This window comes from Hoplias malabaricus, chromosome 2 (genome assembly GCF_029633855.1).
Source record: "Hoplias malabaricus isolate fHopMal1 chromosome 2, fHopMal1.hap1, whole genome shotgun sequence".
Taxonomy (NCBI): Eukaryota; Metazoa; Chordata; class Actinopteri; order Characiformes; family Erythrinidae; genus Hoplias; species Hoplias malabaricus.
Genome location: NC_089801.1, coordinates 53315593 through 53422604, shown reverse-complemented (window position 1 = coordinate 53422604; position 107012 = coordinate 53315593). Strand labels below are relative to the sequence as shown.

The window sequence follows — 107012 nt, the reverse complement described above, 5'->3', positions numbered from 1 at the left end:
GCTCTGGACCCAAAGCGACCCTGAACCGGATAAGCGGTTACAGATAATGAATGAATGAATAAATATTGAAATACTAAGTATTGAATACAAAACTGCAACTTCTTATTGAACAAAACAAAATAAAGTCACAAATCACCTTTACAGTGGAATCATTACAAATGGCATGCATTATGCATCTCATTCAGAGTCCTATATTCCAAGTCAAACTACTCATATTAAAAGTCACTTTCACAAAAGGCTCAAATAATGGGTACATGTTTACTGGCAAACTTTTGCTAACACCTAAAATACTGTGCAAAGGTTTTAGGCACCCTATTTCTTTGAGTACAAATTCTGTTATAGATATTTATTTTATGAATTCTGCATTATTGAGTCAGTAGAAAAACATTTTAGATTCACTTTAGCAATAATAATAAGGTTAGAAAAACATAATTTTATGTCTGTAAAGAAAGCATCTTATTAAAAAAGAGGTTATGTTCAATAATAATAATAATAAAAAAAAACATAATTAAGGCTCCTGAGTTTTTGCATGAAAAAAGAAGTGTGACAATCCAAACTCATAAAAGAACTGTGGCTGATTCAGTAAAATTAGCATCTAACTTATTTATTAAACTATCTATATAAAATGTATATACTGACTTTCTTTCATTTATTAATGTTTACTGCACATTGTTTTGTTAATTCCATTATTTTTTTTAAAGTCATCTTTACTTTCCAACATTTTTTACATGTGCCTAAAACTTTTGCACAGTAGATTTCTTTGCTACATGAACAGCTTCTACTGTGGAAGGATATATATATATACTATATATATATATATATAGTAGATGTTAAGAACATTAGCTGAGTAGTTACAGAAATTTGGCGTTTGTTTATGAATTGCACACCCCACTCCAACTCATCCTCAGAGTCATTAAATGGAGCTACATCACCACATCCACTGCTACACAGCCCAGTGTTTGGGGGCTTTACACCCTTCTCTCTGACTCTTGACATTGAATATAGGGCCCCTAAACTTAGCTGCCCCAATGTGTCCCATTTTGTATAATGCTTTTAAGGAAGTGGTACATGCTTTGTATTTAAAGAATACAGTTTATTATCAAAGTATTTCTGCTGTAAATGTTCAGCATTTGTTTTTAATCCTCTAAGCATTAAGTTAAATTATTGGATTTTGGTTTTGCACAGACTTTTAGCCCCTGCTGACTGCACAGAGTGTCCAGACTTTGAACCCTTCAGCTGCAAGGACCAGAGAGATCAGGACGTCTGCCATTATCCGACATGAAACTATTCCATCTGCTTTCCCTGATACTGAGCTTTTGCTACTGCCACACAGCTTCAGGTAATACACATGTATCTATGTATGAGTATAAACTTGTCAGAAAATTAGAGAAGTTGGGAGTTTATGTTTTTATATTTAAGTGATTCCTTCAAAAATAACTGTGTGTGTCAGTGTACTTCTGGTCATTCACATGTGTATACAGAGTCTGGCATTACACAACTGTGCGCAAAATCTGGGCATCCTTGGTCAAAATATGTCAAATATTTGTTCATTTTTCAGAGAAAAAAAAAACACATATCCTCTACACCAAACATAGCCTGCAACTTTTAATACATACAGTTTCTGTGCTGAATTTAAGATATGGGGAAAAAGCATAAATTGTGGCATTTGTAAAAGTTCCACATTCATTTAAAGTATTTTAAAGCAGAGACCTGAACCTGAGTTTTCTGCTTAGAAAGTAATGATTTTATCATAGGTGTAACTTGAAGGGTGCTGGGGACAAGAATGCAGACTGCATGATATATGCAATTCTGCTGCTGGTCAAATCCACCATTCGATCTCTGAAAACAAAAGACACTAGGACAGAATGGAAGAGGTGTGTGAACATTTTTAAGGCTGCTTGAGGGAAGTTTATCAGTGTTAAATACAAGAAAAATAAGCAGTATTCATTCACTATGCAGTAGTGCTTATCCAGTTCAAGGTGGGTCCCGGAGCTTACCCGGAATCACTGGGTGCAGGACAGGAACACACCCTGGGGTGGGGGTGGGGGCGCGCCAGTCCTCTGCAGGGCAACACACTCAAACATTTACAGCTACGGACACTTTTGAGTGGCCAGTCCACTTACCGGCCTGTGTTTTCGGACCGTGAGAGGAAACCGGAGCACCCGGAGGAAACCCACATTGAGAACACACCTCACAGACAGCCACCCAGAGTGGGGCACGAACCCACAACCCCAGATCCCTGGAGCTGTGTGACAGCGAAACTACCTGTTGCGCCACAGTGCCGCCCTTGAATAAGCAGTATCCTTTTAAATATATTTGTAGTACAACTGTTTTCTATTTATTCAAATCTAATTTGTTTAATTCCAAGAAACGTTAGTTGTGCCTTGCTTATTATATCAGCATCATGACAATAAGTATAAACAGTATAAAACACTGCCAGCAGCTGCACTTTCCAAACAGTGCATAATGTCTAACAAAAAATTAGCCATTTGGAATCATAAATGCCTATAAACCTTTATACCTCGTAGTGCATTATTGTGCTTGAGTCAGATAATATCATCCCACTGTTATATAAAATACTTTCATAGTACTATCAAAATTTGTTGGGACATAGACAGTTCAGGAATTGGTGGAGACGTGTCAATGGTTATTACTGCAAAGTATTTATGTAAAAGAAAATGAATGTGTGTGGAAAAAATTATATAAGGATCCTATAGAGGATGTATCAACTTATTTTAACTTAGACAATCAGGGCGTTCAAACTTAAAGAAAAAAAAAAAGAACTAACTTTACATGCTACTTGTAGTGTTTGTAAAGAGGGAGGAAGCCCATGGGATCCTCAGCCGAATCAAGCGAGCGAATTCCGGCTGGTTTGAGGAGCTGAAGATTGGTGACCTGGAGAGAGAATGCTTAGAGGAGAAATGCTCTTATGAGGAGGCCAGAGAAGTGTTTGAACACACTGAAGTCACGGTCAGTATTATGAATAAGAGACACTACTCCAAGAAAATATGTCATTGGGATATTACTGGTTAAATGACATAATGTACTGACATTTTTTAATGTCTTAATGATATTTAAATGAATATATTTTAATTATATCACTGTAAATAAACAGTGACTGCACATGTCATATAACCAGGGGTGCATCTATCTTTTGCATATGACTATAGTCAGAGCTCTTCAAATGAAGCAAATATGGCCCATTTGCCCAATATCAGGAAATCCGAGAAGGAGCCTGTATATATGCATTATGAAAAACTGCTATTAGAATCTGAAGTTATATTTTTTCCAATCATTTTTTTCCCACAACAGAATGAATTTTGGAAAGGCTACAGTGGTAAGATTTAGTCCCTGACACTTCACTGCATTATTTACTATATGTCCTTATTCAATTTTGAGATTTTGCTTGTTAATTTGTTTTTGTATTTGCACAGCTACAAAACCCTGTCAATCACACCCATGCCAAAATAACGGTAAATGTACAGAGTGGAAGGAGTCCTATGCATGTCTGTGTCTACCTGGATTCAGTGGACGTAACTGTGAGCGCGGTAAGATCATGAATTAGAATACATTCTGCAAGTCTATTAGCACAGGATATCACAACCTTCTCTATGTGGCCAGAGGTTTGTGGACACCTGTACATCCATCATTTCTTCTGAACCCAAGAATATTTAGGGGGAATCTGTTCCTCCTGACCATTCTCTTGACAAACCTTGAAACATTAGATGGTGGGAAATATTCTGAGAGGATCTAACAGCATTCAGCAACAAGAACATTAGTAAGGTTCAGATGTTTTAGTTATACTTTTTACAAAGGTAGTGGATGGTGATCCAACACTGTAGACAACACAATGCTGCAGGACTTATACCCCTCTAGCTAATGTTTTGCTTTGTAATCTTGATTTGAGCAGGGATGCCAACTGAATTCAGGGATTGCATACTTCGAATGACACATTTATAGGTTGATTATGTGATAGGAGTGCGATTATGTTGTCACATTTCCAAGACTCCATTGTATGTGGCCGACGAATGCATCCAGAATAGATTAAATTTAAGCAGAATAGCTCAACCTTAAGATTAGGAATATTTCTTTAAAATGTTTGTGTTGACCAGTGTCAATACTACACTATGTTCACTGAGGAGAGCTTAGACACAAATGCAAGACCAGGATGCAAAGTGTTACACATGAGTATGTATTTATTAACAGAATTACATGACCCTCCACCGTTGTTTGTAATTCTGTGTCTAGCTGAGAACATTGTCAGGAAAAAATCTATAGAGGGTGTAAATGTGTTTGTGAGTGTGATAGCAAATGAAAAATCAACTGGTGTAACTCAGTACATAATCTATTCAGACAAGGCAAATAGTGTATATGTGATTAGATATCACAACAAACAAGAAAAACAATATGCATAAACAACTACAACTGAAACCTTTCCCATTTTCTTTTACTCTGGCCATGTTTTTCCATTTAAATTGTCTTTCTCGTGTACGTGTATCAGAGAGTTTGTTCAAATCTTCACTACACACAGCTCACTGGGAATTGTAATTCTCGGCTCGTCCCGTCCCGGGAGAACGTTAACTTTCTGTAAAAAACCCCAATGCAGGATGCAGCACTTTGCTTAGTAATGATGTACTTCAAGCATATTAATCTCGAAATAAATAATGATATAAATACAAAACAGTATTTAAACCTTAAATTTGTATATTAGCGCTCTTAGACACAATGCTAATCCGGATGAAGACACTTATAGGCCAGCTAGCAACAAGCTAACAACTGAACTGAATAATTCTTCAATATATATACTGCACATATCTCTTATTATATGGGCTTTTTTCTCTTTCACTTGCTTGTAAGCATTTTAAATGTCTTTCAACATGAACATTTCCAGATAAACCTTTCTTTAGCTGTTTATAGCTAAACTATCACAACTCACCAGTTTTCCTTCACAAAATAACCGATTCTCAAAAACACTCAAAAGAATAGGGCAACATCTTATTAGACCGTCTGGACAGTTTCACCGCTTTCTAAACAGAAAGGATCCTAATAAAAGCAGACTCAACACAAGCTACTGAGACATCACAGTGAGAGAGAGAGAGAGATCAACTTTAATATTACATGTGCTTTAGAGAATGGCTCAGAAATAGGGTGCTGAGTTGAACAGGGGTTACATGTGATACGTTTTCTTATCGTTACAAGTTTTATTAAATGTAAAAAGTATATGCATAATGTAAAAAATGAGGGAAAAAAATAATTACAGTGAATATAACACAGTAACTGCCACTAGAAGCCAAAATAATATTAAATGAAATATCCAGCAAAAATGTCACCAAAAATTAAGCCAACTCTACCATGCGGATTTGAGCTTGGTGGTCGATTAATCACAACCTCTCCTGTTCACAGTGGCAGTAATTGTCTGCTCTGCTGAACTGCCAGTGACAGTCTGTCGATTTTATGCCTCAAACAGCCAATCAGAATTAAGCAAAGGGGAAAAAAACGTTTTTGGTTGGTGCAACTGTCTTTGTGTTTGGGTGGGCAGAGAGGACATTTGGGTGGGCAGGGGTCTTCAAACTACAGACCGGGGGCCACACACAACCCGCTGCTTTCATTTGACCAGCCCTTTTAACTACAGCAGCAAAGCATGTTGCCTGACCAAGGACACAGATTTGGGTAGAGACTAAACCAAACCAGCCCTTTTGAAGATTCAATATCTGTGCTTGTCAGAGAGAAGTTTTCCCGGTGCGTTTACAAGCGCGTACCGTAAAATGCACTGTAGATGCGCAAGCGAAACGAACTGCCATCCCGTACTCCAAAGTGAATTTACATTTTTGAAATATTACTTTAGTCTCGAAATATAAACAACTTTATCTTCAAAATATTTATGACATGGTGTATATATAGTTTATCTCTGGATGTTTCCTTCTTTGGCTGCAGTCCGGCCCCCTGTGAGTTGGCCCTTGGATTAAGAAGTTTGAGGACCCCTGTCACTGGGCATGATGACTTTAGACTCATATGCAGCTGCTACAGAATGCCTCATTTGATGTTGAATTAACTAACTATAAAATGTGTCTACAAATGTGTTAACACCTAGTATGATGTGGTAAATTATATATCTCCTAGTCTCTTGATGTCTTTTATTCCAGTAATTAAAGATATTCCAGACTCCTGTGTCCACAACAATGGGAGATGTGAGCACTTTTGTACGGACGATAAGGAGCAACGCAACTGTTCATGTGTAGAGGGCTATTTTCTTGGGAAAGATGAACAAAGCTGCCTTACCCATGGTGAGAGAGATTTACAATTAACAAGCCTTTTATATCAAGCTTTCAATTTCTAGGCCCAGTCTCTATTTCCATGGCTAAGTTAAGAATATTGAAAAAACAGGTAAAATATAAAATGCAGCTTTGACTATATTAGGATTTCAATTTATTTATTTACATTTTTTGTTTGTTTGTTTTTCTGCACAAATGATTGCTTTGCAAAAAATTATTATAATCTGATTAATTTATTAGTGGGCGGCACGGTGGTGCAGCAGGTAGTGTCGCAGTCACACAGCTCCAGGGACCTGGAGGTTGTGGGTTCGATTCCCGCTCCGGGTGACTGTCTGTGAGGAGTTGGTGTGTTCTCCCCGTGTCCGCGTGGGTTTCCTCCGGGTGCTCCGGTTTCCTCCCACAGTCCAAAAACACACATTGGTAAGTGGATTGGCGACTCAAAACTGTCCGTAGGTGTGAGTGTGTGTGTGAGTGAATGTGTGTGTGTCTGTGTTGCCCTGTGAAGGACTGGCACCCCCTCCAGGGTGTATTCCTGCCTCGCGCCCAATGATTCCAGGTAGGCTCTGGACCCACCGTGACCCTGAATTGGATAAGCGGTTACAGATAATGAATGAATGAATAATTTATTAGTTTTTCTTCGTATTAAGTGATCGACAGGAATATATTTAGGGGTCAGTGTATTCCTGGCCTGATTTTGTCATTTTTTCATGGTGCACATAGAGTCCAGTGGGAGGGGGTGCCTATAAATAACACTATACATGTTAAGAAAGGTTACATTTTTAAAAATGAAATGTAACTGTTTCTAAGCAGAAATCTTATTTATTTATATTTGTTACACTTATATAGCACATTTATATATACCCAAGGATGCTTTACAATCAACACTGCTCAGAACGCCATTCCATTCAACATTTAACACTCGGCAGCCAAATGCGCACAGCGTTCTCTCAACCAGGAACGACCGTCCACATGGACGACTGCATCGGGCACTAGGGTTTCACCCAGGAAACCAATCCATGTCTGGGCTCACACACATTCACTCACACATACAGACATTCATTCACATACATATTCATTCACTCACACCAGGACAGTTATTACAGAAGCCAATTAACCTAACCTCTAAATTTTTGGACTGTGGGAGGAAACCAAAGACCCCGGAGGAAACCCACGCAGACACAGGGAAAAATAGGGAAACTCCACCCAGATAGGACTTGAACCTATCTGGGAGGCAAACATGCTAACCACCAAGCCACCATGCCGCCTTTTGTATCTGTAGGATCTGTTGTTTAGAATTTTTTCGAGTTAGAGTTAATTTTAATATATCAGCTGCCATATTCATTACATCAACATTTAACAGACCAACAAAAATCATCCAAAAATACTTGGAAAAAATATCTTTACATTAACTTACATTCAAAATAAAGAATATATTTCTGTATAGTTATTATTTTGGACAAGGTTGTGAGCCTTAAGTTGAAATGAGCACTTCTTATAGAGTGGGTGTCATGTAGGTGACTTACCATGTTGACCTTACTTAACCTCTCTTCTTTAGAGACATTTCCCTGTGGTAAAGTGCCACTTCTTTGGAATAACACCACTCCAAAGAAGGATGTGGAAGATGACCCAAGGGCACGAATCGTTGGAGGGGCTGAATGTCCTAGAGGTCACTGTCCCTGGCAGGTAGAATTTAAGTGCAATAATAATAATACATAAATATCATTACGGTCAAATTAAACATTACTGATCAATGCAAGTAACTTGATAATGAAACGTGTTTGCTTCTCAGGTTTTGCTGAAATATGGAGAGAAAGGGTTCTGCGGGGGTGCGATTATTAAAACAAAATGGATAATCACAGCATCTCACTGTTTGGAAAAGCTCAATGTGAAGTTTTTGAAGATTGTTGCAGGTATGTAATACTGAATTTATTTGGATATGTTTTCTAAAATAATTGCACAATAACTAATTTCTACACATATTACACAAATTTTTTAAGACCATATATACAAACCACATTTCCAGAAAAAAAAAATGGGACATTCTGTAAAATGCAATCAATGATTTTTCAATTCTCTTGAACTATCATTTAATAGAGGAATTTACAAAGAAAAGATTTTCAGTGTTTTCACTTGTTCAAAGTCAAATTTGATGCCTGGAATGCACTCCAAAATAAGAAGCTGTTATGCTACATAGATATATGATACGATATTATGAAAACCATAACAAAATATAATGTCAATATATATATATATCTTTATATAACTGTAATCATCAAACTGTATGTCTAAGAAATAGCCATGTCCCAGTCCCGATCCTGACTTGAGTCTTGATATATTGAGTATCAACCGATACCAAGTCCCAATCTGATACTTAGATTTTCCTAGATAGTATGGTTACATAGTGCACACTTCAAGTAAACTCAGCCCAGTGTATGTGCTAGACCCTGAATATCTCGCATTAAGAAACAAACTGCCTGCATCCAAAATGCTGCTTTTTTTTATAACAATGTAAACAAATGTTGTCTCCACAAAAAGTTTATATAAATTATTTAATATTATATAAAATTATCTAATGTGATTTTTATGTATAAAAATTTACTTTGATTCTAAAAAGTCAGTTTTATTGTCATCATAGATGCGTTGAGGGAAAAATTAAATGTAATTTTGGTGCAAAAATATGATTTTTAGTCCAGTTTCTCTCAGCACCGCCACAAAACAAGCAAAACCCCTGTAGGCGGGACTGTGATACCATTGGCTGCAGTACTAAATGATGGACAGCTAAGTCTGGCTGCTGATTGGTTAAATAAAAATGACGACCAATGAAAAGCGCGGTCTATGTTTAGAGCCGTGGAGTATCTGCCCCTCCTTCTGGCTGAGGGAGAGCAGCGTGTCTTAAGCAAGTCATGGTCTAAAACAGCGCTCTTTTTTGGAATTAACGCTTCGCCACTGGTTTCACTTTTGCCCACTGTTGACTTGCTTACAGTTATAAGAGAGGTAGAACTGAGTGCGCGTGATAAATGTGCCGAGAACTGCTCCTGCGGCATACACGAACAACAACGGGACTGCGTAGTGTGTATGCGAGAAAAACTGAGCTGAACGGGTCATTTGTGCACGTCACAATATCGCGATATGGGAAAAGTCCAAAAAAAAAAAAAAAACATCCTGGTATTTTCAAGAACGATTTTATATCAACGACAGATTTTAGGGCCACTGCATTGCATCCAATAATTCTGAGAATATGGTCAGAATAATTTGTTGCACATATAATGGGGAAGACACAGCTACAGTGTAATTGAGGAATGCAGTGTATTGCTGAAGTCATAATATGGAACAGGAATAAATACTCAGCCCTGTGCCACATAAGGATCAGATTATGATTAGTATTTAAACCCTGAATCGGTTGTGTAAGAACCCGTATATTTAGAAGAGAGCATGTTGTGTCACAGGATGCAATTAACAATCACGAAAATTACTGAACTATAGTGGGTGGAACTCCTGCGTGCCCACAAGGCTCTCTCATGTTACAGCTCATGGACTCTGCACTGATGGGGTTAGTCGTCATGTCGTGTGGATGCGTTTAATAAATATTCTGTTCACTTCACTGACTGCTTCTTTCACAACTCACTCTAAGGGGCACAGACTGAGAGTCTGTCTGTCTATATATTAAAAGGATGAAGCCATACAATTCTATGCGGAACCACTAACATATTTTCTCAGCTGAAGCTCATTTCAGATGGTCCAAAAGACATGAGGATTGTGTGGCCAAAGGTTTCCATGTTTCAAATGATTCTCATGAAAGATGAAGGTTGTGCTTTCTGTGCTAATGACAAATGTTATCAGCAATAGGTCAAAAAGCCAACATCTCTCGTGGTATGTCAGAAGTCTTCATTGACGTGGAGGCAAACACTGGGTTTTTAGAGAGATAGAGGCTGCCACAAAAACAATGTCTTTTCTGGGAAGTCCATGGTTATATTTTAGCAAGACAATGCCAGGCTTCATTTTATACATGATACGACAACATGGCTTTGTAGACACACTGTGTGTATAGCTGGCCTGCTGCTGTCCAGAACTATCTTCTAAGGCACATCATGAAGAGGAGTATTAAGCAACAGGCTGTTGAATAGCTGATATCCTATATGAGAATTGGCAGAAATTCCACATACAAAACTTTTACAGTTAGTATCCTCAGTTCCCAAAAGATACAAAGGTGTAACTAAAAGGAAAAGTGATGTAACACAGTGGTAAACCTGACCCCAATTTTTTTGGCATATGTTGCAGGCATCAAATTCTAAATGTATATATATTTACAAGCTAAAAGATGTTCAGTGAAAACATTGGAAATCTTTTCATTGTGCTCTTGTCAGATAAATAAAGCTACAGAGTAATGAACAAATCAGTTTCAGATTCAGCTTATTTGGAAATAGGATTTTTTTTAATGTGATTAGGTTGTCTGCAGATTTGTATAAGATGACGTCAATGTCTCTCTGTAACTGGAGTATTCATAATAGTTTACTCTGTCTGACTCAGGTGAGCACGACATAGATGTGAATGAGGGTTCAGAACAGACCATAGACGTGCAGGAGATAATCATGCACCCCAAGTATGTCTCAGCTACCTCAGACAACGACATCGCCCTTCTGCGCCTGCGCAAGCCCATCATCTACAGCACATATGCAGTTCCTGTGTGCCTTCCTCTCAGGGATCTGGCAGAGCGAGAGCTCTGGGCTGTCAATCTGCACACTGTCAGTGGCTGGGGGCGGCGCAGTGAGGGCGGGCCAACTTCACGTATACTCAGAAAACTTGATGTACCACGCATCCGCACACAGGACTGTGTTCATCAGAGTAACGTCTCGCTAACAGCCAACATGTTCTGCGCTGGCTACTTTGAGGGTAAACAGGACTCCTGCAAAGGGGACAGTGGTGGACCCTTAGTAACACATTACAGGAACACTACATTCCTCCTGGGAATTGTAAGCTGGGGAAAAGGATGCGCCCGCCCTGGACACTACGGCATTTATACACGTGTGTCTAATTACCTGGAGTGGATCCACAAGTACATCTCACCACCCAGTGTCAATTAAACAATGGCAGTATAGACGAAATCTGTGAAACACAGGGAAGTCAAGTTAGTTATCACACTAATAAAGATATAATAGATATAATAAAGATATAAATATTTAATACAATGCTTGGCCAAAACAGAAACCTAGCCACTCAGCTCTGTAATACCTTCACTCTGAAATTAAAGTCAATCCTAAAGTGCATCTGTTTGGATTTGTTCATCTATTTGGGACCTATATTCATGTATAAGATACACTATTTCAACCATTATTTAATATTTTCACTTTGTCTAAACATAAACATACAGCATTTCAAACAATTAGGGCAAATGCAGACAGCCAGGGTTTCTTACATCATAAACCTAAGAAATCTATCCCAGCACCATGTTTTGTGGAGTACAGTTGCATTAAGAGATTAAGTTTTCTTCTTGAAAACAACGTCTACTGATTTAATATTGAAGAGGGATGAGTTTTTAGAAGTGTAATGAATTAAATTATTCCAAAATATTTATGTTTATGTCATGTTTAGTTCATAAGATGGGGAAATGCTACAACATTGTATTTCAAATTAAGGTTGAAATTCCATAGTTACAAATGATATATGTTATTTATCTTTTTTCATATTGTAATGTACATGGATGAGGAAAAATGCAGCCAGTTACTCAAATAATTGAAAGTAAAAAAAAAATCTTTAAAATCTGGGTAAATCACCAGAATAATGTTCTAATGCTGTTAGCATTGTTAGCTAGCTCACAACATTTTTAAAATATTGCCCTGAAAATCTAACCTTGCCCTTCGGTGCTATCAGCAAATAAATGTGTAAACAACCCTAGAATGTTCCTACCAGCAAAACTCAGTTGTATTTACAGAAGAACTGAACTGAACAATTTATTTTCAACATCATACCACATACCTAGTCACTGTTTTACCGCCTTTAAACGTCTTTATCAACACAGGCTTAGTTTGGGAGATACGGTGTTTCAGAGCCCCCTCAGTGCTGTTTGCTCTGAGGGTCGAAGTGTGAGAAAGTGAACCACCACACGGTAACATTTATCAGTGTGAGACTCGCAGCTCCAGCATGAGGAAACCCGCTCTCCTCGCGTTACTGGTGTGTTTTTGTCACCAAGCCTCCGGGGAAGGTAAAATACGTTTCCTTTGTGCATTTTTTTCGGTTTCTTTGCTGTTGCCTGTACGTTTCCCGCCTTATTTCTCTGTGGTCCAGTGTTCGTGCCGAGGGCGGATGCCAGCGAGGTGCTGCACCGTGGGAGGCGCGCGAACGCCGGCTTCATGGAGGAGCTGAAGGCGGGGAATCTGGAGCGGGAGTGTGTAGAGGAGATCTGTAATTATGAGGAGGCCAGAGAAGTGTTCGAGGACGAATCAAAAACGGTCAGTTAACTGACATAGCATAGAATCTGTTCAGCTCCCCACCTAGGAAACCATACCATGCCACACCAAGAAAACCCTGTCAGCAGTCTGTCTCAAACTCTTTGGTGACATCAACATACAGGTCTGTAGGGCAAATCAAGAATGTTTGGTATAAGCGTCAGAGCAGACTTGTGCAATCAGCAGCTTCTAGGTGCTTGGTTGTACTTGAGTTAATTCGATAATCTTCAGCTGCTCAATTCAGATTACAGATACAATGCTTCTCAGTGAAAAGTTCAGTTTATAAACACACACTTCCATATTCACAGATTAAAGCACCTGATTCTCAAAGTGTCTGCATCGTTGTCAGCCTTTCCAAAGGCCCCAGTAAGGTCAATTGAATGAGAGTGAGAAAACATTTGAAGGAGAAAATGAGAAATGAGCTCGACTATGAATGCATGACTCAGGACAAGGCTAAAATCCTTACGCTGTATTAGCTTACCGCTGTAATATTTCATATTGGCTAGGGATATGAGTGTGTGCCAAATGCTGTAAATGCAGTAAGTGTTGAAAATATGTGGATAATACTATTTTTCTTCTTTTAAAACACTTAAAACCCCAGAACATTTCTCCACACACAATTTAAGTAAGTGACAGAACTTTTAATTAAATACATAAACAATGGCACTAAGTGTCACTGATGAAAAGCACAGCAGCACGACCATGTGGAGGAGTCGCTAAATATGGGTGAAAAATAGGGCCAAAAAGCCATTTCCTATATACAGTGTATACATGAAATTGACTTGTTGGTCTGAAACATGGAAGTTTTTGCTGTTTTTATCAATTTATTGGCAGAATGAAATAATGAAATACACTTAGATGCTAACATCTTTGAATGGTGTGGTAACTCATTTGTTTGTTTCTCACAGAAACAGTTCTGGATGACCTACCATGGTAAGTTGTTATTTATCGTTTTAATAATTTAATTAATTGTAATATTTTAAGGGCTGTTTTACTTTGTTATAGATGTGTTGTGTCAGAATATTAGGTATTAAGTTCAGAGGCGCTACTACGATGCCATCGTTGGGTGAGCATATGGGTTATTTTAGTGACGTAAGTAGTTCAATTTGTCCACTCGGGCGTCAGAGCACAGCTGGGCGGACAATGACCACAACATTTTTTTGTTTCAGTTCATTTGTTTTGTTTCGCCTACACGTCTAAACCTGTTTTACTTTGGGCATGATTGTATTTTTGCACCAGCTCGGGAGCCCTGCTTGACCAACCCATGCAAGAACAATGGGACTTGCATATATTTGGCAGATTCATATATCTGCCAATGCTTGGAAGGCTTTGAGGGCAAATACTGTCAAGAAGGTATCTGTTACTTTTCTTATTTTTACATCCATGTTTGTCTCTGTTTTTTTAAATGAGCAGTATAATATTTTTTATATTGTAGATGTTATGCCACAAAAACACCATTCTGTCTTTTAGCATATGAGGATACTCTGAAGTGCCTGTATCTGAATGGTGGCTGTGAGCATTTCTGTGATGGTTCAGGACCCAGACTGAAGTGTTCATGTGCCTTGGGATACTCTCTTGGAGGGGATGGAAAGTCCTGCATTGCTCAAGGTGCTGAAGCTCTTCTAGAAGTTTAGCGTCAGAATAAATTAAAGCTATGGAACACTAAATTAACTTTACTCCTCATGTAAAAACAATATTTTATATCTTGATGACATCTTGAGATTTATTGTATCTGTAAGGTTTGCTCTTAACTATTAGAGAGTTTTCTTTGTAGTTAAGTATCCATGTGGGAAGGCTCCTCTTCAAATTAATCAGACCATTTTGCCACGAGCTGTCAGTGGAAACCAATGCCCTAAAGGTCACTGCCCCTGGCAGGTAATGTCTACATGTTCAAAGACACATTCACTCTTTTATTTATTAAACTAAAATCAGAGGCAAAGTAGTACTGTTACTGCTAGACTGTACTTGGAATATTAATTTTTATATTCATGTAAAGCCTTTTTAGAGAAAAAGCACATTTCAAACAACTGTTCAAACTATGTTTTTGCAGGTCCTTTTGGATTACAAAGCAGAAAGTCTGTGTGGTGGGGTTTTAGTAGACCCCAGCTGGGTCATCACAGCTGCTCACTGTGTAAAAGAAAGAGATATAAAACACCTAAAAGTTATAACAGGTAGTTCACATATGTTGACATATTTTGACATATTCAGTTTTTTGTATTCAGTGGTAAATAATACTTCATCCTCTAGTGTTGGGAGCATGTCAGCAAGCAGATAATTTGAGCATATTTGTACATGATGTGGGTCCCTTCTTGTGAAGAATATGCTGAATAAATGTGATATTAGTAAAAATAGGAGCTAACCAATAAGGCGTAAGCCAAATTCGGACCGGATTAGTTTTACATGGGGAGCTGGGGTAACATCCTTTTACCAAAAACTTTTGTAATGTTTTTGACGAGTCGCACTAGATAAGAAATCTTGGTGAAAATAACAGTGACAGGAGTGACTTCTCAATTCACACACTGTCATCACACCATGGATCATACACATCAAAGCTACTGGTTTTTAGACTTTCACTACTGTTTTGAGAACAGCCCTCCCACCAAAAATATCCTTCAATGAACATTTAGAAGAGATATTGGGTGAGAAACTTGCAAAAAAAAAGTACTAACCTTTCACTTCACTGAGCTTACCCTCGTATGTGAATTACATCACTAAATGTCCACTCCAGCTTCTCCATTATTGTGAAATCCTATAGACACTCCTTTACCCCGGGGATATGACGGAATATTCCTCCACATGTCAAGTAGGTAAAAGGCTCAGAAATCATTTCTGAAACAGGGCCCACAATCTGGAAAAATTACTTAAATTGTCTGTTTGGACGAGATTGAAACTCCTGAGATACTTCAGTATAAATTACTTTACTCAATGTCCTCAGGTAAAAAAAATAATCACATCTGAATATGTACAATGTGAACGCCATCATAATATCTGTCCTCTGTACCTTTCTTTCACTAGGTGAACATAATCTTGACATAGAGGAAGGTTCAGAGCAAGCTTTTCCTGTAACTCACTTGATTGTCCATGAGAGCTACGACCCAGTGACACTGGACAGTGATCTGGCTCTGTTGCGGCTAAGTGAGCCAGCTGCGTTTACAGACTACACTATTCCCATCTGTCTGCCAACTCCCCAATTCTCTGAGATGGAGCTGGCTGCTATCCGCTTCCATACAGTCAGTGGATGGGGCAAGAACACTGAAGGGGGAAATTTCTGCAGGTCTCAGGGTGCTAAAGGGCCAATATCCCCCATCCTACGAAAGCTCGCTGTGCCTCTTCAGCCTAAGTCTATCTGCTCTCTTAAAAGTGGGGTTAATATTACTGACAACATGCTTTGTGCTGGTTATTTTGAGGGTAAGCAAGAGGCTTGTCGAGGTGATGATGGCAGCCCCCTTGTCACACAGTATGGAGACACCTCCTTCTTGACAGGCATAGTGTCCTGGGGTAAAGGCTGTGACCATCCAGGTTTCTATGGCATATACACCAAGGTTTCCAACTTTCTGGACTGGATTCAGAAGATCATGGCCACCCCAGTCGCTCAGCTGGACTCAATCAGTATTACAGCAAATGCTTCTGTCTCAGCAGTGCCTCCTCTTGAGCAGACCATTAAGAACTGACGGTAGATATAGGAAGAAGAACTAAGCAAAGTGAGACAACTGTTAGTAGCTGCATTAGTAGTTCAGATTATGACCAGGCTCTAAAACAACAATCCTGGCCTAATAAAAGTGTGTTAAATGCATGCAAATGCGTGGTCATTCTTCACGATGGCTATATTTAGAGTTAGGAAGTCAGTTATATTGTGGTACCAACCAAAGTACTGCAGTTGTATTGAATATCAAAAAACGCTGACATTCAGTACTGTTCGCTTATTAAATAAAAATATTAAATCAGCCACCACTGTTTCAAGAGCATTTTTTGAGTTACTTTAGCCTAGGGGTCTTTGGTTCCTGCCTTGGAAGGCCGGTTTCCAGCACAGTTTGTTGACTGACCCCCTCAACACCTAATTGATTTAATCATTTAAGTACTAGGTTCTACACTCTACTATACTAATCTACACTATAGCTGCGTTCCAAAGTCTAGGCTGAGGCTGAGCTTGGCTGCATTTCTCGACCACTAAGCCTTAGAAGGCTGTTCCAATGCAAAGGGCCCTTTGTGTACCACCTAGGAATGCAACCTACATTTGGAGCAATTTCAAGGACACAACTCGCATGTCCTTCATGCCGCTCAGTTACCCACTGTTCTCTGCACACGTACAGCATGAAGGAGAAAATAAACATGCCAATAAAAACAATTTCAGAGGTTTCAGGATCAAAGTTCATTTAACTTAAAGGTTAAATAACTGATTAATTAAAATATTTATCTCCATACCATTTTTAATCAAAAAGATTATTGGCATATTAGAGTACCATATTAACATAATTTATTTAGTAGTGTTTAATGTTGAAGTGTTTTAGTGTTTAAGTTTAAAGTATGAGTGTTTAAGCAGATACAAATTGACTGTAGGTCGCAAATGTGTCAGTTTTAATATTTTATTTTATTATCTTGCAGGATAATATTCATAAGCAAATACAATCTATTTTAGTTCTTTGAGGCAGATAACACATTTCCAATGATGTCATGACACAGCCTCCTTAGATGTTTTCATTTGTGTGACTAAGAAGGAGTCTTCAAAGGGAGGGTAAGTCCCCGCTGTGCCGCAGCCTAGGCTTTGGAATGCAGCTTATATGTCCAAACATTTCCCAGCACTTCCAATGAGTAAATACATCTATAAAACGCACTCATTTCTTACATGTGTTTTAATACACATGCTCAACTCAATCTCCCTAGAACATAACTGACAAAATGGGACACTCCTTAGCACACTATCTAAAATAATTGATTTGTGATTCTGATAGATAACTGATAATCTGACATAACACTCGTGGCAATCAGTGCCATCAAATCTTCACTGTAATTTTCCTATTTGCAGTAGAAAGCCCTCCTAGATATTTTACAGATATTTTTCAGGCATGTAGATTTGCATTTGAGCAGTCAGTCCTTTGACGGAAGAAGGAGAACAGTGGTTACACAGCGTAAATATTAGCTCACAGGCCCAAGAGCAGCTGAGTTCGCTCCTCTCCTTTAAAAAAAAAGTTTGTTTTGCCTGTACTGGTCTCAGGAAACCTGAGATTACTTCTAGATATTTTATAATACAGTTTCTGCAAATATATAGTAAAGATTTCTTAAGTTACATGAACACTTTAAGATGATTCAGTTCTTCTACTTTACTTACAGTATAAGATTATTGGTTGTGTGGTCATTCAGCATGGCATTCAGCTACCAGAACATTAGTGAGATTAAATGATAATGGACGCTGAGTTCTGAGACCCATTTCTTCACAAAGAAGCTGATGCTTCATCACACCAAATGACCTCATAATCGTAAACCCCCCAACCCCCCGGTTGAGGCTTGGCATGGAACCTGGTGAATTTAAGCTGATGTTCAGTTTTAATCAGCATGTATCTTACACATATTAAAGGCTTACGGTAATATTCATATCTATCTTTATTTGATATTCAAGCAAAATCATTTGTGAGCATTCTGTTACTTGGTATCTTTACTTGGTAGCTGTATTTGGCAGCATCTAAACTTGAGGTATCTTTCGGATCCTAGCCTATACAAACTAGGTAAGTATATTTTATGAGTAAAGAGTGAAGCACATTCACCGCTGATTTTATTTCATATTTTTCTAAGGGGAACAAAACTGGATGTCCACATTGGAAAAGCTGTTTCCACAATTGGTGAACTTTTAAATAGATTGTTATAAAGATGTAAGAAGAGATGTAAGATGTATTGTTATAAAACTGGAGGAAGTAAAGCTTTTGATAATGTGTCTTTTCAACTAGTAAAAATGTTCTGTCCTGATAACAATTTCATATGTGCTTACATTTAAAATGCTTTCAGTTTCAATTTTTTCCCCAGTCTGTTGCCTCTGACTGATTTAATATTATTCTCTCTCTCTCTCTCTCTCTCTCTCTCTCTCTCTCTCTCTCTCTCTCTCTCTCTATCTATCTCTCTCTCGCTCTCCCCCCTCCCATTTACCACACAGGTCATTGACTCCTGTGCTTCTTCTTCCAGAAATCCAGAACTCACTGCTCTGTTACAGAGACGTGCCTCACGATAAATAATTTTGCCATGTTTTGGCTCTTGGAGACATTTGTTTGTCTACTTCTTGTGCACAGTGCCACTTCTGAAGGTAAGTACCCTTGTAATCTGAAATCTTCTGGTTTGTCTTAGCGAAGTTGAGCTCTCAGTGTTGATTAAGCCGATGGTGCAGTTTGTGAAGACCGAAGTCTGGTTTGTGTTTAGTAATTGGAAACTAGAAAACTGGCATTATGCTGTTGTTGGTAACAGACATGACTTCCAGATAAGTAAAGATCTACATGTTTTGTTTATATATTTGAATTGATATAATGTCTATAATGGGAGATCCAGATACTGTTACTGATGATAAGCTGTGCTACTCCTGCCTTGCTCTAGTTTTCCTTCAGAACAAAGATGCCAGCCAGGTCTTCACACGGAACAGACGAGCAAATAGCTTTTTGGAGGAGCTGAAAAAGGGCGACATGGAGCGAGAGTGTGTAGAGGAGCGGTGCAGCTATGAGGAGGCCCGAGAGATCTTTGAAAATAAGGAAAAAACAGTATGTTCAGGTTCTTCTTGCCTCTTATGTTTCCATCACATTTTGGCATTTTAACACATTGAATTAACTTTAAAAACACATGAAGAAGCAGCTTCCAAGTGGCATGGCAGTCCATTTGTTGAGCATCTCATCGGGAGATCGCCATTTCCATCACCGATTATTTGAGCTCAGGAGTATAAGCTAGCACAATTGGGTTTGCTGTTTTTGGATGACTAGAATGGGTTTCTTCTCCCTCATTAATTAGCGTCATGTTATTTTTCATAACAGATCCAGGCAGTTGGTTCTCTCCTCCAAGTGCGTTAGACTGTCCAGTAACCTTGTGCTAGCAGCATCCAAAAAAGTGGCTAATGGTCTCTGCCCATTTTGTGTGTATTTGTGCACAAACGTATGGATACTGACAGAACCGAGCAGTACCACTGAAAACATGGAAGGAATGTAGCTGATTGTTCAAGTGAAACATGTCCACTGGTAAAATAAGTGAAACGTGTTCCCAGTCCTTGTTACCTAGTATTTAAGGGCTTCACAGACATTTATTTTGTAGTAACAGTACATTATCATTACCTCCTCAACCTTTGCGGTTTGTTGTCAACAGAAACATTTGACTCTACACTGTCCTCTATTGGATTTATTAACATTCATGTCAACATGAAGGAGGTATTGAAGTATGTCGCCCGTGACGGTCACAATGTTTAAAACTGACTTATTCATTTGAATGAGCCTTAAGAGAAAACGTGCTATTCTAACACTACAAACCAGTAGCATTGTGTGATTTGGAATATATTGGGTAAAAAAAGGTAATTTGGTATAAGTAATTTCAGTAATTTATATTCAAGATTAAAAAGTGACTTTAAGTGAATACCAAATTCACTTTCAAGGATGTGCAGATATCCTGGCAATTAAAAATGTCACATCTTGGGTGATTGCCCGCACTACAAGTTTTAAATGTTGACCCATTATCTTGTTCCTTGTTTATTTTACTTTAACTGTTACTGTCCTCTTCTATCCCTTAGGATGCATTCTGGAATGTGTACATTGGTAAGCAAAAGTTATCAATGGCAAAGATGTATTTAAAGTGGTATTTAATTTTGACTTCTGTTTGGGATTGAATCAGTGTAATCAGCCTTCATTTCAAGATTTCTCTGGACACAGGAGCCAGGAACAGCAATAAAATGTTTCTCTCCAATGTCATTTAAGATGGAGACGCATGCGTATCACACCCGTGTCTCAATAATGGTGTTTGCAAAGATGGAATTGGAAAATATATTTGCTACTGCCCTGAAATGTTTCAGGGCTACAACTGTGAGATTGGTAAGACTGGCCCTCACTCTCTACTTATACAGTATACACAGAGATGAGTTTTTTCATTTTGAATTGTTGGTTACAGCTATACCGCTGCTGTGCGAAGACAAGAATGGGGCATGTGAACACTACTGCACAGTGGAGCGCAATAGTGCAGTGTGTTCATGTGTCAAAGGCTATAAACTGGCTGGTGATGGCAAGTCCTGCAAATCAGATGGTAAGAGAATGACAGATTGGTCAAGAAACAAGGTCTCGGTATCTGGCTGGTTACTCATTTAGGGATTAAGCAGAGCAGCTATGTTTTTCTTTTAGTGTAGAGTCTACCTCCTGATATTTTAGTGAACATCAGCTCCTCAGAGTAACACTAGGTAGTATTTTTACAGCTTCAAAACACCTGGCTTACAATATCAAGGATATTTCAAGGAAATGCTTTTGTCTACATGAGGTCTGACAACAATTATTATGATTTTATGTATTGATCCATTTGGTGATTGCTCCCTTCATTCCATCAATACACATCTCCCACTTTTATTTTATTTTATTATATTTCATATTATGTCCATGTGTGTATTAACTTATCTTAATTTATAATATTTAATTATATATTCTTTTTGACTTGGCCCTTTTATTATTCCAACTGAGGAGGATGTGGTGTGTTGGTGGATGGGTGGGTACTTTAAGGGGTCTCAACATTCAGTTGTATTAATGTCATTCTTGTTTTTCTGATTTGTTTTGTTGCTACAAATAAAAGGAAAAAAAAGTTTCAGCACTGCAGAAACTGAACTATGTATCTTTTGAAGGAGAGTAGGAATATAACTTTCGGAAGAGGGTGTGTGATTCAATAGTTCGGACTCATTCGGACCATACAAAAGAACCTTTTCTGGTTTAATTAGAGGGAGCTTTATGTATTTAATCTCTTGTTTTCCCTCATAGATCTGTTCAGATGCGGACAGATACATCCCAAGAAGACCCGAAGTATTCTCATACATCCTATATTGGAGAACATCAATGAAACAGATGATAGCACTGGCCACACCAAAGGCATGAACACAACTACCAAAAATGCAGTAAATTCCACCACATTGAAGACAACTTCCACCACATTGAAGACAAATTCCACTCAGTCTGATCCAGACACTTTATTTGGATTTGATGATGAAGATGTAATCAATCCTGTACAAGAAGAACCAGTGATTCCAGAAGTTTCTGGAGACACAAGGATTGTAAATGGTGAAGACTGTTTTCCTGGAGACTGCCCATGGCAGGTACACACATAATCCTACTTTTTTTTTTTAATCGAAACAGAGGATGCAGCTCCCCTGCTCCACAGAGCAGTGCTGGGGCTTTATAGACCTCTTGCCATCACTTGTCATTGAGCATAGTGACCTTAAGCCCTCCTTTAGACCTTAAGTTTTTTTAATGGATATTATAAAAGTTGTGCATGTACAATTGAAAATTTGTGTCCTCGATAATTGTAGCTGAATTTACTGTATGGTTTGTCTGCAAATTGTACAGTGTATGTGAATTTTTTTTTCTTTTTAAGAATTTTAATCAATTTTAGTCTGTAGAATACAACTGCTACAGTATATGGACATGTATGTAATGTCTTCTAGGTATGTTTATAATAGGAATTGCTGTTAAAAATATTGCTCACAGACAATGTGTTACAAATATTTGACTGTCCTTAGGCACTGCTGGTGAATGAGGATAAAATTGGCTTTTGTGGAGGGACCATCCTAAATGAGTACTTCATTCTGTCTGCAGCACATTGCATGAACCAATCTCGCTCCATCACAGTTATACTTGGTATTTTCTGTGTTTGTGTGTGTGTGTGTGTGTCTGTCTGTGTCTGTGTGTATGGGGGGTTGTTATTTTGGGAGTAATGTCTAAATGAAATGATTGGCACTTGATTAAAAAATTACTTTTTGCAGTCACTTTTTATGGAATAGAAAACCATTTTGAGAGCCCTCAAATGATTCAACTCTCTAAGACTGACCCTATCATTGGGAGATTGCAAGCTTGATTCCTAAATGCCTCAACCATCCAAGGCTGGGAGCCCAAGGGAGTGTAATAGGCCTCATTATTTATGGTGACCCTCCTTCTCCCCATCAGATACTACTGTGCTAGACAAAGTGGGCATCTGTTAGCTAACAGAAACAACTAGACTTTTCCACTGCATGGAACCTATATTCGGCTTGGTTCTACTCTACTCGGCTCATTTTTTAATTATTTTTTTTTGTTTTGTTTTGCTTTCCGATTGTGCCAGTTCCTGAAAGCAGGTACTTTTTTTAGCATCTGCTTGCTTGTGGTTCCAATCAAACCAAGTAGGGACTAAATGTGAAGTGTAAACTTTGGAGATCGCTGACTGACCACTTGTCAATCATAAAACTTGTCAATTATGAAGAAATGCAGACCTCCAGCACAAACTAGCCATTGGTAAAACTACAAGGAACTTGTAGAGATCACAAGGACCAAGTACCAAGGACCAAAAATGGAGAAGGGTAGAGTACGTACCAGGCAGTGGAAAAGCACCATTAGGAGCTATCCAATGTCATTATGTAGCAACAGTTCACATTTGAAGTTTCTAAAGTCACAAGTCACAGGACACATTTGTACATGAATATCCTAGCAAGCATCTATCTTTTAGACTATGCCCAGAACCTTTCCAGAAAATCACCATATTAGATTAAGGGCAAGTTTTTCCAGTGGGGAGGTGGTCATGTAGCATATCAAAGGAATGAAAGTGTGTCCTGCAACTTTTAAAGTCAAAGCAGAGCATCATTTAGCAGTGTTTATTAGTTACAGTATAAGATCATATGAGTAAGTGATCTATTTTTTTCATATGTTTCCAAAAGGTGAATTTGACACTCTGACCAGAGAAGGCCGTGAGATGACGCATGCAGTCGATCAGGTTCTGGTCCACGTGAGCTACGTCCCTGAAACCTACCACAATGACATTGCTCTCATCAAGCTGGTGAAGCCCATCAAATTCACCGAGTACATCATCCCTGCTTGCCTGCCAGAACGTGACTTTGCAGAGCGTGTGCTAATGCAGCAGCCGGACGGCATGGTCAGTGGCTTTGGACGCATCTACGAGGGTGGCCCGCAGTCCACCATCTTGCAGAAGCTGACCGTGCCTTTTGTTGACCGTGCCACTTGTATGGAGTCTACAAAATTCAAGATCTCCAACCGCATGTTCTGCGCTGGTTACGACAGAGAGACAAAGGATGCCTGCCAGGGAGACAGTGGAGGGCCTCACGTCACCAAGTACAAGAACACCTGGTTTGTGACTGGTGTGGTCAGCTGGGGTGAAGGCTGTGCTCGCAGGGGAAAGTTCGGTGTCTACACGCAGGTGTCCAAATACATCAAGTGGATCGAATCAGTCATGGACAAGGTCATGCCTAAAAAGGGAGCTCTTAGCAAGGCTAGGGAAAAGAGGCAGGTCTTGGGGTACACACCTGTGATACGAATGTGAAGGAAGATTGACTCATAAACTGAGAAACATAGAAGATAAATGTAAACAACTTCATAACAAATGAATAAAAATTCTATACTGATTGACACAAATATAATTGGCTTTTGTCCTTGTGTCAAGCCAACTTATTGAAGCCCTAAGCCTATTATAGGCCTCTGTTATAAATGTTATTATGCATATGGTTTTGAATGCTACTATACGTGTACAGGGTGAGTCAAAATTCACAGGACATCCTTTTATCTGAATACTTCAGCAAATAATGGGTGAGGGGGCCTATGTTTTAGGCTATATCTTGAAAGCAGCCATATTGGATCAAGGGCAAGTTTTTCCAATGGGAAGGTGGTCATGTAGCATGTTCAAAGAAATAAAAGGGTGTCTTGCGACTTTTGACTCACCCTGTGTAACCATATATCTGCATGAATTAATGAATGTGGTTATGAAAGTGAGGAGCTGAAATATAGACCCATTTATGGGCATTTAGGGGTTATGGGACTTTGTAAGTATATTTTATTAATACATTTTTGTTGTCATCCAATGGTTCTTCTGAAGTGTATTATAGGTCATTTTCCCCCTTCACTGCAGTAACACCCTCTACTCTTATGGAAAGGCTGTAGACCAGGATTTGATTGCAATCTATTTTTGAAAAGAAATGAGTGTGGCTGGTTGATGTCTGATGAGTAGTTCTGTATCAAATACCATTTCAGCTCATTCCAAAGGTTTTAGATTCTCACTATGGAAAATGCAGGGCCAGCAAAGGGGAAGTACCATTCTGTTTGAATGCTTGGATTTGGTTATGGTTCAGCTCCTCTTGTGCAGCTCCTCCTGAGTGTTTCATTCTATCGCTATTACTTTCTATGGTTATTATACAAGCTGTTTGTGCACAATTGAACATCTATGTCCTCAGTGGTTACACCTAACCTCTAATTCATTAATTAGAAGGTTTACCTACAAACTTCAAAGCGTAGTGTGCCATATCTTGGCCTTCATCTATGCCTCCTAAAGTTTTTTTGATGCATGACTTGAAATATGTTGTGCGGTCAGATTCAGTCCCTTTTTTAACCCCTCACTGAATACAGATGAAGAAAAAAACAACAGGGTTTAAGGTCCAGCTTTACTGATCTGGTTACTTGTGTACATTCTGCCTGTTTGTTTACAGATTAGAGTCCAACTCATGGTTCCCCTCTGTTTACAAAGTATTTCTACAAGGCAAATTTTCAGCCCCAACGTTTACAGAAGGGAAAGATATTTCTCAGTATTTAAGAATGTCACACTTACATTTTATGAATTGTATTTAATCTTTTATGTAACTCGGCTTGAATAGGCACATTTTCATGGAAAGATTTAAAAGAACATTAGTAACATATAAATGTGTGGACATGTTTGTGTACACATGGGAGTAGTGGAGAGGCAGCTCCTGGGATAGACCATGGAGAACATATCTCTGGGGAGGAGGTACTGCCAGTAAAATTTGGAGGCGTAACCAAGAGAAAGGCACAAGAGTGGATCCGTCAGTGTTAACATTTTCAGACATTTATCTATTCACAATGGATTTTCGAACATGGAAACTTGTCTTGTTTGCACTGCACAGCAGCTACCTCCTGGCCAGCGCTGACCCAACAGGTAAAGACACCACAACATGAAGAGCTGGATATAAAACAAGTTTATTTAACTGGAGAATTATTTAACTCATTCCTCTGGATTTACAATCAGAACAGTTTCCAAAATGTGCAAGATATACTCTATATTGTTTCAGTATTTATTTAAAAAAAAGTGTGGTTTGAGTTTGAGAACAACACCATTGTTGTGGTTTATTAGCAGTGAAGAGAAATAGGAAAATTTTCATTTTGGTGTTCTGCCAAATCCTTTTCAATGTGTCAGTTGTGCTCCATTACAAACTTACACAAAGAACACAAAAGTTCAGAACTGACCTGAAGTCCTTGATTTATGTTAATCCTATCTGCCCTTTATCACTGTACTTGTAGTGTTCCAGAATCGTTTGCGGGCAAGCACAATCTTCCTGCGGCCTAAACGTGCCAATACATTCTTTTTGGAGGAGATTTTAAAAGGAAACTTGGAAAGAGAATGTTATGAAGAGAGATGCAATAAGGAGGAGGCCAGAGAGGTCTTTGAAGACAATAAGAAAACGGTAAACTTTGACATTGGAACATTTTCTGAGACTTTATTCTAAACTTATCACAAACAAGCAAGACCAGGTAGATTTAGAAGAGTGATTAATAATTTTTTTTTTAATTGTTAATCACCCAACACCACTGAAAGCAACAATGACAACCTCTGCATTAACTAAGACACATTCTGGCTCATTATGCTTCAAAGTTTTGTTCATGTAAAACCTTTTTATGTATGTTCTTAAAGGAAGAATTTTGGTCCACATACTATGGTGAGCAGTCTTCATTTATTCATTCATTCACTCTTATCTATTAATGGAATAAGGAGAGGTGTATTAAGATTATTTGTAGTAAATGGTGTAGTAACATCTTGTTTGACTGTAGATGGAGACCAGTGTAAATCAAATCCTTGTCAACATGGTGGTACCTGTAAAGACACAGCAGGAGGCTACAGCTGCAAGTGCACAGATATGTATTCCGGGTCCAGCTGTGAAAAAGGCAAGGTTTATCACTGTTGGAGTGTGCTGATGTATATTAGCACCTGCAGCCAAGTTACAGTGGTGTAAAAAGTGTTTGCCCCCTTCATGATTTTTTGTTTTTGTGTGTTTGTCACACTTAAGTGTTTCAGATCATCAAACAAATTTAAATATTAGTCAATGACAACACAAGTAAACACAAAATGCAGTTTTTAAATGAAGGTTTTTTATTAATAAGGGAGAAAAAAAATCCAAACCTACATGGCCCTGTGTGAAAAAGTGTATGAACCTAATCTAAACCTAATAACTGGTTGAGCACAGTCACAGCTCTGTAGAGGAATTTTGGCCCACTCATCTTTGAAGAATTGTTGTAATTCAGCCATATTGGAGTTTTTTCGAACATGAACCACCTTTTTAAAAGGTTATGCCAGAACATCTCAATTGGATTGATGACCGAACATTCTCCTTCAGGATTTTTTGGTATACAGCGGAATTCATGGTTCCATTGATCACAGCAAGTCTTCCAGGTCCTGAAGCAGCAAAACAGCCCCAGACCATCACACAACCACCACCATATTTTACTGTAGGTATGATGTTCTTTTTCTGAAATGTAGTGTTACTTTTATGCCAAATGTAATGGGACACACACCTTCCAAAAAATCTTGCCGATCATCAGGATGTTTTCTGGCAAAATTGAGACAAGCCTTAATGTTCCTTTTGCTCAGCAGTAGTTTTCATCTTGGCACTCTGCCATGCAGGCCATTTTTGCCCATTCTCTTTCTTATGGTGGTGTCATGAATGCTGACCTTAACTGAGGCAAGTGAGGTCTGCAGTTCTTTGGATGTTGCTGTGGGGTCTTTTCTGACCTCTTGGATGAGTTGTTGCTGCACTCTTGGGGTAATTTTGGTTGGCTGGCCACTCCTGGGGAGGATCAGCCCTGTTCCACATTTTCGCCATTTGTGGATAATGGCACTCACTGTGGTTCACTGGAGTCCCAACCCTTTAGAATTGGCTTTATAACCTTTTCCAGACTAATAGAAATGTTACTTTCTTTCTCATTTGTTCCTGAATTTCTTTGGATCTTGGATTGATGCCTAGGTTTTGAGGATTTTTTTTTTTTTTTTTGGTCTACTTTTCTTTGTCAGGCAGGTCTTATTAAGTGATTTCTTGATTGAGAACAGGTGTGACAGTAATCAGGCCTGGGTGTGGCTAGAGAAATTGAACTCAGATGTGATAAACCACAATTATGTTATGTTTAACTGGAGGTGCAAACACTTTTTCATACAGGGCCATGGCGTTTTTCTCTCCCTTATTAATAAAATCCTTCATTTAAAAACTGCATTTTGTGTTGTGTTTGACTAATATTTAAATTTGTTTGATGTTCTGAAACATTTAAGAGTGACAAACATGCAAAAAAAAAAAGAAAAAAACTTTTTCTCTCAATTTTGCCAGAAAACATCCTGATGATCGGCAAGACTTTTTGCACATCTGACTTTTTTTTTGTTAATTAAACATAAATGTAATCAGTGGTGCACTACAATTTGTAAACCAATAGAATTCTACAATGTGTGTAAGTTATTCAAATTAGATTATATTTTTAATTACATCCCTTCTTATGATTTGAGCAGATGTTTCTCAATGTCCTTCTGGAGGCCCCTTGGCTTGCGAACACTACTGCAAACCAATGCATGGATCCTTCCGGTGTTTTTGCGCTAGGGGCTACACACTTCACCATGATGGCAGGAGCTGTACACCTCAGGGTATTCTTCCACTTTTGTTTCACACAAAATGCTGTTGATTATGTGTTCTGGTAGGATCACAAAATTTACTTTTGTGATTTTGATCATTTAGGAGGCAAATTAGGAAACTACAGAATGAAGGAAAAATAATTCCTGGTACTCTGTCCCTCAAGGACTAGAATTGTTGCATCTCTTTCTTGGAGAAGTCCCATGTTCAGCTAATGCTAGAGAGTAGAGGCGAGACCCTGTTAACAGCCTTGTGTTAGAACTGTTTAAATAGCTCTGGCCATGTTTTTATTTCTGTTCTCTAATTTTAATTTACCCCTCACTTATCACAAACTTCCGGGATCCAGCCAGAACACATTATCAACAGCACTTGATTCATTAGCAACATGAATTAGTGAGTCTTATTAAAGGAACACTTTGTAGTACTTCTACCTTAAAATTACAGCTGCTAAATTATTGTGATGTTCCACTGAGCCATAATAGTGAGAATAGAGTGTTTGTTGCTATGCTGGGTCCTTTGCTAGCTTACTGGACTTAGCAACTTCTTAATCGTGAAGCGGAGGGCTCTCGCAAGAAATGAGTAACACTTAACGACACAAATCTTACAATTGATTACCTAACTACAAGAAGAATCTAGCTTGGTATCACTCTTAGGACATTATGAGACAGAGACAGAGAGAGAGAGAGAAAGAGAAAAAATGAATGAGCAGCCATACAAGAGTTAATACTGGTCTGAATTTACAAAAACAGCTGAAACAGACATGAGGACAAGTTAGAGCAGTAAATATGTGTTGTGGTGTTAGCTAGATTTATTTTGTTTATGAAAGTGATATATTAAAGTTTTTATGGTTCACTGAGCAATGAGCCCAGGTGTGCGACTGCAGACTTTGCCGGATTAGCTAATTTTTTTCACGTTAGACTTCGATTCTTGTATCAATGGAACCTAAGCTTTGTTGAGGATAGTGTTAAAATCAGGTTTTTGAGAGTTACTGATGAACGAGAGCGAGTGGTAGTGCCTGCTAGCTTTAGCCAGATTAGCTCAGTTTTTAGTGTTGGACATCGATTCTGGAAGTGCTTCTCTGTCGGTTGCTGTGGTCATAACAGCTACAGTACCACCAAAATTACACTTTAAGCTTGTAATAACAAGGTCCAGCGTTTATAATGAGTGATATATGACATTTATCATGCAGTCAGCATCATTTACTTCTATTATACACATTCCCCCGGCTCAACATCAGCTGAAGCCCAGAGAGCCGTTTGCAAACTCTGTAAACTATGAAATGTCGTTTATGACAGAATCTGTGCGAAGACTCAGTCTCGGAAGCACTTTCACTTGGTCTCATGCACAGTTTCGCTCTCTCGCTCAAACTTTGTTTTTGTTTTAATAGTTTTCAGCTTCACAAAGTCTAGATTGTAAGGGTTAATCTTTTTAATGAAGTAGTCTTACAACTGTCCCTGTTCATTCAAACACTGTATGGGATTGGGCTGAAGCTTCACCCTGATTGGCTGAAAAGCTGTGCCTTGGAGATGAACACATGCAAAATCTGTTAAATCTGAAGTAATCTTGTAGTATGCTGAGCTAATACATTACAATGGGCCTTAAAGCCACACTCCATTTGTTTTCATACTTATCTTCTTTATCTGTATGTTTTGTGATGAATGTGTTATGATGAATGTGTTCAAATGGTCTATTTTTCTTTTGAGGGATTTTTAAAAATGCCTCCACGGGTTTCTTCTCCTAGATTTATTGGCCTGGAATAAAATTGGTGGATGTGACAACAGATCTGCCACAGAACTAATAAGAATAAGCATTATATTTACATCACTCGCTTTGATAAAGCAAAGGCCTTCCATCGCATTTATTCATAGTCTGTAACTGCTTATCTGGTTTAGGGTCGCAGTGGGTCCAGAGCTTACACGGAATCACTGGGTGGAAGGTGGGATCACGCTCTGGAGGGGGCGCCAGTCCTTCACAGGGCGACACATTCACTCACACTTACAGACACTTTAGAGTAACGAATCCACCTACCAATGTGTATTTTTGGACCATGGAAGGAAACCCTCACGGAAATGAGGAGAACCCACCAAACTCCTCACAGAGGGTCACCTGGAGCAGGACTTGGACCCACAACCTCCAGGTCCCTGGAACTGTGTGACTGTGACACTACCTGCTGTGCCATCATCGCATTCATTTTCACATATTTCCTCAGTAATACCTCATGCATTCAGACTGCTTAACTATGAATGCATACCCTAATAAGTTTATTTCCCAAAACATGCTACAGCTGCCTGAGTTACACTGCATAGTCTGTCACGTTACATTGCCATGGAGGTGTTAGTCGGCCATTCTGCATTGTATCCTGCACTCACAGTTCTGAGCAGGCAGCTGAGAGGGATTTTTTGAGCTACTAAAAAATTGCACTATTTTATATAGCTATATTGTTATTACAAAGCAAATCCTTAACATAAACACCATCTACAATTTTCAGTCGTAAAGTGTAATTCACTAATTCAGAACACTCTCCTGAAATCAAGGGAGACATGGAGGGAGAGGCTGGTTGTTTCTTATCCTCCTCCAAAACTTACATAATGCTGTTTCTGCAGTCAGAAGCCTAGAATAATAACAGCAGAGGCTCTGTTCTCCCTATTACAGGTCAGTTAAGCATCAATGTCATTCTGATTCTGAAATGTAAGGTAAAAATACTACCTAGTGTTCTTTTAAATACAAACGTACAGTGGCTTTAACTCAGCAGTGTTTTGCTGGGATGCTTCAGGATTCCTATGATTGATATTCTCCATTCTCTTAGTTCAGAACCCTTGTGGGAACCTTCAGATTGCTTCTGAAAAATCTGCCACTCTGAACAAGGACATAAATAAACTTGGTGACAAGCTCTGCTCCCAAAGACAATGCCCGTGGCAGGTGAGCATGATAACAGATCCAGTTTTGGTCCTGGAGGTCTAGAGTCCCGCACAGTTTGATATTTTCTTGCTCAATTTACTTACATTTCATAGGCTCCTCCAAAACCTACATAGTGCCAGCATTTCTACAGTGCTAAGCATTGATTAGCAATAACAGACTCTCTATTCCTCCTATTTCGTGTCAGTGAAACATCACAATGATTTAGAAGCTGTCATTTTAAAGTAAAAATACTCCCCAACTTTGAAGAAGATTAAAGACTAATTTTTCTGATATATAATAGATCAACAAGGGCCCCATGGCCTGTGTATATAGACCAGTAAAGATAGCAATTCATTAGTCCAGTCTTGTGAAGACAAGAGAGAGCTTTCAGCATAAGAGTGGAAGGTGAAACCATGATTTGCCATCACAAAAAGACAGAGAATGTAAGGACCCGACCCAGGTTCATGCAGGATCACCGATTCTGAAGCTGGAGAAAGAGGACAGGAACATCTTGTTTGTGATCACGTCTCTTACCGCTAGTTTGAACCAGGTGTGGCTGAGCAGGGAAAAGACCAGGCTGTGCAGGATGAAGGACCTCTGGTAACCGACCATGACATGCTTGTCATAATGGGAATGTTATGGTAAATCTCAACACTTCAGTACAAACCTAACTCAGTTAAAAACGCTATGTAATGTGCAGGTAACCTTTGTGGATGATGGTGGTCATGAGGTTTGCCATGGTGTGATCTTAGGAAAGAGGTCTGTACTTACCACAGCTGCCTGCATGATAAACGACAAAAACCTTTACATGTTATTTGGTGAGTAATAACATTAAAAGTACATTAAAAATACAGCAAAATCATGAATACACTTTCAAGTCCTTTTTTCCAGGTTAATAATACATTTAAACTATTTAGACAGCAATAAGCCATAACATTATGACCACGTCCTTGATTCTACAAACTCTGTCCATTCTCTAAACCCCACTGACCATACAGGAGCACTCTATAATTCTACAGTTACAGACCGTAGCCCGTATCTCTCTGTGTCATACTTTGTGTGACTACTTTCAACCTGTCCTTTAGTAGTCAGGACTCCTACAGGACCACCACGGAGCAGGTATTATTTTATTATTATAATAATCCACCAACCAGATATATCCAGCCAAAAAGCGTCCTGTGTCCTCTGATGAAGGACTAGAGAACAAAAAACACACACTGTGCAACGACAACAGATGAGCTACAATCTGTCATTATGTCTTCAAGGTGGAACAACGAGGTAGACTCTTGGACAGTGTTTAAAAACTTGGGCACTGCTTGCTGCTGTCATACCAACACACACCACCGCAATATCAGTGTCACTGCAGCATTGCCCAAATCATACCTGCTCTGTGGTGGTCCTTACCATTTAAGAACAGGATGAAAGGGGTTAAGCAATGTATGCAGAGCAACAGAGGGACTTCAGTCTGTAATCACAGAACTACAAAGTGCTCCTGTGTGGTCAGTGGAGCTGAGAGTAAAGAGAGGAAGTCAGTGTTATGGCTGATTGGTCTACATATTCACACATGTCATTAATAAATCTTTAAATAACCATCTACTAAAAAGATCTGCTATAGAACATAGATTAAATACAGATCATGTACCTAATTTTCACAGCCGGCCATCGCAATGAAAAAAGGAATGCTTCCCATGCCACAAAATGTACTCTTCACAAGTATACGCAAGGTAAGCCTGACGATGACTTGGCTTTCTTGGAGTTAAATGAGCCAATCATCTTGGGCCTAGACACAATTGCCCTCTGCCTCCCAGAGAAAGACTACAGTGAGAATATCCTGATGAAGACTGGCAGAGAAGGTGTGTTGGTTGGTTCGACCAACCGTCCTTTATATCTCTCATTAGAGGACTGCCATGGCACACTCAACCTGACGTTCTCCTTGACCAATAAGATGTTTTGTATGGAGGACCAAGGACCCAGTACTGGCACGAGACAATGGTCACAACAGAGAAGGGTCCAGTGTGATCTGAAGTCTGGGACTCCTGTTGCAACAGTAGAAGGAAATACAGCTTTTCTGACTGGACTGTCCCTTTCTGAAAATGACTGTAATCAGGGACTTGTGTTCACCAAAGTTTCCAGATATCTACACTGGATCCGTCAACTCGTATTGAGGGCTGAGCCAGAGCTGAGATGACATCTGAAGACAGAAAGTCTCACTGGCTGATATTTCCCACTGCCATGACAAGATTAAACTAAATTAAAATAAATTTCAGAGTCATTTTTATTATCTGTTGAAATGTGCTTCTTAAAAACGTCCTGAGATTCCTCCTTTCTCAGCATACAAATCTAAACGAGAATGCATTGGCTTCAACTTGAACATTAACGGCCTAAAGATATCAACACATTTTGACAAATTATACAAAAGCACAAGAATTTATTTTACAGAACCAATAATAAAAAAAAACACAACTGAGTGAAATATAAAATCAGAAAAAGCATTTCTGTAGAACAAGATTGCAGAGTCTAACTGTGGCATTCAAGTACATCATTCCAAACCAGTTATTTTTTTATTTTTTTTTTTTAAACCATGAAAAGTCCATTTTGATAAATATTCATACTTTTAACATTTGTCAAGAAAGAAGAGGTCAGAAAGTTATTGTATCATTTAACATTAGCTATGTAGCTTTCATCAACTTGGCAAACCGGCAAGGAATGTAGTTTTCATTTGCATCCAAAATGGCAAATTGTTGATGTTCTCTTTCTTCAGTGTTTTCATAAATTAACCCTTTTTTGGGCCATTTTCTCTTACACTGTACAACTACTGTGCCATAAACCTTTTAGAAAGAACATGCAAGTAACATCAATTGCCCACTTTACTGGAAAATAATGACATATTTGATGTTTTAGTAGAGGATTGTTGTTCCAGGTTCAGTCCTTCCAGATCAGTTTTAAGACAAAGAGGACAGCGGAGGGAATGGGTTCTGCTTACTGACGACCAATTTCTGATGTTGGTGTGAGATGTAGCCCTTGATGTGACCCTGAGAGAGAGAAAAACAACAAACATGCAATAATACATAACGGCATGGTCAGTGTGTCTTTACAGTTGCATTTAAGAAGGGGTCATTGATTGTGCCAGATGTTAGCAGAAGCTAGCTGGATTTTTTTTTAATAACAGCCAAACCAATATAGCCTTCCCACTAAGACCCTGTCCACATGCACCAGGATACTTTTTGGCCTTATGTCCACACAAAAATGGCAGTTTAGCTCACTGAAAACTGAGATTTTCAGTGTGGTGATTTTTGAAATCTCTGATGTCAGTGTTTAACAATTACATGTTTACAGTAGCAGAGCTTGTCCAGAAACTCATGCTATTCTATCTCAGGACTATGAATATTTGTGTGAAAGTGTGTGTGTGTGTGTGTGTATGACTGTGTGTTTGACAGAAAGCAAGAGAGAGAGTAAAAACAATTTTTATCTATTTCATTATCAGTCATTGTGCTTTCTTGTGTGGACATGGATATATATTCTATATATATATATATATATATATATATATATATATATATATATATATATATATATTATATATATTCTATATATCTATATATATATATTTTCTATAACGGGGATGGTCTGGACAAAATATGTTGGGGAAAATGCTGACAAAAACATCTGTTTTTAAAAATATCTGGATACACGTGGATGGGTTTTAAAGCATTCCCTGCTAAATGTTTGTGAACAAGTGCACAGCCCAACCTAAATGGCCTGAATGCAGGTACAAATTTATTTGTCATCAATAATTACAAGTGACGAACTCTGACTATTCAAGTTGAAAAAAAAAAAAAAAGATCTTTGCAGTAATGCTTATTTTACGAGCACCCCTAAGGATTTCCTCAATTCTAGATTAAACACAGACATCAGAGGCTAACTTGCATGATTCACTTCATTTGTTGGGGTAGTCACAATATGAGGAGCATTTGGACAAATGATCCACAAAGAGTTCTGACCACTCGTTTTAATGTGATAAGCAAATTGCTGTTTATTCAATTCAAAGTTAGATAAGAACACTCAGTGCATGTGCGGACCTGGAACATTTCTAAAAAAATACTAGGGCTGTCCTGAATACCATTTTTAGGGCTTTGGGACTTTGGTCACATAATTCGGCAAATATTAAAATATTGAAAAGTCTGCTGCAGCTCACTCTAACTCGCACATACAGGGTGTGGCTAAGGGCACAGAGTACATGAGTTTACCGGAGCTTTGTGGAGGTGGTCTGATCTAATTCGAGGTATAAAGTTGACAACATTAACTGTAACTTCACCACGCTTTGTTGTAAGTAGATTGTTGTAGAGGTTTTAGGCTCTTTTAGGTTTCATTCTGGACTATTATGGTGTAGAGCCTGAATACAGGTGGAATGGAGCGTTGCCTTTATTGGTATTCATATTTTTATCCAAAAATACGAATACCCGAATCACAAAATTAACCAAATACCTACCCAATTAACAAATATATGAACAGCTGAATATTCGGGGCCAGCCCCAAAAAATATATCAGCACTCTCTGCTTTCTGACCTCTACATTCTGCTAACAAATCTGAAATGGCAAACTGTGTTTAAACTTAAAATACCTTGACGGAGCTAAATGACTAAGCTGGCCTGTGTGCTCTGTGAGGCCTGAGAAAGCTTATCAGTGACACTGAAGAAGCCCACTGTAGTTCAGCAGAATTCTGGTAAACATTACACACACACTTTTTATGCAAACAAATGCTCTTACAAAACCCTTATTATTAAAGGACCTGCCGGCTCCAAAGGCAGGGGTCTGAGACAGTCATAGTTTGCCTTGATAGCACACGGGGGCAACTGTGAGAAAGGACCAGCTCAAGGCCTGAGACCTGAAGCCTGAGAATGTTATTTTGTAAAACTTGGCTGGAAAATAATGAAAGCATTGTTAATAATATAGCAAATAATGACAACCTAAAAAAATGATAAATAATAATAATTAGGGGGTGTGGTGTATTTGGGAGGACAGGGAGAAGCCAGGTGTTAGTCAAGTTAGTCAAATGTTGTGAGGATGTGAAAAACAGAAACATAATTAATGGGAAGAAAAAGTAGTATGGGAAAGAATATAATGGCCTTGAGTATAGGTAAGAAACATTTCTAAAAAGCACACAAACTTCCTTTTGAACCTAATAGTGTTCAGTAAACAATATCTAAAGACCTAACCGAAAGCTGAAGCCCTTATTTGTACAAAAGGAATAAGCTACTTTCTAATGGGATCCAACTCCTATGGAGTGTGTGAAAAAGGTGGCGTGTTGTTTTCTATTCACCCCTGAATACTGAATAAAAATAAGAGCTTCATAAATGCTTTTTTCTCTCTTCTTAGATTTACGGGTTAATATGCCTATACCTGAAACCTATGTCTGTGATTTTTTTTAATGAGACATAGACAAAGCTAAGTCAGGCTTCAAAGGGAGAAAGTCTTTTTGACCTGACAATCTCAAAATCCATTTTGAGATATTTTGATTTCATGTAGGTATTTTCTGTAACACTGCTGGCCTTCAGGTGCATACTGTATGCATTCCAAATGTTAAAAAAAAGGTCTAAATAGAGCCAAACAAGTGCACAAGCAAATCACAAAGCAACAAAATGAAAGGAACAAGCTGTGATTTTGTGGGTGAGAATATTTGAAATGTATCTAGAATTTATATCTCACCATGTATATGAGATTGGCCAGGATGCACTGAACTTCATCAATGTCGACCTCCTCCACCTGCATCATCTTCATTGCCACCAAGAACGCATCTAGAGGGAGCTGGTGTGTTTTTAGCAGAAGATACCTAGAAAGAAACAAGATTAATTGGTAATTTATATGAAGATGTTTGTCATAGACAGTAAGTAATCAGACTTCACACATCAATTTTATAGCCTTCTTATAGTTTCTGACTCAAGATGTTTTTATGGAGCCATTTTCCAAAGACAGAAAAACAGAGTCCACCAACCTCACACAAACTAAATACATTTGTAAATAAAAACTATTTGCTCCATAAAAATCACACCTACAATTTACTATTACACATATTGACACTGTCGTCAATGTTTAAAGCGATCAGGTTACAATGATTAGGTTACAAGATATCAGATATACAATAAACCACGGTATTATTTGAGAAATTAAAGAAACGTCTAACAGAAGGGGGAAACACAACTAATCTGTTTCCCCACTTTGAGCAGAAGCACCCAGTTGAGGATGAAAAAAACCAAAAATGTCGTTAGAAGTGTTCAACTGCCAATGAGCTCTAACCCCAAACGATAAACTACACTGACTCAGCACAGCAACAATTCTGTATTTATTTTGTTATTTACTGTCAAGCTTTAACATTTGTAGTAAAATAAAACAAAATAAACATACATACATACATATATATATATATATATATATATATATATATATATATATATATATATATATATATATATATATATATATATATATATTTAATATACCATTCATTTTGTTGCAATAGTGTGTTCTTGAAATTAAAGTTTTTTTTTCAGTGTTTTGTCATATCGCCAAGTATATTGTTATCACCAGAATATCCTGAAATATCGAATATCATGCTATTGTTTTAAGATAATATGACCCACACCTACTGCTTCTGTGTGCTTTGTGCTTTGACTATAACTATTCTGTTCGTTAAAACATTTCTTCCTCTCTTATTCTAAAAAACGTAGCAGGATAAAAATTTTTTATATGTATACCTAATACAACAATGTTTTTACATATGGTAAGCCAGTCAACCCTACTCACACTTTTTTGAAAAGATTCCTGTAGGTGATAATCTTCAGCTTCTCTAGGATGAGGAAGATCCCACAGCGGATGAAGAACGTCTCGTGTTTGCCAAGAGCCTCGTTCAACAACAGCAGGTTGCCCTCACTACCAGAGGTTACAAAGTACAGAACAAATTATATCCTCCAATGATACAGTGATTTTTTTACTATTAGCTTATATATTAACTCCTAAGAAAAAGTTAGCAACAAAGAGAGAGAGAGAGAGAGAGAGAGAGAGAAAGAACAGACCTCACTGCTTTGGTAACATCTGCAAACTGCATTAGGTCGTACTTTCTGAGCAGCTGGTTTGTTGGCATGTGGCCCTGTGAAAATAGTCAGACCTACATCAGCCATCGTTACAGCAACATGACAGTGAAAACTAATAGGTAAATAATATTAACAATCACATTATGACCATCTCCTTGCTTCTACACTCACTGTCATTCTCTCAGCTCCACTGTGTACAGGAGCACTTTGTAGATATAAAGTTATAGACAGTAATCCATCTGTTGCTCTGCATACTTGTTTGGTCCCTTTCAATCTACTCTTCAGTGGTCAGGACCAGAAAACAGCAGGTATGATTTGGGTGGTGGATCTTTAACAGTGCTGGAGTGGGTTAGTTTACATATAGAATCCACATAAGTGACAATGACCAGGCCTGACAAAGCCTGACAATGACCAGGTTGCAATGACTGGTTGCACCTATCATAGTTATACCATACCAATTAAATACGTAAATATGCAAACTTTTAAAAACACTGCAATGTACTGGACTTTCTGTACTTGCTGTTCTTTCATAGTGCTGAATTTATAAGTGTTGCCTGTAGGGCTGGGCAATGATTCAATATCAATATATATATCACAATATCAAAGGTTTCAATAACTGATATGATTTTTAAAAACTTTTTTTTTTAATATTTCAATATATATTATTTACAGCATCTGTCACTGACTGACGGTCATTACAGGGCACTGCTGAGGTCACTGCCCCCAATTTAGTTAGATTAAAAAATATTACTATTGACAAAGCCCAGAGCTTTATGTGTGACGCTGATCTCATGTTTCTTATTTGTTCTGGGCAGTTTTTCTGTGGCATTTATGTTGTTTATATCAATATTGGAAATATGTCGACTGAAATTTTGAAAAATATCGCAATAAATATTTTGACCATATCTTCCAGCCCTAAGTGTATGCCTGGCTTACTAGCAGCATTTTGACAGGCAGTAGGTAGATGAGGATAAGTCGCTTGTTCCTCTGGCAGGAGCGATGGCTGTGCTGGAAGGAGAAGGACAGGTACTCCTCCGCTGAGAACATATTGAAACAATGCAGATATATATAATCACACAGGACAGAAATCATGATACAATATACAATATTGAAACCGTAATCTTCACAGAAAGAACTAAGATGTATAATTCTAACCTAGTTTGAAGTTGCTGTCGAACATGGCCTTGCGGCCTACATAGTATTTATAAGTGACTCTCTGAGCCATGCTGTAATCATCCTTCAGGTTGGAGCTGTCTATGGCCCGAATTAGAGGCTTACAGAGGTGTAGCTTATTGATCTGTAGGGTAGAGGGGAAACAAGCAAACAAACAAGCATACCAGAAATTTTCTGTTAGTGCACGATGACTCATCTCAACATGGCAGTAATAAGTAATAGAAATATGTGCTCATAAAAACACAAGTTTTCTTTTTAATATGCTGAATTCCACTTCTGTGTAATTTGTTACTGATATCACATTTGTGTTTCTGAAAATACATGTGTGAATTTTAGATATCATGTTCCGAATTATTTCCTAAATCATATCAAATCACTGTACATCACAGATTTTATCCCAATACCTTGTGTGACACTGTCGGCAAAATTGTTGCTCACACAGCATCATAGGAAAATGCTTATCGATAACAACTGCTCATTTTAATCTTACAGGGTGAGCTGTAATTTTCATAGCAGAACATGTGGGTGGGAAAGAACTCAATGTGATATTTCAAAACCAAATCAATGATGGTGCTCCAAGAATAAAGTGACTGTTTGTGACGAAAATAAGTTGCATGACTGAAAGGTACCGACAAAGCTCTCCAATCGACTTTCAAATCTAAGCCTGAAACTTGGAGACTGCGTGATTTGAAGGAAGCATACAAAGGCGTACAACCAGCCTTTAAGGCATATTTTTGCATTATTCACATTGGTGGCTATATTTCATGAGTTGTTAGCTAAATTAATACATTTTTTTCTCTGTTACAAAAACAACAAATGTTGAATCTTGGCTGAATGTTTTTGAACTACAGAAAAATTGTAGCGGGTTTTCCAGCCACAGAGTTTTCATGAATTATGAAAATGCGCTTAAAAAAACCTGAATGGAAAAGGCCCAAATCTGCAAAAACATCAAACATGGCAAAAAGATGAAGTGCAAAAGACAAACGCTAATGTGCCAATGCCATAAATTACCATAAAACATATTTTGATCAAAGTAAAAACCCAGATTTTTCAACCTCCCTCATTTCGATGCCACCCCTAATCATAGGAGACTACATCATCTGAAATCTTATTCATTTGCAAAAGTGTAGTTGGAAGCCTGACTCACTTTACATTTCTCTGCCGATACTAATGTATTGCGCATAATATTTGCAAAAGTTTTGGACGGAAACCCATAAAGAAATCTGTACATTGGCAGTTACCTTGAAATAGATCTTGAAAAGCTGGTTGATGAGGAACAACATTCCCCACTTCTTGGAATCATCAATACCAGCACGACTGTGAATGACAGAAATCATGTGATGTTATAATTGTACAATATTATCGGACATGGCTGATACAGAAGCAAAAAATATCCCACCATATACTATATGTTGACAAAAGAAATTGCGTGGCACAAGCTCATTGTAAACTCCATAGGGATACAGTCAAATCATGAACTCCAAGCCTGTTTAAAAACTGTGGTAGTTCTAGTATGGCTACTGTGCTGTAGTAAAGATATGTAGAGGAGACTCTTCTCTGATACAGTGGTAGTTGTAATGAACTGAACAGCTGTTTTTAATCAGTCATTGCTAGTTCCACCCTGATAACAAGTACTCCCTCAATCACACACTGCCACCAGACTAGGATGGTGAATGCAAGTGCATATTTCCTCTGAAACATGTAAAGCCTGTCACCTATTCTCTTCAGTTTGCTGCTAACACGACACCACTGCACAGCTCCAAACGATGGAGGAATGCTGAGTTCCCAGATTCTGCTTGTGTGGTGGGGAAGAGAAGGTGCCATCCTAGCCACCCAATAAGAGAGAACTCCCAGACCTCAGATGGCTGGGTGGATTTGTCATAGTAAATTCCTTTTAAGATATTATAGTGCGTAGAACACAGATGTATGTGCTACTGCATTTTAATTTTTAAGATTCCCTATTGAACGTATTGGAGTTGTTGTTTTTTTAAAGCAATATTTTGAGCTCATACAGGCCACATTCTGGATCAGTATGTGTTTACAGGAGGACTCTTAAGGTAATCACCTCTTCTACATTATTAATCAGGTGATTTATCAGCTTAGCGCTGCATTTATTTTGAAATGTAAATAACTTATAATACACAAATTGGCAATACTTAGATGTTTCTTCGGTTTCACAAGTGTGACAAACCCTCTCTTTGATCCAGGAAACACATGAACAAGTCTGTAAGTCACAAACCAGTCATGTTTCATCATTACTTTGTTAACAGTGTCTGTGTGTGTGTGTGTGTGTGAGTGAGTGTGTGTACTCACTTATCGCTGGCACACACTCGGAAGCAGCTCATCAGCTGCTCGGCAGCCTTCTCCAGCATGTCTCCCACCTTCCCTTTGCCCTTCTTCTGCAGCTGCTGCTCTGCCTGCCCACGTAAACAACAAGAACACCTAAGCCACAGCAACAAAACCACAGCAGGTGAACGCCCACGAGAAGCAGATCATAACAACAGAGACAACGTCTTATCACTGACAGCAGTGATGGTCTAAATAAACTGACCAGAGCCTCGACTTCAGGAAGCAGCTGATTTAACAAGATGGACAACTTTCATAAAGCTTTGAATGTGAAAGAGAAAGTTTTATCAATTTTCTCCATTGAAAATGAGCTAAAAATTGCTAAAGTGATATAACCTAAGATTTGTTGCACTATGGCTCAGGCTGGGAAATTTGGTGGTGCGATCCCACCAAATTCATGCCAAGTTAATCTACCCTTTTATACATGTTTCTATAGTGGAACTCAGGGCTGCCGCAATTCTTGATTAAATGACAACCATAAAGATCATGGTTTAAAATTGAGAACACCACTCTGACCATTTTTACATACAATTCTTCATGAAGAATGTTCATGTGAATGTTCATTTTTACATACCACTGCCGTGTGAAGACATTGGAGGTTGATGTTTATCCAGAGTGAGTCAAAAGGTGCAGGACACCCTTTTATTTCACAAACAAATGCAAAATTACATATCTGAATACCCCAGCAAGTAAGGGGTGAGGGGGCCCTATTGGATCAAGGGCACACGTAAGTTGGTCATGTAGCATATCTAAGGAGACCAGAATCTTCTGGGAAATGGACTGCAATCAGATTTGCAATATCTGAAGTCATCAACCCAGAAAGTTCAATATGTTTGTTGTTTGTTACAGGCTCATTACAGGCTTGTTACTGGCTCAACAATTCCCTAAATGCTCAGCGCTACTTGACAATGCTACAGGAAACAGTATTCCCATCCATTCTTAAGGTCTGGTTGAGCCTGTGTCAATCCTGTAAAGAGCCTGTAACAAACAACAAATGCTTTGAACTTTCCGGCTAGATAACGTTTGAACCACAAGAGATATTACAAATCTGATTATGTCAATCGATTTCTGGAAAATTCCACCTTCCCACTGGAAAAACTTGCCCTTGATCCAATATGGCGGCTTTATAGATGATGGCCATGTTCTGGAAGTAGCCTAAATGATAGGCCCTTCATCCATTTCTTGCTGGGGTGTTCAGACACGTTATTTTCCCTTTCCTTTCTGAAATAAAAGTGTCCTGCGTCTTTTGACTCATCTTGTACATATCACCTAGCTGTGCCCTCATTAGGAGGCCACAGTCTGCATGCTATTATCATGGGGATGAGGTGAATGTTTCAGTGCTACTGTGGTCTGCAAATTGAGCACTGTACTGATGTAACTTGATCAGAAATTGAACAGGTCCTGAAGCTAAACATAGCATTAGTCTCCACATAACTTACATTGTTGGCAAATATTCTCAGGTCAAGAGTTACCGCAAACATCACTGGCAAAGCCCTAAGCAACAGAATGAGAGGTAATAAATAAATGGAACTTAAAAACAGTTTCACGATGCTGAATATCGGAATACAGTTTTTCAACATTGCTGAGTATCTATGTATTTTTGGATCAAGAGTCAACAATGTAGAATCTTACCAGTTCTCTTCTTTGTGAGCTTGAAAAGCTTTCAAAAATGATGTAAAATGTTAAGTTTAAACATGTTATTTATCTTGTTTTTTGTATTAGATAAATGTTAGTCTGATTACAACAAAACTTTGAATGCTGACATACCACCAATTTCCAGTTTCAAATAAATAAATGTGCTTAATTTCATTAATATTCCCTATTATTAAGATATTTTTATAACATAATACTTTTATTATATCTGAACTATATGAATAAAATCTGAAACTGAAAGTTCAAATCTTGAAATTGAACTTTGAAAAATACAACATTGAACTCAAAGTGGGACGATTTTTTCCATTTAAATAGAATTTTGATTCAATTATTGAATTTTTTGATTAAATAATTTATTTTCATTTTTCATATTTTGATATTTGAAGTCCTATATATTTTTTCCAATATATGTTTTCATATTCATATATTATTTTTCATATCTTTTTTTCGGTCACAGATTTTGTTTTCACTTTCGGATCTTTGTTTTTCAGTTTCAGAGTTTTGGACCTGATCTAGCGTGGGAGGCGGGACATCAGCAGAGAGAGGCGTAGTCTAATGACTGACAGCATAGCAATGAATGCGGAGGACCATCCTCAGTGTTGACTATGAGAAATATCACTGAACACTCACGTTATACACAATATTCAGTGTAAAACATTGACTTTAGTGACAAAGTCTTTTATAGCGACCTCTTTTAGACAACATGCGACACCAATCGCAGTAAAAGAGCTATAAACTCTGTCAGAGTGCCTAGTTCCACAACGACACTTCAGTTTCCCAGCACTTAGACATCACTAATGGTGATTTTCCGCTCCACATTAAATTGTGCTTTAAATTAAACTCTTTCTGTTGTTCAATTTTAAGATTTGAACTTTCAGGTTCATGTTTTCTTTTTTCAAATGAACAAAACCTTTGACACTAACATAGCTCCATAGATCTAAAGCATCTTGAAACTACATCTCCTGGCTGGTATATTAAAAAATATATAAAGGATGTATTCTCAGTACCAGCTCTTGTTAATTCTTTCTGTACATGATAAAGCAAAATGATCTAAAAAGGATATTGGACCACCACTGTCTGATATTTGTATGCTTCCACAAAGTCATGATTGGACACAGCATATGTGCATCTGCAAAGAGAAATGAGCACAATATATAATGGAGATTGAAGCATGCACAGAAAATAAGTTACAAGCAAACAAGCTATTTTTTGGCAAAAAATATCATATGAACCAATTACCTCAGATGTGCAGCAACCATTTCATCATAAGGCGGTTCAAGCACCTGCTGACACTTGTCCTCTGGACTGGAAAGCTGCAGACATTAAAGTGTGGAATGTTTGTGTGTAGGGCAAATATCACATTTTTCATAAAATCCACTATTTGAAAAGGCTTCACACATTTAAAATCAAACAAGTCCTTTTTTTTTAATTCAGTGAAAAATTTATGTAAACAAAGTACTATAAAACAGTCAGTCGGGCACAGCACTTTTAGGGGCTGCACATTTGTTACTATAGTTTTGCACTGGAGCTACAGGGCTAACAAATAATACGAAATTTGTTCTAACTGCATTTAATTCTCAATTAACTGAGAAAGAAAATCTGACCTTATCACTGTGTTTTATCTGTTACACAATTTTCAGGAAACTCCAACAAATAATTCTGTATTTGACTTTATTTAACACTGCATAACAATGAATTAACAACTTATGCAGATTTTTGTGATTATTGATAGGCAGTGTGAATAATCCTCCTTTATGTAACAACATCATTCAGTGACCCATAATACAGCATACGTTCTATAGATTAGTCCTTTAGCCACAGTGACGTATGGTGGAAAGTGACTCAGACGGGAATTTGCTCCAAAAAAGGGGGAGAGAATTGTGGAGGTGGTTTGGTTATAAAATATCAGATGTGCAATAAACCACATTAATATGTTAAAAAAAAGAAGAATTTAATATTATTAATATATAATAAATTAATATAACTGTTCTTTTGTTGCAATAGTCTTCTTGACATTTATAAAAGTATTTTTCATTGTTTTGTTATATCACTAAGAATATCGTTATTGCCAAAATACCCTGAAATATCATGATATTATTTTAGGGCCATATAACCCACCCCTACTTCAGACACAAAAGATATCATCAATGACCAACAACTATAAAAAATAAAACTATTTTTTGGCCAAACTACTGCTTTAGGCCTTGACTAATTGTTTATGCAAAGATTTCAGTCGAGTGAAGCTACTGATTTTTTTTTAATCAAACTTTGAAATGTAAAAGGTAAACTAAGTTAAATGATATTGAACATTCTGAAAGTTTATTATAAACTATAACATACTCACTCCATGACCAGAAAAAAAAATTCCTAGTATCACCAAGCACTCAGATGTACAGAATTAGTGAGCAGTAAGAGATTAAGAGTAGGTAGTGAGTAGGCTTACAGATACCAAATAAACTGATAACAGCTCAAATCATTAGAAACAACCGTATTTCTGTCAAAATACATAGCGTGAACCACTTTTGCTTAGCAAATCTTTTCCCCAAATACACACATCACTTGAGACAACTGCAAACGACTTACTGTAGTGTTTTTAGCAAATGTTCACTTGGGATTTTCTGGTCAATCCATTAAAATAAATGTTTACTGCCTATCTTTTTCCATTGACTTCTACTCTATCTGGCTCTATTTGCACACATTGACAGATGTAGAAAAGTAAAATAAATTAGAGGACGTGTACACAGGCTTTAAAAACTCAATTACTGCATTAAAAACCATGTTTCCCGAAATTCACAAACAGCTTTGATCTTAACAAAGTAATGAGAGGATGTTGTATATATGACCACTTGTAAAAAACATAACATCGCCAATGAAATAATGGCCATATTTGGTGTGACTGTAAACATACTCAGTATGATTTCTGTATCAAGACAGAATAAAAGAGGGAAGAAAGCATTTTACCTGCAAACGAGGATTAGCTACATGTGGATGCTTGAACGAGAGCAGCTCTGCACAGAAAACACCATCTCTAGTGTCAATGGCCTCCAGCACCTATGGAAACAGAGCTGCTACTAAGCCCAAAATACAGCATCTATGGCACAGACATCTTTCAAATTAATTATTATACTATACACTACCAATTAAAAGCTACTGAGACACTTGAGTACACTTTAGTATATTTAACTTTACTGGAACTACATAAATGTGTGGCTTACTGTGATCAATATCTCAGAAAGCCAAGTTGGACATGTTGGAAAGTCAAGCCAGTATCAATAAATGGAACCACTGTCAACATATATTGTACTTATTGTGCAGGTCCACTGTGCATTAATATATACTGTATACCCAAAAATATACAGATACCTCCTCAAATTCATTAAATAAACATTTGGCAATAGCACTGCTTATTCAAAAGCTAGGGAGGGTTGCTTCAGGAAGGGCCTCCAGTGTAAAAACAGTGCCAGATTGATGGTGCGGATTGTGGGTGATCCACTGTTGTGACCCCTGGTGAAAGGGAGCAGCCGAAAGAAAAGAAGCAGCTTATTCCAAGGCTGTGCATAATTAAACCCTTCAGAGTGTTTTATGTAAAATGCTTCTTTGTAGAGGAGCTCTCTGAGTTAGAACCCTTCAGAGTGGTAATGATAGTAACCAAATGTCTAAAGTGTTGAACACCTTCACATTTTCTTATTAGATGAAAGACTAAAAACCCTGTTAGATAAAAGATTGTTTTGTGAACTACACTCACCATGCCCAATGCCAAGTGTGGTCTAGCACATTCAGACTACTATATATTCTGTGTTTATAGTGTATCCTCCTTATATTCAATTTCGTATTTAAACCTATTTTTCTATATCATACAACAGAAGAACCCAATCTTACCTTATATTCCTTTTGATTAATCCTCACAGACATATTGCAAAACGGAATATAAATGTTTCAAAAAAGTGTAGAAGCTGATACTGTAAGAATGCAAGATTTGTCAAACTCCTTATGAGTATAATTTTATACAAATCAGTTTAGAAGGAACGCTGGGCAAATATCTACAAAGCTTTGGACATCATTTGTGGTCTTCGTGAGATGATTGTGTGCACAGACGGATCCTACCTGCTGGAGATACTGATTAATAGTGATGTGAGCCATTTTGATCCTGAGAGCCGCCCTGCAACAAATTACAGTCAAATAAACACAAAATAGCTATATTTATCATGTGTCAGAAAGCTTTCCTATTATAGTATTTACTAATACACGGCGCTATTAACGGAACGCTTGGAAGTTGACCGCCAGTTTCTTATTCGAATTTTCCGTTCCACCTTAAATGTTGCAATAACTATGGCACTATTTAAGGTGGAACGGGAAGCGGACAACTCTGAAGACTTTATCTCAATGCGCCTTTCAATATTTGACTTGAGTCCCTGAATAATAGTGCCTGTAGGTCTGTAACTGAAGGATAAACTCAAAAGTTTAATATTTTAATGATCCGAATCACCTTTAAGAGAAGTTCACATCAATGTTTCAGCTCTGCCGACCATTTACTTACTCTTCAGGAGAGAGTTCACAAACGCAGATTCGCTACTTTTCAAAATAGTCCAAAATTACATTCAGAATAGAAACTTTTCACTTAAAAATAAATAAATAGATAGATAAATAAATAAAAATAGTGAAACTGAAATAATAAATAAAAGTATAACAACAATTTTAATATTAATAATATAACACTGAAATTACAGAACACTGTCATAATTTTTAAACGTCTAATAAATATTAAACCTGTAAAAAATAAACAAATATTAAACAGGTAAATAAAAGGTATGCTCCGTGGGCTCCTTATTTTGGGTGATAATGTGTGGTTATGATGAGCTCAGTCGAGGTCGAGAAATTTTTGTGCCTTTCTTTCTTCATTTCCAGATATCGAGTGTGTTTAATTATTTTCAATGTTAATTTTCCATGAATTAGAGTAATTTTGTGCATTCATTGGCCATCTCTTAGAGTGAAAAAGCTTTGGCTTTGATTAAAAATCCTGAATTTAAAGAAACTGTCAAAGCAAACATATAGGTACTTGTTTTATATGGTGTAGAGAGAAAATGTATCATTCTTTAAAATAATGCAATAATAATTCATATTAATACATAGCTTGAATTTCTATTAATATATGATTATCATAATAAAAAGCTACATATTTGGTCCAGAGAACAACAATATAAGAAATCATATATGTTATCATTTTATGTACAGTTGTATTATCTGGTAATTTACTAAACATTTTATTTGATCAGAGAATACAAAACCTTACCACTGACAATATGTCAATTTAATTAGAAAACATTTTCCATATCTATCATTGTCCATAGGTTAACATGCTGTACGGTGTTCTTTATATGCTAGAAAACTTATCATGGATGAAATAAGAAGTCAACACAATGATTGAGCATTTTGGCTTTGAAACTGCAGTGTTTCAAAAACAGCCCCAAAAATACAGATTTCTTAGATCACAAATTTAAGGATCCAATCCCGTCAACTTGTGGGTGGGGATTTCCAGGTAAGGTCAAGTGGCAGGCCAAGGGCAGAGTGATGAGGCAGAGTTTCTGATCTTTCTCAGTAAATTCTGTTAAAACCTGAATTGAAGTCTGTTTAAAATGCTTCTATGCAATCTGATGGAAATGCCTACTAATAAAATGTCTCTCTTTTGGCTACTCAATGTCCATTCCATTTTAAATGGTAGGTGGATTGGCTACTCAAAAAACTGTCCATATGTATGAGTGTCACTCGGCAAAGTACTGGCGTCCTCTCCAGGGTGTGTTCCTGCCTTGCGTCCAGTGATTCCGGGCTCTGGACCCACCGCGACCCTGAACTGGATGTGCGGTTACAGACAATGAATGAATGAATGAATGAATGAATGAATGGATGAATGAATAAATGTTATGTTTTTCTCTCTCCATGGTGCTGAAATATTTGTTCCTGTCAGATTTTGCTGTGAAAAATATTACTTTTAAATTTGAACGACTGCATTACAACAATATAGAAAAATAAAATATACATTTTAATTAGTAAGAATTTAAGTAATAAAAGTCGTCTCTTCGGTGAATAAAACTAACGGGACTTTTATCGTAGCAATTTTTTAATCATAGCGGGCCATTTTGTTTATGGTGTTTGGCCAAAATTAGCCGTTAACTATGAGCACTTTACTGTCATTATTACAGAGCGATTTCAGTGGAGCAAGAGCTTCAGAACGGGGCGCTACATGACGATTAAAGTCTTCGGGAACGAGGAGGAGGATGCGCGGAGGAATCCACGGTGTTAATAACGCCCCTGTGTGTTTTTTATGTAGGTTAACGCTGCGAGCTAACTGCTAGGTTTAGCAAAGATTCAGTTCAGCGGTAATTTCAGCTTTCAGGTATTTAATAAAGGGCTTTGGGTTAGTCAACGCGTTAGTCCCTAGACCTCAAACTGGGCGCTAAGATTATCTTCTCTTAACCGAAACGTCAAAAGGAGAGTTTCAATCCGTCCACCCCAAACTGCACTCGCAGTGTTCACCAGCGAAAAGAAACAGACTCCGACTCGGGAGACCATGGCAGACGACACACGACAGAACAAGAAATCCACCTTCTCCGCTTTGGCCGAACGCAGTAACGGAGTAACCAAGAGCCCCACGTCCGCCGCAATGGCCTCCAAGTCGGGAGCGTCCAAGAAATTGGTGATTAAAAACTTTAAAGGTGAGTTATACTGATGGGGCACAACGACACTTCTCAGGGAGTCGATTCTATTAACTCGGTTTACAAGAAAGTGTCGACTCATGCCCCAAACGACCCTTCTCTCGATGGTTTTCAGTCTTGTACTAACAACTTCTTTTAATCAACATTGGTGTTAAAGTGTCACGCACAAATCTCAATCATTTTCTAGAAACTAAAAAAATATAACTCTATCAGTAATCAGAGATAGTTTGCTTAAATCTGTTTATTATTTTGATAATGTCATTGATTATTCGAGAATATTCTACTGATATTACGTGTATGTTTATCAAAGGATCAGTTGTGACACCAAGGTTTTTTCAAAGATGTGCCTGATTAAATTAGACTCTTTAATTCAGACTATTATTCAGACAAGTCTATAATATCTTTATATCTTTAACATGGTCCTCCAACTGAGTAAACGGTCATTTCTCATATGGTTTAACCAGCTCACATATTCAGTTATGTATTTTCAGCAAATCAGTGAATGTTAATGCCATCTTTAGAGATAACATTGTCTAATGGCGACATATACAATGAACAGCAGGCTGATAATGATTGGTCAGGTAAATCAGGTAAGCCATATGACTAATACTTTAAATATATTACTTGTATTATGTTCCCATTTGTTATACATTTTTAAAATGGAATTGCTATCAAAAACATTTTTTCTGCACCTTTGCACATTTGGAGTGCTTACCAACCTAACAAATGTGACAAGACATCCCGGTCAGTTTGGTGTGAGCGTAAGTCAGAAAACACAGGGGGAAAAAATTGGTCTTTCTAATTTGCCTTATCTTCCTACATCAAGTGTTAAGAGTTTATAATTGTATCTACCTCCCCTATATCTGAGCCTCTGCAGTCACAGTGCTGGGACTGCATTTATGTCAGAGTGCAAATGGTTTAATGTTAAATGGGTTTAAATGGAGTTGTAGAAAGAAAAATGAGGGCTGATAAACAATTTTTGAGCGGAAAGGAGAAGAGAGAAGAACAACGTGCAAATGGCTAAAGAAGAGCGCTTCAGCTCACTCTCTTCTCACTTCTCACTGCTGTGTGCTTATGTTGAGGGTAAACAGTGGATCATTTTCCTTTTAAGGAGCAAATGCAGAAATAATTAGTTATTCCTGAAGATTCCCCATACCTTATTGCAAATCTCATTCCTAAGCCAAATAATGTCATTCTCACACATTGAATATCTTGTTCCCACACATTGTTTCCTTATTTTGAAGGAATGTCACCAGCAGGGTTCTGTAGATATGAGTGGATTTTGACCCAAACATGGCCTAGTAGATTTGATTCAAAACTCATCAAATGTTAATCGCCTTTTTGAACACCTTCTAATATAGCTACGATACTGAAATTCAGTGCATTGGCAAAAAGCTGTTAAATGAAAGTCATATTTCATATAAAAATGTATCAATATACTTTAATTTTTAAAATAATTATTTTTATAGTTGAAAACTGCAAAAAGTCTCGCAGAGGCAGTTCATCTAAAGATCCGATTCATGAGGCCGACTCGTTTGTGATGACTCTTTGGTTGTGAGTTAGCAGTGCGGCTAACGCTGGCTAAGTTAAGCTAAGTCAAGTCACTGTTAGTGCTGCTGTGAATTTTATAAGATCTGCCTACGAGCTTCTCCAGCTTCTGACAGATGGCTTATGTAACATCTGCTAATTGTCACAACCCGAGAAACATTAGCCCAATATTTTCCGGCTCCAATTGAATTTAACTAAATAAACTACTCGAGCTGAAAAGGCTGCTCCTCGCTAAAGGCTAAGCTGCCTGTTTGTTTTGAAGCCAAAGAGGGAGGTAACAAAAACAAGCTATGACTTGTATTAACCAAAGTAGTATATCTTAGGATATACAAATATCTCGAGGATTGACCAATAGGAATCTCCCTCAGCTTTGTATCTTTTGGACAGGCTTGAATTTGGACTTAGGTTTTCTGGCTAAACTGAGAAATCCAGCTTTTTGGAATACCCCCAATGAGTATTCCAGATAACCTATGCCAAAATATCAAGCTTAGCCAGTAGGAGAGGTCATTCCAATAGGACGGCACACATTTTGGGCTTTAGTTACCAGACTAACTGAAATCCTGCTTTGTGAAATACCCCCAGGTTAGGCTTCCTCAAAACAGGACACCGAGGAGGCTGATTGTCTGTTTACTGCTGTAATCAGTGCGATAACATACCAGATTATGCAATATTCAATGTGGCAAACACATCGCAATGCTTAAAGACATTTTCACAATACAAATGTTAATATTAAGACATATGTAGTACACACCATCTGCCACATTTAGAAACTGCAGTCAGAAATGTGCAACTATTCAGAAACTAAAATAATTATTAATACTAAACCAATTATACTCTCCATTAAATGAAACAAGCAGTGGGCGCATCTCTGGCTGAGACTAGTTGGTAGACAACATTCTCAGTTTTGAAAGTGCTTAACTTGTGTTTTACAGATAGACCGAAGCTGACAGAAACATACACAGAGGACACATGGCTGAAGTTGCGAGATGCCGTCGGTGCTATCCAGAACAGTACCTCCATCAAATACAACTTGGAGGAGCTCTATCAGGTAAGCTGGCCAACTGGCCATGGCCCCTAGGTCTTTGTGAAATAAAATGGTGCCCTTTGTTTTGTGATATGTATTTTTTTGGGAGGTGGGGTGGGGGGGGGTGAAAGAAGGTGAAAAGTCATGCTTACACAAGCTTTTGTACTTCCTCTAGTTCATGATCTGATTTTTTTTTTCTCTATAGAGTCTAAAAAATTCAATTCCTCCTACATACTTTATTGGATGAGATGTTTAAAATGTATAGAGTGTAATTATTTTTTATTTATTGTTTTTGAATATGAATTTATTGTTTTTATCTTTAAATAAATTAAACAAATGTCTGTCAATTGCCTTGTTTGTTTGTTTTATTTCTAAATACTCACATTAAAGCAAAAAAAAAATGTTATTAAAGTTTCATCAAAACAAAATATTTTCATTTTGCCTGTTTTGTTTTTTCATAACAATTTTAAGCCTTTACATTTAAATATTGGGTTTACAAATTGTTTATTTTTACCTTACGATTCTTTAAGTATTTAGTTAGCTGGGTATGTTACCTCTTTAGTTCTTCCACACTCCTTTTAAACAATAATTTTGTTATTAAATAAAGTTTAAAAAACTTTAAAAAAAATTGTTGTTAAATAAAATTGTGATTAAAAAGGTTAAAATGAATTTAGAATTATTTAAATAGAAAAAAATACACACTTTCAATTTTCACATGAAGTGTTAATCACAGCTTGCAGTAATAATGATAAAACTTGAACAAACCCACGGCTGGTATCAAATAGAAATAAAAAAAAAAATCATTGCGTCGGGGACATGTGGAAATTGTGAATCAGTATTCAATATATATTCTGTAGCTTTCATGTATAAAATAAAGATATTTCAGCACAGTAGCCCATAACTGTCTAGTTTGTCTGACTCCAGTATTAAAAGAAAAAAAAAGTTTAAATGAAATCTGATTCCCAAATTAAAAATTAATCTAAATCCTCAAGTCAAAACTGACACTAGCATCCCCCTGCCTTCTAACTCTAATTGAGCTGAAAAACAATGCTGTTGCATTTTTGTTTACTTGAATGTTCATAATCAGATAATCAGTAACTGTAACTCAGAATAATGAATAAAATGGTGACGTGGTCATAAAAACATTACACCCCTAGAGATTACCTTACTAAACCAAATAATGTTGGCCCAAAGTATTGCAGCAAACTTTAAACTGAATCTGTGATTCATTTGGGCCTGTCTGGGTTGTGATGAACAATAAGAAAAACCAAAAACTCCTTGTGTTTATATGTTGTTAACCTCATGTTTAAAGTGTGTAGAAGACATGATCATGCTGTTGTGTAAATACAGGATCACTGAAATACATGTGTGTGTGTGTGTGTGTGTGTGTATATAGTCATTTTAGTGAGTAATAATATTGTTAAAAAATTCCCTTTTGTAAAATATATTAATGTTTAGTATATTACAGTAAACACTGACCATGTCAATAAAGGTATTCATGTAGTGTAGTGAAAGTAGAGTTACAGAACCTATGCTGTCACATTTCACGGAAAACACTGATTATCTGTGTTTTTTTCTGTCCTTGTTCCTGTAGGCTGTGGAAAATCTTTGCTCATACAAGGTGTCCCCCATGTTGTACAAGCAGCTCCGTCAAGTGTGTGAAGATCATGTCCAGGCTCAAATCCACCAGTTTAGAGAATATCCTTCGTTATGTGTTCAGCTGTGTGTGTGTGTGATGTTGGCAGGTGGTCATAGTGGTTGTGTCTGTGTGTACTTCAACCCACTGTTTGTTACTGCGTTGCTGTGTAATCCATGTTTGCCACATGTCGGCTCTTCCACTAGGGGGTAGCATCATGCTACTTTCATCATATGAAATGGATGAAGAAAGGCCTTTTGGGAAAAGCTACATGAAAAAGTGTAAGACCTTAACCTACTCTCACAGATTCTCTGGACAGTCTGTCATTCCTGAAGAGGATGAACAGGTGCTGGCAGGATCACTGCAGACAAACAGTAAGAATATATATATATATATAGTTATTCTTTTTAATTTTGTAAAACTCATTGATAATTTGGGTTTCTTCAGTTTGTTTTATATCGGTCCAATGTGTTTATGAAGCCCCAGTATCTAGGAAAATATGTCCAGTATACTAGGTTTTTTTTCTGCTCATGGCAGAGGCATATGAAGTTTTTTAGACAACAGAGAGAAATCCAAACGTTGAAAAGCATGAACTAAGATGAGGGTATTACTCTATTCCTGCTTCATAGATGATTAATATTGACATACTTTTGATCACTTAAGATGAAGTTTTTGTGGTTATTCAAACAGTGAATAAAAACTTACAGATTAAACGTCAGCCATGTACAAACAACAGTCGTTTTCCCCCTCAAACGTACTGCTCCACCTACCCTCAGAAGATAAAAACACAGCCAGAGAACAGCGTTTCCCCACCATTGTAGACGCTAAGTTGTGCTATTCTCTAATATGAACTTTCTGTTTCACCAGATCATGATTCGTAGCATTTTTCTTTTTCTGGATCGTACATATGTCCTCCAGAACTCTCTGCTTCCGTCCATCTGGTGAGTTTGCCTAACAGAAAGCATGCTTTTAGCCGTTTCAGTTAGTTAGCTTTTTTGCAGTACTAACTTTTCATGTACTCACATAGGGACACAGGACTGGAGCTATTTCGGACACACATCGTGAGTGACAATGTTGTCCAGAGTCGCACAGTAGAAGGACTCTTGGAGCAAATTGAGCGAGAAAGGAATGGTGAGACTGTGGATCGGAGCCTTCTGCGCAGCTTACTGGGCATGCTCTCAGACCTGCAGGTGATGGAAGGAATCTTGCATTTATTTTAATGTCATCCAATGCACTGTAGCATAGATTTTGTATAAAATATAACAGTACTAGAAGACATCAGATTATAGAATTAATAGGTTGCATCTTAAAGAGAAGACTTGTATTGCCCTATCTGCCCAGTTGACTGAAATTTATAATGACAGTGTTTCACTCTTTCAAGGGATAGTCCAATCCTATTTCATCACATTTTTAGTTGGAGTTTATGTAAAATGCTCATGTTAGAAATATGAATTTGCCGTCCTCGGAATCATCTTAAAAAAACTAAGAAGTACCTCCCATTCATTTGGAAGTTCGTGCTTTTTTTTTCGCATTCGCTTTGCGTCTTAGAACTTAATGAATGCATGCAGTATGGTAAGTATATTACATCTTTGTTTAAAGAAGCCATATATGGCACAAACGTTTCTCTTTTTAGATATGTTTCTAATTTATCTGAATATAAATTGAATACAGAATAAAGCAATAATGTGTAAATAATTGAATGCAGTAAATTGATGGAAAAAATAGAATGAGGGGGAACAAGAAATCGATATGAGTGATTTATTGACTTTGAAAGGCATGACGTGTGTACTTTATGAAAGCTGATTTGCGACACAGCTCAACTTCCATAATTGTACAATGCTTATACCCTTTTCCCTCACTTTCCTTTTGTGACTATCCCCCTAAGGTGTATAAGGACTCATTTGAGCAGAGATTTCTAGTGGAGACAGATCGTTTATATGCCGCAGAAGGTCAAAGGCTGATGATGGAGAGAGATGTAAGCACATTTTTTAATATTCATTATGTTTTTCTGTATTGCCCATAAAACTTGTATTTAAACTTGTGCATTGGTTCTCACACACACACACTCAAAGTTTTCAGATTTGAATCAAAGCCTTTATATGTGTCTCTCGCTCAGGTGCCTGAATACCTGCACCATGTTGCACGACGGCTAGAGGAGGAGAATGATCGCATAATCAGTTACCTAGATCAGAGCACACAGTAAGTATGACCTTTGTGTCAGAAAGACAGTTGTGTAACTTGTTTAAGTGAAATGAGTTCAAAGCTTTCTATATCTTCTAGAAAACCGCTGATATCTACAGTAGAAAAGCAGCTTTTGGGTGAACACATGACAGCCATATTGCAAAAGGGTATGTATGAAGAATCCCTGTGTAAAGGCTTAGAAATTAAGGAGTGTGTATAGTCCTATTTGGAGGGTATTCATTTTGTCTGTTAAAATGTGGTAATGTCATTATTATTGGAGTGACTTTAGTCCCAGACCAATAGGCCAGTTCAGTCATTTTTCTAGGGTGTGTGCTGCTCTTTCAGGGAAGAGTCTGGAGCATTTTAGCTACTGTAAAACAAACAGTATGAATAAGTCCAGGTTATATTCATACTGTGCAAATGGAGGTGAATATTCCATCACTTCCTGTGGTAGGGCAGAATGGAGGTTCAGGAGGAGGCATTTAGTGACATAATGTACAGCACAAATCAGATGTTGAACTACTCACCAGACATAGAATATACATCCGTTAAAAAAATATATACATCCGTTATATATATATATATATATATATTGGGTGAAGGATTACGAGTGTGTAAAGTATTTTTCCCTTCGACTTGCTCATTATCTTATATAAAGGACTAGACGATAAGAAAAAAGTGCTGGATATTTGTGGTTGGAGGGCTGTTCTTAGAACAGTAGTGACACTCTTTATAAATTCCTGTAGCTCTGTAGCACACAAACATTCCACTATCCACTATGCATAAATCAAGTAGCTGCTCCCATCTCTAAAACTAATACATTCCAAATAGGGCTTATGCTTGTGGTTGGTAGAATATTAGTGTGTGTATAAAAGAGTGTGTGTGTGTGTGTGTGTGTGTGTGTGTGTGTGTGTGTGTGTGTGTGTGTGTGTGTGTGTGTGTGTGTGTGTGTGTGTGTGTGTGTGTGTGTGTGTGTGTGTGTGTGTGTGTGTGTGTGTGTGTGTGTGTGTGTGTGTGTGTGTGTGTGTGTGTGTGTGTGTGTGTGTGTGTGTGTGTGTGTGTGTGTGTGTGTGTGTGTGTGTGTGTTGGTCATACAAGACAAATTACTCTTCTCTGACCCTCAGGGCTGAGCACTCTGTTGGATGAGAATCGTGTGACTGAGTTGACTCTGTTGTACCAGCTGTTCAGTAAAGTGAAGGGAGGCCTGCCTGTTCTACTGCAATTCTGGAGAGATTACATCAAGGTACAGACACACGCATGCATGTTTAAGTTTGTATGCACTTTTAAATTTACACATTTGAGTATAACATCGAAAAAACAGATTTTAAACATTAAAAAGGGCAGGCAAAGCTGGCAACTTTGCACACTTGATTTGGCCCAAAAGTAACACTAACCCCACCTCTTCACCCAGTAATAGAAAAAATGTATATATTAATGGATATTAAGAATACAATTTTAAATATATTTCCATAACATTGGCTGTTTTATTATTTTAGCAACTAAATATACTGTGCTATTTAAAAAAAATATATATGTTTAAAAACTTTACATATTGATTACTTAATTTCCTTATATCTTAACAGTTTTGTCTTTTGTCCCTCGGCCCACCACAAACATCGCACTTTAACCACTTGTGCTTGAATTGTGCAAGAATGCTGCATTGAATTTATCATCTGCTGTTTGTATCTTCATGTCTTGAAGACATACCATGTCAGTAGTAAAAAATAATAACTAGTCAACCGTGGTCTTAAATTGGTCTCTACCATTGACCAACAGGGGTCAGAGGGTATTGGGATGCTGTAGGTGTCCTACAGTCAGATGCAGGTGTATTCAGAGCCTGTACATTTTAAGATGTACTCAATTAAGATTTAACTCAATGCATTAGGGTTAAAAAAAAAAAGTGCTAACGTCAGTTGTTCACTGTTGTTTAATTCTCACTTGTCAGAAGCTCATCTACTATTTACCAATTCCAGATGTTTGGAAATTCAGCTTCTGCTGGCCAGTTTGTCCAGTGTGTTTCATGTCCCGACGCTGTCATTCTCCTGCAGAATTTCGGGGGTGAGATTGTGAGTTCTCCAGAGAAAGATAAAGACATGGTGCAGGAGCTGCTGGACTTTAAGGATAAAATGGACAATGTCGCACACCGCTGCTTCCAGAGGAACGAAACCTTCATCAACGCTATGAAGGAGGCCTTTGAGAGCTTCATCAATAAAAGACCCAACAAACCAGCAGAGCTTATTGGTAAGAAGGGAGATTGGCTGGGGCGTGATTAGACATTGGAATTTTAACAATTTCTGTGAAATCACTAAAGGAAATCACATTGTTTTTGTGAAATGTTGTATATAACCACAGTTTAGCAGACTCTCCTCAAAATGTCAGATCAAATTCAGGTGGTACTGTACGTTTGGAACAGTACAGGACACTTAGTGTGTTTTTAGAGATTTTTCTCCAGCTACGTTATAAATTAGCTTAACCTTTGAGTACACAATGTATGTACGTTTACCTATACCACTGTCTGTCACTGATTAAGCAGAAAGCCATAGACAGGGCAGGGACTAGGTGGTATTTAGAGATATTAAATTTTGCCTTTTTTGTGTATTTGGGTTTAACTTGTGGTTGTATGCACTTATTTCTTTTTATTACATTTTGAGTTCCTGTAAGTTTATGTCACAGGAAAGTTTTTTTTTTTTTTAACTACTTTCACTCCAATATGATGTGTGTTTCCTGTAGCCAAATATGTGGACTCAAAACTGCGTGCTGGTAACAAAGAGGCCACAGAGGAAGAGCTGGAGAGGATCCTTGACAAAATTATGATCATCTTCCGCTTTATTCATGGTAGTGTTTTTTGAGTTTCTGAAGTCACATAAAATACAGTAAAAACACATATGACATTTTGAAAAAAGCTGGTCCTACAGTCCTCTAATGTAGTCTTTTCTAGACTGCATACATTATCTAGACAATAACTTGCCAATAATTTGATACTATTGTGCACATTGCAGTACATGTATAAAATAATTCTAGTATGTCACTGGCGTTGTGCAACTTAGATTTTAGAAAATAAAAGCTAAGCAGATGGCTTGAAAAATTTGCTATTAAAAGTAGCTGCTATATATTATTGATATGTTCCTTGAACAATATTTCAACTTTAACATTTAGGCACTTGTTACAAACATAAAAATCCATCTAAAAATCTTTTGGTGTGTAGCCTGAAGATAATATTGAAAAAATGTGACCAAATATTTTTTATATGGGAAGTTGAACTTGAAGTTTATATGTGCTAGTGCATGCTGATGAGAAGAGATTTACAAAGGTGGTTTATTTATTTATATTTTAATCTCTTATTTATATTTTAATCTCATGTTTTCTATACAGGAAAAGACGTGTTTGAAGCTTTCTATAAAAAAGACTTAGCAAAGCGCTTGCTGGTGGGCAAAAGTGCCTCAGTGGACGCAGAGAAGTCCATGCTGTCCAAGCTCAAGCATGGTAAGCCTAAACCTGTAGTATACTTTTTCCTCAGAAATATTTCAACACTTTTTCTTTGAGAGGAAAAGTATGGAGGAAATACCCTTGACCGAGCCTGCTGTGATGTGTAGCCGATGGCCGGTCTCTGTGGAAACCATGCAGGACAATTTCCCAATCTCAAGACATGAGGCCTCACATAGTCACATGAAAACATGAGCGGGAAGTGAACGAAGCAGCTGTGGTTTGACACAACCATAGACCCAGTTTGCAGTGTTGCATTTTTTTTTCTCCTGTGATCTGATAACCCAACGCTTTTTCACATGATCATTGAGCACAAATGTGTGAGTACATATGAGTATATATATTACAGGTCATCAGCCTGAGGAAGCTTTTCCTGTCATTTCAGAAAGTAAAGACAACCAGTATTTGTATAACATAAATGTATATGTATAAAATAATCTATATAAATATTTTTTTTTTTTTTTTTTATTTCAAAATGGTAATGAAAATATAACATTATCTAAAGGGGGCGTGTGTTTCCTATGCCAGAGGACTTCTCTATTTTGTTTTTTTACCATAATGAATATCATTTACGCAGCATATTTAAATTTAAAAAGCCCTTGCACACAATTGGGCTTCCGGTACATAACATGAAGTTAATTGGCTGATGATAATGACAACTAGGAATTAACATGAAGGGTTTGATAATGAGCTAAACATAGGAATCAGGTGTATTGGGGGAATAGTAGAATGTTTGAAACATTTTGGTCTGCCTCTTTAAATTTGGCTTGAATATCACAGGCAGAACTCCAGTAGTGTCTATGTTTTCTTGAGGAAAATAATAATAACCACACTGTTCACTCACATCTTCAAATGCTTAAGCACATAAGAATGACGTGAAATTATAGTCCAAGTCATTTCAAGAACAGCAAAAGCTCTAGCATAAGCCAGAATGATGGCACGTCATCTCTGACTCAGTTACTTATGTTCTCTTCAGTCTTCTTTGAAACACTAATATGATACATGACTGTGGTCTGTTGCAGAATGTGGTGCGGCCTTCACTAGCAAGCTCGAGGGCATGTTCAAAGATATGGAGCTGTCCAAAGACATCATGATCCAGTTCAAACAGGTATACGCGTGCACAAACATACACACCTTAATCCCCACCTTTAAAAATCGTCATATTACCAAAAGCATGAGACCTAAATTAGTCTCTCAGATTAAATCTACATAGATATATTCTTCTCAACACAAGTGTCCCTAACTTTGTAGTTGTAGGTCTCACAGACATAGGCAGGGTGTTGCCTCTGCAAGACATCAGCTTTTCGCATGTGGTTGAAACAGCTTTGGCCCTTGTTATTAGCCTAGATGAACACAGACCTAACATGTGGTTTGGAAGAGTGAAATCATTGTTTCTGTTGCTTTTTCTCTTTAGTACATGCAGAACCAGATTGAACCCAGCAACATAGAGCTGACTGTCAACATCCTCACTATGGGTTACTGGCCGACCTACACTCCTATGGAGGTCCATCTGCCCACTGAGGTTTGTGTGTTTGTATGATAGGAACCAAAGGGAATAGTGCACAAATCTTCATGTTTTGAGAGAGAGAGATCAAATGCATTACTGTCTAGAGAACGCGAAATGAGCAATCATGCATGTCAGCGATGGATTATTTATAATGGTCAAACACTGGGGAAGCACCTGGGCAGTGTATCTGTATATACACACACACACACACACACACACACACACAAATAACACACACATAACACTATGACCACCTCCTTGTTGCTAAACTCAATGTCTACTCCTACTTACAGACTGCTGTGACACTGCTGTGGTGGTTTTGTGTTAATGTGCTGTTCTGGTATGAGTGGATCAGACACAGCAGAAGATTTTAAATACTGTGTCCACTCACAGTCCACTTTGTTAGGCACACCTACCTCCACCTTGTAGATGTAAAATCAGAGACGGTAGCTCATCAGTTTGTGTTGGTCGACCTCTAGTCTTTTATCAGTGGACACAGACGCTTTTGGCTGGTTATTTTTGGTTGGTTGACTGTTCTCACTTCAACAGTGACACTGAGGTCACTGCTGTGTCTGATCCACTCATACTATCACAGCACACACTAAAACACCACCCCATCAGTGTTACTGCAGCACTGAGAATGATTCACCACCCGAATCATTCCGGCTCTGTTGTTGTCCTTTTGGGCTTCTGACCATTGAAGAACAGGTTGAAAAGGGAAAAACAATGTGTACAAAGCAACAAATGGACTGCACTCTGTGATTGTAGAGCTACAAAATACTCATGCAAACACACACACACACACACATACCGCTGCTGTGAGAAGTTCCACAATTATTGAAAACCTGAAAAGGACATGCAGCGAATTACAAGGATTAGCTTTTAAGTATCCAAAGTCTTGTTTAACAGGTATTGTCTGTTTTTCAGATGGTGAAGCTTCAGGAGATTTTCAAGACGTTCTATCTAGGGAAGCATAGTGGGAGAAAGCTTCAGTGGCAGCCCACATTGGGCCATGCAGTACTAAAGGCTGAGTTTAAGGAGGTCAGCTTTTGTTTTCTATTGCACATAACAGTTTGATGAACTATGTATGAGAATTGAGGCAGCCAGGACAGAGCTCGTTTACTACAAAAGGTCTTACACATTAAAAGGCATAGTAACAGAAACAGTCCGTAGGATATGGACCCTTTAATATTTTGACCGTTTGAGGTAAACATGTGTTGAATTAATGTTGCAGTTTATACACTGTTAATTGGTAGGGTATTATCTTCCATTACTTGTTAGCTGTGTTAGCATTGTACCTCAAAACTAGGGCAAATTTTTACATTTTTTTTTATTATTATTTTCTAATACAAAAATGTTTTACCTGATCAACTGTGTTTGAATGAATTTATCCTGTTACTTTGTGTGTGTGTGTGTGTGTGTGTGTGTGTGTGCGCGCACGTGAGTAGGGAAAAAAGGAGCTGCAGGTGTCTTTATTCCAGACACTTGTCTTACTCATGTTTAATGAAGAAGAGGAGTTCACACTGGAGGAGATCCAGACAGCTACTGGAATAGGTAAAATACCCGATTGCTGTTGTGTGGTTTTTTTTTTTTTTTTTTTTTGTATAACCAGTTTCGTTGTACATATTCAGTTCTTCAGTGATATGAGATTGGGAATTTCTAATTTCTTTTTTCTTCTTCTTACTGCCTTGGAAAGTTTTGCCTTACAGAATTTCTTTGTCTGGTTCTGCTTTTAAACCGCACACAAGGATTATGTAATCTACTATACAATCACACGTGATAATTTCTCATTTTTTATTTTGATATGTGCTTAGGTGGAAATACAAAGTAAAACATTCATTAAAACTGTCAGTCCAACGTCTTCAAGGATAGAGATGAAAAAAGTATTTGGTTCCTCCTGGTTTGAGTACAGTGCTTGGTTAATTTCATTTAGGGATCAAATCTATTAGACGTAATTTCATAAACTCAAAAAAGTATCTAGTTCTCACTTGATCACCTTTCATACATGCATGGTAAGGCAAATTTTTTTTCTGGACCTTACCCAGATGAGCTGTATGTGTGAATGGTAATGTTTGTAACAATTGTACCGGACATTACGAGGACTTTATCCACCCCAGCCCCCTAGTACAAAGTCCAGGTAAAGTCAGAGTGAGCACAGAGCATCTAAGAGCCTAGTCCCAAATAAGCAGAGTAGGGTCTAAACATGACGTGTAAATATAACAGAGCACTGATTGGTTTAGAAACTAAATGGCAAAATGCAGACTTCCTGCACAAATTACCCGCTTGTAAAATCTCCAAGCTACAAGCGTCAACATTGTTTTATCCAACTCACAACCGCAGTTCGTAAAAGTGCGCAGCTTTGTATTGAAGACATTCAAACACTTCTTGGATTGGTGGCTGAGGAAAGAATGTAGCCAAAGCTGGATGGAGCAACAAGCAATGTTAAAAACTGTACTGATCTGTCTGAACTTGGGCATGGAGCTGTGTTCAGTCCCAAAACACAGAAACGTGTGAAGCCTGCAGTTCCCGTTAGAGATGGTGTTTTGCGACATTATTGGCTACATTTCAGGGCAAGGGGGGCTTTATAGTGGAAAACAAACCAGGGACCATGCGAGTAGAGCAGGTACCAACATTGGTCTCATTGATTTCACAGTTAAATGCGGTTCACTTCTCACAGCAGTGTTCCAACAATTAGCATAAAGCCTTCCTAAAAGTTGAAGCTGTTGACATTTATACATTCACTTTTATCTAACTTTAAAATCTTGTCTACAGAAATATGTTGTAACAATATGTATTTCGCAATCATGTTTTTCAAAAATAAATATGAACTAATAAGTTGTTGCCGTGTTTTTTCAGAGGAAGGTGAGCTGAGGCGCACACTGCAATCTCTAGCCTGTGGAAAAGCACGAGTGCTTAATAAAAATCCCAGAGGGAAAGACGTAGAGGACGGAGATCGCTTCAACTTCAACAATGACTTCAAACATAAACTCTTCCGCATTAAAATCAACCAGATTCAGATGAAAGAGACGGTATGTCATTCACTGATTGTTCACTGATCACTGACCTGTTTCATTTCACTCTCCTTTAAGCCTCCTCAGGTCTCATAATTTCTTTTTTGTGTTTCATTGTCACACTTGCAGCCACATTCTCTTGCTCTTGTTTTTCTTGTGCCTGTGTTTGCTGTCAACAGCGCGTGCTTATGTCTGTCACCATCTCTCAAAGTTTTGTTTTTAGTAATGACAAATGAGATGGTTAAAGGAGAAAAAACATCCTGTGCAAGTTTTTGTTTTCCTGGTCAGAATGGTTAACAATTTCTAAGCTTTAAATGTGGTTTGCTGCACTGTTAAACATGAGTGGGTGCCAATATTTCATTGTGTGTGTGTCTATCAGTCACAGATGTTTAAAGTCTATGAAAAGTTTTCACAGTTAAAATTTATCTTAATGTTAAATACATATGCATGTTTTCTTCAAAAGCTGAAGGGGGATAACTGCTTGGGAATAATTCATAACATATCTGTTCTTGAAGTATTTTTTAGGCCAAGTAATCCAGTAACTGCAGGTATTTGTACTTGCACAATTAAAAAATAAACTTAACTTTTTTTCTTTTTTTTTATAAAACAGTATGTCCGCAAACTGTTGATGCAAATTTTCTATCATAAAACTAGGTCTCTCTCTATTTTCTGATAGACATTATTTATACCATTCTTTCTATCTTTTCGTCAGGTGGAGGAGCAGGTTAGCACCACAGAGCGAGTGTTCCAGGACAGGCAATATCAGATAGATGCAGCAGTGGTGAGAATCATGAAGATGAGGAAGACACTCAGCCACAACCTGCTGGTGTCAGAACTGTACAACCAACTGAAATTTCCTGTCAAGGTACAGCTAGTGCTTTGTGTTTCTGCCAGTCACCATGGTCAGGGGTGACTGGCCAAAGACTGGTTGGCATCTGTGGTGTATGTTGTTCTTTAGACTTTTTAGGACCCAAAGTTAAGGTGTGCACTCCCATAACTAGACACTTAAATATATTACATTATATTAACTTTCAATTAATTAAATTACAAGACACCATTATAATTAGTTGCTGTATAAACACCAATTAGAATAATGCCTGATTTAGACATGAAATGGTTACTGGGTTCACAGTGAACCAAAGTAAAATACCTGAGGGTTAGTAATACCATTTCAGTGTAAATTAGCATGGTTTGAAAAACTCATGCAAGTTACTTTGTCAAACAAAGTTAGGAATTGTCTCAGTGTGTCTCAACACATGGGTAACATTTTTATTGTGTCATGGGCGCTGTGACAGAGCCACAGTGTGGTGCCCAATTTCACCTCCCCATCCTAATTTCACCCCCAAGGACCCTCGAAACGAGGGGAGGTTAAATCAGCTCCTGAAGACTGAGGAGTAAGCTAATACGCTGTAACTGATTCTGATTCAGTTCTAAACACGTGTAGCTGTAGAAATGTGCAGGTTTTTGTTTCATTTTTAACATTCAGGAAGACGTCTCAGGCCAAAAATAAAACACATTCTAGCCAGAATTACGTTGTCCATTCCAGCTGAAATGCTGCTGTGCTCTATTCCACATTAAATATGTTATAATTATATTTGAGGGATTTTCCTCCACATTAAATTGTGAAGTAGTTCTTTCTACCTTAAACAGAGCTCTATAATATTCTGCCACCATCATTAAGGTCCACCACACATGGTTTAAAGTTAACATTCAAATGCATTCTCCTTTGTGCTCTATGAGCTGTTTGATATAAACATGCGTCTTAAAAATGGACCTCAGTTTTGATCACATCATGTAACTGATATGCCTAATTAATAACTCGTTACTAGCTAGGTTTTATGAATTTTATGAATCCCTGGAAGTTGTCATAGCAGCCAGGTGCTTTTAAATACAGAGCTCTAATACCAATAAAAATAGAGAAATCTGCAGATAGGTTCAGTGAAGTATGTTGAGATACACATAAGAAAGTATGGCAGATAGATAATGTTAATTGGTGCAGATCGAGTCGTAACACAAAGGCCAATAACTTGGCAAACACAGCTTACACTGCATTATAAACATGTCGTCTTTCTTGCACTGGAAGCCTTAGGAATTTGACGGGCGTTCACAGTCAGCTGGGTCTGCACTGGTAACAGACTTGTCCGTCTCCATATTTCTTGTGATTTTAATGGTAGATTGCTCTCCAGCCCATTATTCACTCCGGTAGTTTCCGGTGCACAATTTTATTTATTTTTCCTTGCATTTTCATTCACATTTTTACTCAGTAACCAATGTGATTTAAAATGTAGTGAAGTACAATAGTTCAAGCAAAATGTTCTTAAGCAAAATAAAGTTGCATATTTTAAAAACTACTTAAAGTGCAAGTACACAAAAAAAAACTACTCAATTACAGTAACATGAGTAAATGTAACTCTTTATTTTTGTTTAAAAATAATTTAAATGGGTACATAATACTGTTAATATTATTTGTTCAATATAAAACTTACTACAATTATTTTAGTTTGTGTATCAGTAATTTTTCACCTTTTTGAACACATTTTACAAACATCGCAATAATATCAATAAGCATGATAATTTTGGCCATTTTAATGGTGATATTACACTTTCTTACCATTTCATGTCTAGTCTGATTTGAAGGTAAAGCTAAGATATAAGTAACATGATGATTTGTTGTTGGGGCGGCACGGAGATGCAACAAGAAGTGTTACTTCCTATCACAGCTCCAGGGTCCTGGGGTTGTGGGTTCGAGCCACGCTCCGGGTGACTGTGAGGAGTTTGGTGAATGAATGAATGATTTGTTATTTAGTGGCTGTACAGATGTACGAAGTTTCTCAAAAAGTTTTACTTATTCTAAAATGACATTTTACAGGTTTAGACCTTTCTTAATCATCAGGTATTTTAGGATGCCAAATTTATTACTGTCAGCAGGTACAAATATGGTTTAAAATAACATTTTTAAAAGCTAGAGGATTCCTGCAGACACCTTTTATACAGTTTTGTTAAATTTTTGCATTTGTGACTGAACTGTTTTTAAGAATATTTGTCTACTTTTTAAGGTGTTATTTGACTTCTGTTTAATAGTGCACTTATTCTCTGAATTCACGGAAGCCTTCTACTGAGCTCAACACAAGTATTGCAACACTTATATTTCATGTGTCATCTTTCTCACCCACATGACCCTTTTGTCCCACTTCCTCCTACCAGCCCGGAGACCTGAAGAAGCGCATTGAATCCCTCATTGACCGAGACTATATGGAGCGGGACAAGGAAAGCCCCAATCAATATCACTATGTGGCTTGAGGTCCAGTCAGGAAACACTGGAGCGGCCCCTTTCGCTGGACAGCAGGCTCTTGCTTTCTCTCCCACTGCACGTGAACAGGGCTTTACCTGTCTGACTGACCCCAGGACAGCCGATAGCCCACCCTGCATTAATCCCCAAAACCCGGACCTGCCCGCTGATGGCAAATTGGGTTGCCAATGGGGGGTGTGACGTGTTTTGGAAAGGTGGTGTGAAAGGAGTGAACTGTTAGGAGGACGACGTGAATGATGCCCAGCTGATGATTTCCACAAACAAGCACTTTTTTCTTTATCACTTTTCTGTTGATTTTTTTTTTTTTTGGTTTTGCATTTTGTTGTGGTTATTTTGTTCTCTACCTATTCTATACTAGCAGTTTTATGTTGAGTTTAACTACTACTCTCTCTCTCGCTCTCTCATCTGTCTTGTATTTTATTCACGTTTTGTTTTTTTTTTTGTTTTTTTTTCTGACTGCTGATTTGTCCATAGAAAACAGCTACTAGTAAACAGGACTTTAAGTTGTGCAAACACAATAACAAATGGCAGCAAATCCTGTTAGCTTCAGGTTATCTGATTTTTCGTGCTCAGGCTCTGGAAATCTGGGATTTAAACAAGCATCTTACACACTAACACAGACACATTGAAGTACATAAAGAAAAGGTTGATGTGAAAGCGTATGATTCTTTGTTATATCTCAACGAAGCACCTTTCTGTGTGTGTTACGAGTGTGTGTGTGTGTATGTATACCTGTGTGTTAGCATTTTTTTTTCCCTCCCATTTCTGAATCACCACAAAACATCTGGAACATCAAATTTTTGTAGAACACAAGATTCTATTCTTTGTAAGAGCAGAAAGATATTAAAAATTAAATCATATTTAATTAGAACATCGGGACTCCAGGTGTTGCATCAACCCAAAACCTGTGTGTGGGTGGGTGTGAGTTTTATTTACTTTTATATTTACAATTATTTTAGTAATTTCAAAACTTCCTTTGAGATTTTTGACCATTTATCGAGATGAAAAAAAAAAATACCAGAACACATTTCTGAGCAATTTGGCACACACAGATAAAACTGATTTTCCATGATCAGTTTTTGGTAAAAGCTATATATTTTTTTATATATATTTCCAAATTAATCATCTGGAAACAGAAGCATGTGGCGATTCGAATTCTGTTTTGAATAAATGGGTATATGCTCAAGGGGGAAAAAAAAAACTTGATACATCAATTAAGAACAAAAGAGTTGTGCATTTGTGCATCAATTACGTTTTTATAGAAAAATATGGGAGCAGACCAGGTGGGTTTTTGTTTTTTTTCTTTTTTAGTCTTAGGCTTTTCAAATCTTTCTAATTAAATTTTATTTAGTGCAGAACAATTTTGAACAGTTTCACATTATTTACGATAGTATTTCAGTCTGGCACTACTGAAATAATGAGGCGGCATGGTGGTGCAAAGTGTAATTTCTCTGTCACACAGCTCCAGGGTCCTGGGGTTATGGGTTTGAGCCCTGCCTTGGGGTCACTCTCTGTGTGGAGTTTGGTATATTCTCCCTGTGTCTGCATGGGTTTCCTCCAGGAGCTCTGGCTTCCTCCCACAACACAAAAACACAAGTTGGTAGATGGACTGGTTGTTCAAGGGTGGTCATATCTGTGAACGTGGGATCATGTGTGGCACTGACGCTCCATCCAGGGTGTATCCCCACATTGTGCCCAGTGATTCCAGGTAGGCTCTGGACCCATTGCAACCCTGAACTAGAGAAAGCTGTTACAGAATATGAATGAATGAAATGCCTACTTTGTTTTGTGCAAATATCTTGGTTTTTACTCCAATTTGTTTTGTGGTACTTGTTAAATATTGCCCCCAGAGCACTACCATTCTGAACTACCAAACAATTCATCCGATCCATACCATCGATTTGTGGGCCCAGTTAATACTTTAATATTCAAAGCATGTTGTATTTCTTTCAGGCGTTCAGAATGTGACCAGTTGTGTCCTCTGGCACACTCAGCGGTATGCGAAACATACCACAACTGAGGCTCAAATCTAGGTCCAGGCCTTAGGACACAGTAAGCAACGCTTGCATTATCCAGACCATTGACGTGTAAAAGCATCAACACTTTTATGGTACTAGTACTTGTTCATCTACTACCTGCAGGAAATTCAAGGATAAAGCAAATCCAAATGTGTGAATAGTGGTAATCATTTTGTGTGTTGTTTTTTTTCTTTATTCTGCTATAATAATGTCCACAGCTCAGTTGTAGGCTTATAGTAGCCTAAATCTGTCTTTTCAGAGGAGAATTCAGCTCTGTCTAGTTCTGCTGTATCAGACCAGGCTCTTGTTGTGCCTAGACTAATTGAATTTCCTCCACTGAATTGAGAAGTAATTCCTTGACAAAACAGACCATTGCCTGCCACTGAGGGAGGGATTGAGCTGAGTAAACTAGAAAGGGCTGGTGGTCTCACAGAGCTGTGAAATGGTTGGCCACATCATTTCTGCTTTTTAACGCTTGCGCACCAATTGCACCACACACACACATCAGAACACGCGGTAGGCAGAGCTCTTTCCTGTGAAACCTAGAGCCAAGGCTAGAGTAAACATCATCTAACAGGTCAGAGCAGATATGGCTATGAGTCAAGCCGTCATTAAATTGTTTGTGCCAGGTTCACTCTGACCAGGAGAGACAGGAAAAAAGTGCCTTCACTGTTATCTAGAGCAGAAGCGAACATGTGAAGTTTGGGTTCAAGACCAAGCTTAGTTCGATTTTAGGTAGACACAGCCACAGGTGGTTCATCTATTTCCATATATTTAAAGAGGAATTCCATTTATCCAAATGACTGCATTTGTGAATGAGTGATTTAATGTGAAGTGAATTTCAGGCAAAACTTGGACTGACTCATTTCCTTTATAATGCTTCTGATGGGAACCAGGTGTCACAATGTCTGCAGGGCAAATACAGACTTATTTACAACCCCTGGCATAAATTATGGAATAATTACTTGTGGAGCTGGTTCACAAAACTTTTTTTTAAACAAATTTAGTTTTTAATTTCGTCAATCATATCTCCAGCAAATTCATATAATTTAATTTATTTAATGGCATATGTTTTTCTCAAGTAAACATTTACAGAATTGCTGTTTTGAGAAAACATCACAACTGCTTTGTTGCTTCTCATCTAGCTTTTATGACAGAGTGAATACCATGTGACATGGTTTTCATAGGAACTTTTAATTATGACCTTAATTGTCATAAATTGTCATCACCCCTGTTTTTTTACATGGCTTGCAACAAATGGTTTCAGTTCATACCAGTTTTGGGGCCACATTTACTATCAGTCAACCAAGACCAACAGTTCATTAAGGTCTGTACACACTTTCTACAGACTAATTTGCATTTCTAGACATGTAAACTGTGGTTTAGAAATGTTAAACACTTGGAAGACATCAGGAAAACAAGCCGTTATATCAGATAACACTTGAATCCCAAATATCAAATCTACCAAAATGTTTCTGGACTGTAGGAGGAAACTGGAACACCCAGGGGAAACCCATGCAGACATAGGGAGATCACACCAAACTCCTCAAAGACAGAGATTTTACACCAGAATCAACTCTAAAGCTCTGTTGATCGACTTTTCAATTGATCCTTGTTCTAAGTATTAAGATTAAATAACTAAAATCTAGTCTTGGTATGCTTGAGGGGATAAAAATTACTTTATGCTCTGTTACATTTGGATAGATACTAGGTGCTGATAAAAATATATGAACATCCAGAGTAGTTCTACTAATTATTTTCCTGTAGTAGTGAGTCTTCAGTCAGTTTGGATTCAAGTCAATCTGTACATATCTATGACACAGTCACACTTTATTAAAACACACAACATGCTCATTTACAATCTGGATGATTTCCAGTGAGTGCTCCAGACTGCTGTGATAGTATTTTTTTTAAAGACTGGTATGGAAAAATCAGCTGTCTTTCAGTAGTCTTTCTGCAGTTTGAGGCCAGGTGCCACTCAGCTGACTGTGGGGTGTTTTGGAGGAGTCCTGTGGGTCAGGCTTTATGTAGAAGTTGCAGAACCACAGGCCAAAATAAAAAAAATAAAATAAAAGCATATTATAAAAATGGCTACTCTCCTACAGACATGCCATACTGGTCTCAAGTGATTTTTCAGTTAAAATCCCTCCCCCCTCTTGTTTGTTTTTCTATGGCATTTATATTATTCACATCAATATTGGAATGATATTATGTTGACTGAAATTAAGAAATATATTGTGATATAAATTTTGGCCATACCATCCGGGCCTGGGTACACTTTTGAGTGCATTACTTGGCTAATATAGAAGGCTGCTAGATAGCTAACGTTATTGGTAAGAAAAACCAAATATCACATCAGTATTGGCTCCATATTAATAATGTAATACATTAATGTATTGTGTATGGCTGTACATCTCGCTTTTGGCTATGTGGAGCACCCTCTCTGTTAAACTCCGGTATAGTCAATACAAGCTCCTAATGAAATTCAAACTTGTTTTGCTAAGGTGTTTTATACAGACACACTGAGTACAGGGGGTGAGGAGGGCCTTGTGTCACGTGACTGTTCTGGGTGGTTCTCACATGACTGGAACATTCCTGCTGCTGAGAACTCAGTGAGGTATGAGAGAACTAAGCGGAGCACTGTCTCGTTGATCAACCAGGATTGAGAGGGCGGGAGTTACCCAGGTTTGAACCCGAGACAGAGACTTTGGAGAGGAACCTCGGTCCTGTTTGTTCTTCGTCGGCTCTGGAGACTTTTATTCACTCTGGAAACATGAGACAAAACCCGAGAGGACACGCTCTCTCCGCCGCTGCGGCGCTGCTGGGTGAGTGCAGGCGGTTCAAAAACGTTCATTTATATTTTAGTAGCCTAATTTATAACCCAAGCTTATTATATATGCAAATATTGATATTTCGTATTTCAAAAAACGTTCCCTCCACGGCCTCTTATCTGTCGTTCTTGTGCGGCACGGTTGCGTTTAACGTTAGTTTCCCCCGGTTCACTCCGCTGCTGATGTGTTTTCTAGTTGTGTTCGTTTCTCGCTGTTAGTGCAAATTGGTACGTGTTAATTCACACCCGGCGTAAACACGCCTTGATCGCTGCTCACTGCGGAGCTGTAGCGGTTAAAACAGGTGAGAGTTTCAGTGAAGCTGTCAACAAACAAACTACGCCATCAAGTGACTCATTCACCGAGTGGCTCGATTCAATTGAGCAAACCGACTCTTAACAGAATCTCTGATTCAAGCAGTCATTCATACACAAGTTTCTCAACTGATTACACTGAATCCCAATATAATTTTTTTTGTCTTTTGCTCATTAATCTGGTCAGACTCATGTAGAAACACTCTACAGTTCTTACTGCTGTTTCAGACAGCAGCATTTTAAAAGTTTGTGACGGAAACCACCACAAAGAATTTAGGAGAAGCTACACTTTTGGATTTATACAGTATGTGGGGATTTGTGAATATGCAATTAACCCCTCCCTTTATCTTTAACTTTCTCTTCTGCTATTAGCCTGCAGCTCAAAAGCCCCACCCTACAAGTTGCCCAGGATTGGTTCCTTAGGGTTGAGATGTAAGAAACCCTGTCAGTCCGAGTCCGCCTGTTTGAGACGCTCTTTGGAACACTGCAGTTTTGAAATGAAATATTCAGACTTTGTGTTACCACACACAGTATGTGAATGTAATTTTTTTGTGTGTGAATGATGATTGTTTAGACTGTTCATGACGAGACTCCAGGCTCTCGTGAATCGGTTTGTCCGAGTTTTTTTTTTTTAAGGAATTGAATCAATAGAACGATTCATTAAGTCACGGTTCGTTTATTCTGGCCTGTTGTTCTGTTTCTGTCAAATAAACCTTAATGTCTCATGTAAACTATAACTCTCTCACACACGCTGCATTGTGCTCATAGGCCGTTCGCGCGCGTCACGTGACTGCAGCGGCGCTTTGTGTGTATTAACAGACGACTCTCTGTGTGAGACACTCACTACTCTGTACAGAGCTCGCTCTCTTTGTGAATTAAAGTCTGCATTTTCTCTTCAGACTGCATGAACAGTGTTTTATACGTCCAACGGGTGCTATAAAGGGCATTGTTAAGCTCTGGACTGGATTTAAACGTATTTAAAATTGTAACTTTTTCATTTGACAGGAAATAATAAACCTTTTTTCTTCATTAAGTATAGATTGTGTTTAAAAGCCTATAGGCCAGTAGCTAGACTAGCAATCAGGTCTGTTTGGCAACATAGGTTTACACGATATGCACCAAAACAGTAATTTTCCTCCTTGTTTTTACATTCACTGTCCATTCTCTCAGCTCCACTGAGCATACAGGAACATATTGTTGTTTTAAAATTACAGGCTGTGGTTCCCCTTTTGCTCTGATTACCTTTCATCTGGTTCTTTCAACTGTTAGGACTCCTACAGGGCCACCACAGAGCAGGTTTGGGAGGTGGATCATCCTTAATGCTGTGGTGGTGTTAGCATGTGTTCTTCTGGTCTGAGTGGATCAGACACAGCATTGTTGCTGAAATGTTTAAACTGAGAATTGTCCACTAACCAAAAATATGACCACGGAAATGCCACTTGTGTTGCTCTAATATCAATAAACCGGTTTAGGCAACATTTTGTCTCAGCACAGATGTTGATGATAAATTCTCTTAAAACAGAGTGCTGGCCTAGAGGGTTGAGGAGAAAAAAAAGCCTGTCAATGTGTCTTGCTTTCCCACGCCATATTTGTAATGCAGTTTTTCACTGTGGTTGTGGTTTTTATTAAAGCTACAGGCCTGTGGTCAGGCTTTGGCAGGAGTGAATACGTTTATTTTTGTTGTTTGATATTTTTTATTCAAATAGCTGTTTAATGCTGTTACAGTGTGTCTGAGAGTGTACGGTCACTGTCTGTCGTGTCCACATTTGAGTCCTTGCTTATTAACACACCATGGTTTCACAACAGAGGCCTGGACTTTGTCCTGTCCATTTGTGTACTCCACTGTCTCTGTATCTTCTCTTAGGTCTAAAATCAGACTCTGTAGATATGGTATGACAGATTAATTTGACTGTTGGGTTAATGAAGATATTTGGCATACATAAAAATAACCATATAGGTGTTAAATTGTCACTTTATCTCCATGTGCCCAAAATCTGTGGACACACACTCATTTCATTACTCCGATGAAGGGTGTTAATAGGTAGTTTGTAACAGAATATGTTCGATGTTGGAACATCTGCAGATTTGGTTGTGTACATTTGCAAAATCATGTGTGTGGTCGGTCAGGTTCTAAGATGATTAGTTCTGGATCACAGACACAGCTCTTTCCAAAGGTATTTAATGGTACTCTGCATTGGAGGCTTTATACCCCACTAGCACACACTTTGCATTGAGCATGAAAAAGTTTATTTTTAAGTTCCGCTGCTCCAGTGTCTCAGTTTAATCCATTGTTTTCTGCGTAGATTAAACAAGCTCTGTACACCCATTTAAATGCTGATAAGGTCAACAACTCACTGAGTGTTTACCTCTGGCTGTTTTATTGGGCTATGGAAATTATATGTGTTGTTTATTATATGATAATATAAAGTAGGTGGATGATTGTCCTGGCTGTACTCACTCACAGACAGTCCTTATGTATAAGGTACACAAACACACACACATATTTCATTTATTTGAAGTGTTACATGACCACTTTCCCTTGATCTAACATGTTCGGGACAAAGCCTGAAAGATAGGCCTCATCACCCATTACTTGCTGAGGTGTTCAGTTAAAAGGGTGTTCTGCGACTTTTGACTCACCCTTTATATATTTATCAATGTTCATAGCGCCGTCTGGTGGTCAGTTCTCTAATTGTTAGACTTTAATGAAACTTTTTATAGGGGTCCTTTTAGACCAGTAAGTACTTTTTAAAATTAATTACTTTTTTATTGTAATATTTTATTTAAACATTGAAAGGCAGTGGATGATTGTTATTGTTTTTATTTTGTTAAAATGTGTATATATACATATATTAAATACAAAATAATCTGATTTTAATTATCCACTGCACTGAAGAAAAAACACATTTTTACAATAAGATATTGGCAGACCTTCTGTGGCTGTTCTAACAAAACAGCTTTAAAGAAAGGGTATATTTTGAGAGTTTTACTCCAGTGAATAAGGAGGTTGTGCTGCTGTGTGTTGCAGGTTTTTTGGCCATGGCTCATGCTGTATCATTTGAGGTGAATGACCAAAATTCAACGTGTATTAAAGCAGAGCTCTCTGTCAACTTCTCAATCACATACCCCACAGCCAATGGAACGGTATGAACTTTTTCAATGATATGCACTAAATGTTTATTTATTTAGTTATTTTTAATTTCAGGTACAGATGCACTAGAGCTGAACAATTTGGAGTATATTTGCAATTGCATTTTGATAAAAATTATTATATAATATAATAATTATATATTATTTATAGTAATTAAGGGCCAGTCCTGTTTGTTTATAATGTCCCTGTTAAAACATTTTTTAAGTCTTTTACACTGTGATTACCATTTTATTACAGAAACTAAATATGGTTAAGTATGGTTATTCTTTCAGCCCCAAATTATACACTGTTATTATCAAACATGGAATTCAGAACTGTTTTAGATTTTCTGGTGACCTGCACTACCCTTCATATACAGTAGATACTAAAATATTAAAAAGAAGATATCAGAAAGGAATTTTTGATATCTGAATCCACATTTCAGTTTTTGAGACCAACATCAACAAGTTAATAACTAATAGGGCTGTCCCGAATACAATTTTTAGGGCTTCGGAGCTTTGGCCTGGATATTCAGTGAATATGTGGGGAGTGGGGTGGTGTATATTGTTGTCATCAACAAAATCCTCTTCCGTCCCCTGCTTTAATATCCCTCTCTCCAGCTGTGGCTCACAGCGTGGCTTCGCTCCCCACAGTAAAGCTGACTAGCGGTTAGTGAGTCAGTTTTCTATCGGGTGTAACTCCTTAATGCAGTCATGTACATCCACAAACACTGGTGCATTTTGTTATTCCTGATTTGTGAATTCTCATGATGTCATTTTCCATGCTGTAATCCGCATATTTTACACACCAGCATTTAATTTTCTAAAGCTTATAACTTCAAAAGTAAAGCATTCACATGAATGAAACCAGGTTCAAACTAACCAGGCTGATTTGTGGACACTTTCACAGTTCTTATTTTCTGTCTGTGGCTTGTATACGGCAAGCAGAGAATTTGAAACTAAAATAAATGTGATTTTTATTTATTTATGTATTTATTTTCTTCCCTCCTCTCTCCCCCCTCTTTATTTTGGCATGTGATTTTTCAATACAAACGACATCCAAAATCTATGAAACTTTGTTTGATTAAGGAGTGCTCGATTTGTGAAAACCTTCACTAACACACTTTGGTGTATTTCAATGTGTTTTACACTTTTACTTGTTTTCATGTGTCAAAATACAGCAATTACAATAATTAAATACAATAATTCATATCACTTTCATAACTGGCCATGCATTTAGATTAAAGCTGTCACACAAAAAAAAAACATTTGTCTGATTTGTGAAATATGTCACAAAGGTCTGTCCGACCTTTAATTGTGGCACTAAAAGTATATATATTTTAAATGGTTTCTCTGGTCGCTGTATAGCAGCCACAGACAGAAAATAAGAACTGTGAAAGTGTTCACAAATCAGCCTGGTTAGTTTGAACCTGGTTTCATTCATGTGAATGCTCTACCTTTGAAGTTAGAAGCTTTAGAATATTTAACACTGGTGTGTAATATAGGCAGATTTACGGCGTGGACGATGACAGTGTCTGAACTCACAAATCAGGGACAGCATAACGCACCAGTGTTGGCATTTACAGCCGATTAAAAAAAAAACGAATCGCTAAATTGCAAGCCAACTTTACTGCGGTCTCAGACCTTGCTTTAAAATGACGTTTAAGTCGTGCATAAAATGTTGTCCTTCGCTAACTCGTGCATACACTGTGCCACTAAGAGCCAGAGTGTACACGAATAAACCAGAGCTTCATGGAGGCGTTCTAACTGTAGCTTCGTTGTAAGTAGGTTGCTGTAGCATGTTAGGCTGCTAGGCTTCGTTCAAGACTTTTATGTTGACAGGGTGGAATATGTGGAGTGGAGGGTTACCTATATTGATAGTCACATTTATCCATCAAACGAATATCAAAATCTCAAAACTATAAAACGATTTCCTATCCAACCAACGAATAGCCGAATATTCGGGGCCAGCCCTAATCAGTAATATGTTAAATTTGAATATACTACAAAATTTGATCACCATGGTTCTAATACAGGATATTAATTCTTTTACAACTTCATTTACTTTTACTGGTGCTCTTTATATTTCTCAATGATGGAATCAACATTCTGGACACAACTAAAATTATCACTATCTTTTACTGCTATGTGCAAATTATTCAATGTCTCTGAAGTTGTTGATCATCGTATTTCTCTCATTACAGACTTAAATGGTAATGTCTATCTATGTCCTTATCCATATCCGTGTTTTTGCTGCCTATGTACACAGTTCACAAGCTGAGGCTCTTTATTGTGTTGTAACTGTGTTTGTTGTCTGTAGAACACTGTCATCGTGCCGCTCCCAGACTCTGCAGCAGTGGGCAATGGCAGTTCCTGCGGGAATTCAGGGCTCTCTCCACAGCTGCAGGTCTCCTTTGGAGAGGGTCACTCTCTGGGCCTGGTCTTTTCCTCTGATGGCCATATATATCAGGTGGCTAACCTCAGCGTGACCTACAACCTGAGTGACAACCAAACCTTCCCTCAGTCCTCCAGCAAAGGTAGGAACCCACACATTCTGCCTTTTACTGCATCCTGTTAAGAAAGTTGTGGGCAACAAGCACAAGTGCACACACTATGACTGCTACTAAACCCCCATGCAGGTGAGTTGCTCTGAGGAACATAAGTTGTTTTGTTTTTTTAAGCACTACAAAGCAGTTTGAGTCTTCATTTTGTAAGAAGAGGTTTATAAGAAAAGTGTAAAAATAAGCTGTGGTCATTTTTTATAAAGCTAATTTTTGCTGGAAGCAAATATATAAAGATTATAACTGGTTAAAGTAAGTATTGTGATTTTACACTTTACTGGTATTTGGTAAATATTTTGTATATTACTGAAAGATACTTTTTTTTTTTAATTATGGCAAATATCCAGTACTAGGTGTTGGTATCTGTACTTTTTAATATCATCAGGAAATGCTTGATTAAATGAGGGAACAAAAGAACAAAGGACTCCATCATGTAAACCAAATTGTTGAGAGTATCACATCATAAAGTGACATTCAAAAATCAGGGTGCAGTAGTACGTGGTAGTACACATTCCTGCAGTCACGTAGTTGGTATTAAAACTGGAAAAGAAGTAGTATTTTTGTAACTTTTTGCAATTTGTCATACTCTTTAATATAACACATTAAGGAGAGCTTAATCTAACAAATTACCAATCAAAAGTGTTTTTGAGTGTACGTTCTCGTCAGTGTTTAGTGTAAATTAGTGCTGTTAATGCCTTAATGCTTGTGATTAAGCTGGAAACTTTAATGTGTTATCTTTGTTTAATCGAAATAAATAATTTGACCTAATTTGGTTTCAACTTCCTCCCATAATCAATAATTTGAGTCTATTGATGTATTAGTTGTTTTATTAGGCGATGTAAAGTGTCGTTATTGTTGAGGTCAGATGGTGGTAGAATACATTATTACAATCTTCTCAATTAAAGCTTGTCTCAGAGTTTTGTTGTTTGATGTTAAGCTTCTCCCTGAAACGTTCACTCAGCGAATTAAGAGATTCTCATCCAAATGTCATCAAAAGAATGTTAACGGATTCCTCTCGCCATTTTGTCATGAAAACCAGTCTACACTTTTATATTTTAATTTTAAAATATAATTTTAAAATATTTATTTCATCCCTTCCAAAAAAACCAAGTAAATATTAGCATTTTAATCATGATTAATCACAGAGTTTCCTTGTGATAAATGTGGTTACATTATTTTTTTGTCAATTGACACAACTAGTTTTAAAATATCCATCCAGTGGTTGGAACTGAAGTACTGTGTGTTTCTTTCTCAACTATTCAGACATTTTGACCTTGGCTACAAACACCTCAGGAATCTCAGCTCAGATTAACACCACCTACAGATGCCTGAGCTCCACCTCAGTCCATCTGGGTGGGCCCAAGGTGCAGTCCTCTGTCGCCTTCTTCAACATCCGTTTGGAGGCCTACATGCCCAGCTCCAACTTGAGCACTAACGGTAAGTCTAACTGCAGTCGCCTTTACACTCCGTTATAATTAACAACAGAGTCACACTGCACTAATGCAATGTTTCTGATTCCCCCCCTGTTCCTTAAAATGCAACAGAGCTAACAAAGCAATGGATGTTAACAAAACAAATCCTTGCATTTTTTAGACATTGTTACTTTCTAGTTGCTTTCTCTTTGTGGTGTGTGAGAAGCACTTTCTGACTATATTCTAGTTCTGTTCCTGTTCTTTACTCAATAGGGCTGGACTGAATGATTATTTATTCTAGATTTGCACTTGAGTGCTATTGAACTGAAGTACTGAAATACATATAGTCATTTTCATATGAAAGGCCAATAGATTTTTTTATTTATATATTTTTTCTTTTTCTTGGGTGAGTTGGGTTCTTGGGAATATGAATTTTAATGTTATGTAAACATCTGCCTATTAATACAGATAAGTCACCACAGCACGCACCACCAAAGGAAGAAATCTTTTAATTTATTCATTGTAGCATTTACTTTAGTTGGCCTTTTTAAATTAAATGTATTTATTTTTAATAAGTTGTTTTTACTTTCATATCAACTACAATATTATAAATCTCCTTATCTCTGATTCAGTGATTTAACTTTCCATCAGTGCATTGTAATGTATACACAGTATCAGAATAACTGGGTTCATTGTATTTAAATTACATAGCATTTGAGTGCTTTTTTGTGACAAAAACAAAATACATAATTTGAACATATATGATTATTGACAACACTGACCTCAATTAAACTGATGTCCTGGTATTTGTTGTTGCTGTGTTCTGTGTAAAAATGATTATTCAATAAATTGATGCTTCGTCTGTGATTAATTATTTACAGTTGGATCTCAATAGATTAAAATATCAAAAAGTTCATTTATTTCAGTAATTCAAAAAAGTGAAATTCTTCTGGGTTTTCATTGGCTGTAAACCATAATCATCAACATTTAAAAGAAACAAAAGCTTGAAATAGATCACTCTGTTTGTAATGAATCTATATGTTTCACTTTTTTAATTGAATTTCTGAAGTACATGTACTTTTTAATGATATTCTAATTTATTGAGATGCACCTGTATGTAACCAGTGTAATTACAGAGTATGTTTTTTATGTGTGTGTTCTGCAGAGAGTGTGTGTCCAGCTGATCTTCCTGTCAGCACCATAGCCCCCACCCAGTCCCCCACCACCACACCAGCCCCCTCTCCATCTCAAATACCTGATCAAGGCTACTACAATGTCACCAACTTGAATGGCACTGTGTGTCTCATGGCCAGCATGGGCCTGCAGCTCAGTGTGACGTACTTCTCAAAGAGTCAGAATAAGGTAAACACTCAGATGCTCACTGAATTATAAAGCGTGTTTAAACTCTGAGAAATGGCTAAGCAGCTTAAGTCCTTAATGTGATCTTAAATGACTCTACCCTCCATAGTCAGAAATGTGTAGAAATAAAAAGGTGGAAGTGACATGCAAAAAACTAATGTCTGATTAATGAAAGTCCAATTGCTAAAGCAATCTTTAGCTATACAATTAAAATGTAGATAAATAATGGATTAATGTGCATTTATACATGGGTGGGCAATCTTATCCACAAAGGGCCTGTGTGGCTGCTGGATTTTAGTCCATTCATGCCAGAGCACAACTGAATTCACTCCTTTAATTAGTTGGTCTTAGTAAAACAATAGATAATGTAACCTGTTGGTTGACTGGAACAAAAACCAGCAACCACATTGAGACTACTCATTCTGACAAACGTATTTTTAAAATAAAAGGTTGCTGGGGAAAAACAGCATTCAGAAATATGTAAACTTAAAAAACGGAAATAACGAAAGAAAGAAAATGGAATAACTGCATTATACCCTGTTTCCAGAGAAGGTGGAACGTTTTGTAAAATGTGATTGAAGACAGGCATCAAATTATAAATTTGTATATATTAATGAAATATAAGTTTAATAAATTTGGGAGAATTATCAGAGCACATGTTTTTTTTCTTGTGTTTTGTAAAATATCCCAATTTTTATTTAAATATTTTTGTATTATGAAACATTTTAAAATATAGCCACTTTACTGTGAATTGTACTGGTATTTTTTTCTAAAGAGTGTTATTTGTTGGATATACAGGATTTTATTTTCCAATTTGTCATCTTATTGCATTATGAACACTCTAGTCCTCATGCCTGGTCACACACTGCTGTGGGATGGCACCCCATTCTTCAACCAGCATTTGTCGCAAGTCAGCCAACGCGGTTGTGTTAGTCACTCTGGCACGAATAGCACGCCCAAGCTGATCCCACAAGTGTTCAGTGGGGTGAAGGCCATTGAGGCATTCCATCCTCTCCACTCCCAAATTCTGGAGGTAGTCTCTGATAACGCTCTGTGTGGGCAAGCGTTGTCATCTTGGAGGACAGTGTTTAGTCCTAGATTAAGGAGATATGGGATTGCTACTGGTTGCAGAATTTCTTCTCTATCTCTTTGCATTGAGGTTGCCTCCAATGATGACAAGCCTCATTTTTCCAGTGAGAGAGATACTGCCCCACACCATCACACAATATAAGCTGTGTGGCATTAGCAGAGAGGATTCGGCAAATTTTTCATGGGCGCAACCCACATACTCAACTCTATTGCTCACCCACAAATGCATGTTCCTTACAAATGTGGCACCATTTAAAAGGGAAGTTAACAGACTTTCACATGGTATAAGATTTATTGCCAAGAAGCATTGTTACAACAAAGAAGTAATCTACCAAATACAAATTTCCACGCGGACACCGGGAGAACACACCAAACTACTCACAGACAGTCACCTGGAACAGGACTTGAACCCACAATCTGTGTGACTGCGACACTTCCTACTGCACCACTGTGATGCCCCTAATTTATTTCCATAATTCAATATTATATAGGTACTGTACATACCCTGGTTTAACCTTTGAATATATGCTCCTTTGATTAATGTCTTGTTATAAATTTTCCATCAGACTCTTCAGGGGATAATGAACCTGCAGCCCAACAGGACATCTTTCTCTGGGTCATGTGAATCCACAACCGCCACTCTGGTGCTGACAGAGGACCTTACTAACCTCAGTTTCACATTCGAACTGGTGAGGGGTACACAGCCACACACACACACACTTGCTTTCTCTTCCATTCACTTTTGTCTTGACTGTTTTATGTATGACTCGTTTCACAGAATTCCACCACCCATAGATATCACCTCAGTGTCCTGAATTTGTCTGCCTCCTGGCTTGATATGACTGGTAAGGAAGAGAGCCTCAGTATTTACACTCCACAGAAAGTCATTAAGTATTGCAGCCAAATCTTGTTGTTTTAACTTTCCAAGCTTTTACTTAATCTCAGCTTTTAAATTAATGTTATTAGTTTTTAAACCTAGGACAGATACTAAAGCTGACTGTGTAATAATCTAAATATTCATATATACCTTTTATTATAATCTTTTCCTTATTTAGTATTTTGACGTTGGGTTAGTTTACATTTTAGACGACACATATCTTTTCGATTCTACACCATATTTGCCAAGAAACACAGGCTCTTTTAAACCAATGTTCTAATTTAAAAAAAAAACAAAAAAAAAACAGGAGAAAATGGCAGCTACTTACCAACGGATGGGATATTGGGCTATAAAAAAGAAAAGACAAATCCAGATAATATTAGCTGAAGTCTAAACACAGTCAAACTCTCCTCTATGATTGTTTTTACAGTGAATTCTTTGATCGACTGAAGCACGATAAATCAAAGTAATACATTAAAATGGCAAATAATGAGAGCCAACTCTATCTTGCCATCATTATGTGTGTATTTCATTATATATATATATTCCAATACTCTTTAGTAAACCGAGTATATAAATCTGTAAAATACCCATGTGAATCCAAATAAGTAAGCAATATTTTGTGTGTTATCTCCAGTTCCAGTTGCTGTGAGCAATAGCACTCTGAACTACCTACAAGCCACGAATGGAAGCTCCTACATGTGCAAATCTGAACAGATTCTCTATGTGACAAACAGCTTTTCCCTCAAAACTTTTGGACTGCAGGTGCAGCCCTTCGGGGTCAACGGCAACAAATTTGGAAAAGGTAATGATGGACCCTTTAACACTCATATAGCAGGAATCTTTATCCTATGACAAACAAAAAAACGAACATTTTGATATGTTTGGATAGAGAGGGATGGTAGTCCCTTTCTTGTCCCTTTAAGAAACTGTAAGCCTTTTAAAATGGTAAGTGAATATAGACACAGAATAAACCGGCAACGTGTCTGATCTAGAGTCAGAAGAAAAACACAGGACACAGTCACTGTAAGGAAATATCCCTAAACTATTGTCTCATCTCTGTAACATGTGACTGCTTGGGTGGTTTTGTGTAGTTCTCATAGTGTCTCTGTCTCTCTGTAGCTGAGGAGTGTCAGCAGGACAAGGACAGCATGCTGATCCCCATCATCGTGGGCGCTGCCCTGGCTGGCCTGGTTCTAATTGTTCTTATAGCTTACCTGATTGGCAGAAAGAGGAGTCACGCAGGATACCAGACCATTTAAACTTCATCAATGCCACCACCAATCAGAATCTCTGGAATCCCTATGGTTTTCCCACTGGAGATTTATCCTTGGCTACTTCTGACAGAGTGGGGGAAGAAAACTGGCTTCTGTCTGAGTGTCTGTGTGTGGAATGTGTGGAAGTAGAGGCATGAATGTATGTGTAATTGTGTTGTTCCTTTTTTATTTTATTATTATTATTTTATTTACCCCCCCCCCCTTTTCTGTTGGTTCCTCCCAAATGCTCTTGGACTACTTGTGAAGAAAAACAAAAACAAGTCACCTAATTATTACTAACAGTTTTTTCTAGTCCTGTCAACACAAACTCAGACCAGCTACCAGGAGTGAAACCCTGCATTTCCTCTCGCTGGATCCCTCTTCACGTTTCACCTTGTTTATTGGTCACTGTACCAATTATCTGTTGATTTCAGAGAGGTTAATTTTAATGGGACTGACATTTGTGTAAATAAGTGTTCTACCTTATAAGTTATGAATGACTTTTCTTTGTTTTTGTTTTTAACCAGATAGGGAAGGTGTGGCTTTGTGGCTTGTCAGCTTATTCCTGCTGTTAACTTCCACTTACCTGGCATTATACAGCCTTGCATTACCAGGCTCGGAGAGTCAAAAACAGCACATGAGGTGGGACAGAGTCATACTGTTCAGAGGATGGGGCTGGAAGACCTGGTGTAATGGCCTGTCATTAATAGGGTTTTTCTGACTTGCATTACAAATGTAGTCACTCAAGTCTGGTGTCCAGAATGGGCTACATTGCAAACAAATAATAAGGCAGTATATATATATGTGTCTGTGCGTGTCTCGAAAATAAAGTTATGGGAACACTATATAACATTTTACCTTTTAAAATTATAGGTTAAAAATTACTGTGATGTTTCACTGACATGTAATAGGAAGAATAGAGCCTCTGTTTACACTACTCTGGGCTCAGCACTCCAAAGACTGCACTATGTATTTTTTGTGGGTGGGTAGGAACCCCCCCCCCCCCCCAATTGATCATTATTTTTAAGAAAGATGTCAAATGCTAGGGAAATATCACTTGGCTTAAAGTGAGAAAGTTTGGCTGTCAAAAATAGGAGGACACATTATTTCAGGCAATGATGAAGCAAAGTTCAGACACCAGTCTTGAGAGATTGACATTAAAGCCAGATCTACACACATTTTCTTAATTCTGATTCAGCAGCTACAAGTGACCTGTGGAAATCCAGGCTTTTGAGACACATTCTGCAGGTGGGTGTGTATTTGAAAGAGAAAACCAGGCCAGAAGGAGAAAGAAGCATTAAATGACGAGGGTGTATAAGCCCAGGTTTTAATAAATAATTGATTAGCTTTTCTCGTATTATCTCTCATCAGGGAACCCGGCTGAATTAGAAATTAGAACTTGCATCATAGTATCTCTCTGTCTCTGTCTTGTTGATACTTTTAGAAATAGATTTTCTCAGGTTGATTTAAAGCCTGGTATACCGAGGACATGGCGAAACTCCAGGAAACGTATCTTTTCAACAGCCCATTCATTTCTAATGGGCACTATACGCTAGAGCAGTTAGTTCTATTTTACACAACACCATAGGACTTGCTTGTAGTTAAAATGTTTGTTTTCCTATGGTGTGACATTCGTAATCATTGTTTAATGTCCATTTTCCAACCCCTCTTTATTTAACAGAAATGGCTGCCAGTTAGAACAGACTGTTTTGATTACATTGCCTTGACAACCGATATGTAAATAAGCTCTGAGATGGCTGCCGTGTTTTGCTCTTTAGTTGATAGTTCATCAACAGTCTGGACTGAATCTCTCTTTATAACTTCTGAGTGGAGTTAAACTTCAAAGTTTAGACTGAATAAGAGGGTACATGTAAATGAGCTGGTATTTGTGGAACACCTATAACAACATACGTAAAACAGGCTGTTTTTGCAGCTCAGTTATTACACCGGGAGTGAATTAGATTTCCCCATTTGAAATGGGCCATTTAATTATTCTTAGGCCCTGTAATGTTGATGTCACACAGCGTACCTGTCCTGCAAATTGCTCATTCCTTATATTTTGAACGACATAAGTCATGAAACTACAATGTACTCATGCATACAGCACTAGATTTCAGATTCCTACGTATGAATAAATAAAAATGGTGTATTAGAAATTATATAATGCACTATTGAGCTCTAGATTCAGTAAATGTATGACTTGTCTAGTGCACTAAATGGGGAGTATGGAGTGAGTATGGGGATTAAATGTAATTGGTGTTGTCTATGTCTCTCTTTAAGAGGTACGATGGCCCCCTATTGGGCTGGTGTGATAATGCCACTGTTTCTGTTTTTATCTGGATGGGGATAGTTTTAAAAATATCCAGATCTGTGTGGATGGGTCTTAACCTCCCATTTCGGGTCAGTGTATCCAGGCTTTAAACAAATCAGGAGGGAGAGAGAGAGAGAGATACTCGCGGGTTTGTGGGGCACAATATCTATCCAGATATTGCTTCTGCTTTGTTTTCCCTCTTTGCCTTTTACTGTTTAACAATGGCCGCCATGGCTCTTCTGGAGAAAAAGGGAAACTTACAAGTGACTGCACATGCTTATGACTTGGACAGCAATGGTATCACCTGCTCACTGAGGGGATACTTGTCATAACTTCATGTATATTTCTCTAGTATGTAAATGCTACATGGATGCATGTTTTTTGAAGTTTGAGAAGACAGGGATTCAGTTCAAGGTTTGAGCTGCAGTTTAAGAATATTCTAAGTTACAGGATTTCTCAGTTCAGCCAGATAGCTTCAAGACAAATGTGTTCTGTAGGAAAGGAGCTCATGGATCTTTGAGCCTAGACTTGTGGCCTTTGGTTATCTGTATTAAGACTGCATTTAATTCAGGGGTTTGGTTGATGGTTAACACAAGCAGAGAGGTCCAAAATTTACAGACCACTGAAAGGGGAATATATTTAAAACATTTTCACTGTGGAAATTTGAAATATTTATATGAATTTCATTGTGGGTGTAAAATACTTACTCAAATCCACGTGAGAGTCTCTATCTACATCTCTATCAAACACCTGTATTTCTTGGTTTAAATGAAAGTAATTCTTATTTTCACTGTGGTCTTAGATTTTTGGAGCTCACTGTATAATGAAAGTTGTGGTTAAGTTCTGAATACATTCTCTGTGCAACTGGATCATGTGCTTTCATTGCATTGCAGATCCATTTTCCTTCTGATTAGTGAATAGCAGATGACAGGAAGGTTTGAAAGTTAAGATTTTTTTGAAAACATGCCATTTTTTTCTGCTGTGGATTTATCATAAAATTGCAGTGGTTTGAGCTTTTATTTTTGCAGTTTTTAATGCATCTTGGTGAGTTCAATAAATGAGGTGAACACACTTCTGCACATCGCCCACTGAAACGTCTGCCGAGGGTTTTTTCCAACTTCGTTCACTGTATGGCCAAGTTTGGACACTGGCTCATCCAACGTTTCTTCTAAAATGAAGGGTATTAATTGGGAGTTTATCCTCCTTTGTACAGTAATAGCTTGTCTGTGTCTGGGGCGTCTTTACCCTTCAGATGTTGAACTTTTTCTGTGAGGTTCTGACATTGGACGATTAGCTCTGCACCACTGACTCCACCCCAGCACACACAGCTCAGCTCACCTGGCAGGACCAGCCAACAGCCAAGTTTATGCTTATACATTTTTAAAGCTTATTCATATCAGGTTTCTGTCAGAGATATACATTATTAATCTTCTCAGGCAGTTTTTTTTATAGCTACACCATGAGTTATAAATGGCTAGATATAGATTAAAAAAATGCAGGAACATTTAAATAATTTATAGGTGAGATAGAAATGTGAGAATTGGGCTTTGGAGAAGTGGAACCACATCCTCTGAAGTGACAGAGCAGCATTCAATAACATTGGGGTCATTTGAAATGGTGTTTGTGATTGTGGTGTCTTCTCTCCAACGCTCTTGTGGCTGAATGCAGTCACATCCTCATAGCAGTGTTTCTGCATTTAGTGTAAAGCCTTCCCAGAAGAGTAGAAGCTGTTACTGCTGCAAATAGAACAAACTACCTACTAATGCCGCTGGTTTTAGAAGAAACTGGATGAACAGGTTTGCGAGATGTTGGCCATGTAATTTAGATTTTTTTATATAATTAAAAAACCTATAACAAAGACCCTGAGATACCAGAATACAAGATTTTAATTCTACAAAAGACTCATGATGGGTTAAGAGCACAGATATTACACATTCGACAGGTATGATTTAACAATTTCAGTTTCAAGATTGAATTTATAGAAAGTAATCTCTGACGAAAGCCCTTAAAAAACATTCCCTGTTCGTAGTGCACACACACAACAGTAAAGGACCCTTCATTTCACAGTTGTATAACAGTCATCAAAACCCCATAGACCCCAAGAGGGTGCGTCTGGAGAAATGTGCAAAGGTTTTTAAGAATTTAGGGAAAAAGGTCTACACACTTTAAGACTAATAAATCACTGGCATTGACCTGCCACAGCTGACGTCTAGTCCATTTAAGTTCATCTAGGCCAGGGCTGGTTGAATATTGCCAAGAAATCACTAAAGTGAGTGAGATAATCCCTAAATGAGCAGGTTTGCTCCAGACAATAAAACTGTATCAACAAGAGTCCCAAAAAATGTGGACCCAGCTGAGTTGTAGTTCTCTGTACAGGCTACATCTAACTACGTAAGAAAAACAGTTCCCCGTGCCTTTATATTGTCAACAGTCACTGTTATCAGTAAAAACATAGGACAGTGCAAAGAATTTGGAATGCTCTGAGTGTTAAGGGGTGGAAGGTTCAGGGTCAAGATTCTTCAGCAATAATCCTCGCTCGACACACCTCACGCAGCTTGGAGATGTTTGCTCTGGAGAGGCTGCCAGGTTCTTTGAAAATTTGCTGGGGGATTTAAAAATAAATAAATAAAACAAATTAGATATTCTGGAAGATAAGACTTCAATTCAGCTTACATTCTTGGCTTTGAATGAAAAATACAATAAGCATAACTAAAAAACTCAACATAATCAGCAACACCTATCATAACAGAATGAGCGATTACAACTGTGGAGCTATATTAAGTGAATTAAGTGTTTTCAGTAGTGCTGTCAAAATTAACGCATTCAGGAATTTAAAACACAATTTTTAAAATGGTAATCATTTTACCATTTTAAATGTAGCCACAACTTTAAAAAAAAAAAAAAAACATTTTACCAATTTTATTTTGTGACGCAAACATTGCATCATTACTGTTGAGATCAAAAGATATATTTCATTTATGCTAAAATACATATTAAATATCACCACTCTCACCTTACCTCATCCTCTTACACACACTCTCTCTCTCCCGCTCTCACACAGAGCTCCTGTTTCATCTCCTACCTCCCTGAATCTCTTGATTTTTGAATTAGCTTTAAGAGATCATTAAGCTCATTGCTCAAACATTATCAAGACTACACTGAGATATTCATTCATTCGTTATCTGTAACCGCTTGTCCACACAGATATAATAAAAAAAATGATAAAAGAAGGGTTTCTCTCGCTTAGATTGTCTCCCTCCCAAAAATGAAAGGAAGTACTAGCATTTTATTTTATTGTTGTGATTCCACTTTTTAATCGATAGACACTACTAATATAAATATAATTCCACTGTGTTTATTTTACATAAATTATTTTATTTTACATGTAAGTATCCAATATTAAGAACTATAGCACCAGCACCAGCTATATGAAAGTGTAAAAGAAATAAATACAGTGGAATTTGAGTTCCTAACTTATGTTCATTGATAGTCAAAAAACATGTTATTTCTTACTAATTGAAGGAATAAGGTTTAAAAAACTGTTGGTCCCCCCCCCCAAACGGTGTTCGGAAACTCTAATAGGCGTCTTAACTGTGACGTAGATGGTGGACAACTCTAGAAGTTGCACTTAATTTAATGCAAAATGACGAAAAGGTGTGTTGTTTTTGGCTGCAATCATTCAATGTACAGAGGGACATCTGTGCACAAATGGCCCAAAGATCCCAAAATATCCAGAAAGTGGACCAAATTTGTCAACTTTAAACGGGCACTTGGATGGAAAGGACCATCCGCTCACTCCGTTATCTGTAGCTCATTTCACTGGCGCTTTTCAAACAATATGAGCATGTAAGGACACCAACGAAAGGTGTTCAAGAGCCTCTGTATACATGGAGGTAAACAAGGTAAGTCCACTTACTTTGCCTGTTTTAGTTGGTGTTAGTTAACGTTAGCTTGACTTGCTAAACTTGGTAGCTCAGATTATACTAGGCTTCGTATCCTAGTTGCATTACGGAGGTTTATAGTGTCGGATGAATTTGAGTTCGACTTCAGATGTGTGGTGATCACATTTACAACAATAACGGTACATCTAAATGTTAGTTTAGCTTATTGCTAGGCTATTGTCATGAATAATGTTGGTTATTTAGCTAGCTAGATACTGTTTACCCGTAGGATGAACTGATTTTGTGTGTTTGGTTTGATAAAAATCTCAGGACCAAGTAATGTCGTGGTCTATTTCCTTACATTACAGGCTCTTTCAAGAGTCACAGCCCAACACATTTTGCACAGCAGTAGATTCTACTTTAGGGAGTATGGAGACTGCTGTCAGTAATTAAGATAATGTGAAATTTTCATTGAGGTTCATTAAGTGGTGCTTAGCCTTTAAGAAGGGACAATGTGATTAATCGTGATTAATCTTAAGCTTCTAATTAATTTAGAACAAAGACCTTATCACTGCAAACATATCAACCATTGAAAGAATAATACAGCTGCACTAATGTCAGTTTCTATGCTACATGTTCCTATGCAGTTCTGCAAGACCCTCAGTAGTAATACTAACACTAGCAAAGTAACTCCCGTATAAATGTTTAAGCAGCTATTCTTATTTTTTTTCTTAATTTTTCTTTTACCCAGCTAGTCTGATTTCTTAATTGAGCCATTATTCTTTCCAAGTAACACTACTTTTACTAAAGTATGAATTCTGAATACTTTACCCCCTTGTGTACATAAGGCCCACCTGCATAAACATATGGCAGTCCTCAACGAAGGCGCCCTTGGTGATCTGTTTGAAGCGGTCGCAGATGTCTGGAAGATTTCGAGCTTGCAGAATGAGGGCCTGGTTGTGTCGGATCAGGGTCAGTGCCACACGGAACAGAATCTTAGATCCTTCATAGAACAAGCAGTCCCAGATCCGCAGGACTGTCTAAATTCAGAGAAATAAAAGGAGGGACAGTCAGGTTAACACTGTAGGTGGACTACATTTCACAAAGGGTTTAAGCATCCACACAAAGGTCCCTGGGCCTCACTGAAGCTTAAATCACAGGGCAGGCTTCTGGCACTAGCCGCTGTGTCTCTTTAGGTGCAGCTAATCTGCAAAGTCATTTGGCACTCACACGTATTTCCATGCAGTTCCCACAGTCTGGTATATTGTGGAAGTAATCCATCAAGTACTATCTTTATAGCAAGGTAAAGCATTCACACCAATCTTTTTTCACCAAACACTGACCATGAAGCAATCCTGTATCACATAGATAATGGTTTTCAATGGATGGTTGGCTTAGACTAAAATATATGACTGACTAGGATTAAGTAGTAGTCTCTCAAACTCTGAATTGTTATGACTTAATGTGCTATCCTTAATCAATCTGCTCTTCCTATTCTACTGAAATTTTGCTCTGGAATTCCATGCTTTACACATTTACAACCTCTTTTGTTTACCTGTATCTCTAATTCCATACTGTTTTGGACTTGAACCCCTTTGGACTTGATGCTGACACCCTTACCTCCACAGGCAGGATGTCAATGTAGAGGCAGATGAACCAGCGTGACACCACCAGTGTCCACATGACGTTGTGTTCAGCCATAACCTGCCATACAGCCGGCACTTTAACTTTCACCAGCTCCCCCAGCACCTCCTGGTCCGTCTTCAGACCCAGCATGGTGGGTGTGTAATAATCTAGGAGAAGGAGAGTGCAAAATTGTCAAGCCAAAGCGATAAAATTTCCCCACTCACCTCAAACGTAAAATCTGTCAGTAAGTCTGGTGTCTGGTGTGTGATCCTTTAGATCTTTATTGGAATTACAAAATGAAAGTAGCTGCAAGACATGGAAGCTTCGATTTAGCAAGTCATTTCTTACTTTGACATTTTGGTCATGTATAAATTCTTGAAGGAAAATCTACTATTGTGGGGAAATGCAGCTCTAAGCTCCGTAACTTTTAAAGTGAAACAGTATGTTTGACAGAAAATAACGACATGTATGTTGTTTGTACATGGTTTGAGTTGAACCTATCTATCTCTAAGTATTTATTTACTGTTTGAATTACCACAGAAACTCATTTGTAATTTGAGTTGTTTTAGTTTTGTAACCCTTTTGGTAATGCAGTTAGCTGTCTCCCTAGTTTGGAGACATTCCCACCTTAAGTGATCTGAAACTACAAAAATACACCAATTACCCACCTACGGAGCAGGAATAGAGCAATATCATCATTTTGGTTCATGCTTTTCAGCTTTTGGAGTTTTCTAAAACAACTCTAGATTCCCCTGCCCCAAGCAGAGACAGAGAAAGACTAGCATACTGTGACAGTGCCAGTATGTTTTTTCTTCGTTTGCTGACACTGGGGCTTCATTAGACCAGTTTCGGGCACAAAAACAGACTGGAGTTAGTAAATGGTGAGGAAACATTTTCTGAATTTTATAAAAGTTATTTTTTTGATTACAGTTGTGAACTACACATTTAAGTACAAAGTTCTTCTCTGATGTGCACTTGTGTGAGAATATTTTTTTTAAATTACATATTCAAGGTATCGCTAGTTTGAAAATGAATTTTTAACACATTTGATTCATGCTCCTTTAACTATAAGTGAATACGGTATTATGGTGATGTAAGTGCTTTTCCTCCCAACTTGCTAATACATAATCCTCAAAATTATTTCTACTGAATTTTGGCAATATTCAGCCAATGTCTGAATAATAACCTTTTGTATTTTGTTAACGATTAGTTACAAAATTAGCTACAGAACAAATTAAAGACTGAAAATGGCTACTATGGCCAATCTGAGGTAGTCAGTTAGCAAGATGCTATTTGGTGGCCTCCATTAGCAACATTAGCCTTGTATTCCCAAAGCACAAAAAGCTGCTGACAGTTAATGTCCAGGGTGATTATATAAACTACCCAACATTTCCAACTAGGTCTGTCAAATTTTACATAAGTCAGTCAGTCACTCATCCATTACTGCTTCACTGTGTTCAGGGTCATTGTGTCAGGGCCTACTTTCAATCATTGGGCGCAATGCAGGAACACACCCTGATGGGGTGCCAATCCATAACAGGTCATCACACACACATTAATTGACACTTTTGAACAGCCAATCCACCTTCTAACATGTGTGTTCAGATTGTAGGAGAAAACTGGAGAACCCGGAAGAAACCCACACAGACACAGCACACCTTTCCTCAGAGAGAGTGACCCGAGGTAGTAATAGAACGGACAACCTTAGGACCCTGAAGCTGTGGGGCAGTGATGCTACCTGTAGCGCCTGAAAGCAATTATTTAAATTGGTCACACATTAGCTGAACTCAAAGTTCCTCAGTTTTTAGAATATACACTCATGTTTAGACTGCAACAAAGAATATAACAATGTGTTCAGTTTAGACGTGAGGCTGGTAACTTCCTATATGTATGCAGTGTGTCTCCCTCTCCCGGGCATGACTGGAGTTTAACAGGCTTTAGGCTTGCAGCAGATCAGAATCATGTGACCTACGGCCAGGTTTATTCATAGTTCAGGAGGAGCTATGGGGAGCTTAGAATAGCTTTGGCCGAGTCATTTAAACCTAATCCTGTCCACTCTCATACACATATATAACTGAAGCTCTTGTCAGAAATACCATGAATGTACAGCAAGTCGACTGATTGGGTACATGACACCAATATAATCTCTTCATAAAGGTTTGCATTTGCTCAACATTTAGCTGGCAGTGTGGCGTAATACACACGCTGAAATCTTGACAGACTTGCAGAAGTAAAACTTCATATACTCTGCACATTTATTTATTTATATTTTATATATTTTTTAATTCAGCAGCACATTGGTCCAGCAGGTAGTGTTGCAGTCACATAGCTCCAGGTGTGAATGTGTCTCTCTCCCTGTGAAGGACTGGCGTGCCCTCCAGTGTGTGTTTTAGCCTTGCGCCCAATGATTCCGTGTGCTGACCCACCGCAACCCTGAACTAAATTATGTTAACTAGGTCCAGAAATAGTGTCATGTTTAATTTGTAGCCTCTTAAATTTCTATTGAATTCTGTAGCCTCCTATTAGTGGTTTCACTTTAAAACATGTAAACTTACCAGATATTTTCTGCCAGTGTTTTTTTTTTCCTTTCAAGGTGATTCATCAAATAATCATTCATTAACTCTTACAAAAGGTTGAAATATTAAAATCTGTTTGTTACATAATAAAGACGCATGCAATATGATGCATCTTGTTTGAAATACACTCAACTTATTAGAGAATAATATGTACAAAATTAAAGTCATTCACAGAATATGATTTAGCTATATTGTAAATTGCATAGAAATGTTTGTCAAAACATCACCCAACACCTACCTAACAAGGACGTTCACAAAAGAGGATAAACAAGATTTCTGGAAGTCACCAGTCGTCTTAAATTAACAGATTTGTCATGGTTAATACTGGGCTCCCCCTACAGTTACAGTGTCAAATTCATATTTTTCAAAACTGTCCTGTAATTAAGACGGTGGGGAGTGTGTTTTCTACACTACTCCAACATTTACATAGTGCAGTTTCTGCAGTGTTGCACCTGGTATATCAACGACAGATGCTCTACTTTACTTTTACAGGTCAGTGAAGAATCACATTGATTTTGAAGCTGTCATTTTAAGGCACAAAATACTACGTAGCGCTCTTTTAATATACAAGTGTATCGTAAAAAGTGCATGGACCATGTATAGTGTTGTCATTATCACGGTCTTATATTCTAAACTAACAGCAATCACCTGGAAGTATCTTGCCGATAAGGGCCTCCATCAACCAGAATGACTTTTCTTCATCTTTGGTGATGATGATGAGGTACCCAGCAATGAAGTTCATACCCTGCAAAAAGTAAACACTTAACTGCCACCAGAGTGTAGTGCGTAAAAGATCAATGCAAAATACGTAGGGAAATGTGTGGCTACTTCATGAAAGACAGAGCCTATGGCATTTGTGAAAATATTTGCATTGGAAATCAGTTGTTAGCTGCGTCTGAAATGTTTACATTGTCAAAATGGAAAATATTATTTCACCTTGTGCAGGGTGACGCAGTCACACATCACATCAGGAACTTGATAAACACTTTATTATAACAGGGATCAACAAAACAACCTGGCTCTGGTAGACTTTGATCTCTGTATTATCAACATTAGATCTTCAAAACATTAACTTACAGTGAAGCCTACCTTAACACTCTTACAATCAGGCCATGTGCCTTTTCTGCAACTCATTAAGTACACAGATCAAAGTTTACAGGACAGATTCCTTGACTCTTACCTGACAGTATCCCACTGCCTTGTTATGATGTCCGTATGCCAGCAGCACATTATACAAACTCTTTTGCAGACAAGGTTCAGCTGTCTTACGGAACTGCACGTTGTCTGGGAAGGTCCTGTGCAAATCTGAAAACAAATAGAACAGAACATGAAACCAGGACTCAAGCTATACAAACGTTCAGTGTGAAAACAAACACCCATCTGTACCACTGAATATAGGGCAGTCACTATAAAAATACGTTTTTGAAGAATGAACATGAATTATAAAAAAATATATTTTATGTAAAAGACAAGGTTCACAATAATAAAATAATTATTATTAAATGAAAAATGATTTATAAAAATCTGAGGAAGTTTCCTCGCCATTTGCTCTACAGCTCTCCAGTCTATTTCCGTGTTCGAAACCGGTCTAATGTGTTTACAAAGCCCCAGGGTCTTTGCTCATGTCAAAGAAACTGTATCTGGAGTTGTTTAGACAATGAATAAAACTCCAAACATTGAAAAGAATGATCCATGAGGAGGATATTGCTCTATTCCTGCTCCAAAGGTGGGTAAGATTGCTGTAGATAAAACTGACTACATTCGGGAGAGAGCTAACTGCGTTAAAGTAAACACAGACCGAAGTGCTACAAAACTAAGCAAGTTTAAAAAAAATAAAAAATAAAATAGTTTCAGTCGGTTTTTTTTTGTTCCCAAAAAAATGCAGAGATTTTTTATGTATTATCTACAGGTATATTGTAAATAAAGTGATAGTGTTTATTCCAGTATTTTTTGGATTGTTATTTGTGATTTCATGCTAACCTGTATAGATGGCTTCCACCAGTTTAGGGTCATGTTGGGCCTGGAGAAGTGAGTGATAGTAGCCTGGGTTCTTCTCCATCTGCTCCTGTGAGCCACTTGCTGCCATCCAGATCAATGCCCGGTGCTCATTTGGAACTCCCTTCCGTACGTAACGCTTTACTGTGGGAAAAGTACACAGCGTTGTTCAGCTGGTTACAGTAAATACAAAATCACTTGACAATTATTTAAGCTATTCTAATTAACTTCCAAGGGCAGCATGGTGGAGCAGCAGGTAGTGTCACAGTCACACAGCTCTAGGGTCTTGGAGGTTGTGGGTTCAAGTCCTGCTTCATGAGACTCTTTGGGAGTCTAGTGTGTTCTCCCTGTGTCCGTGTGGGTTTCCTCTTGGTGCTCTGGTTTCCTCCCAAGGTCCAAAATCACACGTTGGTAGGTGTACTGGCTACTCAAAATGTGTCTGTAGGTGTGAGTGAATGTGTGAGTGTGAGAGTGTGTTGCCCTCTCCAGGTTGTGTTCCTGCCTTGCGCCCAAAGATTCCAGGTAGACCTACCGTGACCCTGAACTGGATAAGCGCTTACAGACACTGAATGAATGAATAATTAACTTCCACAATCATATGTCTAATTTGCAACAAACAGAATATCAACTGGGTATATTTTCAGCCACTAGTTAAAATACATGTGAACAACAAGAAAGCAAAGAAGCATCAGAAGATATGTCATGAGTTTTACAAAAACAAGGATTCTATTAAATTTTCTGAAAGGGAACACATCACCTTTTGGGGGCAGTAGTGAGTAATATTTGTTTATTTGAGTTGTGTCTGTTGTGTGCTAGGAAGCCAATTTAGCCTTGTACTTTAATTAGAGTTCATTTTACCACAAGAGATTTACATTTACTTCTTTAATCTTTGAAGACATGTGATAGACTTTGATTTATATTTACCAGTATACAAATTCATTGATCTACTATTCCTGAAATTTGCAGATATATAGCAAAGGGGATAATGGTTTTGAAATTCACTTACAGGTTTAAAGCTTACTGCATTTGAGTAACTGATATGGTAAAACAAATAGCTTTAAAAGGGTGCACTACAGGTTCACTAAAGATTAACAATATTAAAAAAAAAAAAAAAAAAAAAAAAAAAAAAAAGACAGAACCTCCTTCACCCTACCTCCAATCCTGTTCTGGAGTGCCATTGTTGCACATTATTTTTTTTCATGTTTAGTATTTTGTTTGCAAATTTAATTTATGTGTAAAACTAAACATGTGTAAAATCACAAAATTTAAAACAAAGTATTTGGTAGTATACTTTAAACAAATCAGGCATTTTAAAGTAAGATAATTTTGAGCCAGCAATATTCAGTAGTAGAGTTTGTATGGTGCCATGTGAGTTGCCTTTAAAACAGAACTCTAACAGTGTGTTGTTGTTTTTTTCTGAGACTTTGCTTTCTGTGATTGCTTGCATCACTGCACAGAAAAGCAGTTCAATTTCTACACACAGGTTTCGAAAGATGTGGTAACATTTCTTTATTTAGATCTATTGTTGTTTTATGTACGCAAATTCCTATAATCTACTTTAAGACAATGGTTCCCAGTCAAAAGTACTGGGTCCCAGCCCTGCTCCACATGCCTGACTCAGCTCCTGAGCTACTTATCAAACTCTCAGTTCTGTCAGGAATGTAAGCAGCCAAAGCACATAAATGTGGTTTATGTGACTGGAACTGAGAACAAATCTTGAGATAAGAAATACACACAAAGTTAATGAACTAGAACCAATGAACCATTTCTCAATGTTTCACCTTTGTCAAGGCCATGTGAACTGCAACGCAGAGAAAGGACATTCAGTTCTTTAAAATAATGTCTGTATCTACTGCGTTTCATCTTACCCTTCAGACTCTTGTCGATTTTGCTTTTCCCCTGCAGCAATTTTGACCACTTGATGGACCTTCTGGTCAGGACAGCCAAGTACTCGGACATGAGCTCCTCATAAGACTCGTAATCAAAGTCATCAGATCTCTCGAAACCATATGGGTCCACACTGCAGAGATACAGACATCAGTGAGATATTTTTGCATCAAAAGTCCTATCTGAAATGTATTATTTTCACGTGATGGGATCTATAAAGGAAATTTACATTTATAGTATTTAGCTTATACTCTCCAGAGTGACGTAACATTTTTTTTTATATTACAGATGTAATCTAATGCAAATAAGGACACACATTTGTTGGTGCAGTGTATTTGTTCCTGCCCAAGCCACAAACAGTAATCCCAAGTTTTTGGTTTGAAGGACAGCAGTGTTTGTCACTACACCACACCAAGCTCTATATAAATATGTATACTGTATAAATTGGTCAATTAATTTACGTATATGACTCAAAATTCATTATATGGCCAAAAGTTTGTGAACGCCTGCCAATTCTAAGTTTCCTCTGAAATGAAGGGAAGAAAGTTTGTTCTCATTTGTTGCAGTAAGAGCCTCTGCTCTTAGAACACTGCTCTGAGGATTTGATGGTATTCAGTCATTAGAGCATTACTAAGGTCCTATACTGATGTCTTGGATTAGTTTTGGATAACACACGTTTTCCAACTCATTCCACAGGTACTAGATGGAGCTGTACTGCTTCAAAGAACACAGTTCCATTGCTGACCAACCCTATACTGTTTTTTTGTTTGTTTGTTTTAAACCCTATAACCCATGCCTGGTATTTAATTTGCTTTGTTAAATATAACAAATTTAAAAATGTCTGCAACACTAAACAAATTAGACAGAGGCATGTTTACCGTGTCATCACATTAATTTTTTTAAATTACACTTTTTAATCAATTGGGAATTGGTGATACTAATTGTAGAAATTCTGCAAGTGGAAATTTCTGCCTGTTTTTGCTGTAAAACAAGACTTGACATGCTCAAGTCTGTAGTCACCTTTGTTAGATTCTCATGATAAGCCATACATTTTCAATAGGAGGCAGATCTGGACTGAGAAAAGATTTTGTCTTAGCAGCAGCATATTTCTCTTCAAAATACTAATATAAGCCACTTTCACATATCTACAGATCACACATGCTGTAGGCACTGACATCCATGCTATCACAAATTTTGGGATTTTCATTGGTAAGGATGTTGTTTTTGAAGTCAGGATGGTGTTTTTCATTTTTGGCAGAGAATCCAAAGTAAGATTTTTCAAATTATTGCTGAAATGTGGATTCATCTGACCACAAAATTTTCATTGCCATATGATCCATCTCAGATGCCCAGAGAACTCACTGGCATTTCTGTGCAAAATTAATGGATGTCTTCTTCTTTGTATAATACCGTTTCAAGCTGCATTTCTTGATGCAGAGGCTGATTGTTATGCGACAGCAAATTTCCAAAGTATTCCCAACCCCATGTGGCCATATTTATCACTGTAGCATGATGTATGTTATGCAGTGCCATTTGTGGGCTTGAAGTTCACAAACGTTTTCAAGAAGAGTCCAGCCTTGCTTCACACAAACTGAGATTTCTCCATATTTCAGGAATCGTTTTACAGTATTAGTGCCGGTAGATAGGGAAAGCCTGAATTATTTGCTGCCTGTCCTGAAAAAAAATTCTTTAAGAACCACTTGACAATCCTTTCATTAAATTTGGCACAAAGAGATCACCAAAGACCTATTTTTGCTTACAAAGGCTGATCCTTTAGTAGATGGCCCTTTTATATTTTTATGTATATGCATATCTATAGGTTTCAAAACATGTAACTTGAAAGTTCTATAAATATTTCACAAGTTGTTCAGTGAAAACATTGTATTTTTTGTGCTTTTGTTAGTTAAATAAAGGTTCAGTAAAACTTACATTTCACAGATTATTGTTTTTATTGCATTTAACAAAGTATCCCAACTTTTCTGAAAACGGGGTTTGTAGGAAAACTGTGCCTGTGTACAGTGTTTATAAAGGGCATCTACAAACTTTTAAATTTTTATAATTTGGTGTAGTTTACTCCAGAATTATTACTTAGAGCTTTAAAAGCGTAGTTGATTGTAACCAAAAACACTTTTTTTTTTATATAAAATTCAGACGATGTTCCCTGACCCTTTGTTGCTCTCCAGTTGGTTTGCGTGCTCAAAACCTGTCTAATGTGTCTGTAAATGAGTAGGAAAACAAATTGGCTCTGTCCAGTATGGTAGTCTGTGTCTGTGTCTGTCTCTGTCTCCGTCTTCATCTGTCTGCTCATGGCAGAGGCATCTGGAGTATGTTTAGACAACAGAGAGAACCCTAAACATTGTAAAACATGGACTGAAAAGAGGATTGCTCTTTTCCTGTTCCATATGTGGGTAATATTGACTTATTTTTGCTGTTTGAGATCACTTAATGTGGAAATGTCTCCAAACTCGTGAGATGGCGAACTGCTTTACCGATGCTACAAATATAAACTAATCCAGTTACAAATGAGTTTCTGTGGTATTTCAAACAGTGAATAAAAACTTAGACAGGTTAAACTTCAGCCACATACAAACAATTTGACACATGGAGACAGTATTTTCCCCTCAAACACCTTAAACGACGCTGAGCTGTGTTTCCCTAAAATCATAGACATTTCCTTTAAATACATTTATACAGATTTATACCAAATAGTGCTTGAGGTGAAATTAATCATAGAGCATAGGGAATAAACAGTGCTGTTGCAAGGACAACTGGAACATGGAGAAAGTAACTAATGGAATAAAGACAAAATAATGAACATAAACAGGACAGTCGGGAGAAACGGTCTGTCCCTTTCTCATATTCTTGTTGCCACACACACACACACACACACAGAGAGAGAGAGAGAGAGGAAAACCACTTAAAAGAGTTTTAAAGAGTTTGAGAGAAGTATTTGGTAATTAACTACATTTGATTCTCTTTATTCAAATGGATAATAGTTCATAGGCCTTAAAGAAACATTTTAATATGTTCATTTTCACAAAACTGGTGACAAGACAGAATCCTTAATCTTTTCTGTAATTCTGTTAGCAAACTGGAATCATACAGACAGAAGTGTATCATTAAGAAAAAGTTGTATTAAAATGATTGATGTCTAGCACGTTCAAATTCTTAAGTATCTGACTGTTTAATCTCATCAAGTGAAGTTTTCAAATATACCAAGAACAAAACAGTGATACAGCTGAATTTTCTTTTTTTTAATTTCAGCTCACTCTCTCTTAAGAAATTTGTCGGCCACACACCACAGACATTTCAGCACAGACTTGATCCTTAAAAGTGTACTAATACACTTCTGTTTTTACCATGTTTAAGGGGATTTTCTGTTTTTACGTACAAGTAGGTGACAAAAACAGAGCCAGCAGGGTTCTATAGAAAGAATATTAAACACAGAGGCCCACATAATAAGCTTCTCAGAGCATAAAGACTAGACATTTCCGCTCTTATTTACTGTGTTTTACAGACAGGACCATATCCTTGATTAGATGGTCATTTCTGATTGATCTAGCTATTCTACAGAGAGTTTATAAGCAGTGCTCAATTGCCAGTTTAAAACTTCTTAAGACAACACTGTTGATGATGTAGACTATAATAAAAAAAAGTAAGAGGAAGAGAAAGAAGAAGAAGAAAAAAAAAAAAACGCCGTAGAGACATGGAAACTATTCACTTCTCAGCCTCACTGGACGGCTTCATGAATTCAGGCCATTGTCTGTTTGCCCTTCCCTAATGCACCAGTTTCCTGCAGGTAGTCCCAGGTAGCCTACAGTGAAAGGCTGTTATGTAAAAAGATCATTGTCTGGAATGAGCCTTCTAGGAGACTCAGTGGAAAAAGACTTTGAGTTCTGAGTTAAAGGAAGAGTTAAAAGCATTCCATTCAGCTCAAAGTAACAGGATAAAGTGGCTTAAGGGCACTGAGAAAACACACGAGCTGTGTTTAATAATGAAGTCCCTGTGACACAGGAGCTGCCCCAGGCAATCTAGAAAAAAATACAGATAGACTTTAGATGTGTGTTTTAAATTATTTTGACTAATTATTGGGGCATGGTGGTAGTTGGGACAGGATGGCAGATTTCAGTGGTGTCTGAGTCCAGGTTGGTTGCGAGTCTGTGTGATGTTAGGCTTGTAGTTGCAAGTTTTATATGGTGTCTGGCATGGTGTTATATGTTTTAGTGGTTCAATGGTATAGTTCTTAGTTAGGGTTATTTTATTTTTCTGAGGTTTGATGAGTGTTAACAGAAAAAAGCAAAAGTGTCACATTAAAAATTATTTTTAAAAATGAAAATATGTTGATTTAATTCAGCGTTTCACATATTCTGAAATGAAGCATAATGTGACAATATTAATCATGACAACACTGAATGTACTGTCATTACCTGTTAAATTGGTGTCAAGTTATAGTTGAGGGTTTTAATAATGTAGGATTTTAGCTATAATTTCTAGAAGTGTAAGACTCTGGCACCAAATTTTAAAGTTCCCTTTAAGTCATTGATTTAGCCCCTAAAAAACTAATTGTCCACCACAGTTACATATTTAGAAGTTATTTGCAAGACATACAAAACCCTAATGTATTAAATCATAGATAGGGTATAACTCTACACTTTCAGCTTCATTCAGTATGCCTGGATCTATGAATATGCAATTGGTCCCCGCCTCTATTTGCACTTACCCCTCAGCTGCATGCCTGCAGCTCAAAAGCCCCACCCTGCAAGCTGATGTAAGCAAGGCTGGCTCTCTGAATTTGCCTGTTGGCTGTGGCGCTGACTGCTTATTTCACTCATGACATGTCTTCTATTGTATAAATAACACCTATATGTGTTGACAAAGAACAAAAAATGTTGATGTGTTTAAGAAAATCAGTCAACTTTTCTTTTTTACAGAGCAATTCTAAATACATAATTTCAGTTTTTGGACAAAATAATAGCCCACATTTTTCTATTTGATCATCACAAGTCAAAAACTGATTGGATGATATCTTGCTGTGATGGTAATAGTTTTACAAGCTCCCAGAGTGGTCCCCAAGAAACGAAATGGGCCTGGGGAAAATTAAAATGAACTCCAAGGAGTTTTTCCCCTCTCTGGGGTTTTGATGCTGGTCTCTAATAACTCACTTTGCTTATGATTAAGGCTGGGCAATTAATTGAAAATTACATTCGGAACTTCTAGTCGACGTAATCTTGTCTATATCGATTATATAAATTATTTTCAACTTTTTAAAAATAACATTTTATTTTTCAAGTTTTATTCATTTATTTTTTATTCTGTTATGTGCCCACTGTACCGTCCCTTTAAAACCATGCTACCAAGCTGTAGGCACGTGATTCTGCCCCTATCTGCCACATGGAAGCAACCTAAATGCCGAGGACGACCAAGTGACTTGAGGAGCTAGTACCAAAGAAAAACACAGCGTCTGTGTTGTGGACGTGCTGTGTTTTGACTATAATTAATACGACACTGAACAAAAAGTTGTAAACACTGAGGAAAAAAAAAAAAAAAACTTTTCAGTGACCAAAGCACAATCACACACCAAATATAAACAATGCTCAGAAAACAAGAGAGGAACAAGCTCCCAGCGACATTAGAAATATATCCAATGTTTAATATTGGAGAATATTTACAGTACAAGCCTCGTCACTGAACTATGAGTCAAAAAAAACCCACAAAAAACAATAATCCTTCATTAATCGTAATCGTTGTAAAATGTACAATTAATCGCGATATTGATTTGCGCTCATATCGCCCAGCACTACTCATGATAAATCTTGGAACATGGAAATGTTACCAAGGTAAAAAATGTTTTACTGCAGGGGTTCTTTAACAGTGTGCGATTCTGGCTGTAGGTTGTAATAGTATAGGATTATAATTAAAACGTTTATTGGTGTAGGACTGTAGTTCTAATGATTACAGCTGAGAGTTTTAACTGTTTCAGATTGTGGAACTAAGTTTTACAAGTATATGACTGTGAATATGGTTGGCTATATACAGTATTTAAAGGTGACTGCAATATAAATAGTAGTACACTTTCTCAGATAGGACATTAGTTTGAATGTTGTGGGATTGCAGTTTTGAAGTTTGATGGTCCATGAATACATTTACATTCCTGGCATTTGAAAGATGCCCTTACTCAGTGACTTTGAGTTTTGATCATGTTACAGTTGTAAGCAAATATAATGTTAGAAGTCTTGCCAGTGAATTTATTGGTGTGGTGTGGTTACCCGAGCAAGGACTCAAACCCTAAAACTGGTACAGGGAAAAAGGAGGCGAGATTTACAGTCTGAACAGGGATGTGAAGCTGTGTTATAACTGTAACACCAGTATCAATGGGGGGAACCTTGGTGTGAATAAAGGAAGATTTTAAGTGTAAAGTACCTGGGGACTCTTTCCTTCGCTGTGCTCGGGACATTAATGCGGACCTGAGGCTGTGAAGATGACGATGAACTCGTCCCGTTCTCCTTCTGTCTGTTTTTCTCCATGTTTAAGAAGAGGTCGAGGTTAGGACCTCACACACTTTACACACTTCATAGCTTACTTCACACAGTGTCTCTCTTTTTTATCCTTTCTCCTTTCTCAGGGCTGTAGTTCATAAGTCAGTGAGGTTTAGTTCTCTCATTGTGGATCAGAGCCGCTGTAATCCGTTTAGAACCAAGACGAGTTATAGACACACGGAGACTTAAGAGTCCAGCAAGACGGTTCAGTTATAGTTAAGGCAGTTAACGAACGAGTCCCACAGCCCAGCAGGATTTACTGAATTCACCGAACAAGCTATAAGCACAGAGTCGAAGAAAATAATTCAGAAAGACGTGTTTATCTACGGCCGGGTAACTTTCTTTCTCTCTCTCTCTCTCGCTCTCATCAGCCGTTGCTGCACTTGTTGTAGAAGTGTTATCTAAAATACCTCACTCGTTTATTATGAACGTCTCTCTCTCTTTCTGTCTCTCCTTCGTTTTCAAATGGCGAAGAGTCCGTCGTTAACTTCGGGCAGTATGCCTATGTTCCCTGCAGTTTTCTCGTCGTTGTTTTTTCCGCCGTTTCTCTCTCCCTCTTTCCACAGCAACCAACACACGCTCCATTAATTTCTCTGGGGAGCTGAGCTGAGCTCAAGGGCAGACGTCAATCAATGAGTTTAGACCACGCCCCTCGTTCCTCCCCTCACTCCCCGAGGTTGACACAGCGCCTCCTAGCGACAACAGCGCGAACACGAATTTTTTATTACGAGTCAGCACAGTAAAAGGTAAACTGTATTCGTTACAAGTACAAAGTAATAAAGCTAGGTAATATTAATTGTAAAAGTAATTATTAAAAAATACTGATTTTTCTTCACTGCAATATCATAACAGATATGTTTAGATTAACATTTTAGGGGTTTAGTCAATAAGCAAAAGGGAAAACATAAATGGACTGAAACATACGCCTTCATTTGTCTCAACCTTTGGCCACTCATCACCCTCAGCTTTGTGGTAAATTTGTTTGTGGAACTCTGTGGAGGAACAGGTAGTGTCACTCTCCAGGGTTCCAGGGTCCTGCGGTTCCAGGTGATAGTCTGTGAGGAGTTTGGGGTGTTATCCTCATGTCCACGTGGGTTTCCTCCTGGTGCTCTGGTTTCCTCTCACAGTTCAAAAACACATTTGGGTGGACTGACTACTTTAGGTGGGAGTGAATCTGTGAGTGTTTGTCATCCTGCAAGGGAGCATTCCAGACAGGGA

The 107012-nt window shown here is 37.7% G+C and overlaps 8 protein-coding genes and 1 long non-coding RNA gene across 13 annotated transcripts; 6 read left to right on the top strand and 3 right to left on the bottom strand.

The window, feature by feature from the left end:
• Nucleotides 1-1235: 1235 nt before the first annotated feature.
• On the top strand, nt 1236-11635 carry f7 (coagulation factor VII). The gene is made up of 8 exons (XM_066660153.1): nt 1236-1339; nt 2807-2970; nt 3313-3337; nt 3435-3548; nt 6144-6284; nt 7828-7955; nt 8062-8182; nt 10800-11635. The coding sequence occupies exons 1-8, from the start codon at nt 1279-1281 to the stop codon at nt 11351-11353; spliced, it is 1308 nt and encodes a 435-aa protein (XP_066516250.1). The 5' UTR covers nt 1236-1278; the 3' UTR covers nt 11354-11635.
• Nucleotides 10759-12387, bottom strand: LOC136686402 (uncharacterized). Its single transcript, XR_010800315.1, has 3 exons — nt 12246-12387; nt 11309-11375; nt 10759-11175 (listed from the first exon to the last, which is right to left on the bottom strand). It is a non-coding gene; the product is annotated as an uncharacterized lncRNA (long non-coding RNA).
• Nucleotides 12332-16656, top strand: f7i (coagulation factor VIIi). Of its 2 annotated transcripts, XM_066660151.1 has the most exons (8): nt 12332-12471; nt 12555-12718; nt 13624-13648; nt 13955-14068; nt 14186-14323; nt 14490-14590; nt 14766-14886; nt 15731-16656. In XM_066660151.1, the coding sequence occupies exons 1-8, from the start codon at nt 12411-12413 to the stop codon at nt 16384-16386; spliced, it is 1380 nt and encodes a 459-aa protein (XP_066516248.1). In that variant the 5' UTR covers nt 12332-12410; the 3' UTR covers nt 16387-16656. The 2 variants fall into 2 exon arrangements, with proteins under 2 accessions (XP_066516248.1, XP_066516249.1); XM_066660152.1 differs by lacking the exons at nt 12332-12471; nt 12555-12718 and adding an exon at nt 12742-12839.
• A 2201-nt stretch (nt 16657-18857) lies between these two features.
• On the top strand, nt 18858-24331 carry f10 (coagulation factor X). Its single transcript, XM_066659966.1, has 8 exons — nt 18858-19004; nt 19289-19449; nt 20460-20484; nt 20644-20757; nt 20834-20965; nt 21682-22013; nt 22437-22554; nt 23604-24331. Exons 1-8 carry the CDS (start codon nt 18944-18946, stop codon nt 24221-24223), a joined length of 1563 nt encoding a protein of 520 aa, XP_066516063.1. The 5' UTR covers nt 18858-18943; the 3' UTR covers nt 24224-24331.
• A 1410-nt stretch (nt 24332-25741) lies between these two features.
• On the top strand, nt 25742-33735 carry prozb (protein Z, vitamin K-dependent plasma glycoprotein b). 4 transcript variants are annotated; one of them, XM_066660146.1, is made up of 8 exons: nt 25742-25843; nt 26206-26369; nt 26597-26621; nt 26734-26847; nt 28454-28585; nt 31383-31490; nt 32170-32287; nt 33125-33734. In XM_066660146.1, the coding sequence occupies exons 2-8, from the start codon at nt 26311-26313 to the stop codon at nt 33655-33657; spliced, it is 1089 nt and encodes a 362-aa protein (XP_066516243.1). In that variant the 5' UTR covers nt 25742-25843; nt 26206-26310; the 3' UTR covers nt 33658-33734. The 4 variants fall into 4 exon arrangements, with proteins under 4 accessions (XP_066516243.1, XP_066516242.1, XP_066516245.1 ...); XM_066660145.1 differs by having other exon boundaries at nt 25748-25843; nt 31378-31490; XM_066660148.1 differs by lacking the exons at nt 25742-25843; nt 26206-26369; nt 26597-26621; nt 26734-26847 and adding an exon at nt 26885-27408 and having other exon boundaries at nt 33125-33735.
• A 142-nt stretch (nt 33736-33877) lies between these two features.
• pcid2 (PCI domain containing 2) lies at nt 33878-48292 on the bottom strand. Its single transcript, XM_066660149.1, has 15 exons — nt 48216-48292; nt 47834-47888; nt 46691-46780; nt 44969-45042; nt 44793-44858; nt 43709-43750; nt 43516-43570; nt 42044-42147; nt 40972-41047; nt 39713-39854; nt 39494-39594; nt 38540-38613; nt 38271-38396; nt 37176-37299; nt 33878-34501 (listed from the first exon to the last, which is right to left on the bottom strand). The coding sequence occupies exons 2-15, from the start codon at nt 47867-47869 to the stop codon at nt 34412-34414; spliced, it is 1200 nt and encodes a 399-aa protein (XP_066516246.1). The 5' UTR covers nt 47870-47888; nt 48216-48292; the 3' UTR covers nt 33878-34411.
• Nucleotides 48293-49867: 1575 nt separating this feature from the next.
• On the top strand, nt 49868-71115 carry cul4a (cullin 4A). Its single transcript, XM_066660144.1, has 20 exons — nt 49868-50439; nt 52920-53035; nt 54606-54710; nt 54953-55021; nt 55515-55588; nt 55675-55837; nt 56533-56622; nt 56764-56846; nt 56928-56995; nt 57953-58071; nt 58877-59069; nt 59559-59663; nt 60201-60311; nt 61334-61419; nt 61726-61833; nt 62746-62859; nt 63267-63372; nt 64675-64847; nt 65542-65694; nt 68034-71115. The coding sequence occupies exons 1-20, from the start codon at nt 50295-50297 to the stop codon at nt 68127-68129; spliced, it is 2277 nt and encodes a 758-aa protein (XP_066516241.1). The 5' UTR covers nt 49868-50294; the 3' UTR covers nt 68130-71115.
• A 1567-nt stretch (nt 71116-72682) lies between these two features.
• On the top strand, nt 72683-88381 carry lamp1a (lysosomal associated membrane protein 1a). The gene is made up of 9 exons (XM_066660142.1): nt 72683-72982; nt 76328-76443; nt 78749-78965; nt 80253-80426; nt 81567-81763; nt 83416-83538; nt 83628-83694; nt 84364-84531; nt 84849-88381. The coding sequence occupies exons 1-9, from the start codon at nt 72931-72933 to the stop codon at nt 84986-84988; spliced, it is 1254 nt and encodes a 417-aa protein (XP_066516239.1). The 5' UTR covers nt 72683-72930; the 3' UTR covers nt 84989-88381.
• A 9-nt stretch (nt 88382-88390) lies between these two features.
• Nucleotides 88391-106383, bottom strand: grtp1a (growth hormone regulated TBC protein 1a). Its single transcript, XM_066660143.1, has 8 exons — nt 105679-106383; nt 99240-99391; nt 97357-97515; nt 96557-96681; nt 96025-96121; nt 92795-92967; nt 92029-92214; nt 88391-89895 (listed from the first exon to the last, which is right to left on the bottom strand). Exons 1-8 carry the CDS (start codon nt 105780-105782, stop codon nt 89803-89805), a joined length of 1089 nt encoding a protein of 362 aa, XP_066516240.1. The 5' UTR covers nt 105783-106383; the 3' UTR covers nt 88391-89802.
• Between the last annotated feature and the right edge of the window lie 629 nt (nt 106384-107012).

What these genes read in the sequence shown, in the direction of transcription:
- f7 (XM_066660153.1), top strand. Translation starts at nt 1,279, where the DNA reads ATGAAACTATTCCATCTGCTTTCCCTGATACTGAGCTTTTGCTACTGC. An exon ending in CTACTGCCACACAGCTTCAG is followed by an intron (nt 1,340 to 2,806) that starts GTAATACACATG and finishes TGCTACTTGTAG; the next exon opens with TGTTTGTAAAGAGGGAGGAA. An exon ending in ACAAAGCTGCCTTACCCATG is followed by an intron (nt 6,285 to 7,827) that starts GTGAGAGAGATT and finishes TCTCTTCTTTAG; the next exon opens with AGACATTTCCCTGTGGTAAA.
- f7i (XM_066660151.1), top strand. Translation starts at nt 12,411, where the DNA reads ATGAGGAAACCCGCTCTCCTCGCGTTACTGGTGTGTTTTTGTCACCAA. An exon ending in TCGAGGACGAATCAAAAACG is followed by an intron (nt 12,719 to 13,623) that starts GTCAGTTAACTG and finishes TGTTTCTCACAG; the next exon opens with AAACAGTTCTGGATGACCTA. An exon ending in GTTCTGGATGACCTACCATG is followed by an intron (nt 13,649 to 13,954) that starts GTAAGTTGTTAT and finishes TTTTTGCACCAG; the next exon opens with CTCGGGAGCCCTGCTTGACC.
- f10 (XM_066659966.1), top strand. Translation starts at nt 18,944, where the DNA reads ATGTTTTGGCTCTTGGAGACATTTGTTTGTCTACTTCTTGTGCACAGT. An exon ending in CAAGTCCTGCAAATCAGATG is followed by an intron (nt 20,966 to 21,681) that starts GTAAGAGAATGA and finishes TTTCCCTCATAG; the next exon opens with ATCTGTTCAGATGCGGACAG. An exon ending in CTGGAGACTGCCCATGGCAG is followed by an intron (nt 22,014 to 22,436) that starts GTACACACATAA and finishes GACTGTCCTTAG; the next exon opens with GCACTGCTGGTGAATGAGGA.
- prozb (XM_066660145.1), top strand. Translation starts at nt 25,768, where the DNA reads ATGGATTTTCGAACATGGAAACTTGTCTTGTTTGCACTGCACAGCAGC. An exon ending in TTGAAGACAATAAGAAAACG is followed by an intron (nt 26,370 to 26,596) that starts GTAAACTTTGAC and finishes ATGTTCTTAAAG; the next exon opens with GAAGAATTTTGGTCCACATA. An exon ending in CGGGTCCAGCTGTGAAAAAG is followed by an intron (nt 26,848 to 28,453) that starts GCAAGGTTTATC and finishes TGATTTGAGCAG; the next exon opens with ATGTTTCTCAATGTCCTTCT.
- pcid2 (XM_066660149.1), bottom strand. Translation starts at nt 47,869, where the DNA reads ATGGCTCACATCACTATTAATCAGTATCTCCAGCAG. An exon ending in GCTCACAAAGAAGAGAACTG is followed by an intron (nt 43,571 to 43,708) that starts GTAAGATTCTAC and finishes TCTGTTGCTTAG; the next exon opens with GGCTTTGCCAGTGATGTTTG. An exon ending in CGAGTGTGTGCCAGCGATAA is followed by an intron (nt 41,048 to 42,043) that starts GTGAGTACACAC and finishes TGTCATTCACAG; the next exon opens with TCGTGCTGGTATTGATGATT.
- cul4a (XM_066660144.1), top strand. Translation starts at nt 50,295, where the DNA reads ATGGCAGACGACACACGACAGAACAAGAAATCCACCTTCTCCGCTTTG. An exon ending in ACTTGGAGGAGCTCTATCAG is followed by an intron (nt 53,036 to 54,605) that starts GTAAGCTGGCCA and finishes TTGTTCCTGTAG; the next exon opens with GCTGTGGAAAATCTTTGCTC. An exon ending in TCTCTGCTTCCGTCCATCTG is followed by an intron (nt 55,589 to 55,674) that starts GTGAGTTTGCCT and finishes GTACTCACATAG; the next exon opens with GGACACAGGACTGGAGCTAT.
- lamp1a (XM_066660142.1), top strand. Translation starts at nt 72,931, where the DNA reads ATGAGACAAAACCCGAGAGGACACGCTCTCTCCGCCGCTGCGGCGCTG. An exon ending in CTCCAACTTGAGCACTAACG is followed by an intron (nt 80,427 to 81,566) that starts GTAAGTCTAACT and finishes TGTGTTCTGCAG; the next exon opens with AGAGTGTGTGTCCAGCTGAT. An exon ending in CTCCTGGCTTGATATGACTG is followed by an intron (nt 83,695 to 84,363) that starts GTAAGGAAGAGA and finishes TGTTATCTCCAG; the next exon opens with TTCCAGTTGCTGTGAGCAAT.
- grtp1a (XM_066660143.1), bottom strand. Translation starts at nt 105,782, where the DNA reads ATGGAGAAAAACAGACAGAAGGAGAACGGGACGAGTTCATCGTCATCT. An exon ending in GCGAAGGAAAGAGTCCCCAG is followed by an intron (nt 99,392 to 105,678) that starts GTACTTTACACT and finishes GTATCTCTGCAG; the next exon opens with TGTGGACCCATATGGTTTCG. An exon ending in TTGACATCCTGCCTGTGGAG is followed by an intron (nt 92,215 to 92,794) that starts GTAAGGGTGTCA and finishes CTCTGAATTTAG; the next exon opens with ACAGTCCTGCGGATCTGGGA.